A 144,179-nucleotide genomic window follows, 5' to 3' on the forward strand; every position below is an offset into this window, starting at 1 on the left:
CACTCCTGGAATGAATATAGCCGATATGGCAGGAACATTCTGTTCCGCCCATAGGAAGATTCTGGACACCTCCCACATGGCCAATCTGCTGCGTGTACCTCCCTGGTGATTCAGATACGCCACAGCTGTGGCATTGTCGGTCTGAATCCTCAAGGGGAGGTTCCTTAACCTGTCTTCCGCCAAGGAGATCACTTTCCAGACAGCTCTCAGCTCCAAGATGTTGATTGGTAACACTGATTCGTCTGCCGTCCACAGGCCCTGCAGCCTGAGATCCAGGGCTACTGCCCCCCAGCCCCTGAGACTGGCATCGGTAGTTACTACCAACCAGTCCCAGGTCTGTAATGACCGACCCCACTGAAGGGAATCTACCTCTGTCCACCATTTCAAGGAGTCCCGAGTGTCCGCGGACAGCACTATCAACTCCGTCTTCATGGACAAAGTGTTTCCTGACCAGGCTGACAAAATGTTCCATTGGAATACTCGTGAGTGGAACCTGGCAAATTGAAGCGTTTCGAATGACGCCACCATTTTCCCCAGGAGTTTGAGGCACCTCCATACTGACAAGCTCGGAGCTCTGAGAATCTCCTGAACTAGGGTGACCAGGTCCCTGGCCTTTATCTCCGGGAGAAATACCCGATGGAGATGGGTATCCAGTATGACTCCCAAGAACTGGATCCTCTGTGATGGTACCAACTGAGATTTTTGTAAGTTTAAAATCCAGCCGTGAGCCTGCAAAAAACTGATGGCCTCTTTCAAGTGACTTTGCAGCAGGGTTGCTGACTCCGCCTTGAACAGGAGATCGTCCAAATAGGGTATTACTGTGATTCCCCTGAGCCTCAGCACTGCCGCCATCACAGACATTATCTTTGTAAATACCCTTGGCGCGGTTGCTAGCCCAAAGGGTAACGCCCGGAACTGTAAATGCAGGTCTCCTATGGCAAATCTCAACAGCGTCTGATGTTCCGGGTGAATGGGAACGTGCAGATATGCGTCTTGGACATCCATGGACGCCAGAAATTCTCCCTGGTCCAGACTCAGGAGAACAGACCTCAAAGACTCCATTTTGAAATGGTCTACCCATAGGTGAACATTTAAGGACTTCAAATTTAGTATTGGTCTGAAAGACCCGTCTGGTTTGGGCACCAGGAACAGCGTGGAGTAAAATCCTTTCTTCCACTCTGCCCTGGGAACCGGAATTACCACCCCTTTTTCCAAAAGGGAATGAGCCGCTCTCATCAGAGCTGTGCGCAGGAGCGCCTGCTTTGGTATGGGTGTGGGGATGAACCTCTTCGGAGGGCGCCCTCTGAAAGGGATTTTGTAACCCTGGGTAATAATCTCTAAGACCCAGGTATCCTGGTCTAGAGAAGCCCAAGCGTCCCTGAAGTGTGTGAGACGCCCCCCCACCTTTATCCCTGCCGGGCTTATCCCCAGGCAGTCATGCGGAGGGTTTATCCTCTCCTTTAGAGGCAGGCTTCTTATGGAAAGAGCCAAACTTGGACTTTTGAGATTTGCCCCTGGAGGTCTGAAACCTTCCCCTGAACGACTGTCCCCGAAAGGACGCACCACCTCTAGGGGAGGGCCGAAAGGACGGCCTAAAAGCAGCGAATCTGGATGACTGCTTTGTTGAGGAGGCCGGCAGAAACGTACTCTTGCCGCCTGTGGCTTGTTTTATAATCTCCTCAAGCTCAGAACCAAAAAGTAACTTTCCCTTGAAAGCTAACAATTCTAGGGCCTTTTTGGACTCATTGTCCGCTTCCCAGGCCTTAAGCCAGAGCACTCTCCTGGCATTAATAGAGACTGTGGACACTCTGGTAGCCATTTTAAGAGCTTCCTCCTCTGCTTCCACCGCATATTCTGCCGCGGCCTTAATCTTTTCTGCTACCAGCAAAGCACCAGGGTCAGCCTGCAGCATGGTGCATAACTCACCAGCCCACTCTATAATGGCCTTAGAGACCCAGGCTGAAGCGATAAGGGGGCGCAGGGTAAATCCCACCCCTTCAAAAATGGCTTTGAGGTTTCCCTCGAGCTTTTTATCCACAGAATCTTTAAAAGCTGCACCACCCTGTACAGGCAATACCGTAGCTTTTGATAAACGTGCCACAGAAGCATCCACAACAGGCACTTTTTCCCAGAGTTCAGAATGAGACTCCGGCATGGGGTACAGACTAAGGAATCTTTTAGGCATCTGTAGCCTCTTATCTGGGGTTTTCCAAGCCCCTTCCAATAGTTCCTGTAACCCCTCATCTGAGGGAAAAGTAACAGCCTCCTTCCGCTGTCGCTTAAAAACACCCTTAACAGGGGTCTTATCCTCAACAGACAGTTTTAACGCCTGTTTAACAGCTACAATGAGGTCCTCTATACCAGCAGCAGAGGTCTCTTCAAAATCATCACCCTGGTCCCAGGGTGTGTCAGTATACTCTCCTTCCTCCTCCTCTAACACATTAGGCATAGCATAAGACCTTTTAGGGGTCCCTGCAACATCATCCATTTTGTCCAGTATTTCACTGAATCTGTTGATCCCTTTAGCAGTATCCTGCATCACTTGAATAAGCGCAGGATCTGCCTGGGTAAGAGGCAAGGAGCCAGACGACTGCTGAGATGATGGCATAGGTCTCTGTGATTCTACCAGCACATCACTCTGCCTGTCCAGAAGCTGCACCAAAGCGTTTACAGACCTGCCTAGGGCACTGGCCCACGCAGGTTCACTCTGCTCTGCCCTATGGTGTTCACTGCCCATGGGTCTCACATCAGCGCAAGTAATGCATAAGCCCCCCTTGGCCATCTGCTCAGGGACAAACTTTTGTGTGCAAACATTGCACGCGCTCAGTGCACTAAGGGCTCCCTCCCCCAAAACCACAGCCTGATGCTCAGACATGATGCAAGTGAAAAATATATATATCTCAATATACACAGTGCAAACAATTGTACAAGCGCTTATACAAAATCAATGCACCCAGTCACTTAGCTGTCTGTAGGTTTCAACTGCGGGGAAGCGATGCCCAGGAAATCCAAGTCACTCTGCCAGGATCAATTAGCCAGCTCAGCTCCGCTGCAAGCGTTCTGAAAGGCGCCAAAGTCAGAGTGAAGGAAGAGACCAAAAGTCCCTGCTGCTGCGGGGTCCGTGACCTTTTGGCGCCAACCACCCCCAGCTAGCCGCTCCTTAGGTAGGATTTCCTTGTTCCAGTGTCTCCCCCTCAAATGGGGACCACTTGGAACATGCCTGTCACAGCGCTGCTGTCCTCTCAGTCAGGAGCTCAGCGTGTAAGCTCCGCATAAAATGGCCGCCGCCATCACGGAGCGCCTGTCCCCCATGATCCCCACCTAACTGTGGAGCCGGTTTCAGGCTACTCCGGAGCCCAGGCAGCCTCTTAATAGAGGCTATGAGCGCAGCACAGGGAGACCAGACAGTGTCTACCCTGTGCACAGATAGCTGACAGGACGCGCTTCTGTCAGCTCCTGCTGCGCTAGCAGTGTGAGGATTCACTATGAAAATCCTCCCACTGTGCCTACCTAGCTAGGGTAATAGTTAATAAAATAATAAAAATCCCCTAACTACTCTATTTCTTCGGCTGCTCCGCAGCCCTTTAGAATAGCACCCACTCCAGTGGGCACCTAACACGAACTGAAGAGTCCAGGGATGCAGTAGGGGAGGAGCCTACCCTCTAAAGCTTTAGGATAGGTGCCTGGCTCCTTCGGACCCTCCTACATCCCCAGTGTTGAGCTGTGTCACCAGGACCATTGAAAGAGAAACCAAATTGTATCCTAGATTACAATAAGTACATGGGCGGAGTGGATCTTTCAGATCAGGTACTGAAGCCGTACAGTGCCCTGCGGAAAACAAATATCTGGTACAAGAAGCTGGCCGTGTATATCATCCAGATGGCACTGTATAACGCTTACGTGCTATTCCGTTCTACCGGCCAGAGGGGGACATTTATGCACTTTCAAGAGGAAGTCATAAAGGGCCTAATATTTGGGAACCAGCAGGCAGAGGGCCCCAGTACTTCTAGTACTGGCCCCCGTATTGTACCAGGGCAGCATTTTCCCAACGAAATCCCCTCCACTGCAAGAAAGGGCAGGACACAAAAAAGGTGCAAAGTTTGCTATAAAAAGGGAATAAGAAAGGAAACTATTTTCCACTGTGAAACTTGCCCCGACAAACCCGGCCTATGTATAAAGGAGTGTTTCAAAATATACCACACATCTATGGATTATTAGGTTCATCATTTCACCATGCTTTGGGGGTCTTGCTAATGCCACATAGCACCCACCATTCATTCCACCAGAATCTGAGCTGCAAAATCCAAAAATCACTCCTTCCCTTCTGAGTCCTGCCATGCACCCAACTGGTATTTTTTGGTCACATGTGAGGCATTGCCGTACTCTGGAGAAATGGGGGCACAGATTTTGGGGTGCTTTGTCTCCTTCATTCCTTGTGAAAATGAAAAATTTTGAGCCAGAACTGCATTTTTGTGTAAAAAAATGTAATTTTTCATTTTCACTGCCCAGTTGTATCAAAATTGGTGAAACCCCTGGGGGTTTGAAATGTACACTATACCCCTAGATGAATTCCCTGAGGGGTGTAGTTTGCAAAATGGGGTCACTTGTGGGGGGGTTCCACTGTATTGGTAATGCAACATAGCACCCACCATTCATTCCACCAAAATCTGTGCTCCAAAATCCAAAAATCACTCCTTCCCTTCTGAGTCCTGCCATGCACCCAACTGGTATTTTTTGGTCACATGTGAGGCATTGCCGTACTCTGGAGAAATGGGGGCACAGATTTTGGGGTGCTTTGTCTCCTTCATTCCTTGTGAAAATGAAAAATTTTGAGCCAGAAGTACATTTTTGTGTAAAAAAAAATGTAATTTTTCATTTTCACAGCCCAGTTGTACCAAAATTGGTGAAACCCCTGGGGGTTTGAAATGTACACTATACCCCTAGATGAATTCCCTGAGGAGTGTAGTTTGCAAAATGGGGTCACTTGTGGGGGGGTTCCACTGTATTGGTAATGCAACATAGCACCCACCATTCATTCCACCAAAATCTGTGCTCCAAAATCCAAAAATCACTCCTTCCCTTCTGAGTCCTGCCATGCACCCAACTGGTATTTTTTGGTCACATGTGAGGCATTGCCGTACTCGGGAGAAATGGGGGCACAGATTTTGGGGTGCTTTGTCTCCTTCATTCCTTGTGAAAATGAAAAATTTTGAGCCAGAAGTACATTTTTGTGTAAAAAAATGTAATTTTTCATTTTCACAGCCCAGTTGTACCAAAATTGGTGAAACCCCTGGGGGTTTGAAATGTACACTATACCCCTAGATGAATTCCCTGAGGGGTGTACTTTGCAAAATGGGGTGACTTGTGGGGGGGTTCCACTGTATTGGTGCTTTGGGAGTCTTGCTAATGCAACATGGCACCCACCATTCATTCCACCAAAATCTGTGCTGCCAAATCCAAAAATCACTCCTTCCCTTCTGAGTCCTGCCATGCGCCCAACTGGTATTTTTTGGTCACATGTGAGGCATTGCCGTACTCGGGAGAAATTGGGGCACAGATTTTGGGGTGCTTTGTCTCCTTCATTCCTTGTGAAAATGAAAAATTTTGAGCCAGAACTGCATTTTTGTGTAAAAAAATGTAATTTTTCATTTTCACTGCCCAGTTGTATCAAAATTGGTGAAACCCCTGGGGGTTTGAAATGTACACTATACCCCTAGATGAATTCCCTGAGGGGTGTAGTTTGCAAAATGGGGTCACTTGTGGGGGGGTTCCACTGTATTGGTAATGCAACATAGCACCCACCATTCATTCCACCAAAATCTGTGCTCCAAAATCCAAAAATCACTCCTTCCCTTCTGAGTCCTGCCATGCACCCAACTGGTATTTTTTGGTCACATGTGAGGCATTGCCGTACTCTGGAGAAATGGGGGCACAGATTTTGGGGTGCTTTGTCTCCTTCATTCCTTGTGAAAATGAAAAATTTTGAGCCAGAAGTACATTTTTGTGTAAAAAAAAATGTAATTTTTCATTTTCACAGCCCAGTTGTACCAAAATTGGTGAAACCCCTGGGGGTTTGAAATGTACACTATACCCCTAGATGAATTCCCTGAGGAGTGTAGTTTGCAAAATGGGGTCACTTGTGGGGGGGTTCCACTGTATTGGTGCTTTGGGAGTCTTGCTAATGCAACATGGCACCCACCATTCATTCCACCAAAATCTGTGCTGCCAAATCCAAAAATCACTCCTTCCCTTCTGAGTCCTGCCATGCGCCCAACTGGTATTTTTTGGTCACATGTGAGGCATTGACGTACTCGGGAGAAATTGGGGCACAGATTTTGGGGTGCTTTGTCTCCTTCATTCCTTGTGAAAATGAAAAATTTTGAGCCAGAACTGCATTTTTGTGTAAAAAAATGTAATTTTTCATTTTCACTGCCCAGTTGTATCAAAATTGGTGAAACCCCTGGGGGTTTGAAATGTACACTATACCCCTAGATGAATTCCCTGAGGGGTGTACTTTGCAAAATGGGGTGACTTGTGGGGGGGTTCCACTGTATTGGTGCTTTGGGAGTCTTGCTAATGCAACATGGCACCCACCATTCATTCCACCAAAATCTGTGCTGCCAAATCCAAAAATCACTCCTTCCCTTCTGAGTCCTGCCATGCGCCCAACTGGTATTTTTTGGTCACATGTGAGGCATTGCCGTACTCGGGAGAAATTGGGGCACAGATTTTGGGGTGCTTTGTCTCCTTCATTCCTTGTGAAAATGAAAAATTTTGAGCCAGAACTGCATTTTTGTGTAAAAAAATGTAATTTTTCATTTTCACTGCCCAGTTGTATCAAAATTGGTGAAACCCCTGGGGGTTTGAAATGTACACTATACCCCTAGATGAATTCCCTGAGGGGTGTACTTTGCAAAATGGGGTGACTTGTGGGGGGGTTCCACTGTATTGGTGCTTTGGGAGTCTTGCTAATGCAACATGGCACCCACCATTCATTCCACCAAAATCTGTGCTGCCAAATCCAAAAATCACTCCTTCCCTTCTGAGTCCTGCCATGCGCCCAACTGGTATTTTTTGGTCACATGTGAGGCATTGCCGTACTCGGGAGAAATTGGGGCACAGATTTTGGGGTGCTTTGTCTCCTTCATTCCTTGTGAAAATGAAAAATTTTGAGCCAGAACTGCATTTTTGTGTAAAAAAATGTAATTTTTCATTTTCACTGCCCAGTTGTATCAAAATTGGTGAAACCCCTGGGGGTTTGAAATGTACACTATACCCCTAGATGAATTCCCTGAGGGGTGTACTTTGCAAAATGGGGTGACTTGTGGGGGGGTTCCACTGTATTGGTGCAACATAGCACCCACCATTTATTCCACCAAAATCTGTGCTGCAAAATCCAAAAATCACTCCTTCCCTTCTGAGTCCTGCCATGCGCCCAACTGGTATTTTTTGGTCACATGTGAGGCATTGCCGTACTCGGGAGAAATTGGGGCACAGATTTTGGGGTGCTTTGTCTCCTTCATTCCTTGTGAAAATGAAAAATTTTGAGCCAGAACTGCATGTTTGTGTAAAAAAATGTAATTTTCCATTTTCACATCCCAGTTGTACCAAAATTGGTGAAACCCCTGGGGGTTTGAAATGTACACTATACCCCTAGATGAATTCCCTGAGGGGTGTACTTTGCAAAATGGGGTGACTTGTGGGGGGGTTCCACTGTATTGGTGCAACATAGCACCCACCATTTATTCCACCAAAATCTGTGCTGCAAAATCCAAAAATCACTCCTTCCCTTCTGAGTCCTGCCATGCGCCCAACTGGTATTTTTTGGTCACATGTGAGGCATTGCCGTACTCGGGAGAAATTGGGGCACAGATTTTGGGGTGCTTTGTCTCCTTCATTCCTTGTGAAAATGAAAAATTTTGAGCCAGAACTGCATGTTTGTGTAAAAAAATGTAATTTTCCATTTTCACATCCCAGTTGTACCAAAATTGGTGAAACCCCTGGGGGTTTGAAATGTACACTATACCCCTAGATGAATTCCCTGAGGGGTGTAGATTGCAAAATGGGGTGACTTGTGGGGGAGGTTCCTAACTTTTAGCACTTATGGTGCCTAGAAACCTACATGGTGCCTAAAAAAAAATCTCATAAAAAGGAGGCTCCAAAATCAAGTAGGTGCTCCTTCCATTATGAAGCCTGTGGTTTGGTCAACGTGCACACTAGGGCCACATATAGGATATTTTTGAAAACAAAAGAATTGGGGGAATCAATTTTTAGTCACATTTCTCTAGTAAAATCTACTGTATTTGTTAGAAAAATGTATTAAAATTGAAACTCTGCAAAAAAAAAAAGAAATTTTGAAATTTCACCTACACTTTGTTTTAATTCCTGTGAAACACCTAAAGGGTTAAACTTCCAAAATGCTGTTTTGAATACTGTGAGGGGTGCAGTTTTTGAAATGGCATCATTTATGGGGGTGTCTCACATACAAGTCCCTCAAAGTCACATCAGAACTGAACTGGTCCCTAAAAAAATCAGTGTTTGAAATTTTCTTGAAAATTTGAGAATTTGCTAGTCATATCTGAAGCCTCCTAGTGTCCAAAAAAATGAAAAGGAGGTTGAAATAATGATTGCAACATAAAGTAGACATATGGTCTTTGTTAGTTATTAACTATTTTGAGTGGTATGATTATTTGTCTCACAAGCAGAAAATGTGACATTTTGCATATTGCTAAATTTTCCATTTTTTCACGATATTTTGGTATTTTTCACAAAAAAACACAGACTGTATCGACCAAAATTTACCACTAACTTGAAGTACAATGTGTCACGAGAAAACAATCTCAAAATCACTGGGATAAGTAAAAGCAAAAAAAAGTTATCCCCACTTAAGTGAGACATGTCAGATTTGAAAAAAAGGGCTCTGTCATGAAGGCACAAACTGGCTCTGTCATGAAGGGGTTAAGTCAAAACCATGATTTCACTACCTGCAAGCCACACACAGCACTCAAACACATTGGAAGCTTATCTTTCTATACTTCTCTACATTTAAATGTTTGTTTAATTTAAGGTAAGAATCTTTTTAAGACTTTACACAGTAGCACACTCAATCTACACAAGTCGACATGTGTCAACGTGTTCACTCTAATACAAACATAAGTTTTGTATTTATGATACAATAACATAAACCACATCTAACACCTACAAAGGATGTTTCAGCAATGTTTTAAGCCCATGCCCACTATTTTGCACACAATCTTCAATTGAGTTAATAGAAAACAATAATTGAATAACAATTAGAATAATTAATTGTCAGAATGTGTAGTTGAAAGGCAAGATTTGCAGGTCCATATATGTGAAGGGTATGCCAGCGTGCACGGACGTACGCTCACTCTCACGAGCGGTGACATAAGCTGAGTTTTCTATTGAAAACAATAGGGACCCGTCCGTGCAAGCTGGCGTACGCTCAGATAGCCGCAAGAAGTCGGTGGGAAGACGGACGAGAGACGTCCGTAAACGGTTGCGTACGCTCTGTTGTACGCCAGTTGTCGGGTGTAAGGGCTGGTCCGTCCGTGTACGTTGGCGTACGCTCAATTGTACGCCACTCCCCTTCGACGTTGTTTCTGGCCGTACGTATGCGGCTGATTTGTGGGTGGACTTAACCCCAACGGCCGCGTACGGATAGCGTACGTTAATAGTGAACGTACGCACGTTTGGCCGCTCCGATCAGAATAACCTCCTAAATTATTAGGAGAGTACTCAGATTTTCTCCCACATCTCAAAAACACCCTAGTAGTTAGGGTTAGGGTTAGCTGTTGCCAATTTTTAAACACTTGGACCTGATGGAGTTTATGATACTATATTTATGTAAAATCCTAATCCAGCATCCTGCACTGCCACCAAACTCAGAATTCATTACATCTGGCCCAATGTGTTAGCATTAAAGATGTTAAGTAACCATCTGATGAGGTTCCCCTTCATATGGTAAATGGACAAGCATTTGTGGCCAAACATACACGGAGTGAGAGCCTTATTCATACTCCATGAAAACTGTAGTGTGTCATTACTGAGTCTCAGAATGGTGGCACCTGTTATTTGTACAAATAGAATGTGTAGCCGCGCCTCTCCCTTCTAATATAATAATGTATATTAATTCTTTCTTAGTGTAAAAAAGTTCCCAAAACATAAAATGTATCAAAGAAACACACTCAATGTGTACTAAAATTACTTTATTACAGTTGATTTTTAAACATTTCCTTTGCTATGATACAAAGGATAATTACAAACAAAATATTACATAGGATTTATTTTCTCTCCTTTTCTGACAACTTGGTAACAGCTTTAAATGCACAATCTATACAATTAATACAGGTTATATAATATATTGTGAAACCAGAGGAATACCAGAATACTGACATTACACTGTACAAGATACCTCACTGTACAAGACCCCAACAGGCAGTGGCGTGGGAACACTACACTGCAGATAAAATGCACACCCGCAGTAACTTATACCAGCAGAATAGGATGGAAATGTGTTTGGGAATTGTGCTGATGTGTTACAGGAACTTCTTCGTTGACATTCACAAATCCTCTAATGCGAAGAACAAAAAAGCGTTTGGGGAAACCAAATGCGCACAAACCCAGTCTATTTATATTGGTAAAATGACAGTTGTATAAAATGATCTAAAAGCAGTGTTAAAATATGTGCAAGACTAAATAAGGGACAAGTGGTTACTTATTACATACTGTCCGCTGTAAGGAAAGATCGTGACCTTCAAATGCCGAAGGCTGAGCAATGTCAAAATCCTGGCTTATACCATTTTTGACAGATAGAAAAATAAAATTGTATTTACTCCCTAAAGGGAATCTTGTGTGGCATGATTTTGTGTTACAATCGTGGCCTTGAGAAAGTTTTTGCTATGCAGAGAGGCAATAAGGCACGGAGTTGGGGTTTATGATTATCAAGTGACAAAGTGAATCACGCAGAGTGACAGTGCTGGATGTACTAGTATAAAGTCTGAGACTTTACTATATGTTAATAAACACAGTTCATTTCAGTTCCCATTGAAATAATCACTTTCAACGTCTTATATTAGTGTATGAAATAGTTCATCTTAGAAAGGACTGTACACCCCAATATATTACACAGTATCTACTATTCATGATGTTATTAGCACGCTTCAAGAGGACATCACAAATCCTCAATTTCAACATAACAAAAAGAAAGCAAGTTGCTCAGAGGATGTGCAAAGCGGGCACCACTGCAGGAACTCTGTATGGTGCGCATTGGCAACGCACTACAAGTGGATATGTTGCCTATATAGAGTAGTGTTCCCTCTAAGCTTCTTTTGCAGGGTGCCGCACCCTGCCCGTCTTTAAAACCTCAAAATGTACCCTGCCCTTTCGCTGGGTATTACGGTGTATGCCATTATGTGTAATTATGGTTTGTGGTATATTGTGTAAGAGACATTACAGTGTGTGCCATAATGTGTAACTGTTATTACGGCAGAATATGTAATGGACATAGCAGAGTATGACAATGTTTAATGGGCGTAATCCTAGTGCAGTGTGCAAATGTTTTATAGATTTTTTTTTTGTTTGTAATGTAAATTTTTAATATAAAGACATACCCTGCCCGGTGGTCAGCACCCTGCCCTAAAAAAATCCTAGAGTGAACACTAGAGTACAGGCAGCAAATTTGTAGGATGGAACAATAATCACAAGAACGTAGGCTATCAACTTGCTTTGTGACTCCATAAAGTCAATGGTTCCTGGTGCACCGATACAGCCTTGTTCAGCAAACATAATAGTTGATCCTACTTGTGTGTTACTGGTACAAAGTACAAAACTGTCTCGGTAAAGCGTTTTCAAGCATTTTCAATATATACAACAAAGGTTTCCCTGACAACAGCTTCCATAAACACTTGGAAGTGCAGACTCACAAGCTGTTGGAAATGCTTGGAGTTCCAGCTACTGCAAGGAAAACTTGGACCACTAAAATCTACACGACTAAATATCCACACCCGAAGCTACTAAACGTCTCAGAATTTGGCCTTTGGCTTACATAAATGCACAAAAAGAAAAGATTATTTAGTTTAGTATTTTGGGGAAATCGTGTTTGTACAATTACCTGTAAGACGTCACCTTGCCCTGGTATCTGCGGGTGTGCATTCATATTATCCCTAATTAATGGCATTTTAGACCAAATTTATTGTCACTAAAATAGGGAGGAAGTTATGTTTGTTTTTTATTTCCAGATGTTAAAAACAGTGGGAGTGTACAGAGTAAAGTGAATAAAGATTCAAACTTAAAAATATATATTCTTGTAACTTCTACAAATAAATGTGCAAATAAAAATTCAGAAACATGCGACAAGAATATATCATTAACATGACAGTGGCTGAATGTTTTTGTTACTCAATTTGGCACTGCCAGAGGTAACAGGTAAGCATTGCAAAGGAAATTTAAGCTTAGGAATTGGACCAAAACATGACCCTGATCAAATGCTGCTGTCTCTGCAACGACTCTTCCATTACATGCGACACACAGAGAAAGGGCTCCGGTCTGTAGTGTAATCTACCAACCAATGCATAAAGTGACAGAATCATCAATAATGTACCCAATTCTTGGCTCCCTCAATCCCATAACATGTCACAGCAAAAAGAATGCGTTGAAAACCTCAAAATCAATTTATTAGTTCACTTCTGTACAAGTGATACTATACCCAATCAAATTGGCACTGGTCTCTTGGATGACAACAGCTTTCTGATAAACACTGATGATCATGTACCTTTAACATTTTGTATGGCTAGAATGAATTGCAATGCGTACCTGATGCATCTGCCAGCAATGTTGTGAACTCTATGATTCAAAAATAAAAGTAACAAAAAAAAATAATAATAAAAGATCTTTGAAGGGAGGCTCAATTCAGTAGAGACACCATGTTAGAATCTGCGTTAATAGTACTGTTAGATAAGATCGTATTTGATTCCTTTCTGCCAACCTTTTGTTTTCCTACACAATACAAGCAAGCTATTTTAAAAATGTACAATATACACAAACCAACCCCATCCCCACCTCAGCTTTTAATAATGAACTCTTCACAAGCTTGGTGACACAGACTGGACAGCCCCAGTCCTTTAATAAATGTTTTCTTTAAATGGCTGGCTGAAATGGGCGCAGGGCTCTCTCATAAATAGAATTCTTTTCATGTTTAGCAACTTAAGTGTTAATAAAACGGCTCTAGCATTTACAATTTTTAAGTCAATATATCTTTGTGTAATATGCACTAATTTTTTTTTTCTTTTTAAATGTTGATTATTTACACCAGTGTCTTTGCTGCCTTCTCACCTTCCTCGCGTTCAACAGGAAGAACAATCCCTGCTGGGGAACTGGTGATAGACAAGAAAAATAAAAAAAAATAATAATAGCGTGGTACTAAAAACAATACAAATGTGACTCTCAGAACCTTTCCTGTCTCACAATACCTAACTTTTGCATTATTCTCTTAATCACCAATATATAGATTATATTGCTGTCCTCAGTACCGAGGAGCTACCTGCTTCTACTGCAAATTTAGAGGCATTGATTGGTACCTTATGGCAGCTACTGTATGTATTGACCTTTTGAGACAAAACAAAAACTAAACAAACCTTAAAAACCCCAAGTAACAAATTAAAAAGGAAGTGTGACACGGTCCTAGATAGATACTTTGACATCTGATTGCATACAATGGTCTAAAAAACAAAAACAAATGGCAGTCTATACATGTTTACAAGTGAATGGCATCCAGGGAATAGGAATGTTTGATATTTTATACGCACAGCAATAGGTATGCAATTTCTAAATATATTGGTGGGGAATGGAACAGTGCGAGAACCAAAGTGCGGGACGTTGTATAAAAATATGTGAGACCTTGTTCTATCATTTACAAAACAAGGTTGGTTTTTCAGTGTAAATAATTGCGACAAAAAAAAAAAAAAAAAAAAACACTGACAACTCGCATTAAATCTTACTTTTCCTGGTTCTTGCACTCTATTAGATGCCAATATTCTTTAAATCAGGGATTGTCAAACTCGTCCCTCAGGACCCCACACAGTTCACAATTTCCAGGCCACCCAGCTGATGCACAGGTGCATTCATTACTCATTGACACATTTTAAAAGATCCACAGGTGGAGCTAATTATTTCATTCGTGATTCTGTGACCTGCAAAACATGCACTGTGTGGGCAGAGTTTGAGAACCTGTTCTTTAAGCAAAAAAAACACAAAATAAAATCTGTATGTCTTATCCTGGAGTATAGGTGAAGTGTCACATTTCTTCACAAATCATCGTACAATTTTAAAGTGCAGGAACATCAAGCAAGTCATGCAACAGCTGCATACAATTTAACCACCTCCGCCACCCTAAAACTTTCTATAAGCACATTCTTAAAATCACAGGCTGGATCCAAATTGGCACATCTACCAAAAGGTAGAGACATCTTTTGGTGGGACACATTTTGGCTGTTGGCACATGAGTTGGGCTACCCTCCGGAGGAGAAATTCTGAACATTAAAAAGGTAATGATTTGACAAAAGTATACTAAAAAGTCCAGATCTTAAAACATATCAGTTCTGCTATAAAAAGCCACAAACATTTCAAAAAGAAGTCATGTGACCAACATACAACAGCATGCTTGATAGAAAGTGGAACCTGCAGTAACCAAAGTCTTCTCTTTGGGAAAAAGTAAAACACAATCACTAATCATACAGCACTGTTCAAATAGTAGCTCCATTCACAACGACAACAGGGAGTATCAGTATTATAAGAATCTTCTTATACATTACATCACTGTTATGAAATATATTAGTCTCTTTTAATGCAACGAAAAAGCCAAAAAAGAAAAAAAAAGTTTGGCTCTCCATTGGAACGCATTACTGTCTAATGGTTCTGTTACCTCCACTGACTGTATTTGTATGGACATCTCCAGAAAGAGGTCAGTGGAAAATAAAAGAGAATATCAAGTACTAAAAATATACAACAAAGGTTTATACTACAAAATAGGCTTCCACAAAAGTAAAAAAAAAAAAAAATTAATTCCTTAGTGTAATTTAGCAATATTGCCTTTTTTTATGCACTAATACTGTTTGGCAGCATCTGAGAACAGCATTTAGGGCACTCCCTTTCCCTCTAGATCTACAGCGACTTCAAGAAAAGCTTTCTACATAAAAGTGGAGCTTTAAAACCAAAATTTACAAGAGGAGTTTAAGTAAAACAGAACTGGAGAAATAGAATGCTTCAGAGTAGGTGTCCAATTTGGGCAAAACTTTCTTTCTCTGATCTGATCCAAAAAGCAGCATATGGAAAAGCAACCTGATCACTTAAACAACTAAGGGAGGCCAGAAAAAAAGTTGACACGTCAGGTCTAAAAATTAGAAATGGCATGTGTGTATAGTATGAATTGAGGATGACCGGCAGTCAGAATACTGAGACCGGCATCTTGAAGGGGGGAATTCTGACAGGGATCAGGTAAGTATACTTAATCTCCCCCTGCCCCCCTCCACTCATTCAATAGCCTAAGACCCCCCACCCCAGCCTTAACATAACCCTCCTGGCTAATGCCTGTACCTAACCCAAGCACCCTGCTGCCTAAAGCCTAATCTCATCATCCCGGTAGCCTAACCGGAACCTTCCCCTCTCCACAGGCTAACACTAACTTTTGTGGTCTCCCCGCAGCCTAAAAGTTGCCATACATCTACAGATCGATTGTGAGATTGGGCTGGTTGGAAAAAAAAAACGTGGTAATGGATAAGCGCAAATGACAGTTGACCATTTGCTTTAAAAAGCAACTCAGACATTACCAGGTTTTTGTCCCAACCAGCCCAATCTGACAACCGATTTGTAGATGTATGACCAGCTTCGTCCCTCCAGCTACTTGCTGTTCAGCATCACAGTAGTCTGTATACCGGCGACAGGATCGTAACTGACAGCCGGGATTCTAAACGCATCCCATATGAAAGTCTAACCCCTCCCCATGTGTGCCAAGGCGCATGTTGCTCTCAGGAGAAGACAATTATATAAATATATTTATTTCCATCCCTTATCCCCGGATTTAGATGAAATGTCAGTAAATGGACAGATTAAGGAAAGGCCTACCATGAACTTTACCAGATTAATTTAATCCCAGCTGTGACTACACTACATTGTTTTAAATGTACAATAAATCTAGATAAATAGCTAAATAACATATGTACACTTTTTAATGAAGCCTTCAGCAAGGATAGAAAACCTGTTATAATAGATACTCAACATCTGCTGCTGTACAAGCGAATTAGTCAAAACTGGACAATCACAGGTAAATTTAGTGTTTTATTCCTCTTTCTTCAGTAGCCTTAATCTCCGTTGATAACTAGAGGTTTAAGCCGCAAGGTGCAGTGAAGGTACAAACCAGATAGTTATTGCTGGTAGCACTAATAAAATGAAAATATATCCTAGGTTAGCTGGCCTGAGATGTAAGTGCACCCTCTCTCGCTTCCCAACAGTAGCCTGCAGATAATCGTTCTAGTACAAAGGGTCACACACTGGATTATCTGGCTGGAGAGTCCCAAGTTCACCTCTATAGTCTACTTCAGTAAGTAAATATTTACTAAAAAGGAAAGAGGGTAAAGGCTATAGTACAAAGATTTACCATTGTACTGTAGCTTAAATTAAAAAAAAAAAACCTTTTCTAATACAGGCATTTCTGCCACAGTAAAAACTGCTAATGTGACCAAAGAAACAGATGCAATATTATTTATCTCAGCTGGCAACTATAAATCCACCACATTGATCATACACACACACCTGAAGGGAACCAGTCTGATCTTAAAGGGAGAAAAAATGCTGAGAAAACAAAACAAATTAAGTTGACCAGCAAACAGAATACATAATAAAAGATACGGATGGTAAACCTTGCTTGGGCAATAATAAATGGACCTTGATTTGTTTGTGGGTTAATCGGTGTCCAATACATATAAAACATACTTACAAAAAAAATAAAAGTTACTTTACTGGGTCAATTCAAATGTTTCCTTCTCGTCTATCGCCTAGGGGTGTAAAACAGAGCAATTTAATTGTTGCTTTGTTCAGGCGCCCATGATCCACTGGAGACACTTTTAGTCTCTCAGTCAGCTTAGGTGGCAAGAAGAAATTTGAGAAAAGTTTGGGTGGTGTAACCAGTACTGTAGCTAAACAGCCAAGTGTAGCAGCTCAACCCAACTAAAGTGCTGGTTCCAGCACCCAAACTATGGACTTTCCACTTCCATGGAAGTGTGAAAAGTGATCGGCACCACATCAGGGGCTGAACTGCACTAGGGGGCACCATTAAAACCATGAAATCGCCCCTTAAGATCCTTATTCTCTCCATAGATACTATTACATAAAGAAAATAATGTGCAGAAATATATATTTTTTCTATAATATTTACTTTCTTCTTTTAATATGCCAAAATGTACCCAATTATTTATACATACACTAATATATGTGTGTGTGTGTGTGTGTGTGTGTGTATCCCTGTTTAACTAGCACGTGATATATATTTCCTTTTCCATTATAGAACAAATAAAAATGTGGGATTTCAATTTTACCTCAAACGATACGTTCGGAACCATAAGATAACTAATATTTTCTTATTGACATATAGCGCACACATATTCTGCAGCGCTTTACAGAGAATATTTGAACATTAATGCTGCCTTTATACGAATTAACATTTGTTCTAACAGAACAGTAGGGGAGGAATTATACATGGTCCAGCACATGCCAGACTGACACATACTGTATAACTGGTAAATTATATTTCTACCCTCCTAGGCCAGCAAAAATACCCTGTATACTCTTTAAAACTCTTCGCACTTTCTGTACAGTCCATCTACACCTGCTTGGCAGGTCCTGTTGCCACTAGTAATAGCACCCAAATAGATAAAATTGTACAAGAGTAAATTACTTGATTATCCACTTTAAAAAACACACAATTGGCTCACATACAACTGAGCAAGAGGCATGCCATGCAGTCACTTACTAATGGAAACAATGAGGATTTTGGTAGGTGACATGGAGAAAAGCAGAGCTCCTCCTGCCAAAAAGACTTTTTGTGCATGTAACAGGAAGGGAGAGATCCCCAGCGCACCAATAACAACAGGAAGGGAGAGATCTCCAGTGCACCAATACCAGTGCACTGTAAATTAACAAGTCATCCACTGATGGAATGATCACTAATAATTAGTGCAGTGACAAGTGAAGTGGTTTATTTTAGACACCTGGCAAGTGATACTTCTGGGACCTGTATAGCAATATAATAAAAATAGTAAGCTCGCTCGAAGCAAATGCTTTGGAAGCTAGTAGATGCAGTTTCACTTGCCCTCAACAGATTGCAGTGTAAGCCGATCGAAGCAAACACTTCGAAAGCTAGTAGATGTAGCTTCATTTGCTGCAAATAGATGGCAGTGTTTCGGAGCCGCACCGACACTAGCCATATATATAGATATAGAGAGAGATAGATCAGGCATGTTCAAACTATGGCCCTCCAGCTGTTGTCAAACTACACATCCCAGCATGCTTTGTAATAGTTTTAGCATTCCCTAATAGCAAAACTGTGGCAAGGTATGATGGGACTTCTAGTTTCAAAACAGCTGGAGGGCCATAGTTTGGACATGGCTGATATAGATGATAAAAATCTGAGGCTGATGAGGTGGGCATCCTCAGTTAAACACATTGCTCCTGAGGCATTTTATATATTGAACTCAATTACTTTATTTTATTTCATTTTACATTTTTATTTTAGGCATTTTAAAGTATTTGTACTTTGTGTGCCGAGTGTTTTACAGATGTAAATTGTCAATTTTGTTTACGCAACTGTACACTGTAAAATAACTTCTTTACATGGAATGATATAAACTGTTATTTTCTAACTCTAATACTGGGCGATTCTGTATTCCACATATCAATAAAGTACTGTTGTTTTGAGCAGAAATCAATCCTGACATTATATGGCTTTACAGCATCAAAGTAAGTAATGGTCAGCTTTCTAATATAAACCAGTCAATGACTCACTGCTCCAAAAATGGTGTACAGGGTACTAAATGTCCAACTATGCTGGTCACTGCACCAATTAAGAGGCCGCGTGCATCCATGGACAACACTAACCTGAAAATGAATGGTAGCGTTGGTGCAATGGAGATATTCTGCTTCCCGTTACAGTGACCTACTAAGACAACCTGGCAGTATTGGGGATCTGTTAACTGTAACAGGAGTGGAGCTGAGCACCAAATAGAACTATGGTAAACAGAGGAGGAAATTAACAGCGATTAAAAGATCTGTGGCAAAATGGAGGACACACAGACAAAAACAAGATTATTGAAGAAAAAATGAAAATGGATATAAAGACAAAATGTTTACTGCTACATTGGTTACAATCTCCTGCGTTTTCTGTGATGTTCAGACGTACTGAAAGTATGACCCCAAAAAGCACAGCAAAGTCACAAATGCCTAGTAAGATGCCAGACAACATGGCCGACACAAACACCTCATACTAAGCAAGGAGAGGGAGCTCAGGCAGGCATCCAGTTGCTGTGCTCCAATCAAATACAATAAAATAAACAGCTGCTATTAACCAAACATCTGTAAATAATGTGGCTTTTGTATAGGAAACCGCACCTTATGATCTAAGAGAAACATCTAGAATCAAAAGTATGTGGTAAACAGATGATCTGGTCTAAGTTTCCAGTGCAGAAAGCCTCTGCCTGAGAACAGGATATGCAAGTAACCAGTGTGGAATAATCATCAATATCAGTGATTTACAGAACCCTCCAGAGATATTCCTGTAATAAGCAACAAACTCTAAACATATAACGTAACGAAAAAAAATGTTTGGCCTAATTAAAGCTAAAATTATTTGACACGTTAACAAGTCTGTATAGAATGTTTAACGAACCTACACAATGAAAGGTATGACCCTTGTAATCTGTCCAGATGGGCTAATTACTCACACATCAACAAAGATCTGAATGACCACTGAAGAGGGAGAAATGACAATGACCTATAGGAGTGTAGTGATTAATAATGAGAGCCAGGGAATGTATGAAGTGCTCAAAGTGCGGATATAGTTTTTAAGGTGAATCTGTGTAAGTGTCTAGCTTCTGTTAGGTACTTCGGATACTCCAAGCTATTCAAAAACTAAATGTTTACTTTTATTACAAGCCACATGCTTTACTTTCCTTCTCCCCAATATAAACCCAGCAGCCAATGCAATCATATTGTAGATAACGCACATACATGGAACCCTGTACAAAAATGATTAAAATTCAGCATGTGTAGGAAGCCTTAATTGTGCAGCTGCTCAGTACCATTGAGAAAGCTGCTGTGAGGACATCTGTAGGCAGTTTGTGTTGAATGATCAAAAGGAATGGCCTTTAAGTTCTTCTTGCAGTTATGTATAAGACATGTGTGAACCATTGGATATCTGTGAAGTAACACTTGTGCTCCTGCTCATTCCCTGCTCTGTCCGTCCCCCAGAAGCTGTCCGCCTCAGAGCCTGGGGGCTGTTGCGGACCCCCATCGTGCTGCCACGAGAGACACCTTGCACAGACCCTGAGGGATGACCCCATGGTTGGGGCCCGCCTTGCATTGGGTGACCCCAAGCTTGTGGTGGGCCTCCCATGGGGTGACCCCAATGAGGTCCAGGGCCTCCAGTGGGATTGTGGGACCAGCCAGAAGCTCCCGGGTAGCTGTGGCTGAACGCCTCGGGGGAGAGATTGGAAAGAATCATATTGCTAAAACCTAGCCTCATGCTTTCAGAGTCAAATGCTTCAATTTCACGAGCTTGACGTTCCAGAAGACTTCGTATTCGCTCTGTTCGTTCGTTCTGAAGAGCGAGCATTTCCTCTTCAATCTAAGGAAGGAGACAAGAAATGGTCACATATTACAGGAGAAAGGCCATTTTCTTTGTATAGTAAGGATCAGTTTTTCTTCACCATGAAACTTCAATGGTTTCTCTATCTGGTGTGGGAAAAATAAAACAGAAACACAGGGCAAGCAGACAAAATTATTATTATAGTGGATGTGCCATTCGGATTTCACACTGTAGACTACATGAAGCTATAGAGACCTTAACCAGTAATGGCTGCACTTGTCTTTTAATGAAAAAACACAGACAAAACATGAAGAAAACAATTCTGAAAGTGGTTTTCCTTCCAATGTTTAAGACAAAATTAAAAAAGCTTTATTTCCTGACTGTAAGTTAGCATATTCTTGTACAGTCACCAAGGTTATCCACACCAATATAGCCCCACTTGTGAAAGTACAATAGCTTGGGCCAGAGGGTGCCCACACTGTGCATTTTGGGCTTGCTCCCGTGCACATCACATTGCATAGCATAATAAAAGTATGAGCAGCACTTTTTGGACTAGATCGCATCTAGTTCAAAACACACGCGCTGCTTTAGCATATTGCATGTGTTTTGAACTAGATGCGATGCAATTTAGTCCAAAAAGCACGGAGCACATGGCACTGTGTATGGGTACCTTCAGTTTAGTGAGGGCATCAACCGGATTACTGGCCATAAAGAGACATGCATCTCAGACAAGGGAGATGGCTGCGGGGGCCCTATTCATTGCGGTCTTCCCCGACAGCATTGAACAGGGGATCTCCGCAGAAGGAGCCTGACTTCACAAGCAGTCGGGCTCGTTCTGCCAAGAAGGGCTGGGAAGTGACGATCTCCCAGCTGCAGCTCACCGCCTGCGATTTCTCGGTTGAGCAGACCAAGAACAGTACGGCTGTTGGGCCAGCTCGACAGCCGTGACCCAAGATTGAATACCTTACTCAGCCTAGAAAAGCACCCAAGTGTGAACCGACGATAGCACTAAAATGAAGCATACAAATAGGGCTAGCCCCACTGCAGAGATATGCACAATAGCCATGTTTAGTCTGTGCATGCAAGGAGAGTGCAATTTCAGCCAATGTGCATTCATCTCTGTATTTGCCATAAGCATTTTCAATGCTCATGACAATTAACCACATATACCTATATTTCAGATAACAATTCAAAATCAGCATAACATCAAATACCTTCTGTTCAAGAAGAGCCCTCCGCAGGGAAACCCTTTGTTCCAGTTCACGTAATTCCCGCTCGTGCTGGGCCTCCGCTTGCATCTTAATTTTGCTCTGGTAAGCGTTCAGTAGCTCCAGTTCTTGCTGCAACTGCATCTTCAAAACCTGGCACTCTGCTTCCTGTGCCTCATCCAAGCGCAGCTGCAACACAAGAGACATTTCATTTTCACACATGTTCTGCCATCAAGTGAATCAAGCTAGAAGGAACGGCCTCCACTTACTGCTTGTGTAGACAACATCTCATTAATGCTATGGTCATACTGCTCCGCTAATATTGCCAGTTTGCGGGTCTGCTCCTCTTTCAGCCGTTTGAGAACAGCCTTATGATCATTCTTTGGTGTGGTTTCCAAAAGGTGGTTTCTCAAAGCTTTATACTGCCGCGTCTGAATCTTGCAAGTGTCTTGGAACTGCTTCTTTATCTGCAGCTCTTTAGACTAAACATAAAATTAAAAGGGAACATCAGTTGCACACTCACACCTGTACGTGAGCTGCCATTGCCAGTGTATACACATCGTCGCAACAGCATCTGAACTCACCCTCTAGTGCCTTATCTCGTTTCAGATTTTTGTACGCAGCCCTATGTCACCGCAAACAAAAACCTCTGAAACCAGAAGTACAAAAAGTGTGGCATATAGCCATGCTTACTTGCACCCTTTACTAAGTCACAGCTAATCGAATTAAAACATATCATAGGACTTCTAAAGAAATGCAACATGTCATGTTCATTGACCGTATCCATGACCGATATAACAATTTGGCAGTAATTATTGACTTTTAGAGGCTGCATAAACACACATGGATGACTAATTATCCATGCAGCCTCATGTGTTATTGTTTATGCACAAATGATCTTGCGCATTAACACTTACCAATCGTCTGCACAATATGTCTGGGAGCAAAGTCATTTGAATATGTTTGGCCACTTGTGATGTCATATTCAATGTCTTCTATGGCCGACCTATCATGCGAACGACGGTACACACAGGCAGATGCACCGACATGCCAATACATCGTCTCATAATATCTGCATAGGACAGGATGTATTGGCATTGGCCGTGCTGCAGTGGCGATCTGTTATGTATGTGAACGACGTCATTCACAGACATATCATCTGCACACATGGACAGATACACTATATTATAAGGTTGTTTGCAATTTTTGATAATACCTGCGCACTGAATGGTGAGTTTGATGAGCTTCAGTAGCACTGTGGGATCTGACTGGAATCCCAAAAATTCAATATGGTATATACCTTATACCAAAGTATATACCTTATAAGGTTGTTTGTTGGCTGTACGAACATCATATTGCATAGTGTGGACACAGCCTTAAACACACATGCAAGATACATCAACAAAAGAAAAACAAGAATATGCAAAAAGTAATAGCAAAATGTGAACCAGTGAGATAAAAGTTTAAGGTGCCCATACACTAGTAAGATTTATCTTCAGATCTGGCTGGTTGGTACAAAAACATGGTTATGGATGAGTGACAGTTTGTCAGTTTTCCACCATTTCCAAGCAAATGGTCAACTGTCATTTGCTCTCATCCATTACCATGTTTTTGTTCCAACCAGCCAGATCTGAAGATAAATCTGCGTGTGTATGGCCACCTTGAGAGGTGGCATTTATACATGTTGGTTTAATACCGCTGTATTTCAGCATGACAGGAAACACAAAAACCAATTAGTGCAAAAAACTAAAACAAACAATAGTAACACTCTGCTATTGTCTAAAAGGAAAGACAAGTCAGTAGAATCAATAGTTCCATTTCCAATGAAGGGAATTACACTTCCTAGCAGCAAATGTTACAATAGTTTGCTGTGAAGTCTCGGAGAATACTTAACCCTTTGAGTGCCAAGTGACTTTGTCAAAATAGCTATGAAAATTGCCAAGCAAACCTTTTTATTCATCATAATGACCTGTAATGTTTACCTTATATATAGGAAATTAAATTATTTTGACACGACATTTGTTTTATTTGAATTTATATAATAAATGTGAGGGACACTGGCATTTTTAGAGGATATTTTGAACCTCTCTCAGATGTTGGCACTCAAAGGGTTAAATGTTCTTTGGCACTTCAGATAGGAACAGACACAGGGTTCGCAAATACTCGCTATAGCGAGTATTTTACCCACTTTGGAGCACCAGGGACTCATTTTTTATGAATAGCTGGGTCCCCTGGGACCCAGCCATTTCGGCGTGCACGCCGTGTTAATATGTGTGACAAGGGCGGAGGGATCGGTTTCCCCCTCAGTGGTGATGCGACCGTGACACAGCGTGACTTACGGACGCTTCACACATCTGCTGGGTCCCTATTACCGCAGGTCATAGGCATCAGTGCACGGAACCCACGTAAGCTGGCTCCTGCACTGTGCCTTAACAACAGACGGCTGGAGCCAACACCAGAAGCAGCTGCTCAGCAGGGGAACAGCACTGCGGCTAGTGTGAGGACAGAGCACGAGGAACTGAAACCAGCATTGGGGGCCAGAACCAGGGAGGATGTGACAGTGAGGACGGAGCAGACCCGGGCAGGAAGTGCGTGGTCCATTTAGCAGGCTGCTTGGCTGTGTCATGTAAGGGGATTTATTGCTAGCAGGACTCTGGCTGCAGACTTCCCTCCTCCTCTCCTACTTCGCGGTGCTGCTCTCGTGTGTCACTGTCACCTCCTCCAGGCTCTGAGTGGTGGCTGTTAATGGCCCACTTGTCCCCTCCTCCCCTCACTGCACAGCTGGCAGAGAGGCTGCAGCTCACCAATTAACTCTTAACAGGCAGAGCTGCCTGTAGGAGAGAAGCCTATAGACTCTGCTGGGATTTCACTAACCCTATCCCTCCTGTTCCTGCTGCCATTACTTTTACTATCGTGATTGGTGCAACACAGGTGTCCCTATTCCTTTTTAGTATATGTGTATCTTGCTTTATGTGAGTAGGCAAATTGCCAATTGATTCCTCCCCCCCCCCCCCCCCCCCCCAACCCACAATAGCCACAGTTTTGGGGTGCCCAAATCTATGTTTGCTTACAAAAAAAAAATAGGCTCAGGCTGGCCCTTGGCTCAGGGTATATGCCATATGGAAGAGAGGAGGAGGCTTCTGTATGTGCCATGCTGGGGAAGGGAAGAGGAGGCTTTATTCCGTTGGGACCCAGAAAAGGTCAAGTAGGACCCCGATTTTTGTAAGTGAGGGGGTCCCAGGGACCCATCATTTTTGGGGGTTTTCGCGATCACTGAGACACACAGCAAGCTATGTCTGTTCATAAACATAACAGTGTTACATAAATAATACACAATTGTAATGGATTGTTTGTATAACAAGCATAATTCTGCAAAAAACAAACAAGCATAATTCTGCAAAAAACAAACAAACTATTTTTACCATTTGTAGTGCAGGATTCAATCTAAATAACCAACATGCCAGGGCCAATACCTTTAGACTCTTGGGTTGCTGCCGGACCTCCATGACATGCTTGCGCCTTAATTCCCGCTCTCGCCTCTTATTGTATTCCAGCTGGTTTGTGAGTTCTGTTTGGTGTTGTAACTTTATGAGCTCACAACGCATCCTCTGTATGGTATTGAGGTGGCGAAACTCTAATTCTTGCATGGACTCATGCTGCCGAAGCAACATAGCATGTTCCAGGTCCTTCTGTGTTTGCCTCTTATTCAGCTCCTAGAAAATACAGCAAAGACCCTGATTTAAGTCAATGAATTAATGAGAAGTTTAACATAAAAGTTACAGAAATCGAAAAAAATCTGATTCCAGAAGAAAACTGTCCATTAATAATTTAGAGGTGTTCCTATTTATTTTAATTCCAAAAAAGTAAAATAGATTTTAAAAAGAAACGCATTAAAGTAAAAACACAGTGTTCAGCTTTACAAAAGAATTGTTAACTTAAAATTAAGAATTTCCTACAACTTCCAACACAAAAAAGCAACATCCACAGTCCTAAGGTGATTTGATATACAGTATACTTTAAAATAGGGGCATCCAATTTTTTTTTGTTAGCGTACCATAATAAGAAAATTACTTTGAATGGATGGACACAATTTTTTTTTCAGATTTCCGCCTAACCCTTTGGAAAAAGTTAGTTAGCTATTTGGCCACTTTTCACCCGATTCAGACAGATCAGGCTGAGAAATCAGATGAAAAATGGCCAAATTGCATGTGTTTGACACCCAATCCAATGCGTGGTCCTGTGAGCATCAGGTTAGAGTTCGGATGTGCTGCATGTCATACCTCCATATCTGACATGCAGCACATCCGAACTCCCAGCAGCGGGAAACGTGAACGCATATGATATATTGTATGCAAAAGCTCCCTGGCGGTTCAAGGGGGATTGCCTGAGACATCTCCTCCTTTACTATAGAGGAGAATTTTCATTTCAGGAACAGAGGTCAATGACAGAACAGCAGTGAAGATTCCATCTCATCTCTACCGTGTTGCTTTGTTATTGAATATTTAAAAGCTTATTTAAAGTCTTTCCTTTATTATTTTGCTTGTATTCCGGTAAGTGCGTCTTTGACAGCAATATTATTACCTCTCTAACCAGGTCCTGCTCCAGATTGTGTCTACTGAGCAGCATCCGCCTCTTGAATCGGCGGCACTCCAACTCGAGGTACTGCCTCTGACGACGCAGGAGATTGGCTTCTTCTTCAGCCTGGTAATGCTGGAAATTCTCCTTCTGCTTGGAGAGCCACTCTTGTTTCTCCTTCTTTGGAGTACTCTGGTTTTCGTTTAGCTCCTAGCAAATGAGAACTCATCAGTCATTGCCATTCTCAGATTTACACGCTATATACTAAATAAAATTACCTTCAAATGGTCAACTATAAATTATTGATTGCTGTAATTAACTGCAAATATCATAAACTACAATAACTGCACTACACACAAGCGGAAAAAGGGCAGTACAAATGCACTTTTTGCTTCATTAACGGCAACACTTTTGCCTCAGTAGTTTCCCAACAAAGTAATTACAATAAAATGATTATTTCCTTTGAAACAAAAGCCTTCCAGCAAAAGCAGTATGTTAATATGTAATAAACAAAAGAATACCAATATAATTCTGTATAATAACCAGGAAAGCCATATACAGTACGAAACAAGTCTCGGTACTTGTATACCTTCACGGCTCCCATGGCATGCGATGCAATGCGATTTTTCCGGGGTTTTTAGGCATCTGTTATAAAAATCGCATGCCATGCGATGGCATGCGATTTTGAGCACAAATGCATCCAAACGCATTTAAATTAGTAGCAAACATGTTAAATGTACCCCAAATGTCTTTTTTCACACTGTAGCACCCCCACTATGAACGCCAACCCGAAGCGTGGCGAGCGCAGCGAGCCCGCGAGGGGCGGTGGTACGCGTCCTACGACCTTTTCATACCCCCACTATCGACGTGGAGTTGAGAATAGAAAGTGTGGCGAGCCCGAAGCGTGGCGAGCGCAGCGAGCCCTGCGAGGTGACGCGGATACCTTCACAGGTATCCGTGTCCCCTCGCGGGATCACAGCTATCCGTGTGCGCTCGCCACGCTTCGGGCTCGGTGGCTCACCACACTTTCTATTCTCAACTCCAAGCCGACGTGGATAGTGGGGGTATGAAAAGGTCGTAGGACGCGTACCGCCGCACCTCGCGGGCTCGCTACGCTCACCACGCTTCGGGTTGGCGTTCATAGTGGGGGTGGTACAGTAACAAATGCCCTTTGGGGTGCATTTAACATGATTTTAACACGTCAAGGATTTTTGTGAAAAATGGCATGGCATGGGATGCGATTTTTTCCTATATGATGCCCATCGTGGGAGCCGTGATACTACACAAGTACCCAAATCTTTGTTAATTTCATAAAATGCACACTGATTGGTTCTCTAATACAAATACAATAACCAATCATCTCAAATCTTTCAATCGTCGATTGCACAACAGCTCCAGGTAGAACATGGGCCTGGGCAAACGGTGGTGCTCTAGCTGGTTGAAAGTCCCAGCATACCCTCAGCAGGTAAAGCATACTGGTACCTGTAACTTCACAACAGCTAAAACGCTACAGGCTGCTCTAACCGTGCACATTTTTTTTTTTTACTGGTACAGACACATTCATTCACAGCAATGCTGCGATTTATATATCACTATGCGCACCAGCCCACTCTCTTTTTACATGTTAACATGCATTGACTCCTCATCTTACAATTAAAAAAAAACATGCTCACTGTTCTACATTCAGATTTCCTAAACAGAGATTTAGTTTTATTATGATTACCAACACACAGCAAAGAATACTGAAGAAACAGATGAAGCATAAGGGAAAGGTCCACTATAGTAACTCTTACTACTGAAGCACTGGGGAATAGTGTATGAAGCTGGGAGGATTGGGTAACCTGGCTCCCAGTGTGGTGCTTGAAACTGCTAACCCCTGGTGCACTGTCCTGCATCTTGGGAGAGCCCCAGCAGTCCCAAGCTGCAGAGACATGTTGGAAAAAATATTCAAATGTGCGATAAAAAGGTATGTGCAGCACTGAGCCAGCAAGGCGCTGCCTGAGCTGCAGTGTGTAAAGCTTGGCGCAGGGCACCAGCACAGAGTATAGAAGAGCATTGATGGTACAGGGATTGAGGGGGAGGGCAGTGGGCTACTGCTCCACCAGCCCCTCTCCCAGGCATAGGGAATACCTTTGACTGTCTGTAAATACCCAGTTTGTTGTATCACCGTCTCCTATTGTGAAGCGCAATGAAATAAGCTGCGTTATATAAGAAACTCCACACAGCTAATTGGATAGGAAGTTACCATTTGGTGGGCAGGAGACTGTCTGGGATCAGACTGCTCATCTATGGAGCTCAGATTCCGGTAGAGATGGTAGGAAGTGGCCTCTAGCAAAATCCAGGTAGACAGTTTTGGAGGGCACTATCCCACCACTACACATGTGCTGGCACCTGGGTATCAATCATCGTACCATGTGTTCCCAGGAACAGAACAGTGACTACTCCCAGGTGTTCTTTAGGGACAAGGTTAAAGATGTGCATACTAGGCACATGCGCTTAATTGGAGTGCGTAAAATCCACAGCGGGGACCTCCCCCTGCGGTATGGTGCATTGGAGTCTGATAAAAGGGGGCCTGTGAGCCTAAAAGTGTGTATATCAAATCTAGAACATCAAGAATTGTACTGCTGTTGAACTTCACCAATCTGTGATACCACAAACAGTACCTGCAAGGGAAGATTCATGTTTGAAGGCTTTTTGAGCAATGAACATTGCCTCTGTATCCTGCAACATCAGAACTGGCCCAAATATCTATTCTTAAGTGGTTATGGAATAAGACCAGTGCTATAAAGATCCGCCTTCTGCAAGCTACCTTGCAGGCACTGGTCCAACGTGGTGGACCAGTGGGAGTCAGCAGACACCAACCAGGTGGTGTGGCAGCGGCCTATCTTACAGCTTCAGCATACAAGCAGTAAATGGTTTACAGACTGTGAAACAGAATTCCCTAATCGCTCAAATCCAGCGGGATCAAACAAATCTGTGATAGCCTGGAGCATCCAGTCTCAATCTGCCATTATATTGCAGCACTCCAAAAGCTCATAATATAGTAGCACAATGGTTTTTAAGAGCTGTGACAACGAGCAGTGCGGACTGCCCGCCGTCACACCTCGCACTGTCAGTATTCAACTAATCCCTTGCACACGCCATTTCCCCGGCGCTGGGTTTCTGCAGCAACGGGGAAATGGCGGGTGCGGGTGCTAAAACAGCAAGGCTCCCTGCATTAGGCACGAGCCTCGCTGCTTGGGGGAATCCTCGCCGTTAACTGACAGCGAGGGTTCCCCTGGAAAATTGAATAGGGTGAGCGGCCGGCGCGGGGGTTAAACGGCGAGGATGGCTTGTTTTTGGTGATCCCTGTCGTTTAACCCCCTCACCAGCTGCATTGAATACGGTCCATAGATCAAAAGTCACACATCTGACATAAAAAAGTTACTAAGAGTTAACCTTAACATCACATTTAACCCTCTACGTACTTCTTTCAGTTGTTCCTTTCGTAATTTATATTCCCGCTTCTGGGATTCCAGGAAGCTGTTCAGCTCCTTCTTTTGCTGTGCCTGGATGTGCTGCTGGAATTTCTTTTCTTCATTGGCCATCAGTTTTAGCTGTAAAGAGCAAAATATACACAGTACTGTACATGAAAATGAAATATGAAAAAAGACTTGTGGCATTCATTTCATACATGGCCAATGTTTTTGTATAGGTTTCATGTGGCCCACATGTACCCAGTTGAAAGAAACACTCTAGTACTGTAACTCACCTCTTTATCCATGGCTGCTTGGTGTTTCTTTATAAGTTTTTCCATTTCTGCTGCGAAGTTGTTGCGTTGGGTTTCTAGATCTTTGTCTAGCCGGAGCCGATGCTCATCCATTTCTGCCTTAAGTTTGTTCTCCAGCGCCATCAGTTGCTTTTGATGCTGCCGCCTCATACGCTTGTAGCCAGACATCTGTTCCCGCAGTTCTGAGTCTTGCTCATGTTCCTGGATTTGCCTCGTCACCTGTATAAATTACATATACTTTATTTTTCATAGACGCCATCCAAATATAACATTGTGGAACCTACTCTTACAACAAATCCTCTTCTATGAATCCAATGGCGGATGAGGATACAGGGTTCAGCACCGGCTTTTGCAATTTGCAGATTTTTACAGCAACATTTAAAATCGACAATATTATTAAATACCAAAACAAGTGTGTTCTGTCTTGTGGAGATAAAACATAGAAACATAGAATTTGACGGCAGATAAGAACCACTTGGCCCATCTAGTCTGCCCATTTTTTAAACATGTTACCTCAAACCATATTTGATCCTTTTTTTTTTGCAAGGATATCAATATGCTTATCCCAAGCATGTTTAAATTGTACTACTGAATTTGCGCCTACCACCTCTGATGGTAGGCTATTCCACTTATCTACTACTCTTTCTGTGAAGTAATTCTTCCTCACATTTCCCCTGAATCTTCCTCCCTCTAGTTTCAGTGCATGTCCTCGTGTTCTGTTGCTCCTCTTCCTGTGAAGAATGTCTCCCACCTGTACCTTGTTAAAGCCCTTGATATATTTGACAGTTTCTATCATGTCCCCCCTTTCCCATCTCTGCTCTAAAGTATATATATTAAGATCTTTTAGTCTTTCCTGGTACGTTTTGTGATGTAGGCCATGCACCATTTTAGTTGCCCTTCTTTGTACAGTCTCTAATGTATTTATATCCTTCTGGAGATATGGCCTCCAGAACTGAACACAATACTCTAGGTGAGGTCGTACCAATGACCTATACAGTGGCATTATTACTTCTTTCTTTCTACTGCTGATACCTCTCCCTATGCAACCAAGCATCTGACTTGCCTTCTTCATTGCTTTGTTACATTGCCTACCTGCTTTTAAGTCCCCTGAAATAGTGACACCTAGATCCCTCTCTTCCTCAGTAGTTTCCATTATAGTGCCATTTATACTATATTTAGCCTTTGGATTTCTGAGACCCAAGTGCATGATTCTGCATTTTTTGGCATTAAACTGTAGTTGCCATTCTCTTGACCATTTCTCTAATCTACCTAGATCCTCAATCATTTGTTTTACCCCTCCTGGTGTGTCTACCCTGTTGCATACCTTTGTGTCATCTGCAAAAAGGCACATTATACCCTCAATTCCATTTGCAATATCACCAATAAAGATATTAAAAAGCACCGGTCCAAGTACAGATCCCTGGGGTACTCCACTTGTAACCTAACCTTGTGACCTCTGCGTGACAAAAAATGATGCAAACAGCTAAAGAGAAACACTAGGATTTAGCAATTACTTTACTTTTATTCATATCGCAACTGCATAGTGCCAAGGAACCTACCAGCGAGGCTGTGCGTATTGTGGCAAAGTGTTCTCTATTCCGATAGTGAGACTTGTGGCGGGAAACCTGTGGAGGAGACTGTGGTTCTGATGGCCGCATTTTAGTCTCTGGCTCCTCAGGATAGTTTTCTTCCTCCTAAACAACAACAACAAAAAAAATCACTTGGAACACATTCATTTACAATTGATTGCTGCCAATTTAATCTTTAAAAAAAATCATAATCAGAGTGACACAAAGTCATTCAATAAAATGCAGATATAGTATAAAAGTAATACTCACTGGTTTCAGGTGAATGACCGAGCTGTTTGACATCACCGTGTGGTCTCCTTCCATCATATCCAGCTCACTCTTGTCATCTGAGGCATCTGGAAGACTATTCACACTACTGCTTTGGCTACTGGCGCTAATGGACATGCTGGGGATAGACTGGTTACTACCGATGCTGTTCACAGTCCCTGTTCTGCCAACTCCATGTTCTTGCTCCTATAAAGAATGAAACACTCATGAAGTAAAAGAGGAGGGAAAAAACTAACAAAATATAACGATCTTTAATTCGGTGTAACAATTGCACACTGCAAGTTAGGTGAGGCCTCGCACTCCCCTCCACCACCCCTGCCCCCCTCTCTGAGTTTTTCCAGATCCATAGATGGGTTGGCCTTGCTTTAGCGCCACATTATTCAGGGGAGAAACTCCACCCTTTGCTTGGCATAGCAGCATAGACAAAATACAGACATACAGTCGTGTCCTCATACAATATTCCATGCAGCGGGAATTGCCTGGCGGGAGTGGAAGGTGATAACATACGAGCCAATCAGCTGTGAAAATGACAGTTAAGAGTTCATTGGCTGGTGCGTTATCCCCTTCCACTTTAGCTCCTCTTTTTAATAACTTTACCAGACTCGACGAGCGTGCGCACAGACATTACAACAGAGCGCACAAAGCAGCAGTGGTCCCTTTTTGCAGTTGTGGACTCAATTAATGTGTGTTTCACCCATTAACTACATTGTGTGCTGTGTTTTGAATGTTTAATATAATTTTGAAGTAAAGTTAACACAAATGCTGAACATCATTTTCCAGTTATATATAAGTGACGCACAAAAATGTAAATTTCCTTCCAAAGTTGCACAACCAAAATCTTTTGCCGCACACAGCCTTCGTAAAATTAGAGGGAACATTGCTGGTGTGTCTTAGTCGCATTGTATTCCGTCAAACACATTTTTTTTAAATGACGCTATCAGAGTCTCATGGGGTCAGAAGGGGCTGTTTGTTCAACTGCCGCAAAGCTGTATAAAAGATGTCTGCATTGATAAAATGGACATGGCCAACTAATATGTTGGCCAGTCCAATATATCGTCTACGGGTCAACAAATCTAGCAGGAAAGGTATAGGAGGGTTACAATTGTATAGATGGGGGAACAGGTATCAAAATATAAGGAAATGTAGGGTTGGTCAAAGGAGAGAGATGGTGGAAAAAGCAGACAAGACATCGAAAGGTTGTTACTGAGGGATGAGAGGACAGAGATCAACCTAATCCACAGCAATTAGTTAACCAGATTGCACATGAAGAAATTGAAGAAAGAAAAGATGTAGGGGTAAGAGGAGATGGTAACCACTAAGTAAGAAAGGCGTACAACAGTACTATACCATGGAAAGAGGGTGATGGGACTAAGCAGAAATAGGGCAGCATGGAGGAAAAGGTGTGCGTGGAGGAATAGGGGGGAAACTGGAGAAAGAAGTAAAAAATTTTGAAAAAATCATAATGGGAATAGAGGCAAACAAAGGAAACAGGGAGGTAACAGAAGTGGCAGCCCAAGATGTTTCTACCTTAAAAAGATCCCCATATTAGCAAGAACAGCTGTGCCAATAAAATAGATAGGATTCAATGGAAAAAGCAGAAGAGTAGGGAACGGTGCATGTACGTTTGTACCAGGATGAAAGCGGATACAGTCACTGTATAGACAAGCAATAGGTCGACACCACTAGGTCGACATGCCTGACATTGGACATGCGGTTATGTCGACAGTCAAAAGGTCAACATGGGGTTTTTCATGTTTTTGTTTTAGCCGACGGGCGGTATTTCATGCCCTACCATCCACTAGGGTGTGGTGGTAGAATAAAGTAGTGTGCCGAGTGCAGTGAGCCCAAAGCATGGTAAGCGTAGCAAGCCATGTGAGGGGACGAGGTGCACTTTTTCAGTGTCCATGTGGATCGAGTTGACCTTCGGGACAAAAAAATATGTGAAAAACCCCATGTTGACCTTTTGACTGTTGACCGAATGACCCTGTTGACCTAACCCCATGTCGACTTTCAGTCATGTCGACCTTGTGGTGTCAACCTAATGCTCGCCTGTCCAATGATCCCATTCCGCAGAAAGATACGGTGTGCGTCATAGCAGTAGTTTACAGTAAGGTCGAATTTGTTTCTTCATTTGGGATAATATGTTTATTACAGCTAAACAAGTATTTTTTGTTGTTTCGTGCCCATTATTTATTAAAAGTCACTTTCATTTTAAATATACTTTGCAGTGTTGGTTAGTACAGCCGTGACCCTTACTGCAGCATGACTACATATTATCAGGCAATGCTTTGTAGTTATGCCAAGCATGTAAGATGGGCGACTCTCCTTGATAAACATACCTCTTCCTCTTCTTGGGTTTCCACAGCAGGGCCATTATGGGCCTCCTGGAAAAGCAGCTTCTTCATTTTACGGTACTGTAGGTTATCCAGCTCCCTGACTGCATCTTTTGTCCTCTGGATCAGGTCAATTAACACTGTTTCTGGCCGCTCACGCATGACAAACATGTGCTGTAACATGACAAACAGAAGAACAGTACAGTAACAGAAAAAAATTCAGAGAATGTGAACTTAGTGGGTGATTCAGTTGCACAGTGTTTGTATTGCTGCTGTGTCTTTGTACATAGCAGCAATGCAAATATATGCTAATGCCGCAGGAGGCACCTGAGGGCAAAAGATGCCTGCTACTGGCATTGCAGATGCTGCCTCCAAAGATCACCATTGAGACTCATCAGTAACACCATCTGTCATCACAGCAAGTCTAAGGCTGAACTTAATAGCCATTTCCTCCCTGTAGCCAGCAAATCTGCAAGATGCAGACACAGTCCTTGGGACTAAAAAATGGAGGAGGCACCTCAGGTTGTGGAAATGGAACCAGTCATTGCCCCCCCCCAAACGGTCAAAGTATGGCTTGGGGCAATACAGAGATCAGCACATGACATATGAGAAGATCGCTCACCATCAAAGTTGTATGTATAATATTGGGTGTGTGTACAATTCTGAATCAGACCCTTAGTGCCTTGTGTAAGAATAGCCTTGGTGTACTTATAATGGAGCTGCATCCGTTCTCCTGTGCTGTGGGGCACCCATGAAGTTAGGCATCGCAGGAGACGGAGTATAACCTAGCTCAGGCTTTAGTCTACTATGCATCATCGGAAAAATAGAATCATTCATTTGTAAGTTCACTAAATAGAAATGTCAGACTGAAATAAATGGACTGAGCCCTTTTATTCTGTAATTTAGTCTCTGCACATAAAAATAAGGAAACCGTGGTAATATGCTATATTGGATAGCCCATGGATGCAAACCACCAGTTTTCACATGTCTGAGATATCATTAACTTTAGCACTTCATGTCACCCATCCGAAATGTAATGTTTTCCGATTTAGACATACTGTATAGCATACAGCAGGGTCATTATCAGCAGGACGGCGGAAGAAACAAGGTGGCGGAGGAGCGCTTATCTATGTTATACACAACAGAATAAGAGTAAATGATCAATTGGGTATCACATAAAAAAAGTTTGAAAAAGTTGTCAGAGAACAACGAAACGCGTTATGTTGCACCTGCATATTGGACACTGGACTTTGATTCTTATCCCACTTGGACCAGCTCCCCTATTCTACCTTTATCTTGGATCCCCATAACTACATCTATCCTTCCAACTGGACATCATATCCGGGACGACACCACCACCGCCTGCTTATTATTGGAGACCTGCCGGCTTGTAGTCAGGGAGATCTGCTCCTCATTCCATCAGGAACAAGCCATAGGATTTCCAGTCAGGTATATGGACACCCACAATACCAGTTTCTTTATGGATTACATAATGGGAGACCAAGAATAATCACCAGAAGGGAGCCTCAATAGGAACAAGCGGGACCGACAAAAAGTATAATCTTCCACTGTCCTTCTAATCATAATTTTATCAGTGCATATATATTTTACATGTTCCTGTAACAAGGAGAATCATTTATGATATTTTACTTTCTAATTTGTGAATTATCCGTTTATTAGATGTTGCAGTTTTCTAAATAAATGTACCAAACATTTTTATGTGATAGCCAATTGAACATTTACTCTTATTCTGTTGTGTATAACATAGATACGCGCTCCACCACCACCATGTTTCTTCTGCCTTCCATTTTCTTAGGGGAGTGACCCTCCCCAGTGTGTAAGCAGCTAGTGGTTTAAATTAATTTATTTAATTCTCAGGAACCAAATCTGCATTTTGCTTTTAAAAGTTTAGCACAGTGGTTCCCAACCGGTGTGCCGTGGCTCCCTGGGGTGGCTAGGGACACTTGCAGGGGTGCCATGTGTTAGTGGTCCAGGACCAATTAAAATTATTTATGGACAATTATTTATGGACAAAACCAGTGCTTGTGGCTGCCAATCATAAAATATGTGTACAAATAGAAGCAAATACTGCCCTTTCCAACATAAGTGAACCTAAGAATCACAATCTACTTTATTTTATACATTTATATTTTTTGTATATTTTGCTTTTGCCCAAGGGGTGCCGTGAAAATTTCTGATATTCTAGGGTGCCGTGATTCAAAAAAGGTTGGGAACCACTGGTCTAGCATCATAAAGTACAATGTACAGTATTGTCTGGGTAGTTGCTGTGTGGTTCAGTATGAAAGATGAACCTAAGTGTAGCTAACAGGCCTCTAACACTGAATGGTCAACACTGCTTTCAAAATCAAACTGTTCTTGGTTACTAAAAACAATATATACTGAAGGCACTCGGTTGGTGCTACAATTTACCTTGACTGTTGCAATAATCTTTGACTACTGTGTTTGAGACAGCAATGCATAATCACTATAGAAAAGGGTATCACAATGTACAGTGTAATAAGGAAATATTCACCTTAAGTAGCTCGTCTGATGTTGGTCTGTCTTGGGGGATTTTCTGGAGACACGAATCTACAAAGTTTCTAAAGTAGTCAGACCTGAATAAAAACAGGAACAAAAATACAATCTTGAACTTTTGAAAAACATTGTATTTATTGGAATGTCCTCTTCTGCAGTTACATCTAGAGAACAACATAAGTCACCAAAGAGTTCTGCGAACAAAAGCATTGTATGCTTTACATTAGGCAATGTATTATTTTAATAATACTTACCAGCCTGTCAAAAGTATAGGACAACAGTAATGTCAGCGCACCCAAAAAAGAGAAACACTTGAATTGCCCCCATAGGGGTGAGGAGCATTATTAGCTTCAGTTTTTTTCTATATAACAAATTCTGAGACCAGAAAAGACAAAGGATTCCTATAAGGGGCACACAATACTAGCAAATGATGCATCCAATTCTTGTATTATCTTCATATAGTGTCCCAAGAAAAATAAATTAAAACTTAAACTTTAATTGATTTAAATAAGCTGAATATTATTTAAAATAATTTTCCAGTGAAAAAGTGTGATGTGTTATAAGGTAAAATTTTAAAACCAATGCCCACTGTGTGTGATTGTATTATTTATGCAGGATAAGATAGGGATAATCTAATACAATACAGGTACGGTATACCGTATCTGTAAATCCCCTATACAAATTATTCCAAAAACCAGGGTTTTTTGGAACAATTTGAATTGCCCCCCCCCCCCCCCCCACCCTTTTTTGTACTTACCACAGCCGGTCTTCAGCATCCTCTGAGGCGTCTCCAGCGATCCCAGGAGTGCATTGCGCCAGTGACGTCACCGGCGCACCTGGGAACTCGCGCGATGCACTCCTGGGACCGCTGGAGACGCCAGAGACGGTGCTGAAGGCCTGCTGCGGATGCCGGGGGACAACGCGGGAGCCGAGAGACCATCAGGGTACCACCAGTGGACAGGTAAGTATGCCTAAAAAAATTTATTACAAAAACCGGAAATATCCCTTATCCGGAATGCTCGTGGTCCCGATCATTTCAGATAAGGGATACTCAACCTGTATAACAAGTTCTGTCAGAGTTCGCTCAAAAGTTCTTACAACTACTTTTGGTACTTATTTCCTAGCACGGCGCCAGTCTCATTAATTGTATGCCTTAAGTTTAAGGTACTTAAGGCATACAATCAACGCGATGGACCTGATTTTCTGTCAATCAACTGCTAATTTGCCGGTGAAAGAGAAAATCGCGTTGATCGCGGCCCATAATATGCGACCGACGCGATCAACATGATTTTCCCATAGAGAATAAAGTTAAATAATTTTTTAAGTCAAAATCAGGTTGATCGCGTGATTTTACATAGGTGGCAATGTGAAATGGGACAATATGGCCCATTTCACATTGAATATGGGTCAAAAGTATGTTTAATGCCCCCACATTGTTAACGCCACCCCGCTATTGACGCCAACCCGAAGCGTGGCGAGCGCAGCGAGCCCACGAGGGGTGGCGGTACGCGTCCTTCGACCTTTTCATACCCCCACTATCCACGTCGGTGTGGAGTTGATTTTATAAAGTGTGGCGAGCGCAGGGACGCTGCTACCTGTGAAGCCCGCGAGGGGACGCGGATACCTGTGAAGGTATACGCGTCCCCTCGCTGCGCTCGCCACACTTTATAAAATCAACTCCATGCCGACGTGGATAGTGGGGGTATGAAAAGGTCGGAGGACGCGTACCACCGCCGCTCGCCACGCTTCGGGTTGGCGTCAATAGTGGGGTGGCGTTAACATTGGGGGGGCATTTAAAACATGAGGGGGGGTTTTGTATAAAAATGGGGGGTTTTGAGGCTTTTTACATTGAAATCAATGTAAAATCGGGTCTCAGGGACCATTTTACATTGATTCCAAACGGGCATTAGCATCATTTGAAGAATACAGACTGGTTGCAATATATTTTTTTCTCTCTCCCCGCTTTTTGAAGTTTGGTGCATATGGCCCACGGTATTTTACTAACAATGCTGTGCAAAAATTTTAGGCAGGTGTAAAAAAAATGCTGCAAAGTAAGAATACTTTAAAAATAGGGTTACTAATTTAGTGTCATCGCTTAACTAAATGCAAAGTGAATGAACAGAACATAAACATATCATTTTTTGGCGTGACCACACTTTGCCTTCAAAATGGGATCAATTCATCTAGGTGGTTGTAGATCGTCTCACAGACAAAGGCCCTTATTCTGGTTGACTTGTAAGGCTGCAAAATTTGCAGCCTTGCGAGCCCACCAAGGGCTGCCCATCACCCGACCCCTTCCGAACGCCCATGGGTGATTTGCATCAATCGGTGACCATGGAATGATTTCTACAGCACTCGCAGATTTCTACAGCATGTCTTAGATCTGCGGGCGACCTTTAGTCATGAGGGATACTCACCAATCACTAGACTGAAGTAAGGGAGATTCATTCTGCGCTATGTGGTATAAGGCACTCATTGCATTCATATTAAACAAAGGAGGTTTCCTTTCAGCTGTGGGACAACAACATCAAACTGTTTAGTCTTGCAGAAATCATCAACATTCTTCATACAATTATAATCAGCTGCTTCTTTTTAAGTAAAACTAAGGTCAGGCTGCTTGTGTCATCAGTGTTGTGAGTCTTATGACAATCTGTCATGTTTTCTTTGTTTCATCAATTTTCTATTAGTACATTTTCTACATCTATATAACAATTTGCTAAGGTTGGTCTTGTCTCCAGCATGCCCAGTGGGAGCAATGTTTTCCACTGTGCCTTTTTTGCACATATTTAAAAGGTAATTCCTGTGTATTTAAACTTGCAGCACAGCATTTCTCTTACAGACTGAGTGATGTTTTCCTGCATCTGTGGTGCAAATAAGGAACAAATATAAAGACAAAGTTGCTATGCTACACAGCGTCTTTTACGGAAAATAGATAAACATAGAAGTTGCCTTTCATATTTAATCAACAGAAGTCTCTTCCCCTTCACAAGAAACCTCCATCACTAAATGTGCGACTTAGGGTGCGTACACACGGTGAGATTTTACTTTCTATTCGAGCCCTATTCAATCTAGGTCTGTGATGGTTACAGTGTCCCCATTCAGTTTTGGCTATGTAGTACAGATCTGTAGTATATAGTCTCGCCTGCCAAATCTATTTTTCTATTTAATTTACGCTACATGGGAGCGCACATTGGGATCAAATCTGCATCGAAAGTAGAAGAACCAATCGATGCCCATTCGATTTTCTATTTGATTTTGCTTCTCAACCTGTGTACCCTCTATTACACCCTGAAACAAAACACGCATAGATTTACTTTTGATTTACCCCAAATCCACCCCCTTTCGATTTGGCATTTGCTTTCCTTTCGATTTCATCACATTTGATCTGAACTTTTGCATACGATATCTATTTCGATATGCATTCAATACATAGTGTACACTTCAATTCAATATTTCCTTGCCTGCACAGTCTATTTTTCTTTTCGCTATAGAGAAAAAGGGAGTGCATATCGTGTAGAATCGAAAGAGTCTTAAAAACAGTTCGATCTAGATTCAATGTAACTTTTATAAGCAAAATCGAATCGAAAACCTGTCAAAATTGAAGCATGTGTACACCCTTTAACCCCTTCCGTGGTATTCACGAGAATTTTGCGGGCTATGCCCAGACTGGCAAGCCCGGAAAATTCTCAGGAATGCCGCTAGTTAGATGCAGTGCTGATGAGCTGCCCGGCTCTGGCTGCTCAGCGGTGCGTCCCCCTTCCCCTCCCGTCTCCCCACACCCGACTGTGGGACAGTCTATGACAGTGCACAGACGTCACGCCGGTTGCCGGGGGGCAGGGCTGGGCATCGGCTGATACACAGTTCAGCGGTACTGCCCGGACCTGGGGACACAGTTGTGGGTATTTTTTTAGGGAGTGCTGCCCAGAACAAAACTCGCCCAGTGGGGAGCTCTCCCTAAAAAAAATAAAAAATGGGTTAAAGCAGATTTTTAAACCAATGAAAATTGGTCCTGCCTGGTGTATGAGGACACATCTGGATCTGGAGGAACTATATTAAAAAATATATATTGGAAGTAATAAAAATAAAAGTAATAGGATATGTAAAATTAGAAATGCCCTCAAATCAAGAATAAAAATGTAAAATTAAGATGGTAAATTAGCTAATCCCATTTAAGCAATAATTTATATAATGCATTTATATCTATTCTGTATTCTTTTTAGGATAACGCAAATACTCTATAGTGAGCTACGAGACCGACTAGAAGAGAGAAACCTCTGCACCGGGAAGGGGTATGTTTTTAGTGGGGATGATTTAAAATGGAGTGGGAAGTGGGACCAAAAAGACCCTCTATATGTTGGGATCCTTTACCAGTTTATAATAAAAATAAAACAAGAGAACAGACTACTTGTTGTGTAACTGTTGAAGGTGAACTTTCAGTAAGGATCTAAAAAAACAAAATTTTTCATCGGTCAAATTTTGACTGTAAAAGTAAGTACTTGCAAACATCAAATTAAATACAGTACATTTTTAACAATTTTGCAATATTGTGATTTTACATTGCCAAAAACACCTAACTATATAGATCAAACTGTGACATGTATAATATTCAACAGTTTGAAAACAATGGGCTGGATTTACCTAGTTCAATACAAGTTATCCCAAGAGACCAAACATCCACTTTCCCATCATACTGTCCTTCATCCATGGCTAAGATTACTTCTGGGGCCATCCTAAAATGAAAACATTTAACTATAACACATCACAGGGAAAATAAAAAGCTATTTTTCAGGTGTAGAGAACCTGTCTGTTTTCATATAATTGGTTCATAAAAAATGTCCATCTTTCCTTGCAACTTTCCATTTGCTAATCCCCCTTAATGGATGAAGGGGGACACTCAATCCTTGCCAATATTTCCAACAGGAGAAATATCGGCAGTTAAGGTATTCAATCCCGGCCGGAACCTGCTTGCTACAGACCCCCCTTCCTGCTGAGTAGAGTCTGTATTGTTGGAAAAGGCAGTAGATTGTCAATCCTCGGACATTGAAACTCAACACCGGCTCATCAATGAATTCCGGCTGTCGAGTTATCAGTGCAGCGAGTGAAATGAAAACGGCCAGGGATTCTGACTGTCTGGCCGTTCCGACAGTCGGAATCCAGGATTGAGAACCCTCCAAAATAGTTAAGATTACATAGGAAACTTATTTTTCACAAGATGCACTTCCATGCAATTATGGTTTGGGTGTAGGTTCTACGCAATGGAAATCACTGATCAATAGATCTACAGGATTCCCACCAAAGCTACTGATGAAAAAAACATTTTGTAAAGAGAAAGTGACATGGGTTAAGTACATTTTATTAAATATATTTTTAAATAAACCTTAGCAAGAACATACTAATAAATGAAATAAAATGTCAGAAAATCACTAGAAATGGTCAATTACCGACTAAAAAAAAAAAAAAGACAAACAATTATGTGCTAGGATTACATAGTGTGCTGCAGTGTGGGACACTGATAACAATAGCCCTGAAATATCACACATTTAGGATTCTAAGATTTCAGTTTCTATAGCAACACAAACCTGTCTGTAAGAAGAGACACTTGCAAAGTAATAGCACATTTTAGGCTTTTACAGTAAATAACACAGGTTTCTACAACCACTTACCAATATGGTGTCCCCACAAATGAATTGGCAGGAGAGGCTATTGACGCTGACCCAAAGTCAGCAAGTTTCACCTGGCCTGGCTCTGTGAGAAGGATGTTGCCCGCCTTGATATCTCTATGGAAAAATAATGTATGACATAGGCAGATATTTCATTATTTCATATCTAAGAATGTATATTTTTATTTTCAGTTTGTGTATAGGAACAGCTGTGATTACAACACCCGCCACCATGTATTTTACAAACATTTTAACAAATCGATAATTTTGTTGGCGTGTTCAATATTCAGTCATAGGGCAAAATGATGGTCTAAGATAGTTACCGTCTCTGGGCTAGATTCGGATGGAATTGCACAGCTGCAGGGAAATGGCTACGCAATTCCACACAAATAAAATGCAAATTTATCAGGTGGTGTCTGTAGAAAATAGTCGCAGACTGCATACGCCTGCGAGATTCAAGTGCTGCCCTTTTTTTGCAGAATGGTGCCGGTTCCTGCAGCCCCAAGCATTATCACTCATGCAGAGGCCAATGTAGAGTCAGCTGTTGCCAGCAGCTGACTCAATATTTTATACATTGCTAGTTCATCTTCCTTATCTCCTCTGGTCAGAATATCAACAGAGACAGAAAAATCAGAATAGTGGGAGGTAAGATCCGGTAGGTATTTTAACCCTAGTCCAATGACCACCTTTATCTGCTAAATAAATTGGTTTCAGATGTTATTACAGGTTATGTATCCCTTACCCAAAATGCTCGGGACCAGAAGAATTTGGATAACAGATTATTCCGTATTTCAGAATGTATTTATATTTCATTGATGTATCTTGAGGTATCTTGCATTTATGTTGTACAGGTTGAGTATCCCTTATCCAAAATGCTCGGGACCAGAAGAATTTTGGAGAACGGATTATTCCGTATTTTGGAAAATTTTCATATTTGATTGAGGTATCTTGCATTTATGCTGTATAAACACATCAGACACATGAAATAGACACAAATATATTTTATTTGTGCATGAAACAAGGTTTTAAAAAATGAAACAGTTTGTGTGCAATCTCAGACACTGCATTTGAATTCCAAGCAATCATGTCCTTGCACATATTTAGTGCCAGTTACATGTTATTTCCCTAGTAGTGCCAGATGTAGCCAGTAGGTTTTTTAGCAAAAAATAAAAGTACATTTTGGAATCTATGGTTTTCAGAATAATTTGGATAACTAATTTTTGGATAAGGGAAACTCTACCTGTAATACCTACAACATAATAATAGAGGAAATTTGATATAAAATGTAAAGCTGCAGTACCATCTAAGTGACAAAGTTTGTCAAAATTAAATGGCATGAGATAAGGAGAAATCCAAAAACCACAATCCATGGGATTGAGACTCCTCCTGTATACTCCTGTATACCTCCTGTAAGTATAAGAAACACGTTAATAATACTTGGTACGGGTTGCTGCAGTAGGAGAACATCAGGAAAACATTTCTAGTTGGTAGAACGCTTTACAATTTGTTCTAAAGGGATGATGTACACAGCACACAATCTGCTGTAGCATACAAAGTCAATTCATTTTACACAACTATTCGTGACTGTCATAGGAAAAGGAAGGTTTTCACTACTTACCTATGGATTAAATTATGAGAATGCAAATAACCTAATCCTTGCAGGGCTCCATGAGTGATCGCCGCAATTTCGTTTTCTTGCAATGGCTTTTTGTGTACTGAAATGCATTAAATAAAATGACACATGTAAAACACTCCCAAGTTCTATGGAAAAAAAAAAAAAATACCTACATGGTATAATTAATTACTCTTGTATCAATTTTCATTTTAATGCTGTCATCTCATAAGAAACAGGTGCTGTTGTGTCCATTCTTGCACTCTGAACCAGCCACAACCCATGCAGTTCCTCTTTCCTGCCTGCGGTGGCGTCCTGCTCTGGTACTTACAGCACAGTCTGGATTCTACCTCCGCAAGATACAAAACAGAGTGTGCTAGAAGCACCAGAGCCGACAGCAGCACCCCAGGCAGGAAAGAATAACTGCACGGATAGAAACAGGTGCAGGGTGCTAGATCGAATACTATGCTGGGTTTTGTACAGTTCATTCATGCAAATATATATGCTATAGGTTGCATGCTGTGGCTTGTAAAAACAAAAATTTATTAAAATCTTCAGGCCAAATAAGCAGTTATATTTTGTTTGTTGATACAGCAGAGAATCTAACGCAAGGTGACAATGAGGCCTTGTGACTTTCTCAGTAATTAACGACAATGCTGTTAAAATCCAGGAAGAAAAAAAAGAATTACCTTCTAGCAAGTCTGAAGCAGAACCTAAACAATATTCCATGACCAGCTGCGGAGAGAGCAAAACACATTTACAATGCAATCTGTACATTAAATCGGGATATACAGTAAACTACTCCTTGTCCTCTCTGAGGAGTCAGGAAGTTTTCATCCTCATAATAAAGTCAATTTGCATATTTGTGTGACAAATTTACATTGGAATTATTTAATATTATTTCTCTTAATTTTACGCCATTAGTAAAATACCATTCTTTGACTGAAATATGTAACCAGGCAGGAGGGCCGTCAGGAACGAGGTGCTGCGGAGACTCCAGACAGAACGGGGGCCCCGGACTAAAGTTTAGAAGGTATAGTTTGTCTTGAACAAAGTTGACATTTCCCTTGAAGCAATGTAGAGGTTGAGTAGATCTGGCCAGACAGTGGATCGTACAGACATATCGCCTACATCGCTCAGTGTGTATGCACTCCCGTGGTCACTTGTGCTAACACCAACTTTGACGTGTTACACATCAAACATAGTGACATCATGCATGTTAATGAGAGACGTGTTCGTTCCATCCTTCATCAACATTACCCTAGTGTGTACGGGCGATCTGGGCTGATGGCGATCTGTTCCAATGTCAGAACGAATCCCTATTGCTCCAGGGTGGAATATAGCTGCAATTAGTCACATGAACTAGTAGTCCTTTTACATTAAAATGCAGGGTCGCTCTCAAGATTTTGTATACAGGTGCGACCTGGGACTGGCAACGCGATCTAAGACGGTGTCATCACCGCTCACAGGCAATTGGGGAGATCCTCTCCTAGTGCCAGCTCTCCATATTCTGCCATGGGCCTTTCCTGAGACAAACCCTGCAAACTAACCTTGCGTTAAAAAAAACTTTCCCACCGAACCGCTTCTGGGTTATAAAGGCATCAAGGGGTATTAGTGTTAAGTGGGTCTGGTAGAAATAGAAACTAACATGTATGCTACAACAACATTCTATTTAAAAGCTTATCTGCCCTGACATCTCTGATATCTTAGTGACATCAGAGTGATAGCACGTCATGGGCAGCGGTGCCAACCCTTATAGCACACTGAATGTTACAAGTGAATGTCAGGTCACCTTTGCTACACTAGGAGCCAAATGAGAGGCTTCCTAATAACACCCCTTCCCATTATATCCTAGGGCTGTCAAGGGCAGCTGTGCTCACTAGTGGTAGCTTTACAGCATAAAACTTCTACCTTTGCGCTGCTACAAGTTTTTACGTGCACAAAATGGAGTCCAAGGGGCCAGCATAGAATGCAGGCAAGACATATAGCGCTAATGGTACAAACATGAGAACATAAGCACACCTAGACCTCAGAGAGTAAATGTAACTGCAGCATAATTCCATAGTCTGCATTCACAATCGTGACAAATACGCATGTGGATCAATTTGCATGAATCACAATAGTTTGTACAGAGAATCCAAATCTGGTGAGAACATCACTTGTATGTATGATGCTCAAACGATAAATCCAGAACAGGTAATGAAAAGGATAACATAATAGACTTCTTACCCATGCCGTGTGCTCCCTTAAATAGCAGCCTTTATACTCTATACTGTTCGGATGTTGTATCCTTTGAAGGAATTTGACTTCTTTGATGATATCCTGCCATTTCTGTTACAGTAGGTGAATAAAAATTTTACATTTACCTTTGATATAATGATGGAAGCAATAAAGCTCTATAAATGGTCTTTCTTCAAAGAACGGAATAGTCAAGGTCACCTTTGTGAAAAGGTACTGCTGATATAATAAAACATTCTAGCTACTTTTATTTTTAAAATAGTCAAGTAACTTAGATTATTGCAGGGTTTGAAATACAGATCTGATTTTTTTTTTTTTTTTAAATGAAAGATCTAATTTATGAAACACAGAAATGCAAATCTACAGGCCACGTTCTCCAAACCACAAGCCTACAACTGCACAGACGCACCTGGTTTCACAGCAATGTGCATTTATTCACAGGCTACAGTACAAGCTCAGTCTGCGGGGTTGTGAACGTTTACACTGGATGATGGGAGAATTAGATATGCACTTACAGTACTTTATCTTTAACCTTCCTTATGTGTCAAACCAGTTAGGTACAAGGTTACTACTGCAACTGTGTAGAATGTCAGCAAAATCAACGCATCTCGTCCCCATGGCATCTGAATTGGCCACAGACTTGATGATTTTTACCATTAATTATTACTTTCTTCTATTTTATTCCTAAAAGTACCTGTGCAATACATTTGTGTGTTCAGAGATGGACACAGTTAACATGTCAAAATATGCTTATGTTAGAGAATGCGTCTGAGGGAGAAAAAATGCCTCCTGCTAGCAATGCGGGTTCAAGTGCTGTGTACCCATATGCAGTATCGGATCATCTGCAAGATGTTACTCAGAGTGGATGTCAACGCTCAATTCCAGAAAACAGGAGCAACATGTCCACTTTTTCTACACGGCCCCGCACCCTGTCCCAAACAGTTGCAGGCTGTCAATCATGCTGCAGCACTGGGCAGTAATCAATGCTTTTTGCGAGCTGTGACAATGAACAGTGCTGACTGCTCTCTGTCACCATTCCCACAGTCAGTATTCAACTGACCCCCCTGCACATGCCGTTTCCAGCACGCTGCGTTTCTACAGCGACAGAGAAATGGCGCGTGCTGCCGCCAAAACAGCGAGGCTCATGGCTAAATGCAGCAGGCTCCCTGCATTAGCCATGAAAATCCCTGTTTGAGGGAATCCTCGCTGTCCTCTGACAGTGAGGATTCCCCGGAACGTTGAATACGGTGAGCGGCTGGGGCGGGGTTTAAACGGCGATGGTCACTTGTTTTAGCGATCCTCACCACTTAACCCCCCTCGCCGGCCTCATTGAATACTGCCCACTGTCTGCAATGACACAGGACCCATTATGAACATGGGTTCTGTGCAGAGACCCACCATTGTAAATGTACATAAACCATTGGTTTTGCATATATCTCTGAATTCATCCCACTGATCAGTTCAGACTGCAACTTTTGTGGCCAGGAGGGTACAAGCATGGTACCACTTTCTAATATGGGAAATATAAAATATAAACCACGATTTGTCATTTTGCCTATCCAGACATTGATCATCAATCCTTTGGGGCAACATAAAAAAAACTTTTTCCAGCGTATTAAAAACCTCTGACTTGCCATTCCTGGTCATTTTGTGGATGGAATTGTTGAATTAAAGATTTCCCTGACAGCGGGAAAAAAATAGTCTAAGCCTTTTTATTGCTTTGTTCTTCATGCACAGGCCGCTATAGTCCGTCTAGAGCAGCTATACAGACGGAGGCAATAAAACCCTGGTAATATAATGCATACCTCATTTGACTGCTTGCCACTGTAGGACATTTTCTTAATGGCCACCACTTCATTGGTACGCACATCATGTGCCTAGGACAGAAGAAAACAGGATGAAGTTGAAGCAGTGTTTATAAATAGCTCTTGTGACAAATAGAATATATACCTGCTAAACAACATAACACCTATCAGGACATGTCATTTACAGCACATTACGAGGCCTACTGCTTGCAGAATTGTGAAAGCGATATGATGGTTTAAAGAACATTTGCTGTCTACTGAGATTAACAAACAGCAGCAGCAGCAGCACTGAGGTCCAATAGGTGCCATCGAATGCTCTGCTAAAGCAAGGACAACATTGTGACTAGACCTAAACCTGGTTTCTCTTTTGAATGGGTTTAATAGTTCATGAAAGGCAAGCTGGGCCTAGCTTTGAAATGCTGGGTGTGCACTTGGTGATTTACATGCAGTTTGGGCTCTTTGCATGCGATTGTATTGATCAAACGCATGAAAAGCTCCCCCAAATCACATGTGATTGACAGCAGGTCTGATCCAATAGACTAGAACCTGCGAGTTACAGCAGATGCAGGAGTGACCTGCTGGATGGCATCCGAGCTGGGCAGTTTGGCAGGGATCGTATGCCATATAGAATATGCGATAGGACTGCATATGTTCTATATCACCTGCGAATCTGAGAAGTGGTCCTAGTGTATGGGGACCTTATGACTTGTAGATAAAATACCTCGCTTATATTTTGCATAAAATGCAATTCCAAACAATACAGTTCTGACAAAACTATATGGAAATAACAAAAATTGTAACTTCTAGTGATCGGGCAAAGCAAAATTATAATGAAAAAAAAAAAAATGAAAAAATATTCCTGACACTATATTGTTTTTAAGTAATGTTGGATCATCCATTCATACTCAAATGTGGGGTGCAGTATAAGTAACAGCATCAGTTACTCCTGCGAAGTCTGCTGCGTGTGTGGATCGGAGCATTCAATCAGATGACTGCAAGAGCCTAGGAGGTAGAGGGAGGCATTTTACAATGAGGTGGGGGAATGTCAGCTTAGCGAGCTCAGTTCAGTCTCCTACTGTTATATTATATAATGTATATTACAGGATGTTTATATTAATAGGAAGACCACTTTTTGCATATGATCAAAGCGGATGTAATGTCGCCTATACTTTTGTGTTTGTTTTCTTGCTCTGTACAACACTGAAACAAATCAACCACCAAAAACTTTCACCTTGGTGGCTGGCCTTACTAACCGCTTACTGCAGTATCTCTCCCCTCCAGTACTTTGGGAACTAGAAGGCTGGCTGGAATGAAAATACAGTAATGTATGGTAGCAAATGACAACTTACCATTTTCTACCAAACAACAGAACGTGGTTAGGACAAATTGGTTAAACTAAACATATTTCACAAACTTGGCTGAATGACTGTTTACTCATTTTAGGGACCAAATGCCAACTGTCAGTTGCTCACATAAATTACCAGATTATTTTCAGCAATCTGTAGGTGTATGGTCCACTTAATGACAGTTGTCCGTTTGCTCTCAAACACTTGAAAATGACCGAAAACCATCATGCAGGCAAGTTGTTTTAATCAGTTTCATTTAGCCAATTTAAACAACTTTTCCATGATTGGGAGCAAATAGTCAATTATCTTTGCTTCCATACATTATCAAATTTTCATTCCAGCCAACCAGCCTGTACGGCGCATTTTAAAGAGAGCCTCAGGTGGCAGTAATTATTTCAACTGTGATGTGCGGAGATCTGTAAATCCCGCAGTGTTGGGACTGGAGTAGGGAAACACTGGTGCACTGTAAATGCTGGCCCTGAATAAGTTTGAGGTATTACATACACTGCACTTTGTATAACTACAGCTTGCTATAAAAGTGTTAATTATACCTTCTTCATGGGCTGACCACACTCTCTCTAAAATCAAACATTTGGAAACCTCCCTCTAAAAATCCTGCATTTGCCGCTTCTATCTTAGTTTAATTTTGTTTGTTTTTTGTTATAATGGTCCTACTGCAGTGGTTCTATGTGCCGTGGCACCCTGTGGTGCCTTGAGAACCCGTGCAGGAGTGCCTTGGTTTGGTGGTCCAGGATCAATTCAAATTAATTATGGCCTGGAAAAAGCAGTGTGTGTGGCTGTCAGTCAAAGTATATGGGCAAACAGAACCAAATCGTATCCTTCAGTACATAATTGATGACGTATCAGCACATTATATTTGAGCAATATTCCTTTCTTAATTTTGCACAAAAAAAACAACTTTATGCTTAGGGGGACCGTGAATAAAATGCTCACACTACAGTAAATGCCCTACTGCCAAAGGCTGCATGCAGGAGACAAATACCTCCACTAGAGGGTGCCACAAAATTATACTACAAGTGCCAAATATGAAACCTAATGAAATTCACAAATATAGGCGTATATTCAATGCCGATTAGATGAGCTATGAGGGCGAGCCGTGCCTATTGCTCGCCCTCAGTATTCAACTGACACCCTGCACTTGCCGTTTCCACCTCACTATTTCTAAAAAGCGAGGTGGAAACAGTGAGTGGGGCCATCAAAATGGTGAGGCTCGCGGCTATATGCTTGCTGTATTAGCGGGGAACCTCACCGTTCAGGGGAATCATCTCTGCCCTCTGCTGGCGAGAATTTCTCCCGAAACACAGAATAGGGCGATCGGGTTAACCAGGTAGGATGGCTTGTTTTCGGCAATCCTTGCTGAAACAAGCCATCCTCGCCATGAAAACCCCCCTCGCCGGCCGCATTAAATACACCCCATAGTTGCAAGTAATCAAAAGTCAGAAAAGGCACTAACTACGCAGTACAGCTTGAAGTGGTAAATGCCATCATACATACAAATAATAAGCAACACATCTGTAAAGCTTTTTCTATACAGCCATGTTGTACACAATTCGCCCTCCTTAAGGTCATAGATCACATTTAATGCAAGTGACAGCAATACCTTTTTTGTTAAATGTCCCAAAAAGGAGAGACATGTGTGATTCATTTGTGGCATTTCATGGAGACAAAGCTATTTGGAAGCAGTAAACAAGCATCGGTACATTGCACTGGTTTATTTCTGTTTGCTTTGTACAGCACTTATAAGACGACTTCTGTGTAGGAGTGAAGAAGAAGTGGTAACTCTACGTACACAGAATAACAGCCACTCCCATCTATGTCATGCTGGACAACTATTCACCCCGAACAAAGAAACAGAATTAGTCACTGCCTGTCCAGGCTGTACTTCCAGTGTAGCCAAATTGTAGTGTTTTTTTTTTTTTGGACACACATTCCATTGGTTTGCAGAATAAGTGCTCTCTGCCCAGTACCAATCATGTGTCTCATTTTAGGTTCATGCAAATTAGATTTTGTATTTATGATTATGGTTTCACATTATCATTCCAAAGCTGAAGCTTGCCCTGGACACAATTCTTAGGGTAATCCACAGTTACAAGTCGGGAAACAGGATTACTGCCCTGAGTTAAAAGATGCAGGCAACCTGTTCCGTTGGTTATATGTATTATGAGGTATTTAAGACTACAAACAGCACAGATCAGAGCAATAGAAAAGTGCAGAATTAGTGATATTCTGTGGTATCCACAGGGTAATACAGTGGTTTGTATTAGGGTTTCAGATCTGTTACTGACTGTACCATCCAAATATGAATATGTACAGTATATTACAATGCATAGCAATATTCCTGTCACAACACCAGTATATAAAGTTCTAATGGTACATTTAGTTTAGCTTGCCTATAATAATACTTATTTCACAAATATCCCTATCCTGTCACACAGTCCTCCTACCAAGCAACAGGAGAAAATAACAAAAACAGGGCTACGGAAATGACTGTTGCACCAGCAAGTTAAAAATGCCAGCTCACTATAATTGCCAAGACAATGGGCCAGATACACTAAGCTTCAAGTGATAAAATGGAGACTGATAAACAACCAATCAGCTCCTAACTTCCATGTCACAGACTGTGTTTGAGAAATGTCAGGCAGGAGCTGATTGGTTGGTTATCTCACTATATATTTTCATAAATGATCAGCGTTATTACCAGACATCATCTTCATGGACTAAAGATATTATGGAGTTCGGGGATGGAAAGGACATCCCCCAAAATGGTTTTGTATATTTAAGACAAATGTTTTCCGTGTATGGTATGGAAACAGTATGTGACCAATTTTGCCTGTAATTGCCACTGTAAGTATGTTGGCATCCACATTTCAAAAAAAGAGGCTGTGACCCCCTAGTAGTTGTCTGGTGGTCTGCAGACAAGATCAAGCATTGCTATGGGGAACTGGGGCATATTGGGCCCATCTCCTTCATACTGGCCACATACTTCGACACTCTTGAAAGAAGGCATGCCCTTCAAACAAGTTATTTATTTCCATGCATGTGTGTTGGCATACGGTCGAATTGTCGACCCCAAGTAGGTCCAGTGTCATTAGGTCGACACCGTTGCATCGACAGACAGCTAGGTCGACATGGTTCTAGGTCAACAATGGACTAGGTCGACATGGATCAAGGTTGACACATGCGTTAGATTGACAGGCAAAATGTCGACATGGGTTTTTTGAGAGGACATGTGCCAACAGTATTTCATGCCCTACCATCCACAAGGGTGTGGTGGGAGAATAAAATAGTGCTCGAAGCATTGCGATTGAAGCGAGAGAATGCGGTGCACTTTAAATTGTGTCCATGTCGATATTTGGGTAAAAAAAACAGTCAAAAAACCCATGTCGACCTTTTGACTGTTGACCTAACCCATGTGTCGACCTTGCACCATGTCGACCTAGTGCACTGTCGCCCTAGACCCCTGTCGACCTTCACCCATGTCGAGCTTGTTGACTGTCAACCCAACGGTGTGGACCGATTGACTAGTTGGGGTCGACAATTCGATCCACACCCTGTGTGTTGGGGAGTGTGTTGTTCATAAAGTCCCAATCTCCCCATACTGTGTCAAAAAAAAGATGTTACTTTAATGTATTAAGCTTTTTTCAAGTGCCCAGTGATGAGCGCTGCTGCGCGCTCCCGCAACTTCACCGGGAAAGCCATTCACCTGCTGGTAGTACCAGGAGATGAGCGGCTTTCAGGACGGCTTTGCATAGCGCTCCGCTATGCAACGCCGCCCTCCCCCTCCGTCGGCGCCGGGCAGGGGGAAAGCCGCTCAGTGTCCATGCACTGAAAGGCTTTCCCCGCAGCGATGACACCGGTCATCGCTGTCCGTACACGCTGGGCATAGTCGACCAGTGTGTATGGACCTTAAGAAACGTTTTGTATAATGGTCAGCCAATATGTCTGCCCGGTGAGGTACTGAGAAGCATAGTGTACAATGGTCAGATACATCTGCACTGTGATGCACTCTGAAGCATAGTGTACAATGGTGCAAAAGTGCACCCTGTGAAGCACGGAGAAGAGTACTATGTAATGGTCAAATAAATCCGCCCTGTGAAGCACTGAGCACCGTAGTGTATAATGATCAGATTCATGTGTCCAGTGATGTACTGAGAAGCATAGCGTAGAATGTCTTTTTTACGCTACTACAATGAACTTGAAAGTAAAAAAAAAAAAAGAAGGGGGGCACTTACAAAATAAACGGCACCGAAACTCCCATGGCCAATTTCTCTAAGATCTGTGAAAAGCTTCTCTGGGTCATCCCTAAAGAAGAGCTCTGCAATATCTGGGTCCTTCAGGCTTCCAGCTCGAATTGTTGACGGCATCCTGCTGGAGCAGTCTGCCGTCTAACTATCTGGGGTTACACTGCTGCCACTGCTCTTGGCTCATCTGTGTGACCGTATCTTCTTCAGCGTGGGGAACTAGAAGAGAGGACAAATGTTTTATTCAAAAGGTAAACATTCAAAAATGGACTGGTGCTCAGTTTTATTACACAGGTACTTTCACTATACCGCAAACCGGCATTAAAAGCATATCATATCATCACATTGCTTTCTGTACATTTATTTTCTTTGTAAATTACTAAGAATATAAAAATGTATGCAACTTTACAGGGAATCCTAATTCTAAAACCTTTCACTAGAATAAAGGAAATAATACATATTCAGTACAAAAAAAACCCCATTGGTTAATAAGCAACTAAGCAAGAGCTGTAGGGAAGACTCTGAGCTAGTGCAGGAATGTTACTTGGAGGAACAGAGACGGTGATGTCATACTGTTCCATCTTTTAGGGAGCATCGGAGTCTTACAAAAAGAACATTGTTGAAAAGCAACTGTTAGAATCCCATAATGCATCACACCCTACATCTGTTGTTCAGAGATGATTTAAAAACCTTAGTATCTAAAAGAGGCACATATTTCTAGCATATGTAAACCTCTGTGCAGGGTGTAACATTTAAAATATGAAGCTGCAGTTACTATTTACAGAGGAGCCTCCAGGTGACACGTTCAATGAAAGTTTGAATTAAGAAATGATTGAATCATGGTCATAACTATCTATAGTGAGATGTCGCCAGGGACGTTCCAGTCATTTTCTTGTGGGTTTTGGCGGCAATGACATATTAACCTCTTTAGGGTAGCGATATAAGGCAGTAATTCGAACCACAGACCATGATAACATGACTTTTTTTTTAAAAAAATGACTCTACACTGATCTCTTAGTACTTTAAAAACCAAAACAAACTATTTTTACATTTTCCAAACAATTAGACACTTTCAGCTTATCGAACACAGAAATGTCCCAAGTAGAATTTTCACTTCAAAAACAAAAGCTTTACTTAGCGATCTATTGTGTTACCCAGCAGGATGCAAAGTGTGGCTCTAATCCGACTCACATTTCTGTGTAGGAGGAAAGTCAAAAACACACACAACTATATTTATATTAGAAGGATTTATGATTAGAACAGCTCGAATAGGTTATATGAAATATGCCTTTCAGAAAATGCCAGGGATTTGAAAGAACACTGACTCTATTAGATGATGCAGCATGTTTCTAAAGCTTGCAACACGCTGAGCAGATGGGATGACAAAGCTTATGCCATGTGCAAGCATTTTATAGTGCATAATGCTGATGTCAAAATGACATCCTGTATGGTTGAAATCAGATATAAACATAGGGTAGCAGGACAACTCGTATCACCAAGTGTTGGATGACGAGGTATAAACCGGAAACACCTGCCTAGCATAATTATATTTTATTACACTTTATGCCACTACTTTTCTTACTGCTGTTGTGGTTACCTAACTATTGTGATGTTCCAGGTTGAAGCTCTGGCTTGTGATGACATCACCTGCATTCATTTGAAGGATATGTCCAACTGACCATCGATTGCGACATACTGGTCCAGAAGTCTATTCATTGACGACTAAGTGTTGTTTCTGGATGCGCAGTGATTTATACTTCTATTAACTGTAATAGCATTTGATGAAGATACGTACTGAGTACCCCTTATCCAAAATGCTCGGGACCAGAAGCATTTTGGAGAACGGATTATTCCGTATTTGAAATATTTTTATATTTGAATGAGGTATCTTAAATTGATGTTGTATAAACACACCACACACATGAAATACACACAAATATATTTTTTTCCTGTCTTTTCCCCCACCTTCCCTTCTCCAATTCTTGCCACTGCATATCCCACCTTCCCCAATTTACTACCCTCGTCGCACTTTATTTTTTTACCTCAATACTAAGTTTCTAGCTAGATTGTATTATTTTTCTCTCTCTTTACTGTCTGCCTTATCCCCATCTTTCTGTGTCTTTCTCCGCCTGTGCTATCCCTTATCTGCCATGTCCCCATCTCTTCCTTTATCTCTCTATTTTTCTCCATGTTTCCCCATTCACTTCTCCCTGAACTCCACCACACATCTTTTTTTCTTCATTCCCTGCTATATCGTATTGCAAAACTCTGGAATGCCTAGAGAAATTGACATTTTTTCCCATATTGTAAGACACCCCTAGCACCCCCGTGGTCCGGCCACTACACAAGTGGGTTAGGGAAGCAAAATATGGCAAAGTTGCATAAAATAGAGGGGGTAGCGGACAACAATTGGGTCCACATTAGGCTTTTATTATATATGGCCAGATGTATCAAGCTTCAAAAAGTGATAGCCAGCCAATCAGCTCCTAACTGACATGTCACAAGCTGGGTTTGAAAAATGACAGGTAGGAGAGGATTGACCGGTTGTTTATCACTCTCCATTTTATTACTTTTGAAGCTTAATACATCTGGCCCATAGGATACTGCTTTTGTAAGAGAAGAATTAGAGAAGTGGGAATGTCACTTTTACATGGAAAGCTCCCAGATCATGGAAATGCAAAAAGAAAGCTCCCAGATCATGGAAATGCAAAAAGTACATTTTAATTTTACAGAGAATGTTAAAACAATATAATTCAACAAACTTTTGACATCAGAGGCAGGTGGGACACCACTGGTTAGCCAAAAGGGGGAAATCCATGTTTCTGTTAATTACAACTTACATATCACGACTGAAGACTCACCGACAAGAGGCATCAGCTTTGCGGTCACCAATCGGCCCGAATCAAGAAAAATCCAGGTTAGGTTTTGGTTCAAAGCTTCCTTCCCACACTAGTCCTGCACACAAAGAAAACACACTGTTAGCAAGGTTCAAGTGTACAAATAGCACATTCCCTCAAATATTTGGAGAAATTCAAATCATCAAAACTGTACTAGATACGATGACTAGCAGATAGTCTTCCTGCTCAGCAGGATTTCTGACATGGTCTCCCCCTCTCAGTGACAGGAGGAAACACTGCCCAAAAAGCTTTGTGGGAATTTCTGAATCAATAAAACAATAACAGAATGCATGTGGGCTGTGATGTAATAATATACTGTATAATCAGTGCAAACCCCATGATAAGTCATACATCTGAGCATTTTCATCCCAGAGCAAGAGTGTGTCTAAGCTCAGATTCCAATCCGATGCACAGTCCCCTTGCACATCAAAACGGAGCAAAAGATCGCAAGGACTGCACTATGGATTTGTCAGATCCCACAGCCCTTGCTGGGAGCTCATGCATTCTTGTATGCATAAGGACCGCATACAGCATATTGCATGGAATCCTGCCGCAGAAAAAGCTGCCGGGCGGCTTAAGAGGGATCCTATGCGACTTTTCCCTGCGGAGAAAAATGCATAGGTCTATGGGTGTGGTATAACACCCTGACATTCGGGATTCCGACAGTCATTAGCCCGACGTCGGAATCCCGACAGCGGGGACTCAGGAGGTGAGCGCAACGAAGCCCCTATTTTATTTTGTATTAACCAGGGCAGAATTATTGTTTTCAACCTCAATTAATTATCAGCAACATTGGAGGTCAAGTGTTCTCAGAGAGTGTAGGAAATAGGACATGTCTAACACCGCACATATAAAGTAGACATAATAAATGTAGACTTAAAAATAAAAGAGTAAGCAAGGCCCTGCACATGAGAGCGCTTACATTGTAACTGAAACAAAGAACAGCCGAAGTAAATGGACGGAGTGTGCCTCAGCACAGATTGGGACAGTTGTGAGGGTGCACTAGTGTGTAGTATAGGGGAAAAAAGGACATGCTCTAATAAAAAGAGATGGTGTCTAAATCAGAGCAGGGCATGGCCTGTGGTGAGCTGAGTGAGACACGGTGACCGAAGAATTGCAAGCGAATTGAGCCCAAGTGTGTCAATTTAGGCAAAGAGTTTATGACCATGCTCCTCCCGATGTCACGTGATGGTCCTTTCTCCCACTAGGAAATAGAAGTTAACATTCACAGGCTTTAAAAGAGTCTCACTTAGGTGAAGGAAGGAAGAAGTCTTTTAAGTGGCAGTATACTTTTTGAGTATCAGGGGAATGTTGGGGATGTGAGTCGGAGAGTTGGCAGTATTTAGGAATAGGCTTGGTGTGTGTTCAGAAGAAGATGGAAAGGTACCAATGAAGACCCAGGTTTAAAAGTGGAGAGTGGCTGGGGAAGTGTTATGCTGTGTACACACGGGGGGAGATATATTGCTCAGCCATACATGGCTGAGCAATATATTGCTCAGTTTCTACTTTACATCAGCGACCAGAGATGGTCGCTGATGAAAAATAAACTGCCGGGGGGAGCCTGGCAGTGGTAATCAGCTGGTCGCAGGAGCATGTTCCTGCGACCAGCGATCACCACAGGGGCAAAAACGGGAGCGCGCACCCGGCGATATATCGCCGGTGCACACTCCCATTGCGGGCAATATGGTCGCTCAGTGACCATATTTCCCGCAATTTTGCACAAAATCGCCCCTGTGTGTACGCACCTTAAAATGTGAGTTGGCAGTTTTTGAAGTAGGTGCCAATATTATGGTCTATAGGAGGAGAGCATTTTGCCTTGTGATGTAGAGTCTACATTCACCACTACATTTATATTTGTCACATCTAAAAATAAATAGAATCATTTATACAATATATTAAAAATATCGGTACTTCTTTACTTTCACGGCACCAGCATGGCGCCGCACGTCAGAGTCCCCTTGCGGGGCTCGCTTCGCTCGCCCACGCTGCGGGCTCGGTGGCTCGCTACGCTCGCCACGCTAATTAAAATCAACTCCATGCCAACATGGATAGTGGAGGTATGAACTATCCATGTTGGCATGGCGTTAACTTCGTTTATTTTACTTAGTTTGTGGCGAGCGTAACCCGGAAGTACGCGCGGCGCCATGCTGGCGCCGTGAAAGTAAAGAAGTACCAAAATATCTCTTAGTCAGACTTCACCTAGTTACGATGATGGAGCTAGAAAATCATTTTGTACAGATCTCCTTACAGTAGAGATGTCCCACACCTATACTTGATCTCATTTCAGAAATTTGCTATCAATCTTAAAGTCGTGCGATAAAAAACTCACAACATACAATTATATAGGGTGTTACAAGACTCATAACGTAACTAAGGGTGGGATCTAATGATATTTCGGCAATATCTAAGTCTGGAAAAGTCAATAAGCTGATACACAGAAAAGTTTAAATATATTCTAAGCGCACTGTGGTCTTTTTATATAACCACATATGAAGTAACGGTGATTGTACAAGCCAAGCTGAAACACTTCATATTTCATCTATATTTTAGTATATAATGTATTTATTGTATAATGTACAGCTGAAACCAAAACAGCACTGAGAATTCTATATTATTCTATAAATAATTATATGAACACAGTAGAGGTGATGTATCTAGAAGTATTTATGCCTCTGTGATTGATAATATAATCAGATTTCATTCCAAAATGAGTAAGAGCTCTGTAGCAATAGCGGACACACCCTGAATTAATGAATAACCTTGCATGAGATGTTTCTGCCTTCCAAAATCTATTCTATTCTAGCTCAGCAGCCAACATTTAAAGGAACAAAGCTCAAACACACACTAAGGAACACAATGGGAGGGGGGGGTTAAGGGTAACCAGAAAAAAAAAGCCAACATTAGGCAAGTCGAGATAAATTTAAAAAAAAAATCTATCTATCTATATATAAAAACATTACTGCCACTTTTTAAGGTTCTCATTGCCCCAACGTGATGGAAGTGTGGGAAAATCATAGAACCCATAAAACAACTGCATAGGCTACACAAATGCACTGTTTGTGAGCTTAGGCCTGTGCAGAACCAGAGACAGGGAAGGGGGTGCTGCAAAGCGATGTGCCCCTCCGCTGGGTCACGGCTCACTCCCATACCATGTTCCAGGACAGAGTACACACCTAGGCAGTACAAGTATACAAATATTTCTAAAATGTAAGGTGCCAACAGTAATAACTTGTGCACCATTGCAAAATAGCTCATGGAAAGTATACAGCCATCACATAATGCAGGTTGCATGTCAGCATCCTGGAGCATACAAGTTTAACCCTTTCAGGTCCAACCTCTAGTCATGTGCAACAGCCCTAGCGCTAGGAGCAGATCCAATTGCGAGCCACTTTAAAATAAGAACATTACCATCACTCAACATTCAATGTAGACCATTTTTTAATAAAAAAAAATAAAAATAAAATTACAATTCATTTAAACCAGACATTTGAATTGCAAAGGGTTAAACCAACACATTATCCATATAACAGCAGCTGAATTTACCGCCATGGTTGTAAAGCAGATGAAGCTTCCAAGACACTGTGGTTGGATGCTCAAAGAGTGGAAAAATTACTTACTGGACAAGACTCACTACAAACTCCTATTTGTATACAGGCTTCTCCTAGCGGCAAGGCCTCGGGGTCGGATGGCATCCCTTCCGAGCTATACAAAAAACACATACATTTCTTCTCTTCCCACTTGCATAATATTTTTCAACAAATATTTGACAATGGTCTTTTCACATGATCTACGTCAAAGGCTGTAATCATTGTTATTCCCAAACCCGGTAAAGATCCCACATATCCTGATTCATATCACCCTGTATATCTTTACTTCCAATGGATGTCGAGTTTCTAGCTAAGGCCCTGGCTACCAGGCTGAACCAAATTATTGCGCACATTATTCAGCCAGATCACGGGCTACATGTCCAATAAAACCACTTCCATCAATCTGCGTTAACAATTTACACACCTGCAGGATCCCAGGTCAAACCAGAATACCTCTGTTATAGCCTCCCTAGATGCATCAAAAGCATTTGATTCAGTGGAATGGGGCTATCTCTGGGAGGTATTGGATAGATTTGGTTTAAACCCTAAGTTTATTAGGTTTATCTAAACTTTATATTCTTCCCGATGGCCAAGATTTCAGTAAATGGCTATATACCCCTTAGGAGTACGAGACAAGGCTGCACCTTATTCCCTGCACCATTTGCCACCACAATTAAACCTAGCCCCCCCCCCCCCCCCCCCCTACTGCGTGATAGCAGCAAGCAGACGCTGCTGCTCCCCCCCCCCCCCCCCTGACAGTAGCAGTGTCTCCTTTTCATCGCTGATGAAAAGGAGACACTGAGCAATATGATTGCTGGCAATATATTGCTAGCAATATATCGCACCATGTGTACTCAGCATTAGGGGTGAAATTCATTACTCTTCCCTGTTGCAATTACCTTTTCCTTGGTCGGATACCTTTATATATTTAGGCATTTGGATTTCAAATAGATCAGATTCCTATATCCCTCTAAATTTATTCCCGCAGATTACATACCTCCGCTCCAATGTTGCGATATGGAGTAAGCTGCCTTTGACTGTTACTGGAAGAATTAATTTAATAAAAATGGTACTCCAACCCAAACTATTGTATGTTCTCCAACAGGCCCCAATTTATATTCCACAGAATTATTTAAAAAAAATTAACAGCCTTCGGTCATCTGTTATATGGACAAATAAATGGTCTGAATTAGCCTCCGCACACTAAATAGGTCCAAAGATGCTGGTGGACTAACTCTCCCAGATTTTAGACACTATTATTATGCATCACAACTGTTCTTTATATGGGAATGTCACAGACGAGACATCTTTGCATTTACAGTTATTGGCCCACGCATGTCCTGGTCTGACACCTTTACAAGTACTACTAAGTGGTAATGTTAACATTGCCAGAATTCACTTAAACAGGTGATTGCTATATGGCAATTGGTGCATAAAATTATTGGGGGCCAGGGGTGGGATCCAGACACTTCTTTGCTATTCTATCTGACCTCTCTTCCTTAGAAGTGCGGGAGACGTAGAACAGGTGGAAAAGTCTCCAATGAGAAATGTGTAATATATAACTAGTAATCTCCCCTAATTTGAAGTGAGACCATGCATGTATAATATATTGTATGTTCTACATTGTAATGTTTATTATGTTATTGACAGTAGCAATCATATACATCAAATGAGCTAACGCACATGTTCAGAAAATAATCATTTAAGATTGTGATGCATTAATCATCACAATTATTAATGTCTACATAGGCAAGCAAACTATCGCTTGCCTATGTAGACATTGACAGTGTCTACATAGGCAAGCAATAGTTTGACATGTGCTCAACAGGGTCAAAGAGTCAAGGCAATAAAAAAGTCAACCCTTGAATCACAAACCGCGGGCACACACACACACACACACACACACACACACACACAGTTGGAAGGGCTAGGATTTCTATTTCAAAACATATGAGAAGTCAGCTAATATTTATTGTGTTATCCTTTAAAAAAAAAAAAGTTGCCCAATTCTGAACAAAGCCCTCACCAATAAACATAACCTTAATAGCATGTTCTCCTGTCACACTGTAGGAACTACTTATGCTGTGCAGGGCTCAGGCTCCATTGAAGCCTGTTGTGCAGTGGAAAGATGCATGTATCGATCAGTGATGTATTTTCCACCATTGCCAGTACTGTCATACTGTAATGTATATGGGCACTTTCATTCAGTTACAATTGTATTACATGGTTCATTCAGGTTGTATTTTATTAGGTTGTTCAGTCCCTAAAAATACCACCATAAAAAAACAAAACGGTGGGGGTGCAGCAAGCATCAACGGTTTCAGGAAATATTTCTGAGGAAAATATACCCATGCATGTTTTATTACAGCCCAAGAATTAATGGATTACAGGATTAAATGTGGCAGCCCATAAAAAGCCACACATTGTGACAGACTAAGCACTTTATAGAACAATGAAGAAAATAGGTCCCAAATATTTTTTGGCAAATATATCTAAAAAAATTAAAAAACTGTTTTGCACAAAGTAAACTGTAGAGTGCACTTAACTGGCTCCTGACTGTCCACATAGCACCTTGTAGGTATGTATATAGATTCTCAACAGCCGGGGGAAAAAAACCTACACACTAAAGGACTTCAAGATTCTAGCTAAATGTTATGAAACCCTAGTGGAAAAAATTAAAATTTTCCTAGAAATATAGATGTATATCATACATTTTGTGTTCTGTAGAAGTTGATTGCTCTTAAAGGGCTCTAAGGAATATTATTACTAGTGTAGGTTTATAGAAGAGGGGATGTTGTCCATAGAAACCAATCAGATTCTATCATCTTTTCTGGGACCTACACACAGGGCTATTTCAGAGCATTTTCTAAGCGATCTCACTAGATCGCTTAGAAAATGCACCTACATCGCTCTGTGTGTAGGGGCGATAGGGATGCGTGGCCCCGCGGCTCACTATCGCTAGGCAATGAATATCCAGCAGGCTGGATAAAAACTAGTTAATTGCCAGGCAGGGCCCAGTGTTCTCACTGGAGAACATTGGCCTTGACAGATCACTCAACACACAGCGCTGAAACATTGTGATCTAGCATCGCTCAGAACACTCAGCAAATCTCCCTGTGTGTACACCCCTTTTGAGGGTGCAAGCTTAATAAAAACTAACTGGTTGCCATCCACACTTTTATTAACTCGTGCTTTAGTACATATACCCATAGGAGTGGATATCATTTACCAAGACGGTCGCAGCTCAAGCAACAAAACGTGGACTCTCATTGGAGAGGTCAATTCCAAACAAAATCATTTGATGGCCTTTTGTACTACATTACCCCCTACTACATTACTGTAAAAATCACAACTCTTTACAGAGAGCATTTGAACATTCACATCAGTCCCTGCCCCAGTGGAGCTTAAAATCTATGTTCCCTATCACATGTACACACACACACACACACACACACACACACACAGACATTCTAGGTTTAATTTAGTTGGGAGCCAATTAGCCTACCAGCACATTTTTGGATTGTAGGAGGAAACCAGAGTACCCTGAGGAAACCCACGCAAGTACGGGGAAAATATACAAACTCTGCACAGTTAGGGCCATGGTAGGAATGGAACCCAAGACCTCAGCGCTGTGAGGCGGTAATGCTAACCATTGCACCATTTGTACTTTATGCACTATTCTACTTCGCCTGGCACATTCTTATGTACACAAAACATATATGGTATCTACATACTTTGTGGAATCGAGACTATTGTTTCTTAGATTTTACAGGTTTTCTGCACACTACTCATGATTCTCGGCATAAGTTCAAAAGCAAAAAGTTTAAATTGCTTTATCTAATGGATACATTAAACAGGATTAAGGTAAAATATGTCTCGCTCTGTATTAAAGAAATTCAGCTGTGAATGCGACGATTCACGGCCATTCTCGACAAACCGGACCCGACCGCTTTTAAAGTCAGGCCCATTCTGTCAATCTGCATCTTCAATGCGGTCAGGAAAAACAGCATTGAATAGGCGCCCGTTTTGTGCATGGCGAATAATTGACACTCGTTGGAGCAATTAAAGTGTTGCTCTATTCGGACAAGGATAGCCACTGGCGCTGACATTATTGTATGCTGTTCCCTCATTTCGATGTGCTGGTAACTAGAACCATTATATGCTATCACTTTAAGACCTACTCATGACTTGGATATTTAGAAATGGTGTCCGTCATAAAACTGGTATCTGTATTCTGCATGCCAGCATACCAACAGCCTGGATGTTAACCACGTTGGAGGGCCGGTGTTGCCCAGCCCTGATTTAAGCACTAGGATAAACAGGGTGATTCAGGTTGGGTTGCAAAAGCAAACTCCTCCTTCAATGGGCAAAACCATGTGCACTGCAGGTGGGGCAGATGTAACGTGTGCAGAGAGAGTTACATTTGGGTCGGGTGTGTTTAAACTGAAATCTAAACTGCAGTGTAAAAATAAAGCAGCCAGTATTGACTCTGCACAGAAACAAAAGAACACCCAAAAGTAACTCTGCACGTTACAAAGTTATAAATGGTTTCCAGCTAAAGCACTGCAGACTGGGCTGACCTGCAAAGTTAACTAAGTGCAAAGTTAACTAAGTGCAAATTGGGCAATTTGTACACAGCACAGGCACAAAACTGGGGCATTATCTAAAGTCTGAGTTTATTTGAAATAGTTTGCTACCTATTCAGCAGAAGAGTATCCAATTTTTACCCCAAAAACTTTGACGTATTTCACTGACAAAATTGGGTAGTATTCAATGCCGCGTGGTTAAACAGCGAGGATCGCAGAAAACCAGCGATCCTCACTGTTTAACCCCCTCTTCGGCTGCTCACCCTATTCAATGTTCCAGGGGAATCCTCGCCGTCACAGGACGGTGAGGATTCCTCCAAACAGCGAGACCCGCGCTAATGCAGCGAACCCGCTGTATTTAGCAGCGAGTCTCGCTGCTTCTGCAGCCACATATACCGATTCCTCCTCGCTCAAAAAATGGAGCAAGGGGGAATTGGCGTATGAGGGGGGTGCGTTGAATACTGACAGGACGAGTGGTGACAGCGAGCAGGAAGCCCTGCTCGCTGTCGCCACTCGCCCACGACATTGAATACACCCCATTGTGTTCTGCAATTGGTTTCTCTCCGATTATGTAGGCGTGTTTGATTTCGGCTTTCCTTGCATCATTTCTGGCTTATGAAGAACTTGAAATTGAGATCCAAGTGCAGAAAGTAGTGTGCAAAATGTGCAACATGGAATACGCACACAACACCGCATTCATGCCCAGTCTTGTGCACTTTTCTAAAGTACAGTACATGTATGTGGACCCATTACCGAACAAACTGATCCCTATTTCAGTGAATTATTTAAATTCTTAAACTTTAAGCAGCGCTGTTGTAAAGCTTGTCTATAATTACGTCAGCATCTTATTACACTGCAAAAGAAAAGAGATTGTTCTTCCAGGGAGAAGCATGACCATTTCATCAGCTTCTCCGATTAGCATCCACATAATACATGCTCTGAACTCGTACCATTCCAGAGCGGCTTACACAAATGCCACCATCTAATCACACCCTGCTAGAGAGGGCCAATCACACACAAATGCTTATTGAGAGAAAAATAAACAACAAAAAAGCACAAATTTAAGCGGTTCCACAGTCTATAAATCAAATAGGGTATTCCAGGAAATGTGACACTGTTACACAGATTGAAGGCTAGATGTCAGACTCCAGATTCAGCAAATTATTTTCAGCAAATTATTTTCAAGATTTATTTATTTTATTTACAGTTTCGGTACTTGTTTAGTTTCACGGCGACACTTCCCAGTAGATCGTATGTAAATCGCATGCGATATTTGCATCCGATTCGATCTGTGATGTGATTTAACACACCCCATACGTCAGCCCGAAGCGTAGCAAGCGCAGTGTGCCCCGCGAAGGGACGCGGTACGTCCTGACCTGTTCATACCCCCACTATCCACATCGGCGTGGAGTTGATTGTATTAAGTGTGGCGAGGGTCCGCTTAAAACGAGCCCGAAGCGTGGTGAGGGCCCGCGGAATACACGTCAAGTAATCTATGTCCGCTCGCCACGCTTCGGGCTCGTTTTCCGCTGTGTTCGCGACACTTTATAAAATTAACATTGACAGTGGGGGTATGAACAGGTCGGGAGGACACTTACCTTATCTCCTCGCAGGGCTCGCCACGTTTCGGGCTGACGTGGATTGTGGGGGTGTGCTAAATCGCATCGCAGATCAAATCGCATGCAAATCGCGTGCAATATTTGCATACGACTTGCATGTGATGCGATCTGCTGGCAAGTGCCGCCGTGAAACTAAACAAGTACCACAGTTTCTTATATTGCGCAGCAGATTCCGTTGCGCTTTACAAACGTTGACAACACTGAAAGAACATGTAGGAACGAGGGCCCAGCTATATATCTATAGATGAAAAGGACTGGAACTAAACCCAAAACAAAAGCTAAACAAAAACAGAATCATAATCAAGAAAGGCTGCTCTTTTGCAACCTTGTGCTCTATAATGACTTAAAATCCAGCAAGAAAATAAAAGCCCAAACCAGGTAAAAAGAAGTAATACTGACACCTGTACAGTTATTGAATACTTTACAATTAGTACATGGAACTCTAAGGAGAATTTTTTTTTTTATTAAATTTTCCTATAACACCATGTCAAAATGTATGCATGCAAAAATTACCTAATTTCTAAATTGCCAAATAAGTTATATAGTAATAGTTTTAGCAGAGCCCCTCAAAGGAACGGAGATCATACCTGTGTGTATGATGAAATCACCAAAACAACCATGTTTTAGAGAGGGATTCGCTCAATGCTTGTCTTACCCCTCTGCACTTGCTGCAGATTACCTGCTCCCTCCTAGGTGCTTGAGTGAGACTTCCACATCCTGCCAGCTGTAAGCAGCAACTTGGTGTATAAAAGGCAAATGTGAAATGTGTGATCCAACATAATGGGGGAAATTTACTAAGAATCTACTTTTTTTTTTTTTTTTTAGCACCCTCTTAGTAGACAGGATCTGATTGGTTGCCCAAAGCAACATCACATGTAAAGTAGAATACACATCTTCGTAAATTTCCTCCAATGTTCCCTGATGCCGACACTAGTAAATGGTATCTTTAGAGAGAATGAAAAGCTTACTAAATTGTGTAGTTTAGTTTTTTCACTTCAATTTCTATTATTGTGAGCCTTAAAATGATTCAGTGGATTTTTACAGCCGCTTATATTGCTTTCAGGTTACTTGGATCCAATAGTGCTAGCATGAGCACAGAACAGCTATAGGTCAATAGTACACTGCCTGCTGTAGGCTAAGTACCCGAGACGTCACTGCAGGATTTCTGGTTTAGATGAGGATTCACTCAGCCCCATGTGCTGTACACCAATGCTAAAACAACACTGCAACCTGGCTAAGATCATTTTCTGCCTGTCTTTTTAACTGTTGGACAAAGCAGTTTCAGGTCTGTGGCTGAAAAGTAGTTAATGAAAAATAGCTGGAATATTAGTAAAAAAAAAAATGATGCTTTAAGTCAGTGGTTCTCAACCTCAGTCCTCAGGGACCCCCAACACTGCACGTTCTCTTTTATACCCCATTCACACCAGCCTAAATTCCCGGGTTTAGTCCGGGAACAACCCGGTACCAGCGCTGGTGTGAAAGGTTCCCGGGACAAAATCCCGGGCTAATTTGCCGGCAATCCAACCCGGCTAAGTACCAGGGTTACTCCCGGGTCCCTCCCGGACTACTGGCTGGTGTGAAAGGTGCAGGGACATGTCCCTGCTTCCCGTGTTGCCTCTGCCGATGTCAGCTAACGCTGATTTGCTAGCAGGGCAACTTCCTGTTGTGCTGGACGCTCCCAGACACGCCCCGAGGCAGCAAACAGCGTGCAGGGAGATACAGCGTGCACGTGCTGTAGGCAAAGTGCATTTTAAACCCTGCAACTCGGGCAAAGTGTGTTGTTTAACCCCTGCAAGTCGTGCAAAGTGGCTTTTAACCCCTGCAACTCGGGCAAAGTGGGTTTTAACCCTGCAAGTGTGGCTGCCATGTCTTGGACGAATGAAGAGGTAAGGAAGCTGTTAGCCATCAGAGGGGAAGAGGAGATCCGGTGCCAGATTACAGGCACTGTGAAGAATGCCCAGATATACCACAACATTGCCAAGGCCCTGGCATCGCGGGGCTTTGTCCGCAGCAAGCAGCAAGTGGTGAACAAGTTGAAGGGGCTGAAGAAACAATTCTACCGCATACATGACCGCAATCGGAATGAGAGTGGGGCTGCAAGGCAAGATTGGATCTTTTATGAGCTGTGCACAGCATGTTTTGGCCACACTGCGCTGAGTGACCCAGTCAGCCTGTCCTCCTCCAGCTCGGTCACTCTCTCATCGGTGGTTGATAAAGACAATCAGTCGATGGACAGTACCCAATCTGGGCCAATATCACCTGGGCCAACATCATTGATACTAGTCCCAGATGACACTGATTTAAACTCCTCCGTTAACCATGCAGATGACAGCATAAGCGGCACCAGTGTAGAAACCATCCAAGAGAGTGATGTGCCCGCCACACCCAAAGCGACACCCCAGAAAGCTCTCCCTGTGATGCGCACCAGAATGTCCTAAGCACTTGCATTCCAATACACAGTAATGCTGCACTATACGCCACCATAACCATCCACTGCAAAGTTTGGTGTCGCAGAGTGTATCAAGTGTAGGTGGGAGTAGGCCACAAACACATACGATCACACCACTGCTTTTTCTTATGCCTTTTTCTCCTTTCTTTTACTCCCCTTGCAGTATATACAGTTCCACCGCGGAAGCGCAAAGCCACCAAAGTAGAGCTCGCAGCACGGGAAATGACCAGGGTGCTCTGAGAAGAACTGCGCGACATGGACAACAACATGCAGCGACAGGAGGATTGCCGGCAACTCCGTTTCATCGAGGCGGAAAGAGAGCTGCAGCAGACCTTCATAACGCAGATAATGGGACACCAAGAGCGCATCTTGCACAGCTACCAAGACCGTCAATTCCAGTTCCTGGAACACATCCTGCCTCGCTTTGTGGGTAACAACATGCTCCCAGCTAACCAAGGCCCTACTGCCCCTGAGCATGGCTACCAGCCGCATTCCAGAGGTCCATACTATCTATGATCCTCCTAACCCGCCACCATCCTCGCCTGAATACCCTGTATACAGGCAATTGCAATAGGCAGTTTAAAATAGTATTGCTGTTTTAAGGGCACATTTCATATTGAAATAGTATTGCTGCTTTAAGGGCACTTTTGTAGGTAGGGGGGCGGGGGGAGGTTGGGTTTTTAGGGTGTTATTTTTTTATTTCTATGCTGATAGTTGGGCACTTTACAGGTTTGATGTTTACAATGGCCGACCGATGTTTGCCGAGCACTTTTCAAGTTTACAAAAAAGTTGGCCTGATTCATAAGGTCCCGTTTTTTGGGGGGCGGGGGGGGGATGTTTGATGCTTGTGGGGGGCGGGGGTGGGATGTTTGATGATTGTGGGGGGCAGGGGTGGGGGGGGGGGGTTGTTTGATTTGTGTAATGTGCCTTTATATTTTTTGTATTTATCTTGCACTATTGTGCCTAGAAATAGGCAAAGTTTTATACTTTTATATATGCCTTCTCATTTGTTTTCTTGTAGTAAACAAGGTTAAAACTCTACAACTGTTTGGTGTCTAATTTTTAATAATCAATAATGTAATGTGGGCCTAAAAAAGGCCATTTTCAATGATAAATGCAGGGTCAACCCGGGTCAGGTATGAAAGGTACCGACCCGGGTTGTCCCTGCTTCAAAAGCATGTGTGAATGGGTCCCAACCCAGGAATGTCCCTGCTTGTCCCGGGAATGGAATTCCCGGGTTTGTCTCTGCATTTCTGGTGTGAAAGGGGTATAAGTTACAAGCAGCACCTGACATACCTCATCCAGAGATCCAAGTAAAGGAGAATAAGCTTTTCTCTTTAAAAAGTAAAGCAAAAAAAACACCCACAATATAGAAGTGAAATGCGTTCGAAAACAGCCTGCTACCCATATATTGCCCATGAAGGACCGCATATGATCTCCAATTTGCCCCAGAGAGATACTGTATTTGCCATTTGGAGAAAAACTGGACCCAAGCTGAGCTGTGAAGACTCCATCAGCCGGCAGAGTGCTAAATTTGCTGACTATCAGCATATTGCGCACACTTTGACAACAGTTTGCAGTGCGTAAGTGATGTGCAGCCACAGGTGACTAGCATACGGATGGAGCAGCTCTCATTTGAGCTGGTCCTGGTGATTGTATGGCCAATCGTTGTCTCCCAAGTAACATGCGATTTAGGGTATTGAAGATACTTTTCTGGTTTTTAAATTGTAAACCATTATATATAATTTTATGTTATGTGAATAAGTCCTCATTATTTTATAGTACCATTTATAATTGCTGATACAGGAGCCAGAACAGTGATGTCACAGTAGCTCGAATAACTGCACAGTCAACTTCTGGGTATGAATCACACCCCAATAAAAAGGCTAAATATTTTACCTGCAAAGTACACATCTGAAAACTTCAATTTAGGGTTTTACTAGCCTTAGACGACACTAACAATACTGTATCCCTAACAATTTCCCTTGAACTTTTTGTACTAAATTGCACCTCATTGCATCGCAACATGTATGCAATGCGATCTAGTCTAGAATTGCATAAAATAACTGTACCGTGTACGGGCAGCTTAAGAAAACAAAAAAAATATTGACCCCGTAAACCCTGAACAAAAAACCTACCACAATGAGAGCCCACAATCACTGCGTCCCATTTTCAGGCCCCCAACTGAATAGCAAAAGCCTGTGGATGAGGGAAGAAGCCCGTTCCACAGGGATTTCAAAAGTATCCACTCGCAGTGGCATAATGCGAGAGAAAGGAGTGCACCACAATACAACAAACAAACAGAAACCAGTGTGACAGGTAAACATTAAGGAATGCAGGCAAGGTAAGGGACAGACCTGAAAACACAGCAATTCAACACAGAACTTCCCTGTGTTTCTGTAATCCCATTGTATCAGTTTTTTCATCTGTGTTTACAATGACAGCAGTGAAGTCATGAATTCCTTGAGTGTCTAATACGTGCGAGGCGTGATACTATAACTTGTGAGTGAGGTGACAATATAGTGAGTAATGTCTGTGTATATTGTCCCATTTTTATATGCATAATAGTGTAACAAAAGTGGAGATCTTAAATCAATTAGTGACCAGGAGGTGATCACCCACTGGATGCACAGAACAGTTTTGTTTTTTTTGTTTTTTTTAGTAGATACGTTAGTTTCACTGTGATTAATTTATCTGCTAATCAAGTTCCATTTATATTGTTTACCACATGATAAGTCTTTTTCGTTAGCTAAGGAAGTACATATACTGTATATCAGGGGTGGCCAAACCTAGTCCTCAGGCTCTACAAATGGTACACGTTTTCCAAATTACCTGGCTGGTACACAGCTGTGGTCATTTACTAACTCACATGCCTTCATTCCTACTACAGATCCGCAGGTTGCATGAAAAACATGAACTGTTGGTAGATCTTGAGGACAGCTTTGGCCACCCCTGATGTATATGTATACACTGAAATAGGTGCCGGGCGGGGTCCCGACAGTCATTCATCCGACGTCGGGGTCCCGAATGTCAAAATACCGACAGCCGGGTTCCCGGCGGCTATTTTCCCTCGTGGGGGTCCACGACCCCCATAGAGGGAGAGTAGAATAGGTGGCTCGCGTAGCGAACCACCGTGCCTGCAGCATGGCGAGCCCGCAAGGGGCTTTGTTGCGCTTGCCATGCTGTCTGGGTCCGGCCAGTCGGGATCCCGACTGTCGGACCCCTATACCACACCCGACATATCTGTGATTACGAGAGGCGGCGGCGGTGCTATCTACTTTATTGAACTCCAGAACAGGTTCGTCTACTAAATATACTGATATAAAATGTGTTTATTTACTCAGATGGGAGTTCTGTTGAAGATGGGATGTTGCCCATAGCAACCAATCAGAAGTTACTTATGTATTTTGTACCTTCCGGAAGATAATAGATAGAATCTGATTGGTTGCCAACAGCAACATCCCATCTTCAATAGAACTCCCATCTTGATAATAAACCTCTCTGTCTCTGGGCCCAATAACTGCATCTAGCGGCAGCACGTGCAAATGTAGGCTTACTTATTTTATTTGCTAGTGAGCACTTTTTATTTTATTATAGCAGGTTTGGCATTACATGCAAAATACATAAGTTTGACTATTTTGTCATGTCATTTTTTTGCATTGGGACACGCAGGGTACAACATCGTAGCATAGTGGTTAGGACCGCCGCTTGAGAGCGCTGAGGTCATAAGTTAATTTCCTGATTGGGGCCCAATTTCTTGTGAAACTTCTATGTTCTCCCTGTGTATCAGTGTGTTTTCTTCTACTGATTTGGTTCCCTACCACACTTCAAAAACATGCTACTTGGATAAATGGAATTACTAAATGTAACTTGTGTATAGCGACAGGGCGACTGAGTCTCTATGCTGAGCGAGGTACTATGCTATGCACCAGCAGTGTGTGCTGAGCGATCTGTGCAGGCCACCCTTTCTTGGCAGCATCATAAAGTCCAAATAAGGCATCTGACTTCCGAATAGATTATGTCCTTTCCACGTAGACCTGCAAAGCACGCACCACATCCAGAGAAACAAATCTCCTGACATCGTTGGGACCACAATTGGCAGAACGCAGATATTACCTTTGGAAGAAAATCCAATCTAGTCCTGAGTTCCACCCTATCTTCATGGAACAGCAGGTACGGTGATGGACAGGAGAGAGCACTTAGATTAGAGACTGTCCTGGCAGAAGCCAAAGCTAGCAGGATAACAGTCTTCGAGGTTAATAGCCGAATGTCCACGGTCTCCAGTGATTCAGATGTGTCAGACTTGAGAAATTACAAGACAAACGATAAATCCCAAGGTTCGGTAGGTGCCCCAACAGGCGGTTGAATGTGGAGGACTCCCTTGAGAAAATTCTGAACCTCTGGAATTAGGGCTAAATGTTGGCTAAAAAAAAAAAGATGGACAAGGCCGATACCTGTACTTTTTGGGAATCCTAATCGGAGGCCAGCGTAAATACCTGCAAAAGCAGAGGAGGCAAGGTAAACCGAAAACTGTAGTGGGCAGTTTTTGTGCACCAGGTTACATAGGCCTTCCATATTCTGTGATAATGGGCTGAAGTGACCTCCTTATGGACCTTTAGCATAGTTAGGAGAACAGATTCCGGAATACCCCGTTGACTTAATGTGGATTTAATAGCACTACAGCAGACAGCGACACCCCTGGCAGGGAAGAGGAACTGCATGGGTTTTCAAAGATGGCGAGTGCTAGAATGAACACTAGAAGCCTCCATGGGTTTGCGAGGAGCAGCTGTAAATCTGTGTACCAGGCCCTGCGCGGCCTAACTGATGCCACTAGAATGACTGACGTGGACTCCCTCTTGATCCGTCTGAGTAACTGTGGCATGAGTGGAAAGGAGGAACAGGTAAACTAGGCTGTAATTCCACGGTACTGACAAGGCTTCCACTGCAAATGCAGCCAGATCCCTTGTGTGCAAACAATAGAGGGTTCAATCTGGAGGACATCAGCTCTATCTGTTGTGCGATTTGATAAAATACTCTCCGGGAGAAAGCAGCGGACGTCCGAGCAAATCTGCCTCACAGTTGTCAACACTGATATACAAACTGCCGACAGACCTGTCGTATAAAGTTCCGCCCATTGTAATATTGGTCGGACTTCATACAGCCCGTGAAATGAGTGTGCCCCCTTGTCTGTTGACATATGCCAGAGCCGTTGCATTGTCCGATTGCACATCCTATTAAGAGTGGATATGCCCGAGACAGAGCTAGAAAAATGGCTTGAATTCAATATTCTTAAAGTGCCACTCTATCTCCCAAATGTAGGAAATACCTCAGTGCCTCCTACATGATGAAGGAGAAACAGAATTACAATTGTAATATTTACACTGTATGGTCAACTAACCATGTGGCCAACTGGTCTCTGGTCATTATCGTGAGCTAAATTTTAAATGGTGGCTTGCAGCTTTAGCTCCACCCACCCCATTGTAATCTGGCCCCAGATGTAACATAGTAAATATGTATGCATCCTGCTCTGTGTAAACTAAACACTCATCACTTAGCATTTATGAAGAGCTGCACATGCATTTAGAAAAAATGACTAGTGCTTGACACAAACTCATTGTACCTCACAAACATGGAAGGAATGAGGTAGATCACATATTGAATGCTCATTTGCATGGGCTGTAAAAAGGCTGGGACAGGCCCTGAACATCTGAGATGTTTTTAGTATGAATCCAAATTCCAACACATGATTACATGTAAATATGTTATGGCTTACCATGATTATAAGCAGCATGCATAGACAGACACATGCAACTATGTAGTGCTCAATATATAAAACTTTGTATTGCTAGAACAAACAATAGACTGCACAAAACTGGATGCTAGTCTCATGATTCACACAAGTCATTATTGCAACAACTGAATCACAGCTATCAAATCCTGTGTAATTACCAGCTTGAAGTACCACAGACCAGCATTTTCCCTCCCACAGAATGTAGTATGCTGATAAAAATAACCATTCCTGGTATCAGCACAGAAGAACAACGCTATGAACAGATTACCAATAAGTTACGTAGATACATCTTTTCTGCAAGTATTAATCTCCCAATAATAAAAGGAGCACTGTATGACTGGCGCCGCACATCTGTGTGCGACTTTCTCCATTAAAATGTGTCCTATCTGCTCTGTTTTGCAATTAAGATGCATTTACAAAGGGAAAAAAAAATGCAAAAAGACGTCCGGCGCTACCAAAATGGTAACACAGAAGGGCAGTTTAACGAGAACGGAGGAAAGACTGTGTGTGTGAGTGTGTGTGTGGTTAACAAGTCTTTCTATCACACAGCTTAAGTTTTCTATGAGGAAGACATTCTTGTTGTATGTAATGCAGCTGGCGACTGTGGAACTTCGAGGACACCACCTCCACACTTTCTCTTGAGAGGCTGAAAGTGGTTATTGGTGGCAGTGTGGAGATGGGGGCAGTTTGTAAGTTTTGCCTAGGGTGCAGAGTCTTATGCCAGCCCTGAGGCTAGATGTACATGAACACATCTGTAGTACGCTGATTTAGCCCTAGTGTAAAACAAAAAAGTGGCACACAGTTGCCAAATAAAAATCACAAATGCTGGCAACTACGTTTCTAAAGGTTATTTCACTTTCGTATGGTGCTTCATCAGTTCTGGAGTAGCATACTAATACAGATGGGCCAATACGTGGCGAGCACAGCGAGCCCCGCGAGGGGACACGGACTACTTTACATGTATTCCGCGTCTGCTCGCCACGCTTCTGGCTCGGTGGCTCGATGCGCTCGCCACACTATATAAAACCAACTCCACGCCGACGTGGATAGTGGGGGTATGAAACGGTCGGAGGACGCGTACCGCTGCGCTCGCCACGCTTCGGGTTGGCGTCAACAGTGGGGTGGCGTTAACAATGGGCGGGGGGGGGGGGGGGGGGGGGCATTTCACCCATGAGTGGAGGGGTTAGCAATTCAAATTGGGGTTTTGGGGGCTTTTTACATTGATTCCAATGTAAAAATCTTGTTGATCGCGTCGATTGCATCATCTCATGCATCTTATGCCGCACAAACACATAAGATGCATGAGATGCTTGAGATATCAGCCCCACACATACAATCTAGATCGTGGGCGCCGTGCTAGGAAAGCAGTACCCTCAAATGTAATACAATCTGTTAGTGCTTTTTCAATCACAGCAACACAAACTATCAGGATACTTTATACCCCATACATACCACACCTGGAACCTGGGTAACTGCCGGGTTGAGGTGCGGTGCGAAAGCACCAAAGCTTAGAACCCGGGTCGACCAACCCAGTAAATTGACCCAGGTTATAAGAAGGGTTAAACACGGGGGTACTTGTATACTATCAAGGCTCCCACGATGTGCATCGTACAGGGAAAAATCACATCGCATGCGATGCAATGCCATTTTTCACAGAAATCATGGACATGTGTTCAAATCATGTAAAATGCACCCCAAATGTCATTTTTCACACTGTATCACCCCCACTATCAATGCCAACCCGAAGCGTGGCGAGCCCGCGAGGGGCGATGGTACGCGTCCTACAACCTTTTCATACCCCCACTATCCACGTCGGCGTGGAGTTGAGAACAGAAAGTGTGGCGAGCACAGCGAGCCACCGAGCCCCGCGAGGTATACAACAAGGTAAATACTGCTGGCACATGGTATACCATGTGGTATGAACTTTGTACTAACAAACCTATTTTAAAAAATCCACAGGTGGAGCTAATTATTTCACTTGCCAACAGCCGTGATCCAGGCGGTCACGATCCCAACCAACAGAAGCTTTTCACCCTCTCCCTTGCCAACGAGCCCATTTTTTTGTGGCCCCCCCCCCTTAAGCATAACGGTGGCCGGGATTCAGATGTTTGTATACTGACAATCGTGACCCCGGCCGTCGCAAAATCGTAACAAACCCATTCTGTGAGGAGATCTGCAAAATATGTTCTTAGGACAGTTTCAGAACCTACGAGATAAGGTTTGCAAAACTTTGAACCTGGTCAAATTTATAATCAAATCATTAAACATCTTCAGTTAATTAGTAATAATACAGGCAAAACGGTTTATTTCCATATTAGATTTCATCCTTTCCTTTCAAAGTAAATATTCAACATCACATTTATACCATCTACATAAAAAAAATACCTAAATAATAAATTTCCCTGCTCAAATTACCTGGTGTTAAGATGCACTGGAGAGACAACTATAGTCTTACAAGGAATCTGATAAAACGCCATGTGACTGAGTTCAACTAAGGTTACATTTATGCCCTTTACAAGATTCAGACTAGGATTATTATGTACAATACTATAAATACATGTACTACATTATACTTAGTATGTGAAGGTCTCTAAAGATTGTGGCATTTAACAATGTATTTAGTCCTTTATTGTACAAGAGTAAGTGCATATAACCCATTAAATACATACAAAAGTCTTAAGGTGCCCATACACTTTTCCGATTTGGGCCGATTTTGCCCGAACCTGATGGATTGGGGCGAGAATCGGAGAATCATGTTTTGACATCCTATCCGACCCGGTCCCATGCGCATTGGGTCGGACCCTACAGACTAAACTTGCAGCAGGTTCAAATCGGTTAGATCGGACCCGTCAGCGGCACATTGTGGGTGTTTTTTTTAGCACCCACGATGTGTTGGGTCCGATCAGTAGGTGTGTGCCAGTGATGAAGCACCGCCGGAACACACCTATGTGAAGGGACGGGTAGAAGCTGAGTCCGGGCTGCGCCCACAACCCCGGGCACTCATTGCATACCGGAACCCACCCCCCCCCCTTTTTTTTTTATTACTCTCATGCCCCCACAGCTCCCTGGGAATTTACATGGGATAAATTGCATGCAAATTATCCCATGGAAAAAGGCACATCAAGTGCCAAATCGTTAGTGAGCTCTCCCGGGGGAGCTCAGAGGAAATTGGGTCAGACTTGTCCTTAAGACAAGCCGGACTAGTATATGGAGACCTTTACACTGGCCATACACTTATACGATTTGGGCTTTTTTCACCTGACTGATGGATCGGGCCAAGAAAATGGGTGAAAAGTGCCCCAATCGCATGTGCCTAACCTTTGATTCAATCCCACGAACCATGTGCTTCGGATCGGATCCAGAGATCATAAGTGATGGGCAGCATGGATGGTGTAATGGTTAGCATTACTGCCTCACAGCGCTGAGGTCATGGGTTTGATTCCCACCATGGCCCTAACTGTGCAGAGTTTGCATATTCTCCCCGTACTTGCGTGGGTTTCCTCCGGGTACTCCGGTTTCCTCCCACAATCCAAAAATATACTGGTAGGTTAATTGGCTTCCAACAAAATGAATCCTAGAATGTCTGTGTATGCGTGTACATGTGGTAAGGAATATAGATTGTAAGCTCCACTGGGGCAGGGACTGATGTGAATGTTCAAATATTCTCTGTAAAGCACTGCAGAATATGTGTGCGCTATATAAGAAACTGATAATAAATAAGTGATGTGTGTAAGATTTCTCGGATCTAGCAACACTTGCTGGGGGTCGCATACGATATATCGTATGTGAAAGGACCACATATGATATATCACGGCAGGCAGTTGCTGAGGTATAACATGCGGGACTACATGCAATAATTCGGATTAGCGTATGGGGGTCTTTACTTAAAGCCCGTATATACTATGCAATATCAGCAAGTATCAGCAAGTGTATATATTAGCCAATGCGCCAGGCAATGAACGTGGGGTAAAAATGTGCAAACCAGTGGTCAAATTTGGTACCATTTTATGCACATTTCTGTTAAAAACCTCTGCAAGTTAAAATGTGTTTCACTCCTAAATGATCCATTATATTTACAAAGAAAACAGATAAAGGTATTTAAAAAAAACAAACCCCACAGTGCTCAGTCAGTACATTTTTTTAAATTCCGCTTTACTGAAATTGTTATTTTAATATCAAGGATATGTGCAGAGATGTGCTTGCTGAATAAGGGGATTTACTCCCAGATGCTCTGTTCAATAAATATTGCTTGGGGTTTTGTTTTACAATTTTCCACATCCCACCCCTGGGAGCCTAAATCTAACTTCACTTTTTCCCAAAGCAAATCAAGGACACTCTCAGAAAATAAATCCATTAACACTATTACATTTGGTAGGTTTAGCTGATCACACTTTACAAATTGCCTTATACTCAAATAAAAGGTCAACTTCTCTGTCGCGCTTATTATTGCTATTTTATGGATTCTGTAAATCATTTAAAAGGCAAATCCATTTTTGTTAACGTTCTTCTACAAAGTTCCCCCTTACATGAACAGTGGGGTTGCCTCCCCTGGACCTTCTCAAAGTACCCCCAAAAAGGTATGCTGGAGTTCCCTCCCCTAGTCCTCTCATATGAATGGTGGTGGTCCCCTACATTGTTCCTTCTTACAGGTATTAGTGTTCCCGCTAGGCCGTTTTAGCGGGGCACTGTGCCCTGCCCGATTTTTTTAGGGCAAAATGCACCCTGCCCCTCTCGCAGCGCCCCACTAAATCAGCCTGGTGCCTGCCCGACAGCTTGCATGGGGAAGCCCAGCGCCACCGTAGACGGCTTCCCCCTGTAGTGGCGACATCTTCGGAGGGGCCGGGCCCACCCCCTGTTCTGACGGCGGTGGCCGGGCCCGCCCGCAAGTGTGACGTCGGCGGGCCCGGACCGCCCCCCCGGCGCCCTGCCAGTAAACACTAAAGTATGGTGAGGTTCCGCACCCTGCTACAAAGTTCCTATTACAGGTTTGATAGATCACCACTGAAAATGACCCTACACATCACGTACATGCAGAACAAATTGCAGTGTTTCGTAATGATACATTTTAGACAGCAAACGTCCATTTTCTTAAGTCTAGTTGATCATATTTAAAATAAAATCCAGATGTGCCCTCATGCATCTAGCCTCAATACACCCAGCACGGCGTAATGTCTGACGCTAGTGAGCCGTCAGGTCCTGTGTAAATCTGATAGTATGGAAAATCATGCACCAGGAGACTGCAGATTCATTTGACATTGGTACATATGTGTGCAAATATCTGTATACAAAGCATAACAGAACTCGGCATGAAAAAATAAAACTTATTGTCACTTTGTACACAGATATCCACGTGTCGCATATCAAATTACAGTGTCCCGATGCACTCTCGGTCACAGAGCGTTGCGACTATAGCGCATTATCAGCAATAGACAGATGCCCGGCACAGTCATTTCAGCTCGCATCCCCCTGGGGTGGTGCGCTGAGGAACGAGAAAAGTCACCTGTTCGAGTGTGCCCATTAGTTTGGTCAGGTTAGACTTAATGAGCGCAATATGCACGATAAAAATGGCCATCTGAATAGCTATTTCCTGTCATTTTAGACGGGAGATTAGACATGATGAATCACTTGAATCTGCCCCCTAGACTGTGATGGAAGGGTCACCGTTGGTTACGGCGGCTTCGGATTGCCGGTCTCGGATATAAATTCAAATTCATCGCGGTAGCCTAACATTTCTTTATTGGATGTAACAGGAATTATAAAGAATCCAAAAACAAAACCACATAAATTAAGGGAAACAAACAGATCACCCTAATTTAAGGTTGTTTGTCAATGTGCCAAAAAGTAGTTTAAAAGAAACACACAATAATTTTTCTATGGTATACACTATATAGTAATTGCTTATCGGAAAATTTGGTTTAACCTATGGTCACGTTATTTTAAAATATTATATAGATTAGATTAAATAGATATAGGGGGGTATTCAATGTCAGGGTCACGGCAGTCGAGCTTGCTCGACCGCCGTGACCCAGTCCCGTTCTCGGTCAACTCGACCGAGAACACGCAGGCGGGATTCAATGTCCCGCCTGCCGGGAGGCGAAAAGGGGGCGTGGCCGCGAGTTGCGGCCAGGAAGAGGACGTTGCGGCCACTTCCCGGACGTTCTCGGCAGAACGAGCCCGACAGCTAGTGATGTCGGGCTCGTTCTGCCGAGATACCCTGCTCAATGCTGTCGGGGAATACAGCATTGAATAGGGCCCGGCGGGCATCTCCCCGATGGGAGGTGCTCGCCGGAGATTGAATATCCCCCATAGAGTCTCCATTTTCTTTACCATTTCCTCCTGGGTTTTTTTCCCATAGTAATTATTCTTGAAATACGAAAGGATACAAAATTTACTAAAGATTAGAGAAATTGAAATAATTGTAACACCAAGACATTTATATATTTTAATAAAAAACATAAATTAACTTGCAACAAATCTGGACCAAGTTACATCACATTGCCTTATGTAATCAATATGATTAATTCACTCCAGAGGAAGTCCTGGTGACGCTACGATGAATCGCACTGGGACTGGCTTTATACATCTCCCCTCATTGCAGGGACAGTGTGTGTGCAAGCGTGGTTACACCAACATCCAGTATATTGACGGAACATAGAATTACCATAGTGAGAAGTGGAATTACACAAAAGAAGCACACAGAAAAGGAGCTGCCCAATGATGCACATGGGAATATTCAGTGTGATGCATTTGGCAAGAGGGGGAAGGTAAGTTCTCGTCACACTGGGTAACCAGGACATACAAACATTAAAGTAATTACCATGTTCAAGAACTAAGTAAGGGAGCAAGTTACAGGTGTTATAATAATAATGACATAAGGGATTTATCTTGTGATATGGTGTATGATTGTGATGGAAGAAGCCATTAGAAGATGGGAAGACTGAAGGGATGCATATGAGCTGCAACAAGGAAACCATTCCCAATACCACTGTATGTATACCTGGTAATAACAGGCAGGTTTATGCTGAATACCAAATGTTGTGACAGAAAGCAAGATTCAGACAATGCAACATTTCCCAATACAGGTTGAGTATCCCTTATCCAAAGACCATACATTCCAGAAAGTATAAAAAAAAAAATATTTTTGTTGCTAAAAACTTACTGGGACGTATGTAACAGCACTACTGGGGACATTATATGTAACTGGCACTATATATATATATATATATGTACAAGAAAATGATTGCATGGCAATCAAATTCAGTGTCTGAGAAAGTACACAACTTGTGTTTCATGTTTTGAAACCTTGTTTTTTGAAAAAATAAAATATATTTGTGTGTATTTCATGTGGTCGATGTGTTTATACACCATAAACGCAAGATACTTCAAAATACATCATTGCGGCTGGTGGGCGGAGGGGGTTGGTAAGATGGCCCATCAGCGTATGGGAATGCCCAGCGTTTCATGAGTGTTCCCTGGTGCAGTGTGTGTTGTTATATGAATCGGTACTAATATGTGGCAACGCCCCTTACTCACACCCTACTTTTTGCTGCACACTGTCCCTGCTATTCATGTGTGTGTGTTTGTGTGTGTTTGTGGGGGGGCTGCACCAATTCCTTTTCTGGCACATGCCACCAAAATTATTGATTACATAACTGCTGCTATTGGGCACTTTATGTGTATATTGTAAGTGGCACTACTATTGTACACTATACACCCATTTTTAGCGTGCGCCTACAGTACACTATTTTTTATTATTAAATCTGAACAAGAAAATGATTGAGAACTATCACCAACTGAAATATGTATCCACCATATTCACAGAATGTATTTGGTCATACTCACACTAATGAGGATTCAAACAAAGTTATTGAGGGATACATACATTTCAAAAGGGTCACAAACATTCTGTCACTTGCAAATTAATGGAATGGAGAGGGAAGATATATAGAACAGTGAAAAGAGTGGACAAGTTGCCCATGGCAACCGAACAGTGCATTCTATAAAACTATAAAGAGCAGCAGATTACTGTAGCTACCATGGGCAACATCTCAACTGTCTCACTTCTCCACTGCTTTATACATCTCTCCCTGAGACTTCTGGTCTGAGGTTAAGTCATTCCATAAACAACTCAAACACATTTTTCACCACACAAACTAAAGTTTTTCTTAAAGGTTTACTTAGTATCTAAACAGCTATTAAGGGGCAGATTTATTAAGCTTGGTGACGTGATAAAGTGTCTGTTTTTTATCACCGGCCAATCAGCTCCTAACTGTGAAGTTACAGGCTTGGTTGAAAAAGGACAGGTAGGAGCTGATTGGTTTTTATCACCGGCCAGACACTTTATCACTTCACCAAGCTTAATAAATCTACCCATCAGTAACAAGACTTCTCATGACCTCATACCTACAGCTAGTCACGGCAAGTGTCATGTGACTTGCTTATGTACAAACAGGACATCTACAACTTTATTACACCCTCTGATTTCCCCTAGCAGCATATCCAAGAGCCTTTAGCAAGCAACAGGTATCTAAAATATCTTAGAGGCGCCCATCAGACCAATTCAATTGTTGCTCTGATCGGGCGCCGATTGCTTTATACATGTCCGAATAGAGAGGTTTAGCCGGGAAAAGAAGTTAATAGCATCTAATGCCCTAATAAAGGTGCCACAACCACAGACTGCACATTTCTTCTCCCACCTCAGGAGGCTGCAACTATGACTGTCCCCACCCACAGCTAACAGGCATCTAAACAGTGGGACAATTGAATTGCTCTGTTTCGTAACTGCTAGCGGTAGCCACTGGGGGGAAATATTCACGTGCACTCTTATGTTTCAACAGCTAACTTAAAGTTTGCTCAGTGTAGTCAGGCCAGATTCAATTCAAAGCAATGCACCGCTGGGCATGGCAATGTTGCTTAGCCACACACATCATCCATTTGGGATACGGTCAACCTTCATACTTTCGAACCTATGACCCATCCATTTACCGTAATGATGATTACGCATGTTTTCCTTTGCACCTCAAGGGAAAACTTGCATTATCAGTACCAACGTAAACTACACACCGCATACAACTGAATTGAACAAAAAGATTGTAAGCTTGCAGCAGGGCCCTCTTACCTCCAAGTCTGTCTGTTGTTACCCAGTTTGTTTTATCAGTCTACTATTGTTAAGCGCAACGGAATCTGCTGCACTATATAAGAAACTGTAAATAATAATAATAATAATAATAATAATAATAATAATAGTATAAAATATTATTTTACAAGAAAGCCAGAAGCAGCTTTTGCACATCAGCCATATAACAAGGCATAAAGAAATGTACACACAATGGCTATAACGGTTACCCCCTACTGTGAGTGATGTTCGCATGTCAAAGGCAATAAGGTTGGGGGATGGAGGCAATGAAAGTCATTCCATTCACATCTTTGCAAATCAGATGCAGCAATTGTGAGTGAGTAGAGCAGACAGAATGCAAACGGCTTCACCATTCCAACCCTATTGGTGACTGTAAGCACAACAAGAAATGGGTAAGGGTTTATCAGAGCCAATAGCCAGTCACATGCTTTTACTGGTGCGAAGTGCTAATAAATGCATATTTTGTAACATTGGTGGTTAAAGCTTAAGGAATGGAAAGAAGGTTGTAGCAATGATGTATGTCTGCACTTCTGTTTAAACCACTGTCAAAGGCTTCAGGACAATCTACTGTAAATGCTTTTAGAGAGGTATCAGAAGCCACACTTGTGGTAAGTTTTCAGAGAAGCCTGATTGGTGAACATACTAATCTATACCTAGACCTTTAGTAAAACCTCCAGACACTGAAAATAATATTTAAAGATGTGTAACTACTTTTGGACATTGGACTTTGATTGGTTGATAAATAATCTCCTACAACTTTAAATTAGAGATGAGCAGTTTAAGTTTGGATCTCAAAAACAGCATTAGCTGATTAGCCATCTAGCTCTCATGTTCTGTATAGCCAATAGGATAAATCTGAACTTAGGGCCTTATTTTGGTTTATTCTTTCTGACAAAATCCTTCTTAGATGGGCAAAACCATGTGCACTGCAGGTGGGGCAGATGTTACTTGTGCAGAAAGAATTAGATTTGGGTGGGGTTTTACTTCAAAGTGAGATCTATATTGCAGTGTAAAAATAAAGCAGTCAGTATTTTCCCTGCACAGAAACAAAATTACTCACCCAAATCTAATTCTCTCTGCACATGTTACATCTGCCCCCCCTGCAGTGCACATGGTTTTGTCCATCTAAGAAGGATTTTGTCAGAAAGAATGAACCAAAATAAGGCCCTCAATTTGGTCTACATATCTGTGCTGAATAGAGACCACACTGTGCTAGAAGCACCACAGCAGGGAGTGACACCTCAGGCAGGGAAGAGGAATTGCACAGGGTTTAGAAGATGCAGGGTGCTACTAGATGGAACACTACTTTAAAGAAGTATTTTGGGTATTTCCATCAAAGTTTATATAGCACACAGAGTTGTTTATGGTCATGCTCTGCTGTGTGTTCTGATATACATACGTGAAGGAAGCCACAAAGATCAGCCATTGTAGAACGGCATGTACAATTCAATAAATGAAAGCCTTCATTCATAAAGATTTAAACAAAAATCAAACATATTGTCACTACACTACAATGATCATTTAAAGTGTATCCAGCCACAAGTCTTTTTAAAAGCAGAGTAGCTTATTAAATCTGCACTACAGTTTCAGAACCTGAACCAAAAACTGGCATCTGTACTCCCCTGAGGTCCTTTAGCTCACTTGGATTTAAGCTGGCCATACATTACAACAATTTCAGGCACGAATGAACGATTTCGACTGCTCGTACGATGCATTGTGTGCGTTCTGATACAATTACTATCCGATGTGCGGGACGTGGGTCGTGAAATGGGTCATATGACCTTATGTACTGTACACATGAAGATGCTACTAATGCTGCCCAAACGATCAGATGCGAAGCGACAACGCGATGTCCTATACCATCCGATCACATTGCAAGTGCCTTTTTCCAGCACCCGATGTCGCATGCCATCGGGTGATGGAAGAGGGCTGCTGGGCATTGGTGTAGCAGAGCGGGCAGCAGCAGTAGTGGCATTCAGCAGGTGGCAGAATAATTTAAAAAAAAAACAACAAACATGTCAAAACACTGGGCGGCTGAGAGGTCTAAGCCAATCAGAGACTTCACAGTCAGAGGGCTGCCCAGTCTTTTGAAATGTTTTTTTTTTTTTAATTCTCCCACCTGCCACTTGCATTGCGAGCAATCGTGTGTGGTTATAAACCACATGACATGCAATACAATTCAATACATTTTATGTATTCCAGAACCAGTCATAGAACCTTGCGTTCTGGTGGAATCGATGCAATAAAGAATATAGTATCTATACTTATGTATCAATGCCTATTTCCCTATAGATTGTAAGCTTGCGAGCAGGGCCCTCCTACATTTTGACTGTCTGTAAATACCCTGTTTTGTTGTTTCACTGTCTGCTATTGTAAAGCGCAACGGAATATGCTGCGCTATATAAGAAACTGTTAATAAATAAATAAATAAATAAATGTGCAGCACATATCTATCGACATTTGACTGGTGGGCTTGCGCGTCAGGTGACACATTCGATGTGCATACAATCCTTCGATTTATCACACCGATGCGGACGAAATCAAAAGATTGTATGCAATGGCATGGCAACCATAAGGACGAGTATGCTGGGAGTTGCAGATCTTACGACAGACCTTATGTGAAATTACACACATAAGATCAATCGTGTTTCTGGGAAGCTGCCAGGAAATCGTGACACGATCCGGATCAGATGCTGGTCGTCCTTATGTATGGCCAGCTTTTGGATCAATCCACTGCTGTCACTTACATGTACTGTTCACAGTGAACATATGTGCAGCTTCCTCATTCCGGAGGATATCCTGTGATGTCACTACAGTGACTTCATAGAACTTCCCCAAAAAGGGGATAGTATTAGGAAAAAAAGGATTAGGCCTGTTAGGCTGGTTTCACACAGTCCGGCTCCTGCCGGACGGGAAATTACCGCACGGCTTAAAAGCCGTGCCGCCCCTACAGTGTGTGATGGACAGCTCTGTGTCCATTCACACTGGACGGTCACGGCGCGGCCGCCGGGTAGCAGCCGGATCTTACCACTGCAGTGTCCGGCTGCCGTGCCGTGGCCGTCCCGTTCTGCCCATTCAGTGTGGTGTGGAAGGCAATGGGCGCCTTCACACACCACGGAAATTACCGGATACTTACGCCCGCCCCCATGTGACGAGTAGGGCGGGCGTACACCCCGTCAGACTGGAAATGCCAGTCAAACTGTTTGGACCCACCCCCATGTGACGAGGGGGCGGGGCCACAGGATCTCCAAACCGGACCATGTGAAAGGTCCAGAAATCCGGCTAAAAGCCGGACAAAGTGGGTCCGGCTTTTTTCCGTCCGGTCAAAACCGGAGTGTATGAAACCAGCCCGCCCTACACATTCCGGCTCCTGCCGGACGGTGAAATCCGGCACGGCCAGGGAGCCGTGCCGCACACACTAGTTTATCATGGAAGGGATGGCCACAGCCCGGCAGCCGTCCCTTCAAGTGGCGGGATCCGGCTGCAACCGTGCGGCCGGGTCGTGGCCGTCCCGTGTGAATGGACACAATAGTGTCCATTCACAACTAATGTGTGCGGCACGGCTCCCTGGCCGTGCGGGATTTCACCATCCGGCAGGAGCCGGAGTGTGTAAAACCGGCCTTAGGCTTTTCCCTACATGCCAGCAAATAAACGGATCTATTCAAATCAGCTCAACTAGATCCAGTTTACACTATAGCTATGTCCACAGTGAACAATATTCAGAATGATTTTGCGGATTCTGATGGGACAGAACAAAATTAAAATTGTATCCAGTGGGTGCACACAATGGGCCTTATTCTGGTTCATTCACTCGGACGCGCGCACACACCCTTGCGAATGACCCAAACTGCACCACCTACTTGCACGCCAAATTCGCTCACAAGGCTTGCGAATGGATGTTTTACATGAACATCCATTCGCATGCCAGTGGGAACCTCCCCCATCTTTCGATGGTCGCAGACCACTGAATGATTGTGAAGGAGCCCACATATGTAAGGTTGGCCCAGACCACTCGTACATATGAGCTATGACAGCTGTCCGCTTCCTGCACGTGCGTCACGACCGCATTAGCATATGTACGTCCAGCGTTTTAATGGGAATGCAGGGCGTACACATAAGCTAATGCCCCAGCCCAGCACCCCATGCCCCTCTCCACCCCCTGCTCGCAAGGCTGCGAGCATGCACTCGGCGAGCAGACTTGCCAAGTTTGCAGGCCCCCAGCGTATACACATGCACAAAACAATCGGTCCCTGTGCAAACGAGCAGCCGCTGTGAATGAACCAGAATAAGGCCCAATGTCGCTAACTATGTGCACTCAGGCGCATCATTTTATGTCGTCTGTACATGCAGGACATAGTTAGCAAGAGCCAAATGCATAGACACTTGTCAGTGCTGGCACCCTGCTGGGTCCTCATTGCTGACGATCTCATTCATCGCTTAGATTGTACCCAGGTTAAATCATTTAATACTGGCAAAAGAAACCCATCAAACCACCCAAGGTCTACATTCCAAAACAGTGAAATAATTAAACAGCCATATTTATCATTTACATTGAAAATAAAAACTTCACATAGCAGGTATCTCTACACACATCATCAGCCATTAGTTTTGATCAATAAAATGGCACTTAGTAAATAATCTTTTTTGGCCTGTGCATGATAACAAATGTGACCCACCCTCTGACATTGCAATTCTTCATTGGACAGCCTGCTACAGTAAATACATTTTCTAAAAAGAACTGGTCTCAGAAAGATAGGCGTGTATTTTTTTCCCACACACTTATGCATGTAGTGAACCTCAGTAAAATCGTACACCTCAGCTCAGTGTCCGTGAGCCAGATGCAGTTCCGTGACTGCATTGGCTTCACTATCACTGGCGGGGTCTTCCTACTAGAAGTTTGACCTGTCACAATCACTACAGGCAGTCCTAGCGGGAGGGTTTTCTCCCTCTGGGCCCGCTATGGCATGCAGTCAACAGTCTAGGTCAGTGGTAGCCAACCCTAGCCCTCGAGAGCTACCAACAGTTCACATTTTCCAGACAACCTAGCTGCTGCACAGCTGCACTCATTAATCACTGACACATTTTAAAAGATACACAGATGGAGCTAATTAGCTCCCTTGTGATTCTGTGAGGAGACCTGCAAAACATGCACTGTTGGTAGCTCTCGAGGACCAGGGTTGGCTACCCCAGGTCTAGGACGACAGACAATAGGTCGACCACGATTACAAAATGTTGACAAGTTTTTCATGATTTCTTTTTTTAACAGACTTGTTCATAACTTTACCATCCCAGTGATCATAGAGGGAGAATAGAATAGTGTACCTGAAACATTGCAAGCGCAGCAAGCCATGCAAGAGGACGCCGCACACTAATATGGTGTCCATGTCAAACAAAGTCGATAGACACCAAAAAGCTTGGAAAACTTATGTCGACCTTTTGTCATGTTGACCATTAGTGGTCGACCTATTGCTCCACAATTTATTAAAACAATGATTCCAAAATTGTCCTGTAATGTGTACCTCCGCTGATTTCACATCCTGCCAGCAATGACCTACAGAGTGTACCCAAGCTTCGTGCCGTAAGGTCCATACACACTGGGTGATTATGCCCAGCGTGTATGGACAACAGTGATGGGGAAAATCACTGGCCTGCATACACACTGAGTGTATTCCGCCCCTCCTCCGCAATTTTCCACGCTATGGAAAGCCGTCCATTCCCTTACTCATCTGCTGGTAATATCAGCAGATGAGCGGTGGCCGGCAGCAATGATGCGGGAGCGCACCTCAGCTCCGTAACACACTGGGCGGCTTTCATGCTGTATGCCGTTCGGTGTGTACGGGATTTTAGATGGTTCCTCCACAGGCAGATTGTGCTTCACGTGGATGTTTCCATACACTACATAAGCACCCGCTTTCCCATATCTGCATTGGGCCCTTGTATGGCTCACCTTCATAAGTCACCCAACATGGCTGCCTCATCTGGTACACTTGTGGATGGAATGAAAAAATCAAATCAAATGTTGGACCTTCTGCATTCAGATCACTATACCAGATTGGACTTTCACACTAAACGCAGATTGCCCATTATACAGAGGGTGGCCCAGTTCCTCCGCATAACCCAGTTTGAATTGAATTGCATAACCTTGACCCGGGTTGAGCCGACAACAAACCAGCAATTATCAGGGTTATTTTTGCAATCTGAAAAGGGGTATTAGAAGGGATGCGGTCACTAGGTCTACAAGAATTAGGATGACAGTCATTTGGTTGACACAAGCTAGTGATCCCGCTAGGCTGTTAAAGCGGGGCGCTGCGCCCTGCCCGTTTTTTAAAGGGCAAAATGCGCCCTGCCCCTCTAGCAGCGCCCCGCTAAAACAGCCTGGTGTCTGCCCGACTCCTTGCACGGGGAAGCCCAGCGCTGCCTTAGACGGCGATGCCTGGCGCTTCCCCGGCATCAAGGCACCTCCCCCCTATGGTGACAGCATCTTCGGCACGGCCAGGCCCGCTCACTTTAGTGACGCCGCCGGGCGGGCCCGCCCACTTTAGTGACGTCGGCGGTCCGGGACCGCCCACTTTAGTGACGTCGGCGGTCCGGGACCGCCCACTTTAGTGACGTCGGCGGTCCGGGACCGCCCACAAGTGTGCCGTTAGCTGTCCCGGCCCGCCCCCCGGCGCCCTGCCCGGCACAATTTCTAGAGTGAACACTACAAGCATTAGATCAACATGGGATTTTTTAATTTTATCCCCCAAAAATTTGTTTTCTCACACTTTACTAACCAAGTGAGCATAGAGTGAGAATATAATAGTGGGCGTGAAACACGGTGAACGAAGCGAGGCATGCGAGGGGACACGGCACACTTATACAGTGTTCATGACAACTTATGTCGACAAACCAAAAAACATGAAAAACTTATGACGCTTGTTTCCATGTCGAACTAATAACCATGTCTACCTGTTTCGTGTCAACCCTATGACCCATACCCATTAAAGATATCCTTATGGTGACCATACACGGTGCGATGGTCGGATGCATTTTGAACTCTTTATTTCAAAACGCATAGCATGCAGTTCATATCGCACCGTGTTTCTATATGGCTTGCAAGGCAAGCTCCTGCGCATATCGCAAAGTACAAATAGCATGTCATTTTTGTACCATCGCATCTAGTTTAAATCGCATGTTGTTTTAGCGTATCGCATGCGACTTGACCTACATAGGACAAAACGCACGGAGCACATATTGCACCGTGTGTGGGCATCTTAACAAGGATCAGGATGTTTTAGTTATGAATATCAATTCTTACATAAACCAGTCACATTATTGCTTTTGATGTCACTAGATGAGATGATAACTTTTTTAGAGAGTGGTCAAAAGTGTTATGTCAACAAAGATCAAAATCCTGTACATTCTGTATGCATCAACCAATCGAGTAATTAAGTTTAACTCAAGACCTCATCACATTTTAAAAAAACAAGTTTACAGTACATACATGTTTTTTTTTTTTACTTAGTACCAAGGTGACATAAAATGCCTTCTTCATTGTGTATAGCCACAACCTCAACTGTGAAAAATCATGTTTACAGATGTTGCTGGCAAGCCTGTAACTCTGATCACTCAACAATGGATGCAAACATGTCAAGAACCCTGAGAGCAACATCACATGCACACAACAGACTGATAACACCTATATATCATGTAAGTCACTGGTGGTGATTCAAACAAAACATGCTGCTGGTATCAGAAACATCATATTCATGTAGGCAGTGCAAAAACATGCATGCGTTAGGTGGGGCTGGAAAGCAACTAAGGATAAAGACAATGAGAATGATTTGCTTTGTGATTAAATGTAAGTATGTGGTGCCACCAACCTTCCTCTCCTTCCGCTGCCTTCTCTGGCCTCCCCTCCTCCCTCCAATAACATTTACAGTAACAAACACACATCTAAGCTGTTTGTCAGGAGAGGATAGTGGAGATCTGCAGCATTGCAGCACTCAAGATACAAACATAGAAACAGATAGAAAGCAGAAGAGGGGCAGGAAACATTCCCAGCTATGGCTCATTTTAGCTATTAACCTTGGCACTGCCACTTACATTACAAGGCAATGACTAGCTTTACCAATCCCCCAAGTGACGTCATAACTGCATTACTGAAACACTGTAAAGGCCCAGCTTCAGCTCCGCCAGGCCTCCCAACAGTCACATCGGTACTTGTTTCCTAGCATGGCCACACCGATTTGTATCGGGGTGATCGTGTCGGAAAAATTGCGTCGGTCGCATCACATGCGACCAAATCACATGCGATGCGACCGACCCGATTTTTACATTGAATAGGGCCCCTATTTTACATTGGATTCAATGTAAAGTATTCCCCAGACCCCCAATTTTACCCCCACGATCGATGCCAACCCGAAGCGTGGCGAGCGCAGCGAGGCCGTGAGGGGCGGCGGTGCGCGTCCTCCGACCTTTTCATACCCCTACTATCCACGTCGGCGTGGAGTTGAGAATATAAAGTGTGGCGAGCGCAGCGAGCCCCGCGAGGGGACGCGTATAACTTCACAGGTATACGCTGCGCTTCGGGTTCGGTGGCTCGCCAGTTTATATTCTCAACTCCACGCCGACATGGATAGTAGGGGTATGAAAAGGTCGGAGGACCTCAAAGGAAATCGGGTCCATCGCGTACCTTAACTTTAAGGTACACAATGGACAAGATTGTGGCCGTGCTAGGAAACAAGTACCGTCACATCTTCCTCATGCCCCAAATAGACAACAGGGTCACATGGAGCTGCCAGTCTGCTTGGTGCATTGTAGGATCCTCTGGCAGCCAAAGGGTTCCATGTCACTTCCATTATGGCCACTGGGCCTTCTGAAACTTAGTTAACATAGTCTTTTCTAAACAATGTTTAAAGCTCCAAGTGTCACATATTCATAACACACACGAATCTGCTCTGCAGAAGATGGAATACCCAAAAAGGGGCCTAAAAAACAACCTTGCTGTCCCTGGCCATAGTAAGGGGGACAATCTCACCCACTGACAGGGCACCCTGGCCCACCACAAACACAACTTTATGAGGAGTTATGCAGGCTGCACATTAGATATATACACACATTCTCTGTGGAAATGTAGCAGTGCTGGGTGCTCTGCACAAGGAGGTCTTTGACACATCCACGAACAGCACATTCACGCAATATGCTGTCACCTAAATCACGTTCATACTATAGCAGGACATTATACACGGGCAGCACCTAAATGGGGAGTGCCCCCCACAGTGCCCTTTGCTCTGCCCCGCAGCCCAGCAGCAGCAGGGAAGGGCAAGGCCTGATCTGTTCTTCTTCATGGAAGGGCCTGGGAGCAGCAGGTCCCGTGTCCCCGCATTACAGGGTGGCAGCGCCGGGGGAGCGGTCCCTAGGCCAGGCTGCATTACACACGTTACACAGGAAGCGCATTTACCTTGCTCGTAGCGCCGGTCGGGGCCGCCTCGGCCAGATCCCAGCAGCAGCAGGGCGAGCTGGGGAGGGGCGGGCAGGGAGAGGGTGCTGCGAGCACCGGAAACAAAGGCCGGCCTGTGCTGGGAGTGTGGGCGGGGAGAGCGGGAGCAGGGGGCGGCCTGCAGAGGTGACTGGGCTCCCGGCCCGCCTCTCTCTCTCCCCCAGAAGATGGCGCCTCTTTGGGAACTGGCGGAACGGAGGCGACGGCCGGGAGCACTGCGCACAGTCACACACACCAGGAAGGGAGCGAGAGAGCCACCGCCCACAGCACCGCCCCGTCCACTCCCACCTCAGCCCCGCCCACTCAGTCCGCCCGGGGACCCCCGCAGCCAGCGCCGAAGACCATCCATCTCTCCCGCCCCGGCCAACGGACGGGCGTCCCGCACCCTCTCGCCGCCGGCAGTGCTGCTGCTGCTGCCGCCGCCACCACCGAACCCGGGAGAGCAGCCGCAACTTTCAAGACTTCTTATTCCAAAGGCGTCCTGATCCCGTGTAATCCCCGCATAGTGCGTGACCGCAACGTGTCTTTTGCGGGGACATCAGCTGATGGACCTTATTCCACGCCACACATACGGCGGCCGCAATTCTGATCTACTACTTTCTGCTAATGCTCGTATCTGCATGTGCTTTACCGTCACGCCGCATCCATCTTCATTAGTATAGTACTTATGCTTTAGATGTGGGTAATAGGTGGCAGTGTCTTGGTTGACATGCGCATTGTTGATATAGATGAAAGGTCGACACAAACATGAAGTCAACATGGAAATGATCAACTCTTGGAAAGGTTAACATAAGTTTTTCATGATTTTTTTTTTTTTACTTTTTCATCATTTTCCATCCACGTGGGCTACGACTGGGAATGATAAAGTGTGCTGAATGCCGCAGTAGCGGAGCAAGGCATCTGGCCTGAAGCATGGCAACTGAATATGTACACAAATTGCGGGTCCATGTGCTCAAGTGTCTACATTGACACCCCAAAAAATGTGAAAACTCCTAAGAACCTTTTCTGTGTCGACCTTTTTCCATAATCGACCTATTGAATGTTGACCCTATGATCCATACCCAGTACTTACACCATACTGGCTGCACAAGATCCATCAGAAATAGGCCTCCCAACAGCCGTTATGGTATCAGGGTTGACTTGCAAAAGTCAACGCATGAAAAGGCTGACATTACTTATTTAAGGTTTTATATTGTTGATGACCACACCTTAGATTCCGAATTAGTGTACTGCTCACTTCTCTCACCGGCATATGGTCACTAGGTCGATATGACTGAAGGTCGACATGCAGGAAGGTTGACAGGGTCAGTAGGTCGACATGGGGTTTTTCACTGTGTTTTTGGAACGAACGTGCCGACAGGCGGTATTTCGTGTCCTACCATCCACTGGGGTGTGGTGGGAGAATAAAATAGTTGGTACTTGTTTCCTAGCACAGCGCCCATCGCATACCGTAAGGCAGGGGTGGCCAAACCGGTCCTCAAGATCTACCAACGGTGCATGTTTTCCAGGTAACCTGTGGATCTATATTAGGAATGAATGCAGCATGTTTTAAAATGTGACAGTTGGTAATGACTACAGCTGTGCACCAGCTAGGTAACCTGGAAAACGTGGACCTTTGGTAGATCTCGAGGACCGGTTTGGCCACCCCTGCCGTAAGGCATAAGATGGTATGCGATGGCAGCCGATGTTATACAATTTTAAATTGTATACCATCGCATTGTATGCCATATACAATGGTATACGATTTAAAATTGTATAAGCACCCTAATGGGTGTTTTCAATGTTAAATGTGCCCCCTATAAGATAATTAATTGTATAAGCATCGTAATGGGTTCTTACAATGTTAAAAGCACCCCCACTATCAACCCCAACCCGAAGCGTGGGGAGCCCACGAGGGGCAGCGGTACGCGTCCTCCAACCTTTTCATACCCCCAATATCCACGTCGGTGTGGAGTTGATTTTATATAGTGTGGCGAGCGCACGCAGATTACATGTAAAGTAATACGCGGGGCTCGCTGCGCTCGCCACGCTTCGGGCTTGCTGTGCTCACCACATTATATAAAATAAACTCCACGACGACGTGGATAGTGGGGGTATGAAAAATTCGGAGGACGCGTATCGCCGCCCCTCGTGGGCTCGCCACGCTTCGGGTTGGCGTTGACAGTGGGGGTGGCGTGGAGGTGCATTTAACATTGTAAGCACCCATTAGGGTGCTTATACAATTAAAAATCGTATAGGGGCTTATGCAATTTAAAATGGCATCGCATGCGGGCATATGGCATGCGATGCCATACAACTTAATATCGTGGGCACCGTGCTAGGAAACAAGTACCAAATAGTTTGCTGAATGTAGTATGGGGAGAGCAGCGTTACGTTTCAGTGTCCATGTTGACTGTGTCGACATCTGGGACAAAAAGTTAAAAACACCATGTCGACCTTTTCAACCTAACCCATGTTGACCTTCAATTAGGGATGGCCATCGACTAATTCCCAAATCATCGATGGTTGGGACTTAGTGCTCGATGTTTTGGGCATCGATAGGTGAGGGTCAAATAGTTTTATGCCATCGATGGACAGAATCCGATGGTGATTTTTTTTTTTCCAGTCAGACTGGTCTGGGTCAGTTGGCACTTGGCAGCCAGCTATTATATATGGCCAGGCGTGTTTGCAGTGTCGGCCAGCGTCGCTGGGCTCGGCTGTTCATAAACTACACGCCCAGTACAGTGGAACTCGCCCCAGACCACGCCCCCTCTGGCCGACAGTGTCCAGTCCCATTCCCACTCCCTCCTCTGTTTACTTTTGTCCGCCCCCCACCACCACCCACTGAAGCACTTCCCCAATTGTACATACTGCTCCGTGTGTATTGCACAATAACGTAACACAACTTGCTGGGAAGCTCCAGCTCCTACCATGGGGTAGGTGTCGATGGCCATCCCTACCTTCAATCATGCTAGTGGTGTTGACTCTAATGCTTATAGACCTAGTTGTGGTCTAATTAATGATCCCATTCCACCTCGCTATGCTTCGGGCCAGTTGCATTGCCCTACTGCCGCAGCACTCGGGACACTTAACCGTTCACAATCGGAGTCCATGTGGATAGTAAAGTATTAAAAAGTCAAACAAAAAAAAATTCCCAAAAACTCATGTTGACCTCTTCAGTGGGCCAGATGTATCAAGCTTCAAAAAGTGATAAACAATGAGCCAATCAGCTTCTAACTGTAATATTATAGGCTGGGTTTGAAAAATGACAGGTGGGAGCTGGTCTACTTTATCACTATCCACTTTATCACTTTTTGAAGCTTGATACATCTGGCCACATGTGTTGACCATAGCAGTGGTGACCTTTTGGGTAAGTCAACCTTGTGCATAAACATCCTATACCAAGGCCAGTATTCAATGCCTCAGATTTGCCGTAGTTTAAAGCGAATCTGGCATTTCTCCGGGGTAACGGCTAATTTTCTCTCTGAAAAAAATGATTCGCCCTATTCAATGGAGACAATTCGCTGCAAGCGAACAGTGAATGTCTGACGATTCGCCGTTGTTTTTCAGTGGGGTTTTTAGTCCAATACGCCAAGAGTGTATTCAATGCTCAAATGGAGAACTGCTTTCTCCAGTGATTTTCGCCGTGATTCTCCGTTTTGCAATCGACATCTTTTAAAGGTGAACTGGAAAGTGATCTTTTAAAATAAAGGGTTTTTTTTTTGTGAAGGGGCATGCTATTTTTATTCATGTTCTTAAAGCACATGAATATATTGAAAAAAAAAATTGTACATATTTTTTTTTTTACACATTCGCCAGCCGGGAGCCGCTCATTACATATTCACTTCACACTGCTCCCGCTCATTACATATGCAGGAGCAGTGTAGCGGCTCCCTATCCGTGTCCCCTGCCAGCTCTCCAGGGGGGAGGGGGGGGGGAGCTTCTGCTGCCTGTGTCCCCGGGAGCCCTCCTTCTCCCCCACACATTCTGGGGCAGGCAGGGAGGCTTGTGGCGTTGAATAGGGTTGCAGGGAGGGCTGGCAGCGAATGCTCCAGCCCTCCGGAACCCTGCAAATGTGCAGCAAATCCTAAACAGGATTCGCTGCAAATCTCATCATTTATCATTGAATACTGCCCCAAGACTATCGACTGGATACCCCAACCAGATATGCACAACTCAATGTCGTGTAGGCCAGATGCAGTCCCACTAAACTTCCCTTGCATGTATTTGCAAGAAGAAAGCTGGTAACCAGAACTGCCTGTATCTCCTACAAGGGCAGATGGACTAAGCCTTGGAAAAGTAATGAGAGATAAAAGTAACAGCCACTCAGCTTTTAACTGACATGCCACTGTAAAGCGATTTCTGCACATGCGCCGAAGCGCACATGCATGAGAACTTTAAGTCATGATGGGGTTGTCTGGGAGTGGAGAGGAGACTGGCAGCAGAGCTGTGAGGGGCGTGGCCTGATATCGGCATCATCATCATCAAGCTCCCTGGTTTGACAACAGTATTCGTGATCTCAAGAAAAGGGGTCGTATACTTGAAAGACGATGGAGGAAGACAAACCTGGCAGAGGATAAATTAAATCTAATCAAACACATTGGAATATACCAATCAACAATCACCCGCAAGAAAACAGTGTTCCTTTCAAATGAGATCATGACAGCAAAAAATAGGCCAGCTCAGCTTTTCCGTACAGTGGAGATGCTTTGCAAACCAGCATGCCTGCAGCCTGATGTAACCCTCTCGCAGTCAAGATGCAATGAGTTTGCTAAATTCTTTGCAGATAAAGTATCTATCATCCGGGCTGGAATCCCCACAGAGACACCAAAGGAGTTCCAACAGACCAAACCTACCAGTTTAAGACACTTGCCTTCATGGGACATCTTTGACCAAGTGGATGTACAATACATTGCTGGAATTTCCAGACTGTTGCGTCCCTCCTCCTGTGATCTGGACCCTGCCCCATCCAAGCTTCTTTTAGGGTGTATGGAAATAATCGGCCCTGCATTTGCAAAAATAGTTCAATGCTCTTTGCAGACAGGCGTTTTTCCCAAACCACTAAAGGAAGCAATAGTCAGACCACTTCTTAAAAAATCTAATTTAGACCCTGACTGCATGACCAACTACAGGCCAGTATCAAATCTTCCTTTTCTAGGAAAGGTTATTGAGAAAGTGGTTGCAACTCAACTAGAGACCCACCTGTTAACCCATGACATTTATGATCCATTCCAGTCAGGATTCAGGAGAAGACATAGCACAGAAACAGCTCTGGTATGTGTGCTCAATGATCTTCTAAATGCAAGGGATAGAGGAGACTGTTCAATCCTAATCCTTCTGGACCTCTCTGCAGCATTTGACACCATTGACCATGGGATTCTAATTGAGCGCCTGAAGAATTTCTGTGGCCTGGGTGGCACAGTCCTTGGCTGGTTCAAATCATTTCTCGCTGGCAGGTCACAGAGAGTTGCATCGGGAGTATACTCTTCACCACCAGTGCCGTTGTCTTGTGGTGTCCCACAGGGCTCTATACTATCTCCCATGCTTTTTGCAGTATACATGCTTCCACTTGGTGACATAATCAGACGTCACGGCCTGGTCTACCACTGCTATGCAGATGATACCCAACTGTACCTGTCCTTTGCTCCAGGCACCGATAACACAATAACAACCTTAAATGGCTGCCTAGCTGAGCTCCAGGAGTGGATGAGTGCCAGTTGGCTGAGACTGAACCCAGATAAAACAGAAGTCCTGATGATAAATCACAGGACAAGACGGCAGCATAGCCAACTGACAGGTCTTAAGCTGGGGGGCACAGCACTAAAAAACTCTGATCATGTGCGGAATCTTGGTGTTGTCCTGGATAATGGCCTGACACTTAAACATCAGGTGTCAGCCACAATCAAATCCTCATTCTTTCATCTGAGAAACATAGCCAGAATCAAGCATTTAATTCCCTCAGAAGACCTGCCTAAAGTCATACATGCATTTATATCATCACGACTAGACTACTGCAATGCTCTCTACCTGGGTCTTCCAGCAAAAGAATTGCACCGCTTGCAGCTGGTACAAAATGCAGCCGCCAGACTATTAACTAACCAGCCCCGCTCCTGCCACATAACTCCCATTCTCTACGCCCTTCACTGGCTACCTGTAAAATGGCGAATCGTTTTCAAGATTGGCTTACTCACTTTCAAGGCCCTACATGACCAGGGCCCAAGGTACCTGCAACAGCTGCTGATCCCTTACTGTCCTACTCGATTACTACGATCCACTGAAGAAGGACTACTAACAGTACCCAGAATCTCCCTGAATTCATCTGGGGGTCGAGCTTTCAACTTTGCTGCTCCAACTCTGTGGAACTCTCTTCCTCGCACAGTGCGAGAAGCGCCCACTATAGAATCCTTTAAAAATAGACTAAAGACGTACCTATTTACTCAAGCATTTAACTGACATCTACTGTTAAGCTTGTTTTGTATTTCGAGCTGTAAAGACAATGTGTGAAGCACTTTGAGTCCTATTGGGAGAAAAGTGCTATATAAATATCATTATTATTATTATTATATAATCCCTGCCCCCAGCTCTGCAACTACTGGGGTTTGCGGGTCTCTGAGGAGGGGGTGGGGCTATAATGATGTCCTTTTAGCCCAGCTGCTCCCGAAAAGCCGCATATCATGGTATTGAAAATAACAGAACCCTTGTTGAATGTGTGGGCACCTCAGAATCCCGGTGGTTTACCTACCTTTCCGGGAGGACGGGAGGGTGACTCGATTTCCGGGACCCTCCTGGCCATTCCGGGAGGGTAGACAACCCTGATATATATATTTATTTCTATATACGGTATCTGCCGTGTTCACTACATTATACCCTTAGTACATCCCACACCTTAACCCTAAGCCTCCTGGAAATGTTGACATTGTACAGGCCTCACAATTTTAACGGTTCCTACATATGCAGGGCTTCATAACGGGAGATTCGGCATGAGAGATTTCAAATCTGTCACAACTGTCAACTTCATCACAAAAATAATGTTATATGCAGGGCTATTTTTCAGTAGGCTCCTGCAGGAACTGAGGCCCTTATTCTAGTTCACTCTTTCTGACAATATATTTCTTAGATGGACAAAACCATGTGCACTGCAGGTGAGGAAGGTGTAAAACCCCACCCAAATTGAATTATCTCTGCACAAGTAACACCTGCCTCACCTGCAGTGCACATGGTTTTGTCCATCTAAGAAATATTTTGTCAGAAAGAGTGAACTAGAATAAGGGCCTCAGTTCCTGCTGGAGCCTGCTGAAAAATAGCCCTGGTTATATGGTATATACAGTAATTTCCTAAACTTAAATAAATAAAATACATTTCCTTTAATAAATAAACATTGCTGGCATAGTGCCCCCCCCCCCCCCCCAACCAACCAACCAAATAAACATTGGTGACCAGTGCACCCCCCCCCCCCCCATAACACATAATTGTTGGTGATATAGGGGTCCCCCACCCCCTATAACACATCATTGTTGGTGGTGTATGGGTCCTACCCCCCCCCTCCCCCAAACACAATCGTTGATGATATAGGGGTCCCTCATAACACATAATTGTTGGTGAAATAGGGGTCTCTCCCCCCCCCTCCCTAAACACAATCATTGGTGATATAGTGGGGGTGCTCTCAATTGATGACGGGTCAGTTCTGAATCCTGGGCAGATTCAGAGTGGCGGGGCTGCGCTTTTAAATCGCTGTGTGGGCGTTTTCAGGTATTTTCAGATTTAAAATCACTCACATACATTAGGAAAGTGCATTTTGGTACATTTCTATAATAATTAACCAGACTTGTAATAATGACATTGTTTATTTAAAAGGGCAATGACTTGCCTGTAGTGAATAATTACACAATCTACAAAATGTTTACTCAGCATTAAAGGTTTACAAACAGATTTACATTTTCAATGTACCTTGTCATTTTAAACAATCAAACCTTTCTTACTGTATTTCATGGAGGATCACAGATAAGCCAAGCGCTGTACTGATATAACTGCTGCTGGATATTTTCCTAAGTGGAACTGGCCACACACTGGGCCAGATTCTCTAAGCTTCAAAAGTGATAAAATGAAGAGTGATAAACAGCCAGCCAATCAGCTCCTGCCTGACATTTTTCAAACAAAGTCTGTGACATGGCAGGTAGGAGCTGATTGGCTGGCTGTTTATCACTCTCCATTTTATCCCTTTTGAAGCTTAGAGAATCTGGCACACTGTGAGATCCCGTTTGTCCTGCTGAATCAGGGTCCCGGAAATCGGGTCCCTCGGAAAGAGGGGCAACCCTTCCTCGGTGGGGGGATCCGCGGGTGAAATGACGCAAATAGCCCCGCCCACCACAGTGCAATGCCTTAAAAATGGCATTGTTGTCAGGGGCGTGACTAAAACGTCACAATCACTCTGGCCATGCCCCCAAACAAATAGCCACTCATGTGGCTCCACCCCTGCCCCACCCCTTTTCACTCGCCGCAGCCCCGCCCCCCCAGAGCTGACTGCACTCTGCCAGAAAGGTAGCCAGAAAGTAGGTAAGTATATGCTGAATGTTAGGATCTGTGATCATGCCTGGGTGACTCATTATAACCAGAGTTGTTTTTCCTTTAGTTGGGCAACTCTATTGCCCAGTATAATTTTTTATCTATCTGGCTGATGACTGATCCTCAAGCCTTTCCAATCAATCTTTATCTGGACCATTTACTGTTAGGAATTGTATCCATTGTTCACTGCAATGTGATAGCATGGGCAAACATGTCTTTCATAAAATGTGTGGCATTGTGCCCAGCTGGTGCTCATTAATAGTACATGTGCCTATGGAGCATTAGTTCTTAAGGTGCCCACACACTAGAAAGATCTGTGATCTTAAGATTTATCTTAAGATTTCCCTTGAACTCCCCATCTGCCCAGCACAAAAGATTTCGTTCAAAAAGAGTACATTTTGACAAAATATTTATCTTAAGATTTCAGAAAAATTATAATAATGGGCTGGGCTATGTAGAAGGTATTGACAGCTCAGTGCACATTCTGCTCTGTCACAATGAACCTGCTTTGTATGATGTCCAAGAATGTCCATTTCTCCACAGTGCCACAGATATGCCCCCACAGTGCCAAACATATGCCCCCACAGTGCCACAGATATGCCCCCACAGTGCCAAACATATGCCCCCACAGTGCCACAGATATGCCCCCAGTGCCACAGATATGCCCCCACAGTGGCAAACATATGCCCCCAGTGCCACACATATGCCCCCACAGTACCACAGATATGCCCACAGTGCCACAGATATGCCCCCACAGTGCCACAGATATACAGATATGCCCCCAGTGCCACAGATATGCGCCCACAGTGCCAAACATATGCCCCCAGTGCCACACATATGCCCCCACAGTACCACAGATATGCCTCCAGTGGCACAGAGATTCCCCATGTGCCACAGATATGCCCCCAATGCCAAACATATGACCCCCACAGTGCGCCAGATATGCCCTGCTGTGCTCCTGTGCTCAGTCCCCGCTGTGTCTCCTGCCGGGTCCCGCAACTGCCTTCCCTGCTACCTCTCTTGCCGGGGCACACGCTGGGGCACACACCGCTTCACCTGGCGCTTCTCCTGCTCGGTCCCCGCCGGCTCTGGCACGTGTCGGGCTGTCAGCTGCCGGGGGAACACAGCTTCCGGCTTTATATGCCGCTTCCAAGCCACGCCCCCAACACATGACCAGAAATTGGTCAGAAGATTTGCATATCTTCCCTGCAGCATGGAAGATGAGCCGACGCCGCAGAAGACACACGGGGATGCGCATCGGAAGGTAAGTATAAAAAATACTGAACGATGTGCACACACAAATCAAACGATTAATCGTCCAAACGAGCAAAAACAATGAAATCGGACGATTAATCGTTCTAGTGTGTGGGCACCTTTAGTTACACCTGTGGATGTCAAGACAGTTTGACATACTGTAAATGGGCATACTGACAGACAAAGCAGATCATTTTGTAGGTAGCTTAAACAACATGCATCATTAATGCTGACTACACAGACTTAGCATCCAGCTGGCCTCAATACAAAGGTGATAACTGATAAGGGATCATTATCAAGCAAGTTGATACCTTCAGTTTGAAGATTAATTCTATTCGCTGTTGTGTGCAGGCGTCTTTTGAGTGAATTAACAGACACCAGAGGTGACAGGAGTTCCTTTTGTCTGACAGGACAAATTTGCCCAATTTAGCAAAATACTGTACACTTGTTAAAGGTACCGTACACACTGCAACTGATCCAAGCAAGTGTATCAGATTCGGAGAAACCAGAGTTAATTAAAAAAAAAAAGTAAATACTTTTCTCTATCATCCATAAGGGATACTGGGGATTCACTTAGTACAATGGGGTATAGATGGTCCAAAGAAGCCTGTGCACATAACACTTCAAACAGGGTGCCAGATTCTCTAAGCTTCAAAAGTGATAAAATGGAGAGTGATAAACAGCCGGCCAATCAGCTCCTGCCTGTTATTTTTCCAACCCAGCCTGTGACATGACAGGTAGGAGCTGATTGGCTGGCTTTTATCACTCTCCATTTTATCACTTTTGAAGCTTAGAGAATCAGGCCCAGGGTGTGCTGGCTCCTCTCCTCTATGCCCTCTCCCACATCTCAGTTTAAAAAAATGTGCTTTCAGGAGAGGATGCGCACTATGGTGCTCCAGAGAATTTTGTTCATTTATTTAAAACTTTTAGTTATTTAGGCATGCTGCTTGGACATGCAGCATGCCTGATCTGTGGGAACTTAGGGGGGGGGGGGGAACAGATATCGACCTCTTCAGGTGCTGCTCCGATCCCCACTGCTGGAACATGTACCGAAATGGGTTAGTGTACAGCCTGACATTGCGCCACGGCGTACACGCCGACAGCTTGACGCACACCCCTAACATGTCTGAAAACAGTGGTGAGCACAAGCGGGGACCCCGCTAGGGGGGTAACCTGGGTTATTTGTGCGGCACACGCACAAGGGTATACGGACCCTCTCTGGGGGGGGGGGGGCATAACCCCCCTGCGCACACTGACAGCTTTTTAGTAAACAATGGCCTTTAAGGACTTGTTTCACTAGGATATCAGTGTAAATTCCACTGATAGCGCCATTACATTTCCACTGGGTCTGTTTGGCAAGTGAGCTGGTTTACTTCCCTCTGGGTTTCTTACATGGCTGAGGCTGGGGCAGACTTGCTTTTATCCCCCTGTGTTTTCACTGTGTGTATATCTGTCTACAAGTGTGACTGTTTCTTTCATTATGGGGAGAAAGTGCACACTCTCATGTGTGATCAGTGCATCCAGCTATCTCAACATATTGAGGCCTCTTGGGGAGAACTTCCTGAACCACAGTGGATGAGTTCAATGAAGGCTATGATGCAGCAATTGTCTCAGCAAATAGCTTCTGCACAGTACCAGACTCAACAGTTACAGGTGTGTGTGGAAGGTCTGCAGAAGACTGACAGACTAGTTGCTTCTTCCTCAGGTGTTAATGCATCACAAAAGCATTTGCCTACTTTCCTGCATTCTGCAGGAGAGTCCCTGAAATAGCAGCAATCTCCCTCTTTCCCTGATTAGTCTAGCAATCTCCCTGCATTGGTGATAAAACTCAATGATCCGTATGGCTACATGCATGTCGTGTGGCCATTTATATGGAACCTCGTGTAAACACAATAGATGAACAATCCCTGACACGTATCAGTGACTTTTCTTTAGCAAGTATAGTAGCTCTTACTAACTGTTTTGGGGCTCATTTATTGTATACTGGATATGTCATTTTCACACTCTCACCATATATGGAACTATACATGCCCTTTGGGTGGAGCATGACATGCCCCCTAAATGTACAAAATTCTACTACCAACTATAATCTCCCTGAATCTAGTTTTCAAAAGTAGGCGAGGAGGTGGGTCCATTTTTGGAAGAGGGGTTTATCCAACTTAGGGCCTCGTACTTCTTATTTTGGCCATCAGAGATGTGTTACATACACCTGCTGAGTAATGTGAGGCACAGCAATCCTTTGGGCTAGTGTCACCTTTCCTGATTCTAAGGATTTGGATGACCTTTACAGAAAAGTTTGGGCATCCCCGGATAAGAAATTCCAGATTCCCAAGCGTCTAGTGTCCACCTTCCAGCGTCTAGTGTCCACCAGGGGTCTGGGAAATCCCGCCAGCAGTGGATGCCTCGGTCTCACGTCTGTCAAAAAAGACAGTCCTGACGGTTCCTGGGGCGGCTGCTTTGAAGGACCCGGCTGATAGAAAGATTGAGGGTATGTTAAAATATATTTACACTGCTGCGGGTGTGTCCCAGAGACCTATGATTGCAGGCTGCTGGAAGACTCATGCCATTCACTCATGGACTGGTGAAATTCAGGAAGGCCTGGCGGGTGGAAAGACCCTGGTTAAACACATTCAGGAAACCATGCATATCCTTTGTGATACCTTTAAGAAGGTCAGCGTCAATAACGCCAGTACCTTCACTATGGCGGTCTCAGCACGTAGATCCTTATGGCTGTTTATGTGGATGGCTGATGCTGAATTCAGCATAGAAGCACTTTCCTTTATGGGGGAGTGGTTGTTTTAGAGGGGAATTGGACGCTTGGATTTCTAAGGCCACGCCTGAAAACCTTGCAGTCCTTTTGTAGGGCAGGTTTCGGAGGAAGCCTAGGGGCGCCTCCAATGCCTCCAGGGGCGGTAGGGGAAAACAGCATAGATCCACCACGGCCAGCTCCCAGGGGCAGAGTACTGGCTGTCTCCTCCATATCTTCAGCCTGACGCTATACCTGGGGAAACTAGTTGCTGTTCTTCGGTAACGTCTGGCGTCTTTCCTGCCAGGATTCCTGGGTACAGAAAGTTGTTTCCCAGGGGTACAAACTGGAGTTCAGCACTTTCACTCACAGATTTGTCTAGTCAGGTCTGCAGGTTTTCCAGGTTACTCTGCATACGCTACTAGTGGCATTAATAAAGTTGGTTCAGAACAGGGTCATTGTCCCGATTCCTTTTTCCCCAAAATAAGTCTGGGTTATTACTCAAACCTATTCATTGTACTGGAGCCGGACAGCTTGGTGCGCCCAATTCTGAACCTCAAATCACTGAACCCGTATTTATGAGTGTTCAAGTTCAGAATGGAGTCATTGAGGGCGGTAATCTCTGGCCTCTCTGGATATCAGAGATGCGTAACTGCACATCCCGAACTGGCAGCCCCATCATGCATACCTGCGGTTTACCCTCCTGGAGTTCCGTACCATGTCCACAGCACCGAGGGTGTTTGAAAAGGTAATGTCGGAGATGATGCTGCTGCTGCGGCTGCAGGGGATCAACATCATCCCTTACCTGGATGAACTCATAAAGGCAGGGTCCAGGAAACAGCTGTCAGTCAGCATTTCTCAGACCACTCAGCTGTTGTCCCAACACAGGTGGCTTCTACATTATCAGAAGTCTCACCTGCTGTCTACCCAGAGACTTCTCTTTCTGGGGATGATTCTGGACACTGGGCCCAGAGGATTTCCTTCCATCGGTCAAAGCGGCCATTCAGGAATTGGTCAGGGAGGTACTGACTCTGAACCAGGTCTCAGTCCATCTCAGTATTCGCCTGTTGGGAAAGGTGGTGGCATCCTACGAGGCCATCCTATACATGCGATTCCACGCCAGCAGCTTTCAATTGGATCTCCTGCACAAATGGTTGGGCTCCCACCTGCACACGCATCAGTTGATACGGATATCCCCTCGGGACAGAGTTTCTCTGGCATGGTGGCTTCAGTCTTCTGACCTGTTGGAGGGACGACAGTTCGGGATCCAAAATTGTGTCCTTTTAACGATGGATGCGAGCCCAAGAGGCTTTGGGTACAGTTTCAGGGCAGTTGGTCAAGCCATGAGTCTCTCCTTCTAATCAACATCATGGAACTTTGGCAATTTACAAGGCTCTGATTCATCCCATCTGCTCCTAAATCAGGCAATTCAGGTGCAGTCTGACAATGCTACTGTTAGGAGTCATCATTTATGACTCCTATCTGTCTTGTCTGTCATGGGTTAATTTCAGTCTGTCTTGGTAATGGACTTTAGTGGCCTCCAGTGGTGAGTCTGTGCAATTACAGCCCTATTTCCTGTGAATTAATGTATGCACAAGTCTGACCTCCTTAGCCCTGCTGGGCTGGATTGTGCACAGCTGCCTTAATTACCTGAGGCCTTTATAAGGCATTCTGACCTATACAACCCTGCTAGTTATAGTTCCTAGTTCCCAGTTCAGTCTGAGTTGCTGTTCCTGTCTAGTCAGAGTTCTCAGTGTGTTCAGTCTGAGTTCTTCTTCAGTCTAGTCAGTTCTGTCTCAGCCCTGTCTGTATTCTGCTTTAGACCTGTCACAGTCCGGTGTACTCCAGCTAGCATTCCTGCTGAGCATCCTGAGCCCCAAGCCTGAATTGTGCTACACTATCCGTGTTCCTGGTCACAATCAGCGGTCCTGTCTGCCTGCGCTGCAGTCCCCTGAGATCTGTCTGCAGTATCACCATATCTGTATTATGTCAGGGGCTTTCCCTGCAGCTGCTTTTTTTATTATTAATTATATGGTACCATCTCTGCATTGTTGCAGCAGCTTACACTAAGGGGTCAGATTTGCCTTCTAGGGGTCATTACTTCCCTGTGCAGGAGTCTAAAGTTTTATTTTGTATATACCACCTTAGTGCATTGTTGCACCCGCATTTGGGTAGACTCTGGGGGTACCCCATCCTTTGTGTCCCTTTAGTTAGCTTTCTTCTTGCACTCTTTTCACCTTGGCAGACACGTTGTCCCACATAAGACCAGGTGGCATCGAGGATGGAGCCGGCATAAACAGCTCTTTCGAACGCGGCTGTTATTGGTGAAGCCTAGCACTGCACGTGTCCATCAACCGCGAGGAGATGCAGTAGAGTTAGGGGTCAGGTTTGGCGGTACCCTCCAGAGTCCTTACAGCTATGGCTGTAGCATATGTCAATCATCAAGAAGGAACAAAAATCAGGGGGAGGTCTCCACAATCCTTTTCTGGGCAGAAAAGCAAGGGCCATATCACCCATTTTCATTTGAGGCGTGGAAAACCGGGAGACAGACTTTCTCAGTCGCCACGACCTACACCCGGGGGAGTGGAGTCTCCACCCACAGGTGTTCCAGCTAGTCACGGACCTTTAGGGTTGTCCGGACATAGATCTGATGGCTGGAGAACCCTATTTGAATAAACATTTATTTAAAAAAAAGCCGATTGTGGTTCCAGCTCGGTCTGGTTCCTTGGACATTCCTAAATCTTTGCATGTTGTCCGTGCTTTAAAGAGTTATCTTAAAAGGATGGCTGGGACTAGAAAGTCTGACTCTTTGTGTTGTATGATGCTCACAAAAGGGTCTGTGCTGCTTCAAAGCAGTCAATTGCTCGCTGGATATGATTGAATATTCAGCAAGCTTATTCTTCGGTGGCTTCGGCTGATCGGAATTCTGTTAAGGCCCACTCGACTAGATCTGTGGGCTCCTCCTGGGTGGCTGCCCATGGAGTCTCAGCCATACAACTTTGCCGAGCTGCTACTTGGTCTGGGTAGAACACAGTTGTTAAGTTCTAAAGGTTTGACACCCTGGCCAAAGAGGCACCCAGTTTGGGCAGGTGGTGCTGCAACCATCTCACCCTGTTCCCTTTGTAGGGGTCGGAATTGGCGAATAAATTACCAACTCCCGTTTATAGGAGGCGCAACTATACCCAGGACAATAAACACAATTTTATATTCAAAACACAATAATATTTATTATATGTCATAAAAAAACAGTTTTCGAAGTGCACTTCTAACACAATGAAAAAGACACAGAAGACAAACTACATATAACATAAAAATTCAAAGTTAATACATTATGAGGCTATGTTTGCTAGAATGAGGCTTTGGTAATCAAGGCTTTTTGATACATAGGTATATGAGGCAATGGAATCAAATAGTTACCAGTCCCGCATTAGAGAGTTAGTATCTCCTGTGACCATATGGATGTATTTTGAAGATAATCCTTCCTGGTGTGATTTAGGCAGTCTTTTATGTATGGGGTATAAGTGCCCCCTTCACGTGCTTTCTGCTGGACTCCACATTACCAAGCTAAGGTAATAATCAGGTCCACAGTAACAGAGATTGTCTCTCATCAATCGGCTCAATGCAGAATGAGTTGTAGTTTACAGCGGTATCTGGTCTCCTTCCTTGAGGCTTACATACGCGTTTCTCCGCCTCTGGTATGTCGGCGGCTTCCTCAGATAAGCCTCAGTACTCCACTGCCACTCTTTTGTAGCTGGACATTTGTGGGGTTTTGCCGCGAGTGCGCTTCCGGCTTTTACTTCCGGGTTGCGCTCCAAGCCTCTCTTTCACTTCATGCCTTTATAGGCTCGCGGCGGCCTTCTTTGATTACAATTCAAGCCTCGTTTTGGATACCCAATGGCTATCAACTAGTGTCCATCTTTAATCAGTGTGTTCCTGGTTGTTGGTTTTAACCATGCCTCGTTTTCGACCTCCAATTAGATGTAGCGGGCCGCCATTTTGGGTTCACATTTTGGACCTATATAGAATTTCTCTTTAGTTATACCAAGCATTATTACCATATATTTTATAGTCCGTATTATAGCCTCTATATACAATTGCCTCCATTTCTTTTATATCCATGCCTCATGCCTATTAATTACCAAAGCATCATATGCCTCATTTTCACAATTATTAAAAAACATATATATTAAATGTATATATATTTCTCTCAATATTAGAATATATACTAACGAAGACATATTTATATCAATTAATATAGATACACTTATATCAATTAATAAAAATTAATGCATACATAATACCAACCCAAATATTAATATTAAGTCAATATGACCATATGATTTTTTTTTAAAATATATATATATATATATATATCCTAAATCATGATCTGATGTATACCTAATCCTATGTGTCACATCATCATACCAATTCAAACCACGTTCCAAGACATATGGGTTCCAGCCCAGTTCCAAGTCATGCCGGTTCTGGCCAGTTCCAAGTAATACTAATTTCAGTCTGGTTCCAAGTCATTCCAGGTCCAACCCATTTCCAATTCATACCGGTTTCAAGCACAGCCAATTTCAGAATGGTTCTAATGCTGGCCACACATCAGACCAACTTTCCTCCAACCATCCAACTAGTTGGTTGGTTGGACTGAAAATCTGGTACTGTATGGGGGCAAATGCCAATAAGCAATTTGCTCACAAACTCAGGAAAATGGACAAAAACATTCAGTGAAATTGTTAAAATCAAATAGGTCCAACTACACCAACTACAGTACATGGTCTGAGTGACAGTTGTTGTCCATTTTCCGATTTGGGAAACAAATGACTTAATTACAAACTACATTTGCTCCTATCCAGTACCAGGTTTTTATTCCATCCAACCAACTAGTTGGATGGTTGGAGGAAAGTTGGTCTGATGTGTGGCCAGCATAAGAAATGTCAGACCCAGCTTTGTTCCAACTAGTACTGATTCCAGTCCAGTGTGCTTTGTCACGTTTGTGCCTAAATTCATATAATTGGTGACTTACCCCTGCCATTTGTTGCATGATGGATGAGACACTAAATACAGAATACCAAAAAAGGTCAGAGCACAAAGTGACATAAACAGTTCAAGGCCTGGGCAGGTACAGTAAGAGCAAGTCAAGGAAAGAGGCCAAGGCGAGTGAAGGCAGTGGGCAAGAAAACCTAACAAGGTCTGGGCAGGCAATAGGTAAGAGTCAGTTCAGTGAACAGGTGCCACAAAGAAACCTTTATCAATCAAAATAACTTTGTGTTGTTATAGACACTGCTATCGCTGTCCACAAACGCTGTGCGTTCCAAAATAATCAATTGCAACACCAACAACACTGTGGACCTTATTCTAGTACACATGAAATGCAGCGTTGCGTGTGGATAAAACACCGCCCACCCACCCTCGCTTGCCAAGTTACCAGGATGGTTGCGAATGGATGTTTTGCATAAACATCCATTTGCAGCCTTGGGTGCGAGGGGCCAAGTCATTTGATGGTTGCCAACCATCGAATGATTTGGAGGGTGTCTTAGCTTTGCTTGCTAGCTGGGCAGCTGCCCGCTACCGGAAGGTCAGCTGCCCGCCCCAGGAACCCACATCACTGCCAACTATGAAATACTGGGTGTTCCCATGGGTGCAGCCCACCGCCCCACGCCCCCACCCACACTGCTAGCTGCGAACAGGATGGCAAACTAGCAGTTTGCTGTGCCCGCTCACACCCAGCATATGCACATGCGCAGAAGGAAAACATTGATCCCCTGTGTGAATGCGCGGGGGAGCAAATGTACCAGAATAAGGCCCTTTGGCCGCACCTGAATCAAGCCCATTGTGCCCTTCGGTATCCGCGTCCCCTCGCGGGGATCGCTGCGCTCGCCACGCTTCGGGCTCGCTGCGCTCGCCACACTATTCTATTCTCACTCCACGCCCTAGTGGATAGTAGGGGTATGAAAAGGTCGGAGGACGCGTACCGCCGCCGCTCGCCACGCTTCGGGTTGGCGTCAATAGCGGGGTGGCGTTAACGGTGGTGGGGGGCCATGAAACATTTTTTTTTAAAACATATCCAATGTGAAATGGCCATATTGGCCAATTTCACATTGTCATTTTATTTTAACATTGCTGTCTATGGGAAATCGGGTCCATCGCGTCTTTTAACATTACTGTCTATGGGAAATCGGGTCGGAAATCGTGTCCATCGTGTCTTTTAACATTACTGTCTATGGGAAATCGCGGGCATCGCGTCGCGGCCCCTTATAACGGCCACGACCGACGCGATGCCCACGATTTCGGGCGCGATGAAAAAATCGGCAGCCCGGATAACTCACAAGTACCATTTTTACACTGCAATATAGATCTCACTTTGAAGTAAAACCCCACCCAAATCTAATTCTCTCTGCACATGTTACATCTGCCCCACCTGCAGTGCACATGGTTTTGCCCATCTAAGAAGGATTTTGTCAGAAAGAATGAACCAAAATAAGGCCCCAAGAGACAGACTTCTGCAGCAGAGGAGGCGGGCGGAAGGGTTGTAACATCACACGGCGCGGAGGAAATGCCATGTCACAGTGAGTATGCGGCGCAGGGAAGAAGCCTTCCACTGCGCCGCCCTCACACGCTATGCTGACATTTGATCCATCGGCGCTGGAGATGAGGGTCCGTGTAGTTGATGCAAGAAGAGCTTTGGACGCTGCAGTCTGCTGTATCAGCCAGGGAAAAAAAATCCAATGTACAGCACTAGACATCTGCAGATGCTGTGGGCCTATTGTTGAGGTTTATTTGCAACTAATTGCATGCTGATTTTTAATAAATAAGTTAAAGATTACTTTTTATATTATTTAATGTAGCATATTTTAACAATTTTCATGCATATTTTAAGTATTTTTCATGCATATTTGCATGCATATTTCAAACTTTTTATGTTGCATATAACCCTGTCTCTAGTCATCAGCAACTTCATGTATATGACTATCTAGTTTGTTATTATTGTATATACTTTGGGGGGTATTTAATCCGGGATTCTGACTGTTGGAACGTCCCGACAATTGGAATCCCATCTGTTTTCGATGGCTTTTGGCAACAACTCAACACTTCGTATTCAATGTTCCAACTGTCAAGTGTCGTGAAGTCCTGGATCTGCGAAAACAGTTCCACAATCCACGGCCGTTTCCGACAATACAGACTTGCATCCATAGGGAGGCATGTCTGTAGCAGGTAAGTCCCGGCAGGGATTGTATATTAAACTGTCAATATTTCCACCATTGCAAATATCAACAAAGGGCAAAAGGTATGACCCAGATGAGTGCGCAATAAAACCACAGTGCAGCTATAAGCCAATCCACAGAGTAGAAACACCTGAGACTACTCAAGATACAGGGTAAGACAAAGAGATGTAGACAGGCAGGAATAGCGCTCAGTGGTAACTATATGACAAGGTGATATTTAGCCTTGCAAACAATGATACAAAACCAAATGTAGCTTTAACAGGTTTCACGTATGACATAAATCCAAATGGTCCAGTGATTGTATCCACTGCTCCCCTACTGCACATACAGGTGAGACAGAATAAAAAGCAGCATGGTGCGGGTTTTAATCTGTAAAATGCACTTACAATGTAGCGACTTTTGTAAAAAGCATGAACAGTATGAACCAGGCAAAAACAGCATACAGGAGATGGTAATCGCGTCCTCCTTCCGTCTGGGTCCCTTGTCCCGGAAACAAGGGGGCTCAGTCCAAGGTTCGCCAATCTGCAGCTGTCCCAGCGGGTCCACACATCAGGCTGGATGGTAATACGCTTAAACGCGTTTTCAGATATTATCCTTCATCAGAAGCGTAGGAGGAGGACGCGATATATAGTGTTGCCTGCCCTCTCTATCTGGCTGCCGATATGCGCTCACACGGGAGCGCGCATCGGCAGCGCATCGGGCTCACAAGCCCTAAAAAAGCATGCGATTTGCATGCGATTTGGCTTCCGATGTTCCCTATGGCCCTTATTCTGGTTGGTGCGGTAATGTCCGTGTGCGGTCGGTATGCCGATGTTTTGTGTCTGCGCATGTGCAGATGCATATCTGCGCATGTGCGAACGGAACGCACGTCTACATTCCGCATGAAATGTGTACACTACGAACAGGGGGTGGAGAGGGGCGTGAAGGGCTGTTTGGGCTCATTACCATATGTGTACACCCCGCGTTTCATGGGCGTTCCCATGAAAACGCTGGGCGTACGTATGGTAATGCGGTCGTGACGCACGTGTAGGGGGCGGACATATGACATTGCCGGATGTCAGCTGCCTGCCCAGATCCCTGCTTTTGCACGGAGAAATGCCTGTGTGGTCTGAGGTTGCGGGACCATCGAATGATGGGGGAGGTTCCCTGAGATGGAGGAAGTGTATTCATGAGAAATACACTTGCGGTCCGTTCGGACAGCTTCTTACCGCATTCGGACGGAGTGAGCGATCCGTACGGAAGGCGGGGTTTAGAACGCACGGCCCTGGCCGCATATTCGGCTCCGACCGCACCGACCAGAATAAGGCCCTATATCGGGAACATCGGAAGCCAAATCTAACCGTGTGTACACACTATTAGACACCCTCCCTAGTGACTAATTATGCACTTGGATGTTTTTAAGTAGCTTAACTGATCCAATAATTCCACGTCATTTTAGTGGATAAAAAATAAAAAAATGGCTTTAGGTGAGCCCAAAATCAACTTCTTTGTTAGGTTATGCACCCCAAGCATTTATATGAGCCACAAATTTTGCTTTGGATCATCTCTTTAAAAATGTTTTATATAAAATTACCCCAAAAGCACTTTATTCTAATTTGGTTTGCATTTTAGTTTAATCCCTTTCCAATTAAATTACATTTGTAAGCTTTTTCATTTCTTTTATGTTTTTTTCTAAAGCACAAATCAGAAATTTGATACATTTTAAAAGCATCTAGGGGTAAATTACTAAGATTGGGGTTGCATTGCATCTATTGTATTGGGATGTTGCTATGGGCAACAGCTCATCTTCATTAGAACTTCCATTTTAGAAAATCTACCCCAGATTCTTTTAAAATGTATAAAATGTACTGATTTGTGCTTTAAAAGCCCAGTAAGAGCTTTCTGTAGGATTTCTGATTATGAAATTGTTACTTTTCTGGGGTCCAGGAGGGTCTCTCTAACTTTTTAGACACTGCTACCACATCATATATTGCATTAACTCACACCTAGTTGTATTGACCCTTGTGTGTTGTTCTAGCAATAAAGGTTGATAATAATAATAATAATAATAATAATAATAATAATAATAATAATAATAATAATAATAAAAAGAAGGGGTGTAAAATCTGACGAATATACCAAATAATTTTAACATTGCAAAACTATGTCTAGCCACCAGAGAGCAACATTGGATTTTCTTGCCAGAGTATTTGTACACTTAAATTATTGTGTTTCTACCTTGTATAAAGTCTGCTTGATCACATTTATAAGGGGAGAACTGGCAGATTAACATTCATCATTTAGAAGTAGTGTTTTGGCAAACATGGATTATACACAGATAACAAAAGTCACTTACAAAGCTATAAGAAATGTGGACCTACAGTGTATTAGCTTTTTCCCACATACACCTCTGACCTCTGACTACAACTACATACATACCAGGCTTATGTATTTTAGTCTCCTGTTCAGAAGCAGCACTTCCCGGGGCGGGGCCTGATCACTACATCATCAAGCCCTGCCCACAGTCGGGGAGATGCAGGGAGCCTTTTGGCCATTCCAGGAGGGTAGGCATCCCTGATACATACATACATATCTACTTCCTGGGGACCGTCCTACCACCTGGGTTTGGGAGGAGTACACTCTCACACTGCTAATGGGATATGGTCACTAAGTCTACAAGCATTGGGTCGACAAGCATTAGGTCAACATGACTGAAGGTCGACATGCAGGAAGGTCGACATGACTGAAGGTTGACATGGGTTAGGTCTACAGGGTCATTAGGTCGACATGGGGAAGGTCGACATGGGGTTTTCACTTTTTTTTTTGAGCCGACATGTGCCGACAGGCAGTATTTCATCTTCTACCATCCACTAGGGCATGGTGGGAGAATAAAATAATCTGCCAAGTTTAGCGAGCCACTGTGCACGAAGCATAGCGAGTGAAGCGAGCCATGTGAGGGGACGCAGTGCTACGTTTCAGTGTCAGAATCCTAGCAAGATGGGAAACCCTGAGCTTCCTGTCGGATTTACTTGGATCCCTGTAGTCCAGATGGATTTGGCTTCCTACCTAGCGAACTGTACACAGTTTCAATCTGTGCCACAGTGGCTTGAAAACCTGCACACACTGCAGGCTGGATCCAGGTCTGTGGCAGGTCTCTGATAGCTACCAGGTCGGATTCCTGGATCACCGAACATGGGTTATATTTCAAGTACCATTCTCCATTGAGCAGTGATAACCTACACCTGGCAATATTTCAGGTTATAATTTCGGTTTGGTTGCCTTATGATCAATGTGCATAAATTATGAAGATGGAGCCTGCTGTTTTACCATAGGGGGATACCGTCCCCCTTGAAACTGGAATCTGGTAAGTATGGGATATGGTACAGCTTGGCGCAGGTTCATAAACAAAATGTGAGTTGTTGGGATTTAAAACAACATTTATTGGCAGAAATAAAATTTATACATACAAAGTGCAAATGGACACCTAATTCAAAATCGGATGAATTTCTTTAAACACAAAGATAAAAGAATACCTCACCCTGGTGGATGGTTGCGGTGGGCTATGACTTATATGGTAAGCTCTGCGGCACCACTGCAGAAGGTTTGGGGTAGGAGTGCCGGTATGAAAGTGCAAGTGCGCCCTTTCCACACAGCCTGAAGAAGGGGATTATTCTCCGAAACGCGTTGCTGTATTACGCTGGACACTCTTGCACTTTAGTACCGGGACTCCTACCCCAAACCTTCTGCGGTGGTGGCGCAGAGCTTACCATATAAGTCATATGGTGTCGGCGGCGGGGTGGTGGTGTCGGCGGCAGGGGGGTGGGGTGGTGTCAGGGGGGGGGGGGGTTGTGGCGGCGGGGGCGGAGTTGTATGTAATGCGGGGGGGCTGCCTCACCTGCTGCTTTCTGATGCCGGAAAGCATCGGCCGGGCGGAGTGGGGCGGAGCTTCTGCAGCCGGGCGGAGGGCGAACAATCCAGCAACTTCACTGTCCCCCCACAGTACCACTCTAGTCTCCACGGCAGTGGCAGCAATGGCGATCCCAAACTCTCACATCTCTCACTGTCAGCAGGAGGCTGTCTGCTCTCACTGTCATAGCCCAGGAGCTCAAAAAGGCAGGGTTTCTGGCTATGACAGTGAGAGCGTCCACAGCCGCTGTACTGTCAGCCTTCAGCCGGCCCAGCTTGGCGAGGAGAACAGCCAAAGAGAGGGGTGCGGGACCCGGCCCACCGGGAAATGTCCCGGCTTCCCGGTGTCCCAATCCGCCCCTGTTTACAAGTAAGATACCAGACTGCTGCATCGCTTATAAAATGCAAACAAGTCAATACTGCACTTTCCAGTGGCCGATTCAGGGGGGGGGCACCCGGGCACGTGCCCCCTTGTCATTAGTTTTGTAGCTGAGGACCAGGGCTTTCCAATGAGCCCAGCCCCGTGTCTCTAGCCTCCCGGGAACCGGAGATATCGCCTGGCAAAGCTGTAACATTTTTTTCCCCATAGGATAATATGGGACCCGTCAATTCCGACCCCCCACCTGGTTCCGGCGGCTGCCAGTTCCCCCCCTGGCATCTTTTGGTTGATCTCATTCCATTCCAAATCGCTAGGCCTTCAATATAATACCAGGCTGGTCCATATCGGCCAATCGGTTTCAGAGATATTGCATGTAAACCAATTTTTTTTATTTTTGAAATGTAATTTCATGGCTGTTCATGTTCTTTGAGGGCAGATAACTCTGGAACCAAACGTTCCAGTTTCACTGGACCAAAATCATTCAAAGTCCACTCAAAAGTTCTTCAATATGATATTTGTCTCATGTAAATGGGTCAGTTGGTTCCGAAGATATAGCCGGTTAAATTAGATAACTGGTTAAAGGGGGGAAGGGGTGGTTTTCTCTCCCCCTCACACCAGAAAATGCAGGGACTAGGCTGGTGTAAAAGGGGCCAACCTGGGAATGCATTTTCTGGTGTGAAAGGGGTATTTTTTCAAATAGCCGGGACCTGCAGTGCTCTGAATACAGCCAGGCTCTGCCACTGTCAGTGGCTGTCACTTCTGCCTGGCGGCAGCTGTCCCCGTTTACCGCGAGCATGTATTCCCCCTTGGCAATGAGCATGTAATCCCACATGGCAACAAGCATGGAACCTCTGGCAATGAGCATGGAACCCTTGGCAATGAGCATGTAGATAAGCAGCACTTATGAAGCATAATTTTTAATAGGCATTATGGTGTTTGGCATAATACATAATAGACATAATAGCGTGTAACTTAATGTGTAATGGACATTATGGTATAAATGTTTAATGCGCGCCTTTGGCGCAAAATGTCCCTGTTTATGAAGTGTATTGTGAATTTTGGCTTAATCCGTGTGGCATTATGTGAATTTTGTCTCAATCCATTTGGCATTATGTGAATTTTGTCTCAATCCGTGTGGCATTATGTAAATTCTGGCTCAATCCGTGTGGCATTATGTGAATTTTGGCTCATTCCATTTGGCATCATGTGTAAGGGGCAAGTATAATGGGGTGTAGTATTTTGTTGCATAATGTGTAGAAGTTGTATATGGTGTTGTACACTACACTCAAGGACACGCCCCCTGTTGAGTGGCCACACCCCCTTTTCTGGAGCGCGCCTTCGGCGCGCGCACAATTACATCCTTCACATTTGTCGCCATGGTGGGCCTGCGTACTTTAACTGCCAGGGCCTATTTTTAGTCCCATTCCCACCCTCTCTCTGCTGCTCTCTTAGCATGTACACTGGCACCACTAACACTGCCCCTCCCCCACCTAAACCCTCTTTTATCATGGTGCCCCCCCTGTCATTTTATCCTGGATCCGCCCCTGGCACTTCCTACCGATGTCCCTGTCATTCCAATCATGAATCCCATTACCAACTTGTCCCAACTGGTTGGTCCTAGCTTGTGGTTACTTTTTCACGTGTTTGGACAAGATGGAACAAAGCTCCACAAATGTGGGAAGAAGAAGATCACAGTTTCTGTGAAATTAAATAATTTGTCAAGAACTTGAAAAGTAGTTATTGATACTGCAGAAAGAGGAGTCAAACTGATGCTAGATTTTTCTGGAAGAATTGCAAAGCATGTTTCAAGAAATCTGTATTGAAAAAATTATAAATCAGTAGAAAAAGCTTTTCTTTCAAATTCCCTAGTTTTTACTATTTTGCAATAAATTTGGGGTGCATTTTGATCAAAGAAGGTGGAAATGGTAATTTTAGGGTACTGTTATCAATGTATAATAACAATTTAAAATTATTATGAGCCTAGCCAAAGTTCCCCCCAAAAAATTCAAAATAGGGAGAAAATACTGGAAGTAGCCTAATTTTCTAAACTTTGGGTCCCTAGTAAGGGCAAACTTTTCCCTGCACCTATGAAACGCAAATTTTGTATACTGACTTTTGGGAGCAAGAGGAATGGGAAAAACCCAGGGAAACAGTTTTATGAAAAAAATAATAATAATTAAGTCACCCTAGGGGTGCTACTCCAAGTTGAAGGAGTCCCAATATTCAAGTGTACTATGCATAATATTAAAAAGCACAGTCGCTGGAATCGGGACAGATATATGAAACATGTAATTATACCTAAAATGGTATTAAAACACAGTTTACATTCTTCTTTGATTCCTTAATAAGTGGACAGTACTGTGTATGTTCTAGGAGAGGAAAGAGGAGCGCTCCAAATAGTGCTTTATCTTTTTATTTTCAATACAATAAAATATCCGACAGGTACATTTAAGATGGTATCACGTACCGCAACAGACGGTTAGGCACAACCGCGGGTGATCAACAGCATAAGTTGAGCTGCCACAAGCAGCAAGGTATTAGGATGCGAGTGCTCTCACCACTCTCTCATCCAACACGGAGTTCAGACCGACGCCAGGCCACGCCCCTACGCGCTTCGTCACGAGGACTTCGTCAGAAGGCTGGTCCTGGCGTCGGTCAGCACCCCCTTTGTAGCCTGGAAACAACACTACGTCACTCCCAGTGACGCGCTGGTTGCTGCGGCTGAAATCAATTAAAGTGCCTTTGCATATTCAATACATCTTAAAAAATGCTTTTTTTGGCTAAAAAGTTTTACAATATACATACAGTTTAATAAAACATTCCAATAAAAACATTCTCATTAGAAAATACCCGTTTTTACAATGCATATTAAAAACATCAAAAACATCTACACCATCGATGGCATGATTTGACTACTAATGCAATGGCGACAACAACTTAGAATGTCCTTCGTATGAGTAGAAGAAATTAATCCAGTTCTTGATACTTGGACTTTGGAGGTACTGGAAAAAGTTTTTGATATATAAATGGAGATATAAATGCAAATATATACACAGGTAAAAGCACATGGAAAAATACATGGAAAAATACAAAAATACAAAAATACAAATAAAACAATACAAAGCAATTTCGGCAATGCTCGAGTGTTTCATCAAATTGTTTAAGCTGGAGGGCAACAATATATATAAAAATTTTTTTTATAAAAAATTATTTCTAAAAACATCCTAAAAATGATAGCAGCATTATTTGTAAGATCAGGAGCAGCATGTTACTTGTGGACAAAGAATGGCTTGCATGTTGTTTCTAATTACATGCGAACATAATGTCAATCCTTAAAGGGGTATTTACTTTTTTTAAAAAGGTGTTATTTCTACCCCTTCATTTAGACCTACTAGACACAAGGTGTTCAATGCCACAATCCAATAGGATTCTCTTTTTGCCAACATGACATCTCTATTCCCTCTTCTGATGTCTAGTGTGACATGTTCTAGTCCAAAAAAGGTCATACCAGCAGGGTTACTATTCTGGCAGATTTTGAAATGCCTAGGCACACTATGATTTTCAACATTGTTTTTTATATTGGGGTGAAACTAATCACAATATTAGAGCCATATCTAAAAATAAACATAAATTAAAATGCTTACTGGCTAATGCAAGAAGCTTAGTGAGTAAAATCGGGGAGCTTGAAACGGTGATCAGTAGGGATGACTACGACATCATTGGTATTACAGAAACATGGTGTAATGAGTCGCATGACTGGGCATTAAACATGGAGGGATATACACTCTACAGGAAAGACAGGGAAAATAGAAGGGGCGGGGGTGTGTGCCTATATGTAAATAATAACTTAACATCATGTGAGAAAAATATGAGCACAGACCTGGAAGACGACAACTCGGAGACAGTGTGGGCAGAGATAACCGCCAATAATAAGAAACCAAAAAACAAATTTATAATAGGGGTATGCTATAGACCACCAAATATAAATGAAAGGGAAGAGTCTCTTCTTTTAAACCAAATCAAACAAGCATCAAATCAGGGTCAGGTATTAATTATGGGGGATTTTAATTTACCCGACATTGATTGGGAAAACGAAACAGGTAAATCAGCAAGAAGCAATGGGTTCTTAAGCTTACTTAAAGACCAGTTTATTACACAAACGGTAGAAACTCCAACTCGTGATGAGGCGCTCTTGGACTTAGAATTAACAAATAACACAGACTTAGTTTCAAACACAAAAGTAATTGAACAATTAGGGAATAGTGATCACAATATGGTTTCACTGGAAATCAACTTCAGTAAATTACATCAAAAAGGAACTGCAAAAATACTAAACTTCAGAAAAGCGAACTTTGAATTATTTAGGGAAGCCCTAACAGGAATTGGGTGGGAAACGGTTATGGAGGGAAAAAATGCAGAGGAAATGTGGGATACTCTAAAAAAGGTGCTTGATTCACTAACTATTGAATACATTCCTAAAGTAACTAAAGGTAAATTCAACAAAAAAAAGCCACCATGGTTGGACAAAGAAGTAAGGTCAGCTATCAACAATAAAACCAGAGCCTTTAAATTCTATAAAAATAGCTTGAATGAGGAGGCATTCGCAAAATACAAAGAATCAAACAAAACTTGTAAAGGGGTAATCAAAGCAGCTAAAATATTATATGAAGAGTGCATAGCCACTGAAAGCAAAAACAACCCAAAGAAATTTTTTAAATACATAAATAGTAAACGTTTAATTAAGGAAAACATAGGCCCATTAACTGATACTAGTGGAAAAAGTGTTACTGAGGACAAGGGAAAAGCAAAACTGTTAAATGAGTTCTTCTCATCAGTATTTACTAAGGGAGAGCAGACTGTGGAACGAACATTTACCACAAACGGGACAAATAAGCCAGATCTCATTGTGGATTTCACGCCGAAAGAATTAATACTGAGGCTAAGCAAACTCAAAACAAATAAGTCACCAGGGCCAGATGGGATTCATCCGAGGGTATTAATGGAATTAAGGGATGAACTAGCTACCCCCCTACATTATATCTTTAGCAAGTCACTATCGTCAGGTATAGTACCAAAAGATTGGAGAATAGCAGAGGTAGTGCCAATATTCAAAAAAGGAAAAAAGGAAGATCCCGCTAATTACAGACCCGTTAGTTTAACATCAATTGTGGGTAAACTATTTGAAGGATTTTTAAGGGATAGTATCCAGGAATATTTAGATCATCACCTTCTACTCAGTACTAACCAACATGGGTTCGTGAAAAATCGTTCATGCCAAACTAATCTACTAGGGTTCTATGAAGAGGTTAGCAAAAACCTCGATAATGGAAATGCTGTAGATGTGATTTTCCTAGATTTTGCTAAAGCATTTGATACTGTCCCACACAAGAGATTGATTAATAAAATGGAGAACCTAGGATTGGGTGAAAATATCTGCAGATGGGTAGGGAATTGGCTATGTAATAGAGAACAAAGAGTGGTTGTGAATGGTGCCGTATCAGATATGATACCGGTACTAAGTGGAGTGCACCAGGGTTCGGTTTTGGGGCCCATTTTGTTTAACATTTTTATTAACGATATTGGGATAGGGTTACTCAGCAATGTATCCATCTTTGCGGACGATACAAAACTTAGCAAAGTCATCAAATCACCAGAAGATGTCACCATGCTTCAAAATGATCTTGCAATTCTAGATGAGTGGGCAAAAAAATGGAAGATGAGGTTCAATGTAGATAAATGTAAGGTTATGCACCTTGGGAGACACAACCAGTGTGCAAGTTACAACCTTAGTGGAGAGGAACTGGGTAATTCCATACTTGAAAAGGATCTAGGAGTCCAAATAGACAGCAATCTAGGATGTAGTGCCCATTGTAATGTAGCTACAAAAAAGGCCAACAAAATTCTGGCATGTATTAAGAGGGGAATGGAAACTAGGGACTCAAGGGTAATTATGCCACTATATAAAGCATTGGTGAGACCTCACCTAGAGTACGGAGTACAGTTCTGGGCCCCACACTATAAAAAGGACATCATAGAATTAGAAAAAGTCCAAAGGCGAGCAACAAAGCTTATTAGGGGAATGGAGAATTTAAGCTACGGGGAGAGATTAAGCAATTTGGGACTATTTACATTAGAAAAGAGACGTTTAAGGGGGGACATGCTCAACATGTACAAGTATATCAAGGGCCAATATAAGGAACTGTCACACACCCTATTTTCTACTAGAAAGGAATCTAGGACGCGAGGGCATGAGTATAGATTAGAAGAAAAAAGATTTCATTCAGCTAGTAGAAAGAATTTCTTTACGGTCAGAACAGTCAAACTCTGGAACTCTCTTCCCAGAGAGGTGGTAACGGCTGGCTCATTAAATGCGTTCAAGGCAAAGTTGGACAAACATTTACTGGAGAAAAACATCCATGGGTACAAATAAGAAATATAATTTGTCTGTAAAATACCAGAACCAACCAAATCAGCAATGGATATCTATACCAGGTTGAACTAGATGGACGCAAGTCTTTTTTCAGCCTTACCTACTATGTAACTATGTAACTATATTTCTATAGTGCTCTAGGATTCTAACTTTCAAACATCTCTTGGTTTTACCTATATACATTTTTCCACACTTGCATCTTAATAGGTAAACAACGTAAGTGGTATTACAATTGATAAAACCTTTCACTTCAATTTTTTTATCATTCTTATCAGTGAAAACTTTCAACCCTGATTGCGCATAAGTGCACATCTTGCATCTGCCACAACTGAAAAAACCTTGTGGTTTTGAACAATTAAAGATACCCGGTGTTGTAATCGTTACTATTGGTAACATACTGGGAGACAATTTATTTTTCAAAGTATTGGACCGTCTAAAGACCAATTCGGGATGGATCGTTACTTTTTCTTTTAATATTGGATCCATCCGGATTAAATGCCAGTATTTGTTCAGAGTCCTACGTATGGTTTTATTCTCAGTGTTAAATTGTGTCACAAATGGACAAAATGGAGCACTTCTATCATCATTACTGCTTGGAATTTTGTACTCTATGAGCTTATCTCTCTCTAGAGTTTTAGCTCTTTCCATGGTATTATTGATGATAGACTCTGGATATCCTTTTTCTCTGAAGCGTTGTATGTATACTTCAGATTGTTCCACAAACATATTCAAGCTGCTGCAATTTCTACGTAACCTGCATAGTTGTGAATAAGTTAAATTAACCTTCCATTTATTATAGTGATAGCTTTTAAAATCCAGATAGCTGTTGCTGTCTACAGGTTTAAAATAAGTGCTAGTTTCCACCTTAGAAGTTATTGAGCTTGTTAGCTTTAAATCAAGAAAATCTATTTCTTTGATCTCAAATTTCGAGGTGAAACTTAAATTAAATTCCACATTGTGGATATAAGCAACAAATTCCTTAAAAATTTCCTCTGTGCCACTCCAAATTACTATGATATCATCTATATAGCGCTTATAAAGCGCTATATAGTCGGAAAAGGGGTTCTTTGTGTATATGTGGGTTGTCTCCCAAACCCCCAGGAACAAATTTGCGTACCCCGGTGCGCAAATTGTCCCCATCGCCGTCCCGTTTACTTGAATATAAAAAATAATTATGCTGCAACACAAAAAGCAAACAATCACATATAAATGTAGCTTTCTCAACTGAAACTTCTGTATCGTTGCTGAACACTGCCCTTATGCATTCCACTCCTTTTTTATGTGGGATCGATGTGTATAAGGAATTGACATCGATGGTTCCCCATTTATAATTGGGTTTCCACTCGATGTCATTTACCTGTTGCAGCATAGCTGTAGAGTCTTTAAGATAAGAAGATAATTTCGGTACATACTTTTTTAAATGGCAATCGACATACTCTGACACACGAGATGTCAGAGAGTCGATTCCCGACACGATTGGGCGTCCAGGTGGGGGGTCTGGCCTTTATGGATTTTGGGCAGATGATAAATTATAGCCACTCTTGGCTGATCGTTCCAAAGGTAGTCTTATTCTTCTCTGGATAAGAGTTTTTTACTTCTACCCTGATCTAACAGAGATTTCAATTCTATCAGAAAGGTTTCAGTAGGGTCTTTTAATAGTTTTTATAAGACACTGTATCTCCTAACAAACGATACATTTCTGTTACATAATCAGCCCTATCCATTATGACCAGACCCCCACCTTTGTCTGCCTGTTTCAGTACAATCCTGTCGTCTTCCATTAGCTCTTTTAAAGCCATACTTTCATATTTATTCAAATTCTTATCTTTAATATTAACCCCTTCTTTGATTTTTTCGAAATCACTTTTAACAAGTTTTTCAAAAACATCCTAAAAATGATAGCAGCATTATTTGTAAGATCAGGAGCAGCATGTTACTTGTGGACAAAGAATGGCTTGCATGTTGTTTCTAATTACATGCGAACATAATGTCAATCCTTAAAGGGGTATTTACTTTTTTTTAAAAGGTGTTATTTCTACCCCTTCATTTAGACCTACTAGACACAAGGTGTTCAATGCCACAATCCAATAGGATTCTCTTTTTGCCAACATGACATCTCTATTCCCTCTTCTGATGTCTAGTGTGACATGTTCTAGTCCAAAAAAGGTCATACCAGCAGGGTTACTATTCTGGCAGATTTTGAAATGCCTAGGCACACTATGATTTTCAACATTGTTTTTTATATTTCTATAGTGCTCTAGGATTCTAACTTTCAAACATCTCTTGGTTTTACCTATATACATTTTTCCACACTTGCATCTTAATAGGTAAACAACGTAAGTGGTATTACAATTGATAAAACCTTTCACTTCAATTTTTTTATCATTCTTATCAGTGAAAACTTTCTACCCTGATTGCGCATAAGTGCACATCTTGCATTTGCCACAACTGAAAAAACCTTGTGGTTTTGAACAATTAAAGATACCCGGTGTTGTAATCGTTACTATTGGTAACATACTGGGAGACAATTTATTTTTCAAAGTATTGGACCGTCTAAAGACCAATTCGGGATGGATCGTTACTTTTTCTTTTAATATTGGATCCATCCGGATTAAATGCCAGTATTTGTTCAGAGTCCTACGTATGGTTTTATTCTCAGTGTTAAATTGTGTCACAAATGGACAAAATGGAGCACTTCTATCATCATTACTGCTTGGAATTTTGTACTCTATGAGCTTATCTCTCTCTAGAGTTTTAGCTCTTTCCATGGCATTATTGATGATAGACTCTGGATATCCTTTTTCTCTGAAGCGTTGTATGTATACTTCAGATTGTTCCACAAACATATTCAAGCTGCTGCAATTTCTACGTAACCTGCATAGTTGTGAATAAGTTAAATTAACCTTCCATTTATTATAGTGATAGCTTTTAAAATCCAGATAGCTGTTGCTGTCTACAGGTTTAAAATAAGTGCTAGTTTCCACCTTAGAAGTTATTGAGCTTGTTAGCTTTAAATCAAGAAAATCTATTTCTTTGATCTCAAATTTCGAGGTGAAACTTAAATTAAATTCCACATTGTAGATATAAGCAACAAATTCCTTAAAAATTTCCTCTGTGCCACTCCAAATTACTATGATATCATCTATATAGCGCTTATAAAGCGCTATATAGTCGGAAAAGGGGTTCTTTGTGTATATGTGGGTTGTCTCCCAAACCCCCAGGAACAAATTTGCGTACCCCGGTGCGCAAATTGTCCCCATCGCCGTCCCGTTTACTTGAATATAAAAAATAATTATGCTGCAACACAAAAAGCAAACAATCACATATAAATGTAGCTTTCTCAACTGAAACTTCTGTATCGTTGCTGAACACTGCCCTTATGCATTCCACTCCTTTTTTATGTGGGATCGATGTGTATAAGGAATTGACATCGATGGTTCCCCATTTATAATTGGGTTTCCACTCGATGTCATTTACCTGTTGCAGCATAGCTGTAGAGTCTTTAAGATAAGAAGATCATTTCGGTACATACTTTTTTAAATGGCAATCGACATACTCTGACACACGAGATGTCAGAGAGTCGATTCCCGACACGATTGGGCGTCCAGGTGGGGGGTCTGGCCTTTATGGATTTTGGGCAGATGATAAATTATAGCCACTCTTGGCTGATCGTTCCAAAGGTAGTCGTATTCTTCTCTGGATAAGAGTTTTTTACTTCTACCCTGATCTAACAGAGATTTCAATTCTATCAGAAAGGTTTCAGTAGGGTCTTTTAATAGTTTTTTATAAGACACTGTATCTCCTAACAAACGATACATTTCTGTTATATAATCAGCCCTATCCATTATGACCAGACCCCCACCTTTGTCTGTCTGTTTCAGTACAATCCTGTCGTCTTCCATTAGCTCTTTTAAAGCCATACTTTCATATTTATTCAAATTCTTATCTTTAATATTAACCCCTTCTTTGATTTTTTCGAAATCACTTTTAACAAGTTTTTCAAAAAGCTCCAGATTAGGTCCTCTGGACTCTATTGGGTAATATGAACTAGGATTTTTTAACCCTGTAGAGTTATATTCCTTTGCATTTTCCCAGTTTTTTAAAACTGCTCCAGTCTTTAAATCATTTAAAAAAAATGTATTTTCAGAGTCATTTTACGAATATATAGGCTTAAATCCATAAACAAAGAAAATTTGTTAACGCCCATAGCGGGCGCAAAAGATAATCCTTTTGACAAAAGAGAGGTTTGGGAATCTGTAAGGGCAACCTTTGATAGGTTAAAAATACCTTTTACATTTGGTGTTTCTAATTCAGAGTTCTTTTTTTGAAAAAGGGGATTTTTTCCCCTCCCTCTTTTCCCCCGTCTTCTCTTGTTCTCTTTCCCCATCTCGGGGGGGAGGGACAGTCTTCCCCTCCTTCTATTTTCTACCTGTTTATTTTGGGGCGAGCCACTAAAAAATCTCCCTGGGTATTTCTATTTTGCAATATTTGAAACCTATTTGATGTACTCGGGGAGTCGTTTTTTGGGCATTAGTACGCCATGTTTTTTTAGGGGGAACTAGTTCCCATTTGTTCTCGTCACCCTGATGGGGATTGAGTCTGCTGTGTGCTGGTCTATAATTAGTAGCACTCTCTGTTTGCATATTTTGTGCTCTATGGGCATAATTGTCTACATTTTTATAGTTATATCTCTTTTGATTATTATTATTATTGTTAACAAATCTTTGTTCTCTCCGAATTGTTGGCCAATCTCTGACCTGATTTTTTGCATAATCTTCCTTATGTCTTTTGTATTTTCTTACTTTGGTTTGTATAATCTCTTGTTCTAATTTAGGAATTTTTTCATCGATATACTCTTTAAATTCCTGTACCTCCTTGGACGGTCCAATACTTTGAAAAATAAATTGTCTCCCAGTATGTTACCAATAGTAACGATTACAACACCGGGTATCTTTAATTGTTCAAAACCACAAGGTTTTTTCAGTTGTGGCAAATGCAAGATGTGCACTTATGCGCAATCAGGGTTGAAAGTTTTCACTGATAAGAATGATAAAAAAATTGAAGTGAAAGGTTTTATCAATTGTAATACCACTTACGTTGTTTACCTATTAAGATGCAAGTGTGGAAAAATGTATATAGGTAAAACCAAGAGATGTTTGAAAGTTAGAATCCTAGAGCACTATAGAAATATAAAAAACAACGTTGAAAATCATAGTGTGCCTAGGCATTTCAAAATCTGCCAGAATAGTAACCCTGCTGGTATGACCTTTTTTGGACTAGGACATGTCACACTAGACATCAGAAGAGGGAATAGAGATGTCATGTTGGCAAAAAGAGAATCCTATTGGATTGTGACATTGAACACCTTGTGTCCAGTAGGTCTAAATGAAGGGGTAGAAATAACACCTTTTTAAAAAAAGTAAATACCCCTTTAACCCCTTCCCGACATTTGACGTACATTTACATCATGGCCGGGATGTACTTCCCGACACATGGCGTAAATGTACGTCATGGCTTAAAACTGTCACCGCGTCTATAGACGCGGTGACAGTTTAAACATGTCTGCTGTCCCTGACAGCAGACATGTCCCTGCATGCCCAGGGGGGGCTGCGATGCCGCCCCCCCGTCGGCGATCGCTGTGATTGGCTGTTCAGTGTGAACAGCCAATTACAGCGTTTTCTGTGTCACCGGCGAATAACGTTCGCCGGTGACACAGGGATCGGTGGTGATTGGTGCTGTAAAGTACAGCACCAATCACCACGGGGTGTAAGGGTGACACTGGTGTCACCCCACCTCCCCCCACCCGCCCCCAAAGGCCGTGATTGGTTCGTCGGACCGACGAACCAATCACAGCCATGGAGGGTGATTTAAACTAACGGTGACTGCACTGCAGACGCCATTCCGGTCTGGAATTGCGTGCAGTGCGGTCACCGTGCCTATCTGCCGCGATATACTGACCTGATCCTTGCAAACACTTACCTGATCACTGCTTGTAGCGTTCCTGGATCTTGTTACTTCTTGTGACTTCCTGTGTTGTGCTGTGCTGTGTTGTGCTGCTGCAGTGTGTTCGAGTTATAGATAGAGAGATAGAGAGAGAGAGATAGAGAGAGATAGAGAGGGCTAGTGACAGAGAGTGCTATATTTTGTGCTGCTGCAGTGTGATAGAGTTATAGATAGAGAGATAGAGAGAGATAGAGAGAGATAGAGAGATAGTGACAGATTGTGCTATATATTTTTTATATATATACAGCTGTACTGCGTGTGCAACTGACTGCTGCCCCCCCCTTTTGTGCTGATCAGTATAAATTAACTGATCAGCAACTTTTTGGGGGCGCAGGTTTTTTTTTTATATATATACCTGTCAGTGCTGCTGCTGCAGTGTCATAGAGTGATAGATAGTGAGAGATAGAGAGATAGAGAGAGAAAGTGATAGAAAGTGCTATATTTTGTGTCTGCTGCCCCCCTTTTGTGCACCCCCAGCAACTTTTTGGGGGTGCAGGGGTTATTTTTTATATATATACCTGTCAGTGCTGCTGCTGCAGTGTCATAGAGTGATAGATAGAGAGAGATAGAGAGAGATAGAGAGAGATAGTGACAGAGAGTGATAGAGAGTGCTATATTTTGTGTCTGCTGCCCCCCTTTTGTGCACCCCAGCAACTTTTTGGGGGTGCAGGGGTTATTTTTTATATATATAACTGTCAGTGCTGCTGCTGCAGTGTCATAGAGTGATAGATAGTGATAGATAGTGAGAGATAGAGAGAGATAGAGAGAGATAGAGAGAGATAGAGAGAGATAGTGACAGAGAGTGATAGAGAGTGCTATATTTTGTGTCTGCTGCCCCCCCCTTTTGTGCTGATCACTATATCTGAGGTGATCAGCAACTTTTTGGGGGTGCAGAGGTTTTTTTTATATATATACCTGCCAGTTGCACTGTCAGTTGCACCAAAGGTTGTGCACCTGCTGCCCCTCACTGGTAATCAGTGTCGCATCACTGATCACCTTTTTTTTTTTTTTTTTTTGAGGGTGCTGTGGGGTCTTTTTTTAATTTTTTTTGATCAAATTTTTTTGATCAAATTCCTGTTGCCTTTGAGCGCTGTTCAGTGACGGACGTTACTGACCAACATCTGTGCTCAATTTTTGGCGCAGGACCTTTTTTTTTTTTTTCTGCACTACATACACACTACACACTACATACTACATTGAAATAAAGTTTGTACCCCCCCTACACTATACACGTGTTGAAACATTTCACTACCAGAAACACAAAAATAAAAATGTCATCCCAAATGTCATCCCAAATGTCATCCCAAATGTCATCCCAGTCATCCAGAAGAATGAATTCAGCGGAGGAGGCATATGCCATGCTTGCCTCTGACTCTGACACAGCCAGTGAGGCAAGCGGGGAATTTGAAGGATTCATCTTAAGCTCCTCTTCCTCCTCTAGTGATGAGGGACCCCCTCAAAGACGCCCCCGTAGAGCAGCTGAGACCCCCCCCCCCAATAATTGATCTCGTATGGACCCCACCACCAGACAATTTTGAGCCCCAGGTTCCTGAGTTTTTGGCCATCCCAGGAATCCAATTTGATTCCACAGGTCTCAGAGAAATTGACTTTTTCAAATTATTTTTCTCTGATGATTTTATAAATTTAATGGTGGACCAAACTAATTTATATGCCCAGCAGTTTATTGCTCAAAACCCCACGTCATCATTTGCTAGGTGGACCCCTGTAGATGCAGTAGAGATGATGACGTTTTGGGGTCTGGTGTTTCATATGGGCATAGTAAAAAAGCCAGAAATTAGGCAATATTGGAGTACAGATGTTCTGTACAGCACCCCACTTTACCGTATGGCCATGACCCGGACTCGTTTTGAGTTAATCCTTAAATTTTTGCATTACAACGATAATGCACAGTGCCCACCCAGAGATGATCCCACCTTTGACCGGCTATTCAAAGTCAGGCCGGTCATTGATCACTTCAGTGCCAAATTTGAAGAGATGTACATCCCAGATAAATTCATTTGCATAGACGAGTCCCTTATACATTTTAAAGGAAGGGTTAAATTCCGCCAGTACCTTCCCAGTAAGAGGGCAAGGTATGGCATAAAAATGTATAAGCTGTGTGAAAGCACCTCAGGGTACACTCACAGGTTTAGGGTATATGAAGGGAAGGATTCAAGAATTGAACCGCCAGAATGCCCCCCCTCCCTCGTAGGTGTTAGTGGAAAAATTGTCTGGGATTTAGTGCACCCCTTCCTGGATAAAGGTTATCACCTCTATGTGGATAACTTTTACACCAGCATCCCCCTGTTTAAGGCCCTTGGTTCAAGAGGTACAGCAGCTTGCGGTACTGTGCGCAAGAACCAAAGAGGCCTCCCAAAAACGCACATTGCCCAAGTAATGAGAAGGGGTGAAAGCAGGGGAATATGCACCGAAAATATGTTGTTGGTCAAATATAAGGACAAGAGGGATGTCCTTATACTGACAACAATTCACGGAGACAGTACCACCTCCGTCCCTGTACGAGGTACCAGTACCCACACCTCAAAACCTAATTGTATCCTGGATTACAATAGGTACATGGGCGGAGTGGATCTTTCAGATCAGGTACTGAAGCCGTACAGTCCCCTGCGGAAAACAAAAATCTGGTACAAGAAGCTGGCCGTGTATATCATCCAGATGGCACTGTATAACGCTTACGTGCTATTCCGTTCTACCAGCCAGAGGGGGACATTTATGCACTTTCAAGAGGAAGTCATAAAGAGCCTAATATTTGGGAACCAGCAGGCAGAGGGCCCCAGTACTTCTAGTACTGGCCCCCGTATTGTACCAGGGCAGCATTTTCCTGATGAAATCCCCTCCACTGGAAAAAAGGGCAGGACACAAAAAAGGTGCAAAGTTTGCTATAAAAAGGGAATAAGAAAGCAAACTATTTTCCAGTGTGACACTTGCCCCGACAAACCCGGCCTATGTATAAAGGAGTGTTTTAAAATATACCACACATCTATGGATTATTAGGTTCATAATTTCACCGTGCTTCGGGGGTCTTGCTAATGCCACATAGCACCCACCATTCATTCCACCAGAATCTGAGCCGCAAAATCCAAAAATCACTCCTTCCCTTCTGAGTCCTGCCATGCACCCAACTGGTATTTTTTGGTCACATGTGAGGCATTGCCGTACTCGGGAGAAATTGGGGCACAGATTTTGGGGTGCTTTTTCTCCTTTATACCTTCTGAAAATGAAAAATTTTGAGCCAGAACTGCATTTTTGTGTAAAAAAATGTAATTTTTCATTTTCACTGCCCAGTTGTATCAAAATTGGTGAAACCCCTGGGGGTTTGAAATGTACACTATACCCCTAGATGAATTCCCTGAGGGGTGTAGTTTGCAAAATGGGGTCACTTGTGGGGGGGTTCCACTGTATTGGTGCTTTGGGGGTCTTGCTAATGCGACATAGCACCCACCAACATTCCACCAGAATCTGTGCTGCAAAATCCAAATATCACTCCTTCCCTTCTGAGTCCTGCCATTTTTTGGTCACACATGAGGCATTGCCGTACTCGGGAGAAATTGGGGCACAGATTTTGGGGTGCTTTGTCTCCTTCATTCCTTGTGAAAATGAAAAATTTTGAGCCAGAACTGCATTTTTGTGTAAAAAATGTAATTTTTCATTTTCACTGCCCAGTTGTACCACAATTGGTGAAACCCCTGGGGGTTTGAAATGTACATTATACCCCTAGATGAATTCCCAGAGGGGTGTAGTTTGCAAAATGGGGTCACTTGTGGGGGGCTTCCACTGTATTGGTGCTTCGGGGGTCTTGCTAATGCGACATAGCACCCACCAAAATTCCACCAGAATCTGAGCTGCAAAATCCAAAAATCACTCCTTCCCTTCTGAGTCCTGCCATGCACCCAACTGGTATTTTTTGGTCACATGTGAGGCATTGCCATACTCGGGAGAAATTGGGGCACAGATTTTGGGGTGCTTTTTCTCCTTCATACCTTATGAAAATGAAAAATTTTGAGCCAGAACTGCATTTTTGTGTAAAAAAATGTAATTTTTCATTTTCACTGCCCAGTTGTATCAAAATTGGTGAAACCCCTGGGGGTTTGAAATGTACACTATACCCCTAGATGAATTCCCTGAGGGGTGTAGTTTGCAAAATGGGGTCACTTGTGGGGGGGTTCCACTGTATTGGTGCTTCGGGGGTCTTGCTAATGCGACATAGCACCCACCAAAATTCCACCAGAATCTGTGCTGCAAAATCCAAATATCACTCCTTCCCTTCTGAGTCCTGCCATGCACCCAAATGGTATTTTTTGGTCACATGTGAGGCATTGCCATACTCGGGAGAAATTGGGGCACAGATTTTGGGGTGCTTTTTCACCTTCATACCTTATGAAAATGAAAAATTTTGAGCCAGAACTGCATTTTTGTGTAAAAAATTTAATTTTTCATTTTCACTGCCCAGTTGTACCACAATTGGTGAAACCCCTGGGGGTTTGAAATGTACATTATACCCCTAGATGAATTCCCAGAGGGGTGTAGTTTGCAAAATGGGGTCACTTGTGGGGGGCTTCCACTGTATTGGTGCTTCGGGGGTCTTGCTAATGCGACATAGCACCCACCAAAATTCCACCAGAATCTGAGCTGCAAAATCCAAAAATCACTCCTTCCCTTCTGAGTCCTGCCATGCACCCAACTGGTATTTTTTGGTCACATGTGAGGCATTGCCATACTCGGGAGAAATTGGGGCACAGATTTTGGGGTGCTTTGTCTCCTTCATTCCTTGTGAAAATGAAAAATTTTGAGCCAGAACTGCATTTTTGTGTAAAAAATGTAATTTTTCATTTGCACAGCCCAGTTGTATCAAAATTGGTGAAACCCCTGGGGGTTTGAAATGTACACTATACCCCTAGATGAATTCCCTGAGGGGTGTAGTTTGCAAAATGGGGTCACTTGTGGGGGGGTTCCACTGTATTGGTGCTTTGGGGGTCTTGCTAATGCAACATAGCACCCACCAACATTCCACCAGAATCTGAGCTGCAAAATCCAAAAATCACTCCTTCCCTTCTGAGTCCTGCCATGCACCCAAATGGTATTTTTTGGTCACATGTGAGGCATTGCCGTACTCGGGAGAAATTGAGGCACAGATTTTGGGGTGCTTTGTCTCCTTCATTCCTTGTGAAAATGAAACATTTGGAGCCAGAACTGCATTTTTGTGTAAAAAAATTAATTTTTCATTTTCACTGCCCAGTTGTACCACAATTGGTGAAACCCCTGGGGGTTTGAAATGTACACTATACCCCTAGATGAATTCCCTGAGGGGTGTAGTTTGCAAAATGGGGTCACTTGTGGGGGGGTTCCTAACTTTTAGCATCTTATGGTGCCTAGAAACCTACATGGTGCCTAAAAAATAATCTCATAAAAAGGAGGCTCCAAAATCAAGTAGGTGCTCCTTCTATTATGAAGCCTGTGGTTTGGTCAACGTGCACACTAGGGCCACATATAGGATATTTATGAAAACAAAAGAATTGGGGGAATCAATTTTTAGTCACATTTCTCTAGTAAAATCTACTGTGTTCCTTAGAAAAATGTATTAAAATTGCAAATCTGCAAAAAAAATGAAATTTTGAAATTTCACCTACACTTTGTTTTAATTCCTGTGAAACACCTAAAGGGTTAACAAACTTCCAAAATGCTGTTTTGAATACTGTGAGGGGTGCAGTTTTTGAAATGGCATCATTTATGGGGGTGTCTCACATACAAGTCCCTCAAAGTCACATCAGAACTGAACTGGTCCCTAAAAAAATCAGTGTTTGAAATTTTCTTGAAAATTTGTAAATTTGCTATTCATATTGTAAGCCTCCTAGTGTCCAAAAAAATTAAAAGGAAGTTGAAATAATGATGGAAACATAAAGTAGACATATGGTCTATGTTAGTTATTAACTATTTTGAGTGGTATGATTATTTGTCTCACAAGCAGAAAATTTTACATTTTGCAAATTGCTAAATTTTCCATTTTTTTACGACATTTTGGTATTTTTCACAAAAAAACACAGACTGTATCGACCCAAATTTACCACTAATTTGAAGTACAATGTGTCACGAGAAAACAATCTCAAAATCACTGGGATAAGTAAAAGCAAAAAAAAGTTATCCCCACTTAAGTGATACATGTCAGATTTGAAAAAAAGGGCTCTGTCAGGAAGGCAAAAACATGCTGTGTCAGGAAGGGGTTAAGGATTGACATTATGTTCACATGTAATTAGAAACAACATGCAAGCCATTCTTTGTCCACAAGTAACATGCTGCTCCTGATCTTACAAATAATGCTGCTATCATTTTTAGGATGTTTTTAGAAATAATTTTTTATAAAAAAAAATTTTATATATATTGTTGCCCTCCAGCTTAAACAATTTGATGAAACACTCGAGCATTGCCGAAATTGCTTTGTATTGTTTTATTTGTATTTTTGTATTTTTCCATGTATTTTTCCATGTGTTTTTACCTGTGTATATATTTGCATTTATATCTCCATTTATATATCAAAAACTTTTTCCAGTACCTCCAAAGTCCAAGTATCAAGAACTGGATTAATTTCTTCTACTCATACGAAAGACATTCTAAGTTGTTGTCGCCACTGCATTAGTAGTCAAATCATGCCATCGATGGTGTAGATGTTTTTGATGTTTTTAATATGCATTGTAAAAACGGGTATTTTCTACTGAGAATGTTTTTATTGGAATGTTTTATTAAACTGTATGTATATTGTAAAACTTTTTAGCTAAAAAAAGCATTTTTTAAGATGTATTGAATATGCAAAGGCACTTTAATTGATTTCAGCCGCAGCAACCAGCGCGTCACTGGGAGTGACGTAGGGTTGTTTCCAGGCTACAAAGGGGGTGCTGACCGACGCCAGGACCAGCCCTCTGACGAAGTCCTCGTGACGAAATGCGTAGGGGCGTTGCCTGGTGTCGGTCTGAACTCCGTGTTGGATGAGAGAGTGGTGAGAGCACTCGTATCCTAATACCTTGCTGCTTGTGGCAGCTCAACTTATGCTGTTGATCACCCGCGGTTGTGCCTAACCGTCTGTTGCGGTACGTGATACCATCTTAAATGTACCTGTCGGATATTTTATTGTATTGAAAATAAAAAGATAAAGCACTATTTGGAGTGCTCCTCTTTCCTCTCCTAGAAAATCCACTACCTGAGAATCCAGGTGCCCGCAAGGGTAATTGGAGGAAGCTGCCGGTCTCACAATAGACCTGAAGTGCTGTGAATTACTATTCAGAAGGAACTGACTTATTCCTGTTACAAAGAAAAAGGACTTGCGTGCTAATTGGACTTTTTGTGTAGTACTGTGTATGTGTAAACATCTTTAATTAACCTTTGCTTAATCAGAAAGACCATTACTCCTTTCAGTTTTTCACCTCATTTCATACCAGCTTGTAAAGAAATTGTAGAACAGACATGCAGCCTATATAGTTCCCATGTTTCCTAATTTATATGACGGTGCTTGCAACCTTGGAAATAATGTATATTTGCCAGTAAACATTGGCGTAACTACAGAAGGTGCAGGGGGTTCACTTGCTATGGGGCCCAGCCAGACACCCCCTGCACCATAATACTGTTCCCCACCAGCAACGACAATTTGTCCGGTGGTAACAATGAGAAACATTCATTGTCCAACCCCCGCCAGCACCACCTCCCTGCCAGGTCCTCGGCATATGCGCACACCAGGCCAGTGGCTCTTTGGCATGGAGAAATCATCAGCAGCAACGGTCAGTTGCTCCATTCACCAGCTGACTTTGGCAGCAGCTGCGCCAGTGGCTCCATTATCCGGCAGACTTCAGCAGCAATCCAGCCAGCGGCTCCATTCACTGGCAGTCCGGCCATGAGCAGTCAGTAGCAGCAGTATCAGTGCGCCCAGCAGTAAGATACACTTTTGGCAGGAGTTGATGCCACCAGTAGTGGCTGCCTAAAGGTAATCACCGGGGGGGAAGGTGGTAGTAGTCTCGGTGTGCCTTGGCGCGGGGGTGGGATGTATATATGTATGGAAGCAGTGCAGGTATGAATACATCATACCTCCCAACTGTCACGTTTTTTTCGCGGGACCGCCCCGGTTTATGGGACGGTCCCACATCCCGCCCAGGGCCGGCAGTGTCCCGCGGCGGGGGCAGTTGGGAGTCCCACCAGCCTGAAGGGAATAGACACTGTGCGCACAGCGTCTATTTAGCAGTGCAGAGGTCGAAAACCGGGAGCGTGGCCAGATGGAGCCCTAATTTAAATAGACCACACCTCTATTTGCATAGGCCATGCCCCATTTTCAGTGCATTGCGAGCGTCCCTCTTTGTATGTTCAAGAAATTATACATGAATGAGAGCAGCAGTGTATGTATGAAGGAGAGTGGCTGTGCATGTATGAATGTTTGAGAGCGGCAATGCATGTATGTATAAGACCAGCACTGTATATATGTATGTATGTATGTATGTATGTATGTATGTATGTATGTATGAATGAGAGCTGCCCATAAAGTCCTAGTTACATGCATCCCTGCTAGTAAATGTGTGTTGGCACCATGAATAGACATATTTAAATACACACAAAGCTTACTGTTGGTTGACAAGTGAAACTACTTGAAGGGAGAAATACTCAGATGAGTCATAGAAACTGGAAACTGAACAGGTGGCAAAAGTGACATGTCATTTGTTGCTGGGAGGAAATGAAATACTGTACTGAGGGTGGGTGTGTAGCAAATGTCGTTGGCGATCAATCAAGTTTTACTTGGGCTGTAAAAATCATTTACACCAGGATTCAATTGAAGTGTACAGTGTAATGAAGCCTTCACTAAGAGACTGTTTGCAAGGTAATGAGAGAAACTGCTAGCTGGGCATAAGGAATCAGGGAATTATTATTATTTATATGGCTCCACAAGGGTTCTGCAGTGCTCTATAGAATACATAAATGAGCAAAAACAAGAAAACAATTACTTACAGCGGTTGGTGGATGCATTTCAGAAGCACAGTTCCAACATCTTAGTACACTGCAGGTCATACTTGCCTACTTGCTGGCTGCCTTTTCCGGGAGAAGGCAGCCAGCACAGTGAGACAGGGGGTGGGGCCGCTGCTGCGAGTGGAAAAGGGGCATGGCTGGGGCAGAGGCAGGCTGCCTTGTGGGCGTATTCAAAGCGGCCGTGTCATTTAGCCACGCCCCTGCCGTGTAATGCCGGTATTTCAGGCATTACACTGCGGTGGGCGGCGCTAAAATGGCGCGATTCGTGTCATCTGACCCATGGACCCCCGTCAAGGTGGCGGGTTCCTGGGAGTCAGAAAGCTTTCTGGGAGGGTTGCCCCCCTCTCTGGAAGGCCGGGAGGGGGACCTGCTGCAGCTATGCTAAAATACTCCGTTTCATCAGGGTGGTCTGTGTTTTCACACAGCCAGGATAGAGACCTGATCATGCGCAGCACAAATCCTGCACATGCACAGATCTTAAAACATTGAAGCATACTTGCCTACCCTCCTGTAATGGCTGGGAGGCTCTTGCAAATAGGGCCTGCCTCCTGTCCCCCAGAAAGGTGGGCAAGTCCTCCGGATTGGCGCCAGCCTCCCACAATCCCCCCTCAGTGGGGGCATAGGGACCTGATGGAGAGAATCACGTAATTGCAGCCCAGTCCCCCGCTGTGCAATGCCTGTAATACCAGCAGTGTGGTGTGGCCACGATGATGTGATCGCAATGGCCACACCCCCTCTCATGGCTCCTTTGTTGGGGTCTGGACCCCTTCTGCTCCACGCCTGCTGGCCTTGCTCCATACCTCCATGTAATTACAGTGTATACTTTCCTTCACTTTTTCTCTTCCTATGAGCCACCAACCCTCTGATATACCTCTTTCACTGTCCCTCATGTCTCCCCTCTCTTTATCACTCTAATTCTCTCCCCTGCCTCTCTTATCCCACCTCTCTCCCACATTTTGTATCACTTTCTTTCTCTCCCACATTTGTTTCTGTGTATCACTCTGGGGAGAGCTTTAAGTAAAGTTCACGGAGTAAGCTTACTGAAGGTTCTTAACATAAAAAGAGGTGATGTTGCCCATAGCAACAATATTTTTGTATCATTTCTCTATTGCATCTTGATGATAGACAGAATCTGATTGGTTGTTATGGGCAGCATCACCTCTTAATTGTTAGAACATTAGTCATTTTGGCCCATACATCTACATGCTGGATAGTGGCAGCCATTTTCTTGCAGCACACTTGTAAAAAAAACTATTGAAAGAATATGAGCTTTGCACTGTCTGGTGCCACTAGGACCCTGGACTGCAACCTCCAACCTTGTGCACTATATGCATGCTTAGCTATGGCAAACATCTTCAGCTTCATCCTCAATAGCGAGATAATGGACCTTATTCTGGTTGACTTTGAATTTCACAGCCTGGCGAGTCCCCCAGATGAAACCAGGCCCCCCGCCTCACACGCCATGATCCCCCGCATATCTGCGAATGGATCATTTTCATAATCATCCATTCTCAGCCTTGGGTGCGGGGAGAAATCATTCGATGGTCGGCTACCATCGAATGATTTCTCCAGTGTTGGGAGATCTGAGACATCCGCTAACATCAGCTGCCCAACCCCCGCACGCACAACACTGGGCCATTACCATGGGAATGCCCATGAAATGTTTCCATGGGCTGTGCCTCCTGGCACCGCCACATGCTCCCCATCCTCACTGCTAGGTGTGGGCGGGATGGCGAACAGTTCGCACAAAGCGTTTGCACATGCGCAGACGCTAGAAATCGCTCCCCCGCACAAACGAGCAGGGAACCAATTAAATCAGAATAACCCCAAATGTGTCCCTGATAGACAGAGCCCAATAACCCTGCAAGTACCACTGTACCACCTTTCATATACTGCTGCAGATATAGTAGTTTATGCGTTCTCCACTGCATGTGCACAAAAAAGTGTGTGCTCCCGCATGTCCGTAAAACACCTGTGCTGCCCCATAAATTCCTATCTGGTACATCCATTAACCCTGGGTCATCCTGTAACCTAAAGCTGGTTAAGTTACAGATGTAGCGCCTGTCAGCCTTGCTCAGCGGCCGCCAGAACCTCCCCTCTGGCGAGTGCTGGCGAACAGGCGCTACATTGAACTGGGACACGCGTGCGTCTCACGCGCGTCCCAATCCTTCAGCGGCGGGGCAGCGGCATACTGCCCGTCTCCGCTTCAGGGAGACGGGCAGGGTTAGGGGGGATCGGGGCGGCGAGGGGGACCAACGTCAGTGGCAGGGGAGGCGGTGGGGACCCGGTGAGAGCTCTGTTGCCATGGGGCATGCGAGTGTCTCGTGCGCATGCCCCCTGGCGGGAGCTGGCGGCTGCCGATGATTTCGCCAGCCCCTGCCTGAATGACAGGGGCTCCATCTGTATCTATCCATCACATATTACTGCAACCTTAACCAACCATAGGGTCTACCAATAAAAAGAACGGTATACTACAATAAAATAACAATAATTCTCTACCACACAGTTTTCTCATATTTACTGTATCAGAAGATTCAAATTATGGGATTGGCCGCCATTGCACCCGGTAGTCTAGATGCAGGAGAGAGCTTTAGGTGGAAAAGGAAGTAGTGTACTCCGGCTTTGCGTTCCGCAGTGGTGGAGTGCACATCGCTAATGAGCAAGCGGATGTGATGAATATCCCTTAAAAGTGGCACCAGATGCAAATGAATTTAGTATATAGTTGCCGACTTTTTGGGTGCCCTCTCCAGGAGAGGGCAGCCAGCTCAGTGAAGCAGGGGGGTGGGGCCATCGCCGGGAGGAAAAAGGGGCAGTTCAGGGGCGGAGCCATGGATGAGCTGCCATATTGGGGGCGTGTCTAGAGTGATCGCACCATTTTAGCCCCCCCCGCCATGCAATGCCTATATTTCAGGCATTGCATTGTGTGTGGGAGGGGGGGCTAAAATGCTTTGATCACGTCATTTGACCCACGGACCCCCCCACCGAGGGGTGGTTCTCAGGAAATGGAGGGCAATGCGGGAAGGTTGGCCCCTTTTCTGGGGGGCCGGGAGAGGGACTCGATTTCTGGGATCCTCCGGGCCATTGCGGGAGGGTAGGCAACCCTGATTTAGTATGCTTATGAGATGGCTACCTAGCTCTGTTGGACCCTGGAGTGGCTTGATAATGGTCTTGTTTTCCCCAAACATTGGTGAACACAGGGATTGGGGTTACCGCACTAGGTCTGATTGAGTATTATTGTTTTCAATTTGAAAATAGTTTCTAGGTAGAACCCCTACTTTTATGTTAATTAAGCATTAATTATTATCATGGAGGGGGTGCAGCCTCAGACAGTAGTTAGTATTGGGTATAAAGGACAAGAAAAAAAGAAAGTCTGTTCGTGGCGCACTGATAGAACAAATAAATAGAATATATATTTTCTAAGAATTGGAGTGAAATACTCTATATATTGTGCGCAGGGAAGAGAAAATGAAGGATCCAATCCCTGTGCACTAAATAACAATGCAATAAAATGTATAAACTTTTATCAGTATATTTAAAAGTGCTTGTTAACCTTCAGCGAAATATACTTAAAATTAAGATTTGTGTAAGAAAAATAAAGTGTAATTTAAAATCTAAGCTGTGTGCTGTTACCTTAATGTGTGTATGATTCTTATGGTGTGCTATTCTATTAATTGTCTACACGATTCCCCAAACATTGCAATGTGCTTATGAAGAAAAATTACATTTGCTGCATACAAAGGTTTGGTGAGTGCCTATTCTTTAGAAATATATATACACATGGTCCCTCATCAATAAATTGTTATTTATAGGCTTATCTCTATAGAAAACATAGGGACTGCATATGCTCCCACCTTCCTCCAGATGTATTATGTGCCACATTTGTGAAACGAAGCTCTTGATTAGCCGCTATGCGGCCCATCGCACATTCAGGGAGGAGCGGAGAATGTAAACATTACATTCTCCGCTACTCCGGTCCGTGAGAATAGGTATGTTAGGTTGTTTTTTCTCGATCATGAATGCCTACTTCGCAACGACGAAGGTGAAGGGGACCGATCCTTCATGTCAATGTAGTTAAGTATAGAATGTATGGCCTACGTATGTAATAAAGTTTTATTTTTGTACTGTGTATGTGTGTTTTTTTGGGACTATTGGTTCTGCTGTGGAACTAAGAATCCCAGCATACCCATTAATGCCCCACATGCTGGGACTTGTGGTTCTCCAAGTCCCGGTATGTGTGAGGGAGGCTTGCTGGAACTCCTAGTTCCACAGCAGAACACAATAGTTATTCATTCTATTTTTGTACGCCAATGCTATTAGCCCGGTGCCCACCTCCCTGGGGCTCTAGGGACAGCCCGGGGCTTCAGCCCATGCAGGGTTAATCCTGGAGGTGGGGACCCCTTTATTGGGGGGTCCCCACTCCCCCAGTTTCCCTGCCCAGGCTGATTGGTAAGGGGGCCAATGCTTTGGCCAGGGGAACTAATATAAATAGTTTCACCTGGCTGTGGCATTAGCCTGCTGGCTGCCAACATCGGGGGACCCCTACTCATTTTGTCCCCCTGTATTTTAGGAACCAGGACTGGCCCTTAAGCCTGGTGCTGGTTTTAAAAACTACAGGGAACCCCTACATCTTTTGTTCCCTGAATTTTTTAAACCAGTGCCGGCTCTTTGAACCCGGGGCTGGTAATTGCTGGGCAGGGGGACTTCACACCGTTGTTTAAAAAAAAAAAAAAAATTAATTAATTATTTGTATTTTTTATTTATTTTGCACACTGCAGCCTGCACGGATCTGACTGATCCGTGCAGGCTGCCGGTACCTATTTTTAATTAGCAACCGTATATATGGTCGCCGAATATGAATAAGACAGAATGCAGCCGCCTACGCCATCGTGGAAATACGAATCCGTAAATAAGGCAGATTAGTAAATCTACCCTATTTATGAATTGTATTTTCCGAAAATACAGCCGATGCCGGTCGTATGCAGTTGTAGCCGTCATCGGACGTATTTTCAATTCTTAGTAAATTTCACCCACTGTTGCTCTAGAGACATCATTGCATTGACTATTTGCCTAGTAGTAGTAG

The 144,179-nt window shown here is 43.3% G+C and overlaps 1 protein-coding gene across 2 annotated transcripts; it reads right to left on the reverse strand.

Moving 5' to 3' along the window:
* Positions 1-10,211: 10,211 nt before the first annotated feature.
* TAOK1 (TAO kinase 1) lies at positions 10,212-93,915 on the reverse strand. Of its 2 annotated transcripts, none has more exons than XM_083172327.1 (21): positions 93,576-93,915; positions 56,909-57,023; positions 54,060-54,287; positions 48,461-48,532; positions 46,647-46,748; positions 45,107-45,152; positions 44,424-44,520; positions 42,809-42,922; positions 41,784-41,875; positions 39,563-39,656; positions 37,144-37,225; positions 34,617-34,784; positions 32,260-32,463; positions 31,981-32,115; positions 30,404-30,640; positions 30,120-30,248; positions 26,659-26,862; positions 25,551-25,790; positions 22,347-22,559; positions 22,084-22,266; positions 10,212-20,908 (listed from the first exon to the last, which is right to left on the reverse strand). In XM_083172327.1, exons 3-21 carry the CDS (start codon positions 54,189-54,191, stop codon positions 20,447-20,449), a joined length of 3,006 nt encoding a protein of 1,001 aa, XP_083028453.1. In that variant the 5' UTR covers positions 54,192-54,287; positions 56,909-57,023; positions 93,576-93,915; the 3' UTR covers positions 10,212-20,446. The 2 variants fall into 2 exon arrangements, with proteins under 2 accessions (XP_083028453.1, XP_083028452.1); XM_083172326.1 differs by having other exon boundaries at positions 56,930-57,023; positions 93,576-93,914.
* Positions 93,916-144,179: the final 50,264 nt, after the last annotated feature.

Source organism: Crinia signifera, chromosome 2 (assembly GCF_055691185.1).
Source record: "Crinia signifera chromosome 2, ASM5569118v1, whole genome shotgun sequence".
Lineage (NCBI taxonomy): Eukaryota > Metazoa > Chordata > Amphibia > Anura > Myobatrachidae > Crinia > Crinia signifera.

Excerpts from the sequence above, each read along its gene's own strand:
- TAOK1 (XM_083172327.1), bottom strand. The coding sequence starts at position 54,191 with ATGCCGTCAACAATTCGAGCTGGAAGCCTGAAGGACCCAGATATTGCA. Across the intron at positions 42,923-44,423 it reads TCTCATAATTTAATCCATAG|AGATATCAAGGCGGGCAACA; the intron begins GTAAGTAGTGAA and ends ATTTTTCCATAG. Across the intron at positions 26,863-30,119 it reads GAAAGGAACAACTGAAAGAA|GAGCTAAACGAAAACCAGAG; the intron begins GTACGTAGAGGG and ends CTCATTTGCTAG.